The sequence below is a fragment of the Hemicordylus capensis genome, chromosome 5, assembly GCF_027244095.1.
Source record: "Hemicordylus capensis ecotype Gifberg chromosome 5, rHemCap1.1.pri, whole genome shotgun sequence".
NCBI classification, from domain to species: domain Eukaryota; kingdom Metazoa; phylum Chordata; class Lepidosauria; order Squamata; family Cordylidae; genus Hemicordylus; species Hemicordylus capensis.
Window position 1 is genome coordinate 215,394,209 of NC_069661.1, and position 144,179 is coordinate 215,538,387.

The window sequence follows — 144,179 nt, forward strand, 5'->3', positions numbered from 1 at the left end:
ACAGTGGCATGGTTTTGCTGTTTGATATTTAATTCCACCGAAATGAAATAGGATCCTGTGGTTGAGCAATATGGTAGTTTTATCTTTTTAAAAACTGACTGAATTTCGGCTAAGGTGTGTATCATCTTCAGATTATATTAGTTTTATTTCTTTTCTTGTATTTATGAGAACCCTACTTTCTGTTTTGCTGTATATTTTTCTCTCCATTGTGCTAAATTGCTACCTTGAGTCAAAAGAATAAAGACACAATAAATGTTTAATGAGCATAATTTTATACATTCTCAGGATGACAGAGTAGCCCCTGCTGGGGTATTTCTCACAGATAAAAATAACAGAGAACTAGAACCCTCTCTGGCAGCAAGAATGCAGTTTTCCTGCACAACAAAAGGTCAAAGCTGTGGCTGCTGAGGAACAGCTGGATTATCATCACCCAATTGCTACAAGATGCTAAAGATGAGAGAGAGCCAGAGGAGCACATTTTTGGAATCTGGATTGTTAAAAGACTTGAAGGCTTTAGCTGTGTTCAGACATTATGTTACATGAGTGTACAGATATCTGTACATTCATACATGTTTTTGTGTGAATGACTGTACCTGCATTCATCTTAAAAGTGAGCCTAGGTATAGGGCCTGGAAATGCATGGTACAGATAGGAAGTGTACTGTTGCACCTGTGTTCAACATAATGTATGAATAACTGCACTAGTGTACAGATCTGTACTTGTGTATACTGTACACTCATACAAGGGTTCATCATAATGTCTGAATAGGGCTCTTGTGTTCACCATATGGCAAGTGCAGTGTTTGTACAGAATCACCCCCATTCTTCAACCCATTTATAATCTAGCATGTGTCCTAGAACATATTAGCAGCCTATGAGAACATCTGCATGTCTATCACCAATAAATAAAGACACTAAATACTTGCCACACAATATTGCAAGGCCTGCAAGCACTCATCTTACAGTGTCATATACACTTGCTTAGACATGGAAGGAGACTTTGGGCACATGTACCCCACAGACGTAAACTGGTTTAATAATCAATCCCTCTGTAGAATTCAAATTGTAGAATTTGCAGAATGCTTATCTATAATTCCCTACAACACTCTACAGTTCCCAAGATCTATGGGGAAACAATATAAATTTGCAGCATGGATATGCCCTATACATGGTTCCACATGATAAGTGACTGGAGATTATGCACATCAATAGCCACAATTCAAAGCCTTCTGAAGATGTAGGGCTTCTGCTGTCAACTGGGGCAGAGAAGCTGTAGAATTCAGCTTCTGATCCAGGGCCCTTTTCTTTATTCCATAACTAGCCCTAGGGAAGCTTGAATCCAATCAAAATTAAAAACAGCCTCATGTACTGCACAAGAGTCTAACAACGCTGCATTTGCATAGGCTGCATCACACAAGAGCAAGTCCTTTATTTCCAATGGGCTTAATCTTGTGTGGTGCAATTTGCACAACTTGCGCAAATGCATTGTTTCTAGGCTGACAAACTGCTGTGTGATATCACATGTCACAGCTACAGTTTCGAGATACAAATTCACAATGTTCTCAGGTAGGTGATTGGTGGTTGAATGAAGAGGCCCCTCTTCTACAGTGTCTTGAAGGGCAGCATAAATTAGTATTCCAACATAATTTGTCAGAGGCAAGTTCAAACGTGAAATATGGGCTCTCTCCTCCCCACTCTTTGGTTTTGGAAAAGCTGACAACAAAGGCCTTGCTCCAGAAAAATCTCCCAGGTTTTTATAAGATTTGAACATCTCATATAGATACAGGGAAATAGGTTTGCGTGGACATCTTTGAGCATTATCTACAATTTAGCTTCAGTTTCCCCCTCATGGTACTAAGCTTGCAGCCCAGCCCAAGCCCCCTCCACCCTCAAGCATGGCAAAGTGCAGTTGCACCGCCGCTATTGCCACACTTGGGCCCTGGCCTAATTATATAACAATACAGCAAATCTTTCATACAAGGGAAATCTTTAAACTTTACAGTAAAAGGGAATTAGGCTATGTAAACACATACCAAGAAAAGGAGTTGCCGGACATTTTCCCCAGTGGGGCAAGCCCAGCTTCCTCCTTTGTTCAGAATGCAAATAAAAGACATACCAAATAGCAAACTGAATGCTGCTTCAGTTGATTGTTTTTCTCCTCCTCCCACGCTTCAAGTAAGCCGGCCGATTTCTTATTTTTAAAGCACTGCATGTACATTTACAAAATTAAACATACATTGAACTACCAATTTTTTTAAAAGTCTCACAACTAATTTTATAATAATTCAAAAACTGCTTTGGGGAGGCTTTGTGATTTCCCTGGTTCCTGCAGTCAGACCTTGCAGAGTCCATTTCTGCTGCAGAACTAGTTTTTTCTGAACTTGATCCAGGAAAGATAACGTATGCTTGAGAACAAAATACCATGAGTGTGCTTCCACAGTGTGCTCAAATGTTGTATATCCGTATGTACCCTTAGAAGATAGAATCATACCCAAGAGTTATGAAAAGTTTAATCTTCAACTGTGGCAGTCTTAAGGACATGAAGGCAGCGTAGCCTGCAATCTTGCTTGAGGAGTACTTCAAGGCCTCTTTGAGGAATTTCCTGAGAGATAGTCACTAAAGGCATGATGTATGTTAACTCAGATCTATTAATAAGGTAAAAAGGTCTTTTAGATTATCTCTGGCTCTTGCTGCCATTATGTGCAAAAAGATCGGCTTTCCTCTTTCAATAGATTATTTTAATATCAATTACTCAATAGCTAAAAGGTTACGATTGTGAAAACTGTGTGAGTGTCACCCAGGCACATGATGGAGGTTTCTGTTGCTATTGACAAGATGGAGTGTGCTCATTAAAACACACACACAGCCCAAACAATGCAGACACACTATGTCATAGGTGCCACATAGTTGGCAGGAAAGAGACCAAATTTCCCATGCAAACAGCCTTTCCACCAAGAAGCATGGGAGTTGTCCAGGACTTCTATGATATCGCCACTGCAGAATCCCAGCTCATCATGCTCCATTGCCTCAAAGTCATATATGGCACGGGCCCATCGTGATCGCTAAAAACAGAGACAGAGAAAGGGCAATCTCAGCCAGAGCTACACATCTCACCCACTATATCCTGCCCTCAAAAGACCCTAAGTGGTCTTTCCTGGTAACCTTATTTGCACAATACATTTATTTATTATATATCACATAAATGCATATCCCAAGGTGATATAAAGGAAAAACAGTGAATATTAGCTGCATTCACACAATCATGGTGATCCTGGTTAAAGAGTTAACCAGGATTGCTGGGCCCCACAGAGCTGATTGTGGGAATGCAGAATTTCCAGGCAATCCTGGTCAAACTGCTGTGATTAAACCAGAAAAGAGAGACAGTGTGGTGTAGTGGTTATAGCAAACCTGCACAACTTGCAGCCCATGGGTCGGATGATCTGGCCCAGAGAGGCTTTCTTCCTGTCAACAGGCTTTTGCTCCTCCCTCACCCTGTTAAGTCATTCTCCAAAGGAAGACGGGTTGCTTCTCTTTAGTTAAAACAAGTAGAGCCCGCCATTCCGAGGCCTGCTTTGCATGCACTACCTCCTGCTGCTGAGTCCCAATGCTGTAGTGATGCCCAAGAGACTCCTCTGGCCTGAGTGGTGGGCCTTCCTTATATTCTCATGCTGCCTGCTAGCTACTGCCTGTGGGAGGGAGAGAAAAGTCCAGAGAGTGAGTGACTCCCTTTTCTCCTGCTGTGCGCATGCCCCTCCTCCTGCCAGAGTGGCGGGCGACCCTTCTTTCCCACCCTGCCTTTTTGCTGCCGCTTGCAGGAGGGAGAGAAAGGAAACTCCTGGCTGGTTGCTTGTGCTGCCTCAGCCGCCACTGCCCACACAGTAAAAAGATGGAGGCTTGGAGTGGAGGAGGAAATTGGAGGACAGCTCATGATGCAGGGTATGGGGGCATCCTTGGAAGGAGTGCGGGGAGGGAGGAAAGCGTCTCCTCCAGGCTCTGACTGAGTTTTTGATTTTGTCTCTCTTGTCTGTACTCTTGTAGCTGGCACTTGCTTGTTAGACTGAGCCCACCGCAAATTCTATCAGTTAAGAGTGTTGGACTAGGACTGCAGGGACCTGAGTTCAAATCCCCTTTCAGCCTTGAAACTCACTGGGTGTCTCTGGGCCAATCATTTATCTCTCAGCCTAATCTACCTCACAACAGAGTATAAACATAACCATGTATACAGCTCTGGAAGGAGGAGCAAGATATAAATTTAAAATACACACATACACACCCTCCCACCTAGACTCTGTCTCAAAAAAGCAGGCCTGCTGCACCTGTTGTTGCTGCGCAGGATCCGTGTGTCTCCGGAACATAGATGGTCCACTCCCTTCTCCTGCTTCTCTTTGGCCTTGAGGTCCCTCCTGAGTTTCAAGACTCCATCCACGTCTGTCCTAGAAAGTGGGCAAGATAAGATAACCGTTAATACACTCTGTGGTAGAACTGGGGGTTCCAGCGTTGCACATAAACAGGAAACATTTTGGAATAATTAATGCCTGAGGACATTTGACATTGTTTCTGGTGATGAACTCATGCATTGCAGTGCACCTTATATGGGATAAAACTGTTATTTGTATCCTTATAATTAAAGTTCTTCAACTGAAAACCCTTTCCCTATTTCTTCTAGGGGCTGGAAATCATTTCAGCTCTATGCTAAATCCTTGTCAATGCAGTTTACTCCAACTGACATTTGCTTAGTTTGGGATTGATTTGTATATCCACACATGATCTGTATATCACACATTTCACTGCCTTGTAAAGTTTTAATTGAGGGGAAAATGTCTACTAAATGTCTACAGTTCAAAGCAATGCAGCTTTAACATGTTGAAATGGGATAGTTCTGGTTTCTGCCCCTGACAATGTGTTAGAATACTTAAAATGCCTTGGACAATAAATTATCTCAGCACCTTAAGATGGTCTCCCCTTTTGTTTCAGTATTTACTGCCTTCTTTTCTTCAGTTGCTGCTCTGACTCCCAGATATTTCCAGAGTTGTCAGCTGCTAATTAAATCAACTTCAATTCAGGAGAGACATTCAGTAAATTCATAATGTGGGAAAGTCATTAGATTGCTCTAATGATTCAGAGCACAGATGGGCAATTCTTGGTACCCTCCTCCAAGAGTTGTGCTGCTGAGAGATGGATGGCCCAGGTATTCTAAGAAGTTACAGTTCTCTGACCTGTATTTGGCAGCACATCCTCTCTCTCTCTCCTTATTAATATGTAAGTACGATGAGGTCCATTTTGTCAGGTCATGCATCCTGAAGCCACTAAAGGACATCTTTGCACATGAACAATGCCATTATTGCAGCTTTCTGGCCTGCAGAAGTGGTCGAAGCTTGAGGGTGATGTTGCATCATGCATTCAGCATCCTTTATGGGTCCCCTGTGGTCCTTAGAAATGCTGTTCCTAACACAGCCTCTAGAAGTAGACTGTGGTTGGACCACAAGCAGATTTGGTGCTAAATCAAAAGGGTTAATGGAAGGCTAATGAGTTACATTTACCTTGTCCCTGAGCCTTGAGTGACACCATGAAAGATTTAATTACTTCTGTCAGTCTTATAACATTAAATTACATGGGTTAAATAGGAAGCTGCCTAATACTGAGTCAGACTGTTATTCCATCTAGCTCAGTATTGTTTAAACCAGGGCTGCTCAACTTCGGCCCTCCTGCAGATGTTGGCCTACAACTCCCATAATCCCTGGCTATTGGCCACTGTGGCTGGGGATTGTGGGAGTTTTGTAGTCCAAAAACAGCTGGAGGCCAAAGTTGAGTAGGACTGGTTTACACTGACTGGCAGCAGCCCATAAAGGATTCCAGATGGATATTTCCCAGCCCTACCTGAAGATACTAGGGATTGAACTTGGGACCTTCTGCATGCAAAGCAAACACTCTTCCACTGAGCTATAGTCCTTCTCTGTATTATTTCCATAGTCTTATGCCAGTAACAGGAACTTGTTCCAACATGAAGGCATCTATACTTTTAATGGTTGCATAGATTAGATTATGCTGGCAAGTGCAGTTGCTCAAATCCCTTAAGCACTGTAATGTTATTACCGCTACTATTAGTTATTAAAAGTGAAAAGTATCACTTTTCAACAAAAACAGTTTTCAAAGTGGTGTATATAGAAAAAGAATAATAAGAAAGTGATTCCTTGCCTCCAAAGAGCTCACAGTCTAGAAAGAAACACAAGGGAGACACCAGCAACAGCCACTGGAGGAATGCTGTGTTGGGGTTGGATAGGTCAATTGCTTTCCCCCTTCTAAATCACCCCTCACCACCAAAACATGAAATTGTAAACAGGTTTGGCCACCCCTGTCTTATATTGTACAGCAACATCTCCCATACATTATTGCTTTGGATTAGTTGTAAACCTCCCAGAGACTTGCATTTTGGGCGGCATACAAATATGTTAGTTAAACAAACAAACAAACAGTTACAGTGAAGAACAATTTGTAGTAGGATATCAACTCTTTACTAGCTGGGCCAGGCGTGAAGCATTTGCGCCTCCAGCAGGCCCACCTACCTGCAACCACCTTCTTCCCTTGCTGGCCGCTTGCCACCTTTTTCTTTCTCCCCCACCCCCCACTTTCTGGGCAGCTGGGCGTCTTCTCCCTCCCCTCATTTTTGGGCAGGCGAGCCAGCTTCTTCTCCCGCCGCCCCCCACCGGTTTCTGGCCGGCCAGCCAGCCAGCCTCCCTCCCGCCACTTTCTGGTCAGCCAGGCGCCAACTTCTTCTCCCACGCGCCCCTCCATTTGCTGCCAGGCAGCCGGGCGTCGGCTTCTTCTCCTGTCTGCCTTTCTGGCCAGCCAGGCGCTGGCTTCATCTCTGTCCCGCTGCCGCTTTCTGGCTGGCTGGCTGCCGTTGCTGCCATTTTCTTCCCCCCACCCGTCCCGTGGCTATCTGGCAGCTCTCCGAACTCCCATGAAAGCTGCTACGCATGGGATTAGTGACGGGTACGTCCTAGAGAATTAAAAATATAGATTCTACACAATACATTTTTAGAAATCCCATGCTCCTTTCCTTGTTCTGGCATATTAAATTAAGCTATATCTTATTATCTCCTCTCCTTCTCAAATGCCATTTATTTGATGCCTGTGTAACCCCTTCTCCGTCCTTAAGGGTTAAAATATTATATTCTATAGGCTTGTCTAGTAGGGGGCTGCAAAGCATCTAAATACCAGTTGCAGGGGGGCAATAGCAGGAGAGGGGGCAAGCCCTCACCCCCTGCCTGTGGGCTTCTTGGAGGCCTTTGGTGGGCCACTGTGTGAAACAGGATGCTGGACCAGATGGGCCTCCTTGGGCCTGATCCAGCACGGCTGTTCTTATGGGGCAAAGGCACAAACCTCAGTGGATCCAATGGGCCTGGTCTCTGCCAAGTAAGCTCCTGTCCTGTGAGATTAGCTATTTGATAAGCCTATACTTCATGATTTCGGGCATGACGGGTTTCTACCCGATTGTTATTTAAGCAAAGTTATACATTATGTGATGTATGCATGGGAAACATATAGTAAATAGGAGCAGGGGTTACACCTGTGCTCAGGAGCAGAGGAAGGCCAGTGGTGGCCTGGGTTCTGCCGCCCTTGTGGCCCCCTAGACCTGCCCCCTGCATCTGACCCCAGACACAGGGAGCGTTTAGCCATGCCTCCCACATCTGACATCAGATGCGGGGGCATGATTTAGTTCCCAGACGGGGTCGTACGGCCCCATTTGGGAGTTTAAATGACCAGCGCTGCTTTTGCAGCATGGCCGGTTCCACTCTGGCTGCACTGCAAGCACAGCGCTGGCTGATCTAACTGCCAAACGGAGCCGCGTGGCCCCGCTTGGGAGCTAAAATGGCCAGCGCTACGTTTGTAGTGTGGCCAGGAGTGGCTCTCCCTGCCTTTAAAAGGCAGGGAGAGTTGCTCCGGCCACGCTGCAAAAGCAGAGCTGGCTGATTTAGCTCAAAAAGGGGCTGCACATCCCCGCTTGGGAGCTAAATCACGCCCCCTGCATCTGACGGCAGACACAGGGGGCGTGTTTTGGGGCATGAGGCATGGCCCCTGAGGGGCAGCGGCCCGGGCTCTTTGAACCTGTTCGCTCAATGGTGGCTCCGCTCCTGCCCATGCTATAGGGAAGACATTCGAATTTGGAAGGGCGGAATCATGACTAAGTGAAATATGTTGGCCACTCCAAATTAGAGCTGGTTTGAAATTCTTCCCCGCCTCTACTTTCTCCCACACTTCCATGTGTGGTGAAAATGGAAGGGAAATTTTGAGTACAGTACAGTACTAGCAAGCCAGGGGTTGCCAGTTCAAATCCCCACTGGTATGTTTCCTAGACTATGGGAAACACCTATATCGGGCAGCAGCGATATAGGAAGATGCTGAAAGGCATCATCTCATACTGCATGGGAGATGGCAGTGGCAAACCCCTCCTGTATTCTACCAAAGACAACCACAGGGCTCTATGGGCGCCAGGAGTCTGCACCACCTCGATGACACATTTCACCTTTACTTTCATAGAGAGCCTACAAACTTAGCTTGAAATTTTTGAGGCATGGGTAGGGTACAAGGGGCTGACCAGTTTTGCTTGAGAGTTGCACCTCTTTGAACACCAGCAGCAGTAGCACTCTTGCTGGGCGCCACCCCCCACTGCAATATATAATGATGGATGCCACAACATCACATCATTCCCCAGTGAATTTCAGGAGGAAAATTGGCAGTTAACTGTCACCATACAGGAGGCCACCAGTATTTGCCAGAATGCACTGAGGAATGATATGATGTGATATCCATCATTCTCGGTGCATTTTTAGGGATTAAAGATGGTTTCCAGCAGGCCAAAGAGCATCAGTGCTTGAGGTGCTGCTGTTGCTGCACCTGCAAAATGTAACTTGGTCAAGCATGAATACATCTGTTGATAAGTCCCACCCACAAAATACATGCCTTGCACTTCAAGTATTTTAAGGTAGTTTTGTGGGCTCCCCATGGTAGTACCTTATTTCATCCTACTTCCTTTGAACCCTGCCCAGGATCAAATATATTCTCATCCTAGCTGACCCCGCACAGAGCATCTGTGCAGTTGTGCACTGAGCCTGTGGCATCCCCCCCGCAGTGTGCTCGCTCGCTCGCTCCCCCCGCAGTGCGCTCGCTCGCTCCCCCCGCAGTGCATGCTCGCTCGCTCCCCCCTGCAGCATGCACTCGCTCCCCCCGCCGCTCGCTCGCTCCCCCCCTGCTATTCGCTCGCTCTCTCCCCCCGCAGCTCTCCCCATAGGGCGGGCCAGGGCCAGGCCATCCTGCTGCCGCCTCCCACCTACTCCTCCCAGCTGGTAGGGCTTTGCCCGCTGTCTGCCCATCTCCTCGCCACCGCCATTATTGCTCCGTGCCACCACCTACTTTTCCTGGTCAGCGGGACTTCGCCTGCCGTCCACCCATCTCTTCTGGCCAGAGGGGCTTCGCCTGCCGGCACTCCACCTCTGCATCCTGACCGCCGCCATTATTTCTCTCCGCTTCAGTGATGGAACTCTTGCATGCTCTAGAGCATCTGTGCGTTAGTACTTGATTGCTCCCCTCACCTCAGAGATCCCCCCACCCTCACCTGAGGTGCACTCCTGCTCCTCCTCCATCCTGTTGCTTCCATCCCCCTCATCCTTCTTGGTTGTGGCTACAGCATTGCTGCCACCTTTTGGCCAAGCTGCAGCCCCCTGTCCCCAGAGACCTCACCTTCACCTGAACCCCGCTCCTGCTCCTCCCTCCAGGAGCAGCAGCAGTGGTTGACTGGGCTGTTCCTCGCTGTTGCCGCCACTATGGCCGCCCGTTCCCCTCAGGTTGCTGACAGGCCCGGGCCCACCCCTTGCCTGCTTGCCTTTCTCTGACAATGGCCTCGGTAGCCCCAAACAGCAGTAGTGGTTGACTGGGCCCTTCCTTGCTGCTAGTGCTGCCATGGCCGCTCATTCCCCTCACACTACTGACAGGCTCAGGCCCGTCCCTTGCCCTTCCTTCTGTCTCTCTTCCACCTCCCTTCTTTTTCTCTTTCTCTCTCCTCCACTCGCTTTTACCCACTCTTTCTTCCCCCTCCCTTCATGTTTTTTCTCTCTCTCCCTCCCTGAGTTAACAGATTTTGTTCATCTTATTTCCTCATTTAATCCACACAGCAGCATCCTCCTTCTCCTGAAGGGGCTCTCTTCTTCCTCACGACCCGTCTTTTTGCAGACCCCTGCCTGCTTTCCATATATATATATTCCTCTCCTCTACAATCAAGAACATCTTCCGACCAGTAACAGTTGCAGTCCAACTGACCATCACAGGCTCCTCCTCCTTATCTGCATAGGGCATCCCCACTGCCCAATCACCACAGTGCCACAGGCTCCTCCTCGCTCAGGGGCGTAGCAAGGTTGGAGTGGGCCTAGAGACAAGATTTTAAAATGGTCCCCCTCACTGAAGTTCAGCTCAAAAAGCATAGTAAAATATTGATGCCACAATATAACATCATCCTAATTTTTTTTTTAAGGTTTTGTAAATTGTGGAGGACGATGCAAGTCATTTAATGGTCCTAGAGAAAGACATGCTGTTCTGGTAGCTCCAGGTCTCAACACTCACATCAATTTCAGAGGATGAATACAACTGAAGGAAGTTCGGGCGGGTGTGCGGCTGGGGGAGTCAGTCATGTGACTTGCCTCTGGGGGGCCCCCAAGGCAGTGGCCCCCAGACAACTGTCTCCCCTTGCCCTATTATAGTTATGCCCCTGTCCTTGCTATCTGCATATGGAATCCCCACTGCCCAATCACTATGGTGCTTCTGCTCTCACAGGCTCCTTCTCCCTATCTGTATATGGAATCCCCACTGCCCAATCAGGTGGTTCTGCTTGCAAACTCTGTCAGCCAATCGCCTCCTTTCTACCACATCCCCACGCATGGCCTGTCTTGGAGAATTAATAATATAGATATTTAGTGGGAGGAGAGCAACTGTCCCTATTCAACCCAACATACCATCACTTGCTGGTGTCTCCTTTAGAGTTGCCAACATTCCACTGCCTGAATGCGGGATGCAAAGGGTGTGTGTGTCTTGGGGGTGGGGTCATCTGGGGGTGAAGTCATTCCAGGGGTAATCAGAAGTCTGAGTAACAATGCATTTGTAAAACAAACAACAAAAAACAGCACAAGCCCCATGATTTCACAAAGCTTTTTTTTCAGATAGACCATCCTACTTAGGCATGGAGCATCTTGCCATGGCTGTCATTGAAAGCCTTACTGAAAGGCTGCTTTGTCTGCCAGAAGTGGTGAGTCAGTTAGCAGGAGTCTGTGGGTCTATTTACATTTGATATGTAAAGGATTAGTAACTTTGAAGATGTAAATAAAATCAGGCAATTGCTCCTGCAAGTTTGCAGAGCAATTGGGGCGTCTTTTGTGAACTTTGTTATTTATTTCCCATTGTAATATGCACTTCACCCAGACTTCAAAGGGCTCAATGCAAAAGCATTGAGGGCGGAATGAGGGAGAGCCGCAGGCAATGCCAAAAATATTAGGAGAATAGCATCCCATATGGGCATGGGCAGATTTAGCCATGGACCCTGGGGATCAGGTCCCTGGCCTCCTTCCTCCTGGGGGGACCTCCCCAGAGCCCCACTGCTGCTGCCTTGCGCCACTGCCATTCCCCTCTACACCACTGGGGTGTGTGAGGTGAGATGAGAGGAGCAGGCCACCTCCCGTGGTGGTGGCATCAGTGGCGGGCGCAGTGGCTGGTGGGCCTCCTCGCTAGTGTCCTGGCGCCAGCTGAGGACGAGCAGATCTCGTCAGCATGGCAAAGGCAAAAAAGCTGAAGAAGCAGAACCTGAAGAATATGTTATGGAAAAAGTCCTGGACAGGCATGTAGTTAATGGCAAGGTTGAGTTCTTCCTGAAATGGAAAGGATTTACTGATGCATACACGGATACCTTGAATTCCAAATCCCAAGAAGTGAATACCCTCCCTGAATCCCAGAGCTCAAGAGGACAAACAGATCACTCCTACATAAACCGCCCCTCCAATCCAATCAAAAATATAAAAGCACAAAACAAGGCTGGGGGTGAGGGAGGAGGAGTCATGGCGGCAGGTAGTTAAAACTTCAAAATGGCTTATAAAGCCAGCCAAGGAGGCCCACCAGCCGCCGCGCCCACCACCGACACCACCATGCAGGTTGGCCAGCTCCACTCATCTCACCCCCCACCCCCGGCAGTGAAGAGGGGAACAGCAGCAAGCACAGGGCAGCAGCAGCAGGGCGGTGGTGCAGCAGTGGCGGAGCTTTGGGGAGCCTCCTCACCCCCCCGCTCCGGTCATTTGGAGGCCCTCCAGGAGGAAGGAGCAGCAGCAGTGGGGCAAAGTACCATCCTTAAAAAAAAATAAGGGGGGGGGATTGCAGTGCGGTGGTGGGGAGACCTCTACAGCCCTTCAGGTTTGGGCGCCAAAATTACCTCGAAGCGCCACCGTGTACGGGAGAAGATGCAGATACAGGATTTCTCGTATAATACAGGACTGTTGGGAATGTTAATCTCCTTTGTTGTGTGCATATGTTTGCTTCGATTGTGAGCCCTTTTGGGACAGGGAACCATTTTCTTCTAGCTTTTGCTAACTTAAGGAAACTGCTTTGAGAATTTTTGTGGTTGGAAAGCAAGATATATTGGCCCATATGCTGCACAGCTGTCGGTGAGTGGAAGAAGGACGGCATGTTTGCAGGGTGCCCTCAGCAGCCCAGAGGCGAAGTCCTGTTGTGTAGTCAAGCAGGTGCAAAGCAGGGGGGCGGGGAGTGATTTTCTCTTCCCTCCCCTTGCTGCAAAAGACCTTTCTGCTTGTAGAAGACCTTTCTGCTTGGAGGAAATACGCCCTCAGTAACATATCTTTCCAAGCAGAAAGATCTTTTGCAGGGAGGAGAGAAGCTAAAATAATTCCTGCTCCTCCTCCACCCTGTGCAGTAGCTGCCTGGCAAACCTTTCATGCTACTAGTTAGATTCTTGTGAGCTCCTGCTCCATCCTCCTAAGGCTGTGCAGCATGTCAGCTATTATTATTATTATTATTATTAATTATTATTATTATTATTATTATTATTATTATTATTATTATTATTATTATTTTATTTGCTGAAAGTATTGTAAGGTAATATATTTCAGTCAGCTCTTCAGATTCTATTTTTTGTCAGCAAGCTTTATATATTTCCTCTTCAGGAAGGCAATCTAATAGCCTGTGTTCTCCATAAAATAACTACTGCCCTCCAGATCTTTTAACATCCTTGTTTGTAGCTCTGGAAGTATTTTCCAATTTCCTCTTATAAAACGTAACATTTCAAACTGCCCCTGAGGGTCTCTTGCCTGCATTTTAGCCAGCGCAAAAGGTCAACATGACTCAATACAGATATATATGTCAATTGTTCCCTGCTTGGGATGTTAAGAGTGAGTCAAGTTCAGTTTGACTTTGAAGCAGGAGTGCGTGATTGCGTGTGCATGCTTATGTTCAGTTCGTTTTTCTGTTTGATGTCAGGCATATGACTCATAGACAGCACACTTTTGTCTTTAATGGAATTTACTCTCTTTCTGTTATTTACAGTGGTCACTCTTCTCAAACAGGGTGTACATTAGGCAATTTTTACTCCATCACAATAACAGCCTTTTCCTTGGATTGTGAAACATTTCCAAGTTGCAGCACTTCTAGTTCTAGGAAGGACCCAGCCCCTTCTCCGCCACAAGGCTTTCCCCACACAGATCAGCCAATACTTTTCACATACACCCCTACTGTGTCTATAGGGATGACACCAATGGGTAGCAAATAGGAGTGTGCGCAAAACACATCTTGCATTCTGTTCTGAGCTCAGAACGGAACGCAAAATGTGTGGAATGTTCCGTTGGAATGTTTCAACCCATTCCGAGTGCCATTTTGGATTCCAAAATAGTGCTTGGAATGGGTTGAATGTTCTGACCACAGAATGTTCTACACATCCCTAGTAGCAAGTGCTCCCCTCAAAATACTTCCTTCTTTCTCTTTTGCTCCTCCACCCACCAGACTGGTACTCAGCAAAATGTCAGAAAATACAGTCATAATATATTATGATCCTATAGTTTGAATTAATTATTTTCAAAAGCCTCTGAGTAGATTCTCACGATCCACCATAAGCGGGCTAAGGGAGCCTAGCCTGCTTTTGGAGGATCATGTGCTGCCACAGGAGACACGCGGCTTCCGGCAGCAAACCCTCCTAATTCCTCCTCCCCTTAGACGAGGATAGTGGAACAAGTGCTCTCCTAACCCCATCTATTTGATCATGGATTGCTGTGGCGCGGCTCCGCGCTACGGCAACACACAAGGAGACCCCCCCACCGGGAGGCTAAAACAAGCCTCCCAGCCCTGGGGGTCTCTCCAGGATGCCCCGCGCACTCGCGCAGGGCATCCTGGAACCTCTGGGGGTCATGTGACCCCTGATCCCCCCAGCCCCCGCCAGCTCCGTGATGGAGCCAGCAGTCATGTGGGCAGCCGATTCGGCTGTCCAGAGCTGCAGGAATGATCATCTGTGGGGAGAACGGGCTTAGCCCACTCTCCTCTCAAACCCCATTCAGGCGAGTCTCACAGATTGTGAGACTCACCTCTTTATTGTTTAAAGAACCCTCATTCATTCACTTCTCTACCCCAGAACAAGCAGCAGAAGCTAGTGCAGCCAGGAGGGTAGGAGACTCCTTCAGCCTCCCAGGAGCCAGGCCAACCCCTAAGCTTCAGGCCAACCCCTAAGCTTCCTTCCTGGTCAGGAATGTGGCTGGATTAAATCATGTATGCAGTGGGGGTGCATTTTCGTCTCACCTGCGGATTTCAGCTGGTTCTTTCTCTACCCCAGTTTTTCTTGCCACTTTCATCCTTCTTTGACAGGAAGAGGAAACTAGCTGGAAAGCAGACTGGAAAGTTTGGTCTAATCCAAAAAAGATAGTGAGGTCGTTCTCATGACTGCACTGGCTAGGGTTGATAGGGAAGCAGGCTCCTAACTGCCTCCATGCATACAATCCACCCTCCCCAGTAGGCTCTGCCACTCGCATGGCACATGAACAGTGCTGCAGCGATTGGCAGAGCCAGAGGAGGAAGTCCTCCAGCATCCCACAATGCACTGCACCAGCAGCATGGTGTATTGGAGGATTCCCCCACTGTCAGGCACCCTTGCTGCCTGGCTTTGTGGATGCTCAAGCTGCAGGCAGCCCGAGTGTTCACATGACTATAAACCCGGGTAAAAAACTTGGTCTACCTGGTCACAGAGTGCTGGGACAGGGACCGATCCTGCTCTTTCTTACAACAGGCACTCCTCTTAAATAAGCTGAACCAGCACTTTTTGAATCAGGCCCAGCTTTGCTCTCTTTGGGTTACCTGCTTTGGTTGCCGAGATGAAAACCGATCTCCGGCTTTCTTGTGCCCGGCTGCCTCTGCTTCTTTTGTAGGAGCTCCGCTTAGGTGAAGCACTTCCTGTGTCCTTTTGGCCAAACTCCTAGCACCCATATCCTGGAAGGAAAATAAATCATAAAACACTGAAGTTCTTTCTCTTCTGTTTTGTACATCCTGCTAGGTCTTATTTCCCCTAAGCAGCATAACCATGTATGGGGAGGCTTGTTTTTGCCCCTGCCTTTCTCAGTACCTAAGCATTAAGAAGATACTTCAACTGGTTCGTCATGGAGATGCACAACTTTGGACAGAATGCTAATTCGCATTACAAATGCACCTCTCCTGCATTAACAACAACCAGGATGATCACAAACACAGTGAGATATAAGCTCAAAAGCAATTTAAGACTCACAGGTGTGGTGACCCTGGATCTGGGACACACCCAAAACCACTTGAGGGACAACATGGAGAGTTTGGAGTAGGAGACAGGTTGGGAACAACTAAAGACCCAGTTCCCAATCTCAGGTGGCCCCTTGTCACTGGGGTATTCCACACCAGGAGAGCTGGAGGAACCCAAACCCAACCACTGCCTGAATCTGAGGACAGCCTTGCCCTTCAACTCAAAGTATTTTCTTGAGAATCTGCTAGCTGCAGCAGAGACCCCCACACATACTCACCAGTGTCACCAGAGCCAGCACCTGTGGAATCAGGCAAGGCCCCTTGCAGAACAGGACCTTTCCAAGGAAAAGGGAGAAGCCAATTCACTCTACCCAAGCCATGGCTATAAGAACCAGCAGTTGGCTGATAACGTTTATGCTGCATTACTCATATTACCCTGCTTTGCTCTGACCAAGGTTCTGGCTCTGGCCTTTGGAGCTGCCAATGATCCGGGCATTCATGGAGACCCTGACTCAGAATAATGTTTGAAAATACTCATAGCTGCAGAGTTATCTGGGAGTTCTATCCTGAGAAATGTTGTATACGCCAAACTCTTCACTGCTTAGAACCACTTTAATCCGAGGCCCAGTGAATGCCCTGGGGCAACAGATATCACTGCATTACTGAAGATCAGATGGTGGAAACCAGTATTCCCTCTAACAGGGATTCCCAGATGTTATTCACTACAACTCCCAGCATTCCCAGCTGCAATGGCCTTTGGCTGGGGGTTAGGGGAGGTGTAGTCAATAACATAGGGGAATCCCAGTTAGAGGGAACTCTAGTGGAGACCTGATTGGTAATCTGGCACTTTCCCTACTATTTATTTAGAAGCAGAACTCCATCCCCATTAATTTCTTTAATCTGACTGGATGAGGAATGCACTTTGATAGCCTTTGGTTTTACTTGGGAAGCTTCAGGATTAGATCCATAGCCTTATCACCGGTTAGGATATTGTGTGCATGTTAAAACTGTACATAATTCCAATTTAAATGAATACATCTCTGATGGTTTTAAATAAATACATCTCTGATGGTTTAAAGCAGGGATTCCCAATCAGTGGGGCTCCGCATGTTGCTGAACTACAACTGCCATCATCCCCAGCCACAATAAATTCATAGGAAGAAAGAAAGATGATAGATTTTTGTTTAAACTATTCCTGGTTCGGAGAGCATAATTCAGTTCCAGATGCTTTTAAGTCACATGGGGTAGCTATAATTCTTGCATGCAAATTTGACTTTATTCTTAATGATGTTTTCAGGGATCAATATTGGCAATATATATACATTATTTTTTTTAAAAAAAAATAGCTGCCACACATGCGCAAATGTCCTCTGTGAGGCTCTGGGCCATGCCAGGCCCCACAGAGGCCATTTGCACATGCGCGGCAGCGGGCAAAATGGCCAGCGGGCAAAATGGCCAGAACACTGAGCTACAGAGGCCTGAAGGGGCCGGAAAAAGCAGTAACACAGGCCGTGACGGTAATTAACGAGCCTAGTGGGGGGAGGAGGAACTTTCATGGACCCTCTCCCCCACGACCTACAGGAAGCCCCCCAAAAGGGCTAAAGGTTTTAAAGGGGGGGGCTTTGCGAACTCTCCCGGACCGGAGGCGGGTTTCTAAGGGATGCCGGACCGAACTGGTCCGGTCAGGTTTGAGTCCAGGCCGGACTCGAACCGAACCGGGCCAGCCAGTTCTGTGCACATCCCTATTGGAAATATGAATGGCACCCTGTTGTCAGTGTAGGGACTGCGGTGTCACAACACAGGAAGTGTGGAAGCACACTTGTTTTGTGTTATTGTTAAATGTTAAATGTTATTGCTGCCTGTTCTTTTATTATTTGTCTCTAGTTTGATAATTTAGTTTGGTAATTTTAGTCTCTAGTTTTGATAATGTTGTGTTGTAAGCCGCTCAGAGAACAATTTGTTATGGGGCAGTTAACAAACGCCCTGACTCCACTGCAGGGTCTAATCTGGAAAGTGCCCAGCTCTTTCAAAACAGGTGTAATATGCTCCAGGCAAGCAGTTCCAGAGAGAACCCTAGCAGCTGCATTCTGCAAGGGCAGCCCCACATAAAGCACATTGCAGTAATCCAGCCGTGACATGACTAAGGTGAAGCCCTTTTTGTTCACTCAGGCCTTTTTAACTTTTTAAATTTTGATCTGATTTTAACTGATTTTTAAAAATGTTTTAAAAACTGTTTTGTATTATATTTTGTATCCCCCTCCCCCCACTTGGTCTGTTATGATTTGATGTGTTGTGTGTTTTTATCTTATGTTTTAATGTTGTGCTGTAAGCAGACCAGAGAACAATTTGTTATGGGGCAGTTAACAAATAAAATGTATTATCATTATAAGGCATGGGTAACCATGGCCAGATGCTTTCTAAAGATTGGGATGCTATGAAAGTGGTTATTCGGGGCAGCTGCATTAGTGAAACAAGCTTTCTTAAAAACAAAACAAGGCAGCCAGAATTGAGCTGCAGATATAAATTATCAAACTAGAGACGAATCATAAAAGAACAGGCAGCAATAACATTTACAGGAAATTACTGGACAAACAGCATGAATTGTAGTCAGTGGAAATGGGCAAGGTTTCCACAGCAATGATTTACCTTAATCAGAAGTGCTATGAATCTGGAAACAGGAACTCTTAACTGCTAGCAAATTGTCTAAATCAAAACCTCTTTCTTAACACTGGTTATTATTTCTGAGAGGTCTTATTGGTCGACATTTACAAGTTGCGTCTATGGCTCTTGCTCTGATCCAGTCATGCTTTTAACTCTGGTTACACCGTCCGGCTTACTACACAGTGCCCCACTGATGGAGAGTGGGTTGTGTGCTGGCCCTGTGAGTGTATTCATTTATTTACTTATTCATTCATTCATTCGATTTCTATACTGCGCTTCCAAAAATGGCTCATGGTGGTTAGAAAGAAAGAAAGAAAGAAAGAAAGAAAGAAAGAAAGAAAGAAAGAAAGGTAGAGTGTAGAAAGCGCATTGACACTGCTTGCAAATGCACAAAGCCTCCTTGGCCCCTAAAAATTGTCTTTGCACTGTAGGATGATTCTTCCATTAGGAATGATGGGAGAATTGTCCTGAAGTGATGATCAACTCTTCAGAGCTGTGGAGGCTCCGCACCCCTGAAAGCAGCATCAATGGGCTTTCTACACTTATGGAGCCAGTGTGCACACCTTGCTCCTCCATCAGCAGGGTGCTGCATGATATCTAAACAACCAATGTTTTTCTGCAAAGCTCTCTTGTTATTTTGGTATACATTTGTTTCTAAATAAAAATGTTATTAGTTTCATTAATGTCTAACTCTAACCATAAATGCCTTGAACTTGATTTCAAACTTAAGTCTTCGACTTAAATTTGTCTTAGCAAATGGATGTGGAAGGGGCTGTAACTCAGTGGCAGAGCATCTGCTGAAGGTTCCAGGTTCAATCCCTGGTATCTCAAAGAGCATTTTCAGAGGGCAGGCTTTCTCACAGGTTTACTGCAAGGCTTTACTGCAAGTTCAAATCTGCTCCAAAAAACCAATGCAAAAATTGATTTTTTTACCCTGGACATAAATCAGGCTACATTTCATTGCCTAATGAAAAACCTGAATCGTGTGTGGAGGGCTCCCCAATAGCTTGCAGGGACTTCGGGTGCGGGAGACCCCCCACGGCCAAATCTGGTGCTGGAGACCTCCCCCACCCCATGGCTGCCGGAGACCCTCCTGTGGCTGCAGCAGCACTCATCAGAGGCGGTGAGAAAATTTTTGTTTCTACTTAGAATCCTTGAACCAGCCCTTAGCCAGTCAGGGGGGTTCCTTCACACATCCCTAGAAGGACAGCACCATCCAAACCAGCTCCCCTCTCTGACCTTACTGTTTACCTTGCTCACAATCACAAAACAGGAGTGCATGCACACTTTCTGAATTAGAGTAGGACACTTATCCTACTCTGACTATAAAAGTGTGAACTGTCTTAATATAGACAATACTGAGCTAGATTGACCAATGATCTGACTCAGTACAAGGCAGCTTCCTATGTTCATATGTATATACATTCTTATGGTTTGTGTAACCTGAGAAACTAGGTACAACTGTGGAAGCAAAGTTATCTTCCCTAACTTTTCATGCCTTATGTATAACTTAGTGCAAGTACCAGCCTCTCTTTCTGGGTGTTTTTAGGTTTATACTACCTTTGACCCTCTCTTGCATTATTGGAGATGGACTTACAGTGCATCGACCTTTTGCACTAACTATCCTGGTGACCACTGGGGGCATTGGGAGTAGAGATAGTGAGTAAGGGTCTCCCTGAATGTTCTACCTGTCTCTACTCTATGACCCCTGATCTGACACTTCTGCACTTCCTGTGCTGAGTCACAATCCTTCCTTTCCTCCTAGAGAGCAGATGGAAACATCTCTCTCTCTCTCCTTACCTATCCATTATGTAGTCCTTTAGAGTAGGTTTAGGCCTTTCCTATCCAAGTGTATTTAACCAATAAATATTTAGTATTTAGTTCTACAAGAATCTCCATGTGTTTTCTCTAAATAGCTGCAACAACTAAACCATCCTCTGCTACCTACTCTGTAACTGGGGTGTGTGCTCATTCCTTAGTGCTCTGCTGTTTTACCTATTGAGGGTAAAAATTAACAACCTCTAACATGCATCACACATGTGAACATGTGGTCATTGCTAATGTAAAAGAGAAAGCAGAAAAAGAGGCTTTTGCAGTGCATATGAGCAATTCTGACCCACATAGTTTTTGCTTTCACAGAACAAAGTGATTTAAGCAAAGCATGTGTTAAAGCATGTGAGCCAGCGTGGTGTAGTGGTTAGAGTGCTGGACTAGGACCGGGGAGACCCGAGTTCAAATCCCCATTCAACCATGAAACTAGCTGGGTGACTCTGGGCCAGTCACTTCTCTCTCAGCCTAACCTACTTCACAGGGTTGTTGTGAGGAGAAACTCAAGTATGTAGTACACCGCTCTGGGCTCATTGGAGGAAGAGCGGGATATAAATGTAAAAATAAATAATTTTTTTAAAAAAAAAATCTCATGGTTAAAAACATTCTCTCTCAGATTGATCATATCTACCCTAAAACAGCCTGTTTCATAGATGCCTCACTCCCTCTGTCATACTTGCTTCTCCCTAACTCAGTCTCGTCTCTCCTGCTGCTGATGCTAATATTGCATGCTATTACCTTCCCCTCCACAGAAATGCACTTCTTTCATAAGTCAGAGTTTTAAAAGATGGATAACTGGTTGATAGGGTGTCAACAATATGACCCATCCTCAATCAGCAGTAGAAATCTATTATTCCTTTTCTTTGGAGCCAACAAAAAGTGTTCCTCCCCAGACAATGTGGGTTACAAAACTTCATTGCTATTGTCAGCACGTAATAGTTTTCACCTTGCCTCAGCATTCACATCCTGGTAATTTAATATCGGAATCCGTTTCCTGGTTAAGCAGGGCTTTGGTTACTGTAGTTACCATGCATTCTCCCTCTCAGCTCTGTGCATAATGCTTTGTAACCTCTGCTCTGCTGTTTCCTTATTTTTCTGGCACAAACTGAAACCAGCCGCAAACAGTCCGGGATTTCCCTGCTTCCCAAATACCCTTTGCTCTCTCTCATTCTCTTCCTTTAGTGCTTCACTCATGACAATAACTTCTGCGAGTTTTTTGGTATTTTAAAACATGCCCTTCTGTCAATCCTCTTTGTGCATTTTGTATGGATTGTTTTGTGAATAAAGGTAGACAAACAATAGGCTCTGCAGCGAAGTGAAACTTTCAGCTCTGACAAAAGGTGCACTCCGATTCCTTTCAATAAACCAGCATGAAGGCGTCTCCCTCAGTTCCATTATAACTCCATCTTCCATTCTGTTGTTTCAGCCTGTTCACTCATGTTCTGTACCACTGTTCCCCAATCCTGTGCTATAGCAGGTATTAGTTTCTAAAATTTTGCCTTACTTTTCACCTGTTGCATCAACACAATACAGTCCTTAGATGCCACATATACTGCAATTTTTGTTTCAGAGACAGCCCAATTCTGCTAATACACCTACATTCTGACCCTGCATAACTTGCAGCAATTGATGAAAAAATAGTCCCTTTTGGCTTATTAACTGGTGGTCCCTGATGAGAGGGTGGGCTTAGTCTGGGGAGTTTGGGGACAAATTGCTCACTGTCTTTGTAACTCTTTTAGGTTGCTCATTTGGCAGTGGCATGAGAGAGAGAGAGAGAGAGAGAGAGAGAATGGTCTTGGTTTGATTTACTACTACTGATACAGTTATTGTTAGAATATTGATATGCACAACAATTTTGGAAAAAAATTCACTCTAAGATGCAACAAATTTTAAATATAAACTTTCCCTATTCACCTGAGCTTTTTTTTTGTTAAATATGACTAAACCTTATATACCTTCTAAACACACGGAGTTGTCCTTATATATGATTACTGCTGCCAGGATTTTCTGTGCTGCCAATTGGGGATCACATGCAACCCCGACCTTGGACGAGTGGCTACTAAAGCCATGGGAATATGCCTTTATGGCTAAGATCGCTGCTTATTTATAGAATACCTCAGATGAAATATTTTCATTAACTTGGGAACCTTCCATAAATTACAATTTAGCACAGGGTCAGCATCCACACCCAAGATTTTGGTTTGTTTGTTTTTTAATATTGAGGGTTGATTAACACATTACTTATATCTTTCTGTAATATCTGATGTGAGGGGGAAGGTTGGCAAAGGATGGAAGTGGAATCCTGGATTGTCATATGTAACTGTTGGAAGTTCAAGGGATGATAATAATATAATCATGTTATTTCTTTTTCTTTTCTTATTAAATAATTTTTTTTTAAAAAAAAATATTGATATACAGCTTTTCAAGAAAAAAGCTTCAGACAGTGGAGTTATGTATTAAGGAATGAGAAGATGGTTCCTTGTCCCAAAGGGCTGGGACTCACATTGTAAAAATAAAAACAAGGGAGTAGCTACTGGGAAGGATGCTATAGTGGACTGAACAGGGACAGTTGCTCTCCCCCTGCTAAATTTAAGAGAGTCACCACAAAACAGTAGAAAGTGGTTCACTATCTCAAAGGGGCTCACAGTGCAAAAAGAAAAACAAGATTTAATAGGGATAATTGTGCTCCCCAACTAAGATGATTCCCTTCCTATTTGTCCCTCCTCTTTCTACTGTTTTTTCATAGTAAAAAACCCCATGACATTTAACAAAAACTAGTGTAAGAGCACATAATGCAGTCACTGAAGCTGGGTAAGCTGAGTAAAGTAAAGTAAAGTTGCACCGTAGAGTCAGTGTCGACTCCTGGCGCCCACAGAGCCCTGTGGTTGTCTTTGGTAGAATACAGAAGGGGTTTTCCATTGCCTCCTCCCGTACAGTATGAGATGATGCCTTTCAGCATCTTCCTATATCACTGCTGCCCGATACAGGTGTTTCCCATAGTCTGGGAAACATAGCAGCAGGGATCTGAACTGGCAACTTCTGGCTTGCTAGTCAAGTCATTTCCCTGCACCATCATTTCCCTTTGTGTGTGTGTGTGTGTGTGTGTGTGTGTGTGTGTATTAGCTTTGCTCACCCTTGCATGACAGATGGAGAGATCATGCACACAACCTCGGCTGCACGCTCCCGAGGTCTGGGGGGAAGCCAGGAGCTGACTCTGCCGTGCTGCACACCCATGCAAGCGTCAGCGGCCAAAGCTGGGATCGGGAGGAAGAAGTCCTCCCGCATTCCAGTGTGCTCCGTGCCAGGAGTGCAGCGGCTGCTCTCAGTGCGGCCACTCCATCCCCCAGGGTCGCTGCCCTAAATGGTGGCCGGCCAGCAGAATCCATCTACCAGGTGGCGATCACACAGACAATTGCCTGCCAAGGTAGAATGGACCCATGGTTTGTTCTACCTTGGTAAAATGCCGGGTACAAAAGGCAGCCTCCTCCACAGGTCTGGAGCAGCGGGGGGCAGAAGGCTCCCAGCACTTCAGACAACACAAGCTGCTTTGGGTAACCCAGGCAGCTCGTGTTGTGTGAATGCCTTCTGAGTCTACTAAATTGACATGTACTGTGCAATTATGAAAGGTACAGGACTCCTGTCATCCCTTACATCTAGTCAGCCCAGAGATAAAAATAGCAAGGTGGTCATGTCCAGCTGAAACTTTGAAAAAAGGTCCCATGGTGCAATTAAAGTGGATATTAGGTCTGAAAAGGCTTAAGTCCTATTGAATTAGAAGAATATCTAGTGGGTAGTCTTTCCAGGATCAGAGCTTATATGTACATAGCACCAGCATGGATTTCGAAATAGCACAACACACTGGTGTAGGGATGCCATGCAATGTAAATTCTATTATGCTGTTATGTTTATTTATTACATTGAACCCTACCCTTCCCCCCACAGAGCTCAGGGCAGCATATGTGAAGATAGGAACATAAGAACAGCCCTGCTGGGTCAGGCCCAAGGCCTATCTAGTCAAGCATCCTGTTTCACACAGTGGCCCACCAGATGCCTCCGAGAAGCCCACAGGCAGGGTGTGAGGGCTTGCCCTCTCTCCTGCAGTTACTCCCTTGCAACTGGTATTTAGAGGCATTGTGCCCTCTGAGGCTGGAGGGGTCGCACAGCCACCAGACTAGAAACCATTGCTAGACCTATCCTCCATGAATTTGTCTAAGCTCCTTTTAAAGCAATCCAAAGCTAGTGTCTATGGCAAAGAATGGCACATCCCATGGCAAAGAATTCCATAGATTAATTATGCGCTGTGTGAAAAAAGCACGTCCTCATGTTGGTCCTAAATTTCCCAACCTTTGGTTTCATAGGGTGACCCCTGGTTCTAGTGTTGTGAGAGAGGGAGAAAAACTTCTCTCTGTCCACTCTCTCCACTCCATGGAGAGAGTGGACACCTCGATCATGTCTCCCCTTAGTCGCCCCCTTTCCAAGGTAAAGAGCCCCAGGTCTTTAAGAACGTGGTTCCTACTCACTTCATTTATTCTCACAACAATCCTGTGAGGAAGGTTAGGAGGAGTAACCATAACTGCCCAGGGTCACCCAGTGAGTTTAACAGCTAAGTGGGGATTTGAACTCATGTCTCTCTGCTCCTAGTCCAACATTCTAACCGCTATCCCACACTGGCTCTCTTTATCATGAGAACAACCCAAGATAAAACCTGATGAGCTAGTCAATATTATGAGAAAAGTAACTTAATTAAGATTTGTAATTATATGCTGCACACTTTAAGAGGGTGAATACTTCTCCTTGACTGTCGTAAAACTGAGCTCCCAAAGGTTTACCTGCTCCTCTTTCTGAGTGTCATCCTTTAGGAATATCTGCGTGTGTCTGGAGATGGAGGTAGTCCTGTAGAACTCCACAAGCTTATTTAGTGACTCGAACTTCTCACTCCACAAAAAGTAGAAGCCTTTTGTGTCCTTCATCACTTTAAAGTGCTGGGCATCCTCTTCATGCCTGGGTACGAAAGGGAGAAAACAAAATATTCACAGCTGCTTTATGATTCTCAGGGCCAAACAATGCAACACATTAAATGTGTACTTTTGCCCTTGGGTGCTTGGTGGTTGTTTAGAAATTAGCCATAGGATGGGTGTCCGTGTCCCTCCCGGACTGAGATTGTGGCAGGATACAACCCTCAACCAGACCAGGGCCCCCCATTACTGCTCTTTCTCCTGGGAGAGGGAAGCTCCTATTGGCTTCAGGGATGATGGGACCCTTGGCAAAATGCCGTCTGGAGGGTGTGTTTGTGTGGGGATGTAAAGTTTGTGAGGCCCTGGGAGGAGTTTACCTTGGTGGCAGAAGTAGTGAGTCTTTTTCCTCCTGCTGCCAACGGCACTCCTCTTGGCATCTGGAGGAAGGCTGGTGGCTGTCATCTTAGACTCCTACAGTGCCCTGAACATTAAGTCATTCCAGGACATGGGGCGGAGTGGGGTGGGGGTGGGCTGCTGTCACAAAAGCATGGCAACGTTATCAAAAAAGAAAGAAAAGAGTCCAGGCCTGGTGTCAGTGTTGAGCCATGACAGGATGCTGGGACCCCATCAGCTTGCCCAAACGTGCCGCTTGATGACTCCAGATCTGCATCAGCAATGGGAGGGCACATAACTGCTTTGGCGTATGCCATTTTAATAGAATAGAATAGAATAGAATAAATATTTCTATACTGTCCAAAACTTGTGTCTCTGGGCGGAGACAATCCAATTGTCAGGAGCTACCTGCATTAAGGCTGGGAATCTGGGAATCTGCATATCGCAGCCCTGTGTGGCAGCCTGTTGAACTACACAATCCTTGCCAGAACAGAGGAAGCTGCCAGATACCGAGTCAGACCACTGGTCCATCTAGCTCAGTATTGTCTACCCAGACTGGCAAAGGTTTCTCCAAGGTTGCTGGCAGGAGTCTTTCTCAGCCCTGTCTTGGAGATGCTGCCAGGGAGGGAACTTGCATTGCGTTCTTGGGCTCTAGTCTGACCTGACCCAGTCAGGGTTTTAATTGGATCTGTCCAGGAAAGGAAGGATATAAAGACCATGTCTAGGTTCAGGTTTGGCCTTAATTTCCAATCTCTTTGGTCCAGGAGCATTGTATTTTCTGCTCCTGGTTCCCACTTGGCTTGACCTCCCATCCCCAATGTTGGCTTGGATTTTCAGCTTGTCTCTGGCTCCTAGTTCCAATGTGTTTGCTTGACCTGACACACGACTCTGGCTCTAACATATGGCTTCCCTTTCAGTCCTGGTCCTTGTCTGTCTGTTTGGCTTGATCCCTCCCTGTCTTCAGTTCTGACTTTCAGCTTGTTTTCTGTTACTGGTCCTTGCTTATCTGCTTGACTTGACGGCTGAATTTGGCTCTGACATTTCTTGTCTTCTGCTCCTTCTGGTTCCTATTGTCTGCTCAGTGTTGACCTTTGGCTATGATGCTGATTTCCAGTTTACTTCATGATCCTAGTTCAGGGCTGCACAGCTCAGTGGGGCCCCTAGAGTGCATGCCAGCCCCAAACAAATGCCAAGTCCCCTCCTCCTCCTAAAGTGTTGCTTTCAGGCTGCAATGCTAGGCATGCTTCCACGGGAGTAAGCCTCACTGGGCACACCATGGAGCATATTTCTGAGAAAGCATGCACAGAATGGCGCTATAAGGCAGTTTCCAGCTGCTGTGTTGCTGCAGGATACCTGGGGGCCAATATAATAGTCCCTGTGGGCTGAATCCAGCCCCCGGGCCTTATATTGTGCAGGCCTGTCCTAGTTGATTCTCTCACTCCTGATCCCATTTTCAATGTATGAACATGGGCTGCTCCTCTGCCGTCTGCGACATGGCCCTTCCCCCTGGTGGTGCGGCCTCTTGTGGGTGCACTGCTCCATTCCCTTGCGGGTGCACTGCTCCTGCCACCCATGCTGCTGTTCCTACCTGCCACCATCAGGCTCTTCCTGGGCCAGTGAGAAGTAGGGAACCCCCTTTCTGCTTAGTCCGAAGTATGCTGGTAATACAAGGTGTGCATTTCTCCTGATGCAGACACAGGGCACACAAGTGACTTGCATTACCAGCTGACTCTGGGTAGTGAGAAGCCAGAGGGGCCTCTTTGGGGGTTTCCTGCTTCCCACCAGTCCAGGAGGAGCTTGGTGAGTGGGCAGTGAGGGGAAGACGAGATGAGTGAGTGAGTGGGTGGCCAGTTGGCCAGTGGTGGAGTGGCAGGGAATTGGCAAACAAGGCAGCCCCGGAGGCAGGGAGGCCTCCTTCTTAGGTCACATCCAACCAATTATAGATCTGCCCCTGGCTTTGCCTGCAGAGAGTCCCGGGTCCAATTCCTGACATCTCTAGGTGGGGCTGAGAAAAACTCCTGCCTGAAACCTTGGAGAGCAGCCAGTGTAGACAATACTGAGCTAGATGGATTCATGGTCTGCCTTGGTATAAGGCAGCTTCCTATGTTCCACTGACACCAGTTTAAACCAATGGCCAATATAAAGGCCACTAGCACAAGCATAATAAGTGTTCCTACCAGTAGTTTGCATAACACCTGGCCTAACAGAGAAGGCCAGTGGGAAAAACCACAGTTCTTTTGCATAATCATATCTGGTTAAAGGTCAGAGAGGAAACCATGTGGTTCCTGTGTTACCAAACACTCCTCTGCCCTTCATCCTGTACCACAGACTCCTCACTAATTTAGAAATAACCTAAACCATCCTTTCCTTTACCACAGTTAGGTAATATACAAGAATAAGCTGGAGGCCCACACCATAAATTAGTGGCAGAGAAAGCATGTGATGAGACATCTGCCAGAGACACCGGAGGGCTACTGCTAGTTACTGTAGATCAGGGCTGCTCAACTTCGCCCCCCCATTGCAGATGTTGGCCTACAACTCCCACAATCCCTGGCTATTGGCCACTGTGGCTGGGGATTATGGGAGCTATAGTCCAAAAACAGCTGGGGGGCCTAAATTGAGCAGACCTGGTATAGATGATACTAGGTGTGTTTGGAGAGGAATCATCCATCTGCCTCCCAAAAGACAGCATCAGTTTCCCAGGTTGCTTTCAGTAGGGCACCAGGGGATTTTACGGGATGCCTGTACCTCCAGAAATTATAATTGGGTGCAAGAACATATGATGGACTCTCATATAGGTATTGTCACAATATCCATCATGCTTTCTGCTGTTTTTTTTTTAAAAAAGATGATCTGTTAAGAGAGCAGGATATTTAAGGTTGCAACTTTGGGGTGGGGCATCTACTGTGACATCTCAAGGGAGTGAAACATACAGGCCAATCTCCAGACTAACAAAGTGCAGGTGCAACATAAGAAGCACTGGTGCTGCTGATGGTTTCAACTAACGCAGCATCAGCAATCACATGGGCAGGGGAAAAAAAGATTGTAATAACACTCCCTTCCCCCAGAAGCACCATATACCACCAGAAAATATGTCCCCAAGGGTCACATAGCCCTCAGAGCCATATTTTAAGGTGGCACAGAGCACTTCCTAGAGAAGGGAACTCCCTGCCACCATGCAAGCACCAGTGCTGCATTAGTCAGGAACTGAAAGTCACTGGCACTTTTCATGTAGCACCCATGCTTTGTTACTCTGGATGTCAGCCACAGAATTTGTTTAGGTCTCACTCTTCCTTGCCTTGGCGACAGACAAAGGGAAGTAGTGAGGTTTTTAAGCATCATGTTCTGGTCCACAGGTGGTGGATAATCTTGAAAGATAGTCTTGGAGGGATAGGCATAGGCATAGTCAAACAGAACCAAGGGCCAGAAATCAGGAGTCAGCAGAATGAGTCTCACAGAAGCAAGCAAGAAGCGTAGTCAAACGGAGCCAAGGGTCTGAAACCAGGAGTCACAATGAGGGCCACACAAGAGCAAGCAAAGAGCGTAGTCAAACGAAGCCATGGGTGAAAAGCCAGGAGTCAGGTCACATAGGGACAAGAGTGTAGGCAAATGATGCCGAGATCAGAAACCAGGAGTCAGCACAATATAGGAACATCAGGCAGGGCAGTTTTACAACCATGTTGCTTCAGCAACAGCTCAGTGCAGAATGAGCTCTTATGTAGCCCTGCTCTCAGTTACAGCCTCAAGCCACACCCTGCTTCCAGAGTCTGTGGCCATTTAAAGGGGCTGTGCTCCATTTTGTAAGCACAGGCTCTGACAATGAGGAGGTGTGTCCAGGGCACCCTCTGAGTCCAAGGACATGGGCTGGGGAGTATCCTCTGAGCAAGGTGTAGGTGGTGGTTCTCCTGGATCAGGTGTCTCTTTGGGTCCTTCATCTCCAGAGCTCTCGTTGCATGGTCCAGACTCTGCTGGTGATACGATTGGGTTTCTGGACAGAGCTGCCAGATTGTGCAGCTGTTTCCTGGGGAACGGGGGTCCATAGTGGTGCTTCATCAGCAAAGCTCTCAGGGTCTGACCCTGATGGGTGAGACAATGGGTCCGGGTCCATGACATTAAGTGACTTTATTGGCTTGCTTTGGTTTTATGCTGGTCCATAACCATAATAAAGATGATTGATTGATTGACTTTATTGGCTGATGCTCTGTAGTATTATGCTTAATTGTTTTATGCTGTTCCATTGTTTTAAGGTTGTGTGCTGCTTTTAAGCTATTGAATCTTAACAAATTTTATTGACTGATGCTTTTAGCATATTGTAAGCCATCTTGAGCTCCTTGGAGGCAGCTGACAGATTCATGTCCTGAAATATAACTAGCTCTCTCTCTCTCTCTCCCCACCCCCTCTCGGAAAGTCTGTCACAGGGACTCCCTCCCAAACATCAATCTTTCTTAAAAGCTAGGAAGGAGGAATAAAAATCACAGGTACCTGACAGAGATGGAGAAGTCGCCTGGGGAGTTCTGACTAGCTCGGACGATGAAAGAGCCGACTGCCTTGTCCCGGAGCATATTTTCAGCCTCGTGCCGGGATACTCCTTCATGGAACCAGCTGTCAAGTGCAACAAATCACACAGAGACGAATTAAGGTGATGACAAAAGGAAATAAACTGGAGAGAAACAGGATAAAGACAAAGGGTACAATGATAGGAAAGCCACGAGACTCATTCTGATATATTTATTATTATTATTATTATTATTATTATTATTATTTCTATACTGCCCTTCCAAAAATGGCTCAGGGCGGTTTACACAGAGAAATAATAAATAAATAAGATGGCTCCCTGTCCCCAAAGGGCTCACATTCTAAAAAGAAACACAAGATAGACACCAGCAACGGTCACTGGAGGTACTGTGCTGGGGGTGGATAGGGCCAGTTACTCTCCCCCTGCTAAATAAAGAGAATCACCACGGTAAAAGGTGCCTCTTTGCCCAGTTAGCAGGGCATATCCCAGTAATTTGCTAAATAAATACTGGATGGAAGAAATGCACCCTTCAGCTTCTTTCCAGTGTCCAGCACAAACTGCTTGCATAAAACAATGCCATTCCCACTATTAAATGTGACGTCTCTGTGTGCACATATATATCAGAGTGCTAGAAGAAATAATTAGTTCCATGTTTGGGGCTCAATAAGTGATGCTGCATATGAGGCTAATATAGAGAAGCATATATCACCCTAATGTAGCAACCCATGGCACTTTTAAGTGGGAAACAGATCAATTTTTGCTCCCCAGAACCTTCCAAACAAAACAAAAAATGGGGCTGCCTTTTCTGAGATCTTATCCACCAGCAGATGGAACTAACTGACACGAACAGGTCCTTTTTGTTCTGTCCAGCAGGTGCCAGTGGTGCAACGCAATCCCCTAGTGTTAAGAAACGCTCTTCCTCTTACACCTGCTCCAAGTTAATAATATGCAAATAACCTCCACTGGCATCTTGACAAGATAAGTCAAGCTAGGAGGCATGCTCTCTGCTGTAGCACAGCAGTCTGACTGGAAAAGAAGGCAAAAAGGGGGGGGAGGGGCGGAGGCCGAAGTGTTTTTTTTAAAAAATAAATCTTTAGAGGATAATAAATATATACCTTGTGCAACAGAAAACAAGCACAAGGGATTGTTAAACTTTCTTTTTTAACCAGGTTTTAAAAAATGATTTTTAAACCAGGGCACTGTGAATATGCTTTAGCAGCTATGATGCAAAGCAGATTATGCAGTGCTATCCCAGGTAGCGTGAAGTTGCAGGGGCCAGGACACATTGTTGCAGCTCCCCGAAATCCCACAATGTACCATGCAAGTGCGCAGTACATTGTGGGAATCCCCCCAGCAACGGGAAGGCACCCCTCAGCGTCTGACACATCGTTAGTTAAACGTTTACCTCAGGGAAAACAATACTGACTGAGATAGACCAATACTCTGACTCATGGAGGCTGTCCTCACTAGCGGCCAAGACAGGGCTGAGGCAGCCAAGCCCGGGCAGCCAAGCCTGGCTCCCAGCAGCAACTTGGTGGCAGACCCGGCTATGAAGCCTGGCTGTTTAATGAGGTTAAGGTTTAACTAACCATGTGTCAGACACTGAGGGGTGCCTGCCCATCGCTGGGGGGATTCCCACAATGCACTGCACACTTGCATGATGCATTGTGGGATTTCCGGGGGGGGCGGGGCGGGGGGCGGGATAACGCATCCTGGTCCCTGCAACTTCATGCTACCTGGGATAGAACTGGATAATCTGGGCGCACGTAATCCACATGCCCAGCAACTGGGACCCAATTGTCTGTGGGGGAGGTAAGCTTCCGTAGCCTTCCTCCCCCCACACCCTCCCATCCAGGTCCCTGATTGTGAGAAAGGGCCCAGCATAAGTCAGCTTTGTATTATGTTCAAGTGCGTGGAGATGCTTCATGTGCCAAATAAATCCCTTTCTCAGGAATGTGTTGCTAGTACTTGTCAGTCCATCTCCTGAGTTTTAAAGCAATCTAAAATGTTGAGCATAAAGTATGAGCCCTGAAAGCCTTCTACATGGCCAGGACAACACTACCAACAAACATCTTAGGTTAGGATCACAAGACTGACATTAGAGAATGAGATATGCCACTCATTCATTGGGGTCCCCAGGGATGTAGCTATAATTGAGCAGAGGGGTTCAAAGAACCCAGGCCTCCAAGCTCCTGAGGGGCCCCCAGCTCCCTATTTTCTTCATTATCTCCCTCACTTAGAGGGGCTGCTGGGGAGAGGAGTGAACACGGGCCCCCTCTTCCCTAGCTATGCCCCTCGGGGTCCCCCAATGCCCAAACAAATGAACTGTAATACAGAGCAGTAGTCCATAGGATCAGGCTGTGAAAGAAGTCCTTGGCAGAACTACTGTCATGCTGTCCCTTCTCAGAGCCTCCTAGAGCACCATAGTGAAAAGGAGCATGAGACAGCTTACATTCTCCTTCACATTCTTCTGTAGTGCTGGATGAGGCTGAACCATGCAGGGATGGACAGGTGGATGTGGGGTTAGGTGTCATGTTTGCTTGATCTGACATGAGACACTAGAACTTTTTTTTTAAGGCATTGCAACCATTGAGTTAATATATTGATATTGATGTTTGAAGGAACTTGTAACAAGGTACAAATTGCAGGCCGCAGGTCCAATTCCCATGCATCCTTTGTGAGATTACTAAAAATTCTAGGGCACACTTCTTGGATAACACGCTGCTTCATCAATTCGCCTTAAAATATTGTTGCCCCCAGAATCCACTTGGGTTGCTTGTAGAGTCAGGCAGGCTATGAGAGTTGTGGATGGGTTTATGTTTATATAACCTGTTCTGAGAGCATAAGCTAAGCTCTTCATCAGCTACTGTACATTATGCCCACACTCTGACACATTTTAGGTCAAGAGCATTTGTTTGAGTTACACTGAGGGAAACGCCACTCAGCTGACAAAGAGTTGTGACAGAAAGAACATGGCACGAAGAAGGGTGTGTGTGTGATAGAAAGAAAGAACAGGCATAGGGATGCCAAGAATTTTGCCACAGCATAGCCCTGCCTGTTGCTTTTTAAGCACATATTCTTATATAATGTCTTAAATAAGTACACTTGAGATAAAATATCTTGAAACTTAGAAATAAAGAGAGCAGTTGTACTTACCTGGGAGTGTGGAGCTCTATGAAATTCTTTGGAACATATCCTTCAATACCCTTCAGCTCTGCCCTGTACCAATTTCTCTGAGAGCTTAAGATCTGGATACCAAAAAGAGAGATAGTATTGGACATGTGGGTCTTATGCTGGGCCATCTTTTGAATATGCTGGCCCATATCCGAGAGGGCGGCCTCTGAGAGGGTGGCCCACACCTCTCTGACTCACAGGCCACACTCCCCACAGCTAGCTTCAGCCATTTTCTCAAAAACAACTCCATTCTCTCATTCTCCTTAGAGTGATGGTGCAGCTAGCTGCCTGGAACCATTAAAAACCAGACACCTGTTCAGATGTTATGTTGTATGTGCATTCAGGTGTCTGTAGACATGTATATGATCTACATGAATGACTGTACATATACTTATGCTCATGCTCTGGTAACCTCTTGGTTAGATTATTGCAATGCGTTGCATGCGGGGCTGCCTTTGAAAACAGTCCGGAAACTGCAGCTGGTATAAAATGGGGCTGCAAGATTCTTAACTGGGATTGGGCATTTTGAGCATATTATGCCAGTGCTTTTGTCAGCTGCATTGGTTCCCAGTCTGTTTCCGGGCCTGTTTCAAGGTATTGAAATTTAACCTTAAAGCTCTAAGTAGATTGGGACTAGGTTACCCGAGAGAGTGCTTTGCCCCATATGTCCCAACCGGGACCTTAAGATCTTCTTCAGAGGCCCTCCTCCAGGTGCCCCTGCCAAATGAGGTGAAGTGAGTGGCTACTAGGGAGAGCACCTTTTCAGTGGTTGCACCCCATTTATGGAATAGCCTCCCCAGTAAAGTTCACCTGGCTTCATCACTCTGTTCTTTTAGACGCCAGGTAAAGAAAGACCTTTTTGTTCACGCAGGCCTTTTAAATTTTAAACTGATTTTAACTGATATATATTTTTAAAATGTCTTTTAAATTGTTTTGTTTTGTGTATTATATTTTCTCCCTGTCCGGTGAGGCGAGCTCTCGGCTGTCTGAGAGCCAGTGTGGTGTAGTGGTTAGAGCGCTGGACTAAGACCGGGGAGACCCGAGTTCAAATCCCCATTCAGCCATGAAACTAGCTGGGTGACTCTGGGCCAGTCACTTCTCTCTCAGCCTAACCTACTTCACAGGATTGTTGTGAAAGAGAAACTCAAGTATGTAGTACACCGCTCTGGGCTCCTTGGAGGAAGAGCAGGATATAAATGTAAAAAAAAAAAAAATTCCAAGGATGGAGTGGCGAGAAGGCCCAAGGCGACAGGGACGGGTGGCAGCCGGGGAGTGACGGAGGAAAGATTGCCAACGGGCAGGGACTCAGCTCCAGTGGAGGAGGAGTTGAGCCCTGATAAGACCAAAGGGGAGGCATGGGATGATAACATCAGCAGCATACCTCCCAAAGGGAGGGGGTCTGAGCAGAAGGAAAGAGAAGGGGGAGAGGCATTGGCAACAGCTGTAAGGGGTAATCAATTACAGGTAATAAAGAGGGGTGTTGGCCCCATAATTGGTGGCAGGCGATGCACAGCCTGTGAGGAGGCATAGAAGGAGCTGGCCAGGGATGAGAAAGGAGAGTGTCAGTGTTAACTGCTGTTTTTGAGCAAACGGTTCAAGGGGTTGTAAGTAACCCCACTCCACAAGTGTGGCTAATTCTCTTAGAGAGAACAGTAGAATGTTATATTAATGTTTTACCAGATGCCACAATAATGCTTCCCTAAGAGAGTCAACAGATAGACCCCAGGAGCAGCCCCTCCCAACTTGGCCAGTGTGGAAGACTCATCAGCTTCATTGGACTAAATGCAGCGATTAAAGGTAAAGTCGTGCCCTTGAGTCAGTGTCTACTCCTGGTGACCACAGAGCCATGTGGTTTTCTTTGGTAGAGTTTACTAGCTCAAGAAATGAATCCCCTAGTTAAGCAGCAGCTTGTGTCCATTAGTGATTAATTATAGCACTCCTGCCTGTTTTCAACAGTTTCCCAGGCTTCACTTAGATAAAACAGACACAGTCACAGAGGGAAGCATCCTTTCTCTGATCTGAAGTGATAAATGGTAATCCCACAGCACAGCACTGCTCACATGGTGTTTCTGGTTCCCATTCTGTATAGGCCTGGAGATTCTAATGTTGCAACTATAGGACACTTCCTTAGGACTAAACTTCATTGCACAACAATAAGCACAACTTATTCCGGAGTAGACACCTAGAAGATTTCCTCACCCCATGGCAGCTACCCCCCACAATATATTAAATGAAGAGCCAACACATTCTCACTGTGGGAAAGCTTAAATAAGACAGGTACAAGACCAGCTAATTCTCCACACGAAGCACTATGTATGCAAGGGCCCAACTTGTCTAGTATCCTGCTCTGTAACACAATGAGCCTAACAATTAATCCAGCCCTGTTATGAATAAATGAGCATTCGGGGGGGGCAATTAAAGGGAAAAGGGGGGAGGAGGAGGAAAATAAATAAATAGGGGAGGGGGGATTCAGTCTGGATTGGGAATGTGGAGCTGCTGATATCAGGAGTTAACGTAAAACAATAGCCAGGTGGGGAGCTAAAGATGCATGCAGAAGTAAAGCTATGAGGAGGACAGGGAGGCATTAGAGGCAGTGCTTGTTAGTGTTATCCAAATTCCTGAAGGCTTCTTCAGATGGTGGAGGGATCTGGACTGTGAATTTCTAATGTGGCTGCGAGGGAGGAGTACTACTCTGAAGGTCTTACAGGGGGCTTAAGGCATTCTTTGTGAGGTTTTTAATGGGTTGCTTTGTTTTTAGTGGTCTGCACCAGAGGGGGGGGGGGAAATGCTCCAATTTAACTAAAAGGTGGGAGAAAGCTACAATTTCCTGATACCTCGAACAAAAATGCAGACGTGTTTATGTGCATACCCAGCCATTCATATGCAATTGAAGATATGTTGCAGTGTGTCATTGGTATATTAGAGATATTGGGGCTGTTCACATGACCACGTGGGGGGAGGCAGGGTTCAATCTAGCTTCCCCCAGAATGAGCCTTCGCAACCTGCCCTGGAGGCATGCAAGCTGCATGCCCACATGACCAGCATTGCCAAGAGCAGTGCGGTCTTGTGGTAGCAGGCATGACTTGTCCCCTTAGCTAAGCTGGGTCTGACATGGTTGCATATGAATGGGAGACGAGAAATGTGAGCACTGGAAGATATTCCCCTCAGGGGATGGAGCTGCTCTGGGAAGAGCAGAAGGTTCCAAGTTCCCTCCCTGACTTCTCCAAGATAGGGCTGAGAGAGATTCCTGCCTGCAACCTTGGAGAAGCCACTGCTAGTCTGTGAAGACAATACTGAGCTAGATAGACCAATGGTCCAGGCATGGCCTGTGAACGCGCCTCCGTGGGGGTGGGGGTGGGGTGGCGGGCAGCATCTTTAAATGTAAACGGAGGCGGTGCTCCGTGCCACCCAGCAGCCCCCTTGGCTGGGAATCGCCTCCGCCACTCACCTGGCTGCTGGCAGTGGCTCGCCTCTGTGGGAGCCAGGTGTGTGGCGGAGGTCATTCCCCACCGCGGGGGTGGCTGGGCAGCACGGAACACCAGCTCTGTTGACACTTAAAGATGCCGCCCGCTGCGCCCCCCCCTCGAAGCGTGTTTACGGGCCGCATCTGCAATGGTCTGACTTGGTATATGGCAGCTTCCTATGTTCCTATGACTCTCTGTGTTGCTCCTGGCTGTGGAGCAATGGAAGCTGGGACTTGTCCTGGCCTCCAGGAAACCCACAATGCAACACACGGCAAGCACAGTGCACTGGGCGATTGACCCAGGGGACAGGTAATTTAGGCACCATACTTCTCAGCTGGGGGTACGGCAAAATAAAATTTCACCTAGAGTGCCAAAAACCCTAGGGCCAGCACTGATAGCAGGAATGGTTGTGTCAATTGTTTTACACCTTGTAGTTACACCTGTATAAGACACTTGTAAAATGCTGTCGCATCAGGAAAAGTAGCACTAAGTTTCCTCCCAGGGAATCAAAATCACTATCACATTCCATTAGGAGGCATGGAAAGGTAGAGCCAAAACACTATGGACAGTGGCCACAATCCAGTACATAGGAATACAGAAGCTGCCATATACTGACTCAGACCATTGGTCTATCTAGCTCAGTATTGTCTTCACAGACTGGCAGCGGCTTCTCCAAGGTTGCAGGCAGGAATCTCTCTCAGCCCTATCTTGGAGATGCCAGGGAGGGAACTTGGAACCAAGATGCTCTTCCCAGAGCAGCTCCATCCCCTGAGGGGAATACTGTATCTTCCAGTGCTCACACTTCTAGTCTCCCATTCATATGTAACCAGGGTGGACCCTGTTTAACTAAGGGGACAAGTCATGCTTGCTACCACAAGACCAGCTAGTGGGCTTAAGTATATTTCTCTGCAATGGTTTCTGTCCATGGATTGGCAATCTATGAGCAGTGGAAAGGAGCATGGAACCCATGCAACAGTCTCCAAACAACACCATCTGGAATCTACCAGAAAGGTAGGAGCGGAACCCTTGCAAAGCAGCCTGTTAATGCTCTTATGCTTCAGTTAATGCTCCTAATGCTGCTGTTAATTTGGAAATCCAGTCTGCAATCATTTCTTTTTGGAAACCAATGTGGAAGCAGGCAATTCATACTCAAGAGAGGGAGTACAGCGTATGAAACTAGCTGTTTATTGGGGCGTGAGGTGCAATGAGCAATGAAGACTGAGCAATGAAGACTGGGGTACAGAATATGCAGGCCCTGTGGGAAGCAGGATGCAGTATTACATAATACATTTCTACACTACTGTGCACTACCTCTAGGGATGCAGCACAAGAGGAAGAGAAACAATAATGGGCAGTGTTTAGGCATCCTAGGCGTCTGCCTACTAGGGCTGCCTAGTGGACAAGCCAGGCCTGCCTACTATATCTACATCTGCCATGTATATTTGCCTTTTCTTTTTCTCTTCAAATAAATAACTGCACATGAACATTTTTTCTGAACTTCTACAACATCCCCTCAAGCCAAAATGGCAAAGGTCCAGGGATTTGTTCTGCTTTGTACCAGCTAAATTAGCCACACTACCAGTGGATTTAAAGGTTCCTTTATGCCAAAATTGAATGCAACTCATTTCCTTCTCCTGGAAGAACACTCAGATGGTGACAGTACTAAAGGCTGTTTCTGCTTAGTGCTTGCTTTGCTGGAACTAGGCTTCCAAAGCAATAAACCTTTGGAAGAATAAGTCCTCGAGTTTGGAGAACTAGCTTATAGTCTTTTCTTTTTTGAGAAGGGATTAGTGTATGTAGGTGCTGTAGGTTTCCTCTTGTCAGTGGGGCTCACACTTCCTGTCTCTTTTATCTCCACATCAGTACTGTGCCCTGTATCTTCTTCAGAAATCATCTTGATACTTATGTTTGTGTGTGTATTGCGTGAGAATGATATGTATGAACGAGACCTTTTCCTGGATGGCTCCATTCCCATGGAAATTGTGCCCAAACTCTGCTCCTTGCTCTAGAGATTCCGGAGGAGATTACCTTATGATGACTTCTTCTACTGTTTGAAGTTGTGGAATATCCTCTGCTAACTGGGCAAAGAGGCACCTTTTAAAGTGACGATTCTCTTATATTTCGTAAGGGTAGAGCAATTGTCTCTATCCACCAACACAGCATCCCTTCAGTGGCTGTTGCTGTTGCCTACCTTGTGTTTCTCTTTACATTGTGAGCTCTTTGGGAACAGATAACTATCTTATTCTTATTCTTTTTCTATGCGAGTTACTTTGAAAACTTTTCCATTGAAAAGTACGATGACGACGACGACGATAACGATGATGATAGCAGCTTAATATTCTTGCAACGGTCAGCTACCACTTGGAAATAGAGTCTTAGGGCCAAACTAGACAAGATGTGGGAATTTGTCAATGGAACACCAAAATTGATTTTCTTTTTTTCAAAATGTAGCTGGGGGAAGTTAGATTGGGGCCATTGTACATGTGTTTGTGAGAGGGTTTAATGCTTTGCCCTTGCATCAATTCCATTAATTATATCCACCCCCCCCGCCAGCTGCTATTAGCTACAGAGGGGAAATGTATGTGCCTGTACACATTCCCCCCTTCATGGCGAATTGCAGCTTTGGGGAGGGCGATTTGAGTCAGGAAGTCAATGTTGTAGCAAAGGCTTAATCTACAATGGCTCCAGTCCAAATTGTGCTCTCCACAACTGATTTTGGAAAAGAAAAAGACATTGAGAGTCTTAGGAGAATACTAGTTGCTTCCCTAAGTTGCATCTTTTAAATGCAAATTAACAGCTTGGGAGAAGAAACACTTCAATGCAGGCTGGAGTAAATCTTAAAAGATCTAAATGTGCCAGTTAAAGAACCAATCAAAATGTACAGCCTTGTGGAATGGATAGTGAATACAAGCATAGGAGGATTTAGCAAAACATTTTTAAACAGAAATTCGGCTCTGGTGAGAACGTGATTTACACTGACCTTCAGAACATCCCCAGCCTGGAAACTCAGTTCGTCCTCTCCAGAAGCATCAAAGTCAAACTTGGCAAAGGCTTCCATGCTGCTTCCTGAGATGGCATAAATGGGATGAGATGGATTAGTGTTATAGCTATTTGTGAATAACGGTTGTGTTCACAGCAAATATTATTATTAACCCCTTGGCTCTGGCTGAATTCGAACAGTGATTATTTTCCCAGTCATGATGTCAGCCATTTAGTCAGGCCAGTCTCATGGTCCCACTATAATGGTGGCTGCTGGGCCACAGCTAGCATTGGCTTAATACAGTCAGAGGAACATAGGGAGGTGCCTTCTACTGAGTCAGACCATTGGTCCATCTAGCTCAGTATTGTCTAATGTCTACACAGACTGGCAGCGGCTTCTCCAAGGCTGCAGGCAGGAGTCTCTCTCAGCCCTATCTTGGGGATGCCGGGGAGGGAACTTGGAACCTTCTGCATGCCAGCAGGCAGTTGCTCCTCCTAGATATTCCTTAATATTTCACAGTGCTCACAAATGTAGTCATTCAAATGCAAACCAGGGCCCCCAGCTTAGCAAAGGGGACAATTAATGCTTGCTACCACAAGGCCCGTTCTCCTCCCAAATAACCCTATGCTCAACCAGCAGCAGAATCAACAGCACAACTATAGCTGTGGAAGCAAAAGTTTGTGCAGTGACACCGAGAGGCACTCCTGCAGCATCCCTGAAAACGCTGCTTTTAACCAGCCTTTAAGATGTTATTAACCGTATCATGTTTTTTGTGCAGAACACAGCCCCATTGTTGAGGAGGCCAAAAGGGTTTTTATACTAGGACAAGACTACCAGCAAAGTCATGCCCCCTCATTTCTGACAGAGCTCACTGGCTGCTACATGTTGAACCAACTGCAGCTTCTGAATGAAGCCCCATATAGAGAGCCCATTGCAATAGTCCAGTCACAGTTCCTAATACATGTTTAATAGTGGCAGATCATGATTCCCAGAGAAGAACATGGCTGGTGTGCAAGTTGGAGAAGGAAATGAGGGTCTTGCCACAGTGTGCGCTGGGTTTTGGTGTCCCCTGGAGTAAAAGAGAAATGTGAATAAAGACAAAAATTGAAATGCTGGGAAATCACCCCCCCCATATCAGACTGCTACTCATTTTTTGTACAGAATGCAGTCCTTTTTTTGAGGAGGTCAAAATACCTATGTGTACAAAGAAGCTCCACAAGAATTTTATCTTGATATTAAAGGAAGAGAAGTGGGACCTACAATAAAATCTTATTTATTTATTATTTCTCTGTGTAAACCGCCCTGAGCCATTCTGGAAGGGTGGTATAGAAATCTAATTCATTAATGATAACAACAACAACAACAACAAAATGTTGCATCTTCCCCAACCCTAATGCCCACTTCCTGGCAACTGTGAATTCTTAAAAGGTCGAGCAGTCTAACTCCCTTTCTCCACTTCCCAACATTGTGCTGTTACTGGCTGACATGATGATGTGCAATAAAGCCTCCCTGCAGGCAGGGGCAGTATAATGTATTTTGATGCCTGAGGCGAGGTGCAAAATGCTGCTGTCTGTGTTTAGGGAGGAGGAATTCTCTAGATAAACTTTCCACCCTCTCGCACTAAATTATAGGCATGGGCATTGCCTCAGAGTTGAGGGAGAAGGGAAGTATAGTCACTCCACTCCTTCTCCTATCAGCGGGAGCCAAAAGCCTGAGCTCCCCTCTGGGAGTCCACCAGCCCAACAAACCCCATCCCTGCTGATCGTCTCATCTTCGGCAGTCCCTGCCTTAAATAAAGCCCTACATTTAGGACACTCCTCCCCGCTTCCAGCTTGTTCCTTCTTCCCTGGCCAGACAGGTGGATTGGACACCCAATCCCTGGCCTCCAAAGGGGACTTGTTCGCCAACTCCAACCCCTTCACTAGCCTTTCTACACCCATTTGCAGCTGTGGAGCTGACATCATCGCTATTCCCTCTCCACCATTCTGCTGCCTCTTTGGCTGTACCTGCTCATCTCCCAGCAACTGTTGCCCACCTCTCTGAGTCTTTTCTGATTTCTGAAAGGTAATTACTGGGGTTGTCCTGGCATCTGGAGCCCCCTGCTACTCTTGGCACACTGCTGTTTGACTGGGTAAACAAACCTGTCTCACGGAGGAGGGTGGGAAACCCCAACAGCTGCCTTGCCCCATGGCCCTGATGGGTTTTGGCCTCCTTTCAAAACCAACCTCTGCAAGCTTTGAATAGGGTCAGGTAGGAGGGAAGGTTGCTAGCAACCTCCTTTTCTCTCCTTTTGCTGCCCGCAAGCTTTGCAAGGAGTGAGGAGATGCACTCTCTGCAAAGTTTGCATGGGTGGAATTGGTTCCAAATAGCTACTCTGATGGCAGGGGCATCTTGCTGTCCTGCTGGCATGCCAATACTCTAAAGCCTGAGGCCTCACCTTGTCATGAAAGGGCTGCCCCCCCCCCATTGTGGAGCTGCAGCAAAACCAGAAGACAAGTCCCAACGCGTTAAAGACCCTGCGGCTGTGAAAGCAGTGTTACTGCATTTATCCCCATTTGATTGTGACAGAATGCTGCTTCCATAGCTGCAAGGGTTTAAATGTGTTGGGGCTTTTCCAGCTTCACTACAACCTCACATGGAGCCTTATGACTCCATTAGACAGTGCAACATGGCAGCCTCCTCCTAACCCCAAACAATGACGCCTTTAACATTCTGTGGCTCTTGTGGACTACTGAGCTCACCAGGTTGGGTTGTGTGTGTTTTGTGAGTTCCTTTGTTTTATTTACTTGCTTACTTTTGTATACCTAAGGAATCTCATGAGTATGCAGAAAGCACCACCTTATTTTTTAGTAGCCCTGTTTTGCTTCCAGTTTAACAGGCACTCAACCACCCAAGTTTGCTGTTACTATATATACATATATATAGTATATATTTGCATGCATATCTGCATAGATATTTAGTATAAATATACGATATATAGGTTTGCATACATATCTGCATAGTGGCTGAAATTATCTATATGAATACACCATGCATTCTACTAGTAATTGAACTTTGCTTCTAATAAAGAGATCAAATGTACAGACTGGGAACCAACATCACATGCATCCAATAGTGGCTGATTGCCCTGCAGACAAAAGTCTTATTTTTATCACTGCAATAGATGCTGCCAGAGTAAGGGTAAGGAAGCTCCTCTTACCATTTCCTGCCAGCGCGATTCTGATACGATCTGAAAGGACTATCAGTGCATCAGTCCCTGTACCTCAGTCTGCTGTTTTTCCCTGCTGAGGTTGCCAAGAGCAGAGCAGGAAGTGGCTCAGTTTGTCATGTATGAGAAGCTGTTGTGTGAGCAGCTGAGAAGCAGACCGCGTGGTCTTCACCAAAATCTACTGAATACAGCCCATGACCCATAATCTTTTGTCATCGCCTTCTGTTCATTCTTGAAAATCTCATCAGTTTTCGTAAGTGGAGACCTTACATAATGCAGCCAGGACACAAGTCTTACCTTCTTTGTCATGTCTGCACCACAACTGATGATAATAACAACAACAACAACAACGACCACCCTCAACACTGTAACAACAGAGCTTAAGAGAGTTCAAAGTTATCTTAGTAATGCTTACAACAACATGGTATCATAGGTCTGTAGATTTATTATCCTATTTATTCCCACTTTTAGATTTATTCCCATTTTTATTCCCCATTTTAGATCCATTCCCATATTTATTCCCACTTTTCATAAGTAGAGACTTTACGTAATGCAGCAAGAACACATTATGCCTTATCTTTGTAACATCCCCGCCACAATAAATAATAATAATAAAAATAACAACCCTCAACAACATAACTACAGAGCTTAAGAGAGTTCAAATTACTTTACATATGTCATCAATAAAACTTACAACAACTTTGTGCGTGTGTGTGTGCATACATTTTAATGCTACAGCTGTGAGACAGGCTATTCCAGTCACTGGCTTAAATCTAGACTAAGTTTCTCATGAGTAGTTCACTGAAATTAATGGGACAAGTAAACCTGTCCCATTAATCTAAATGACCACATTTGAGTAACTTAATCTGGATGTAAACTATGACTGGAGTAATACATATCATAAATGTAACAAGGCCGCCCAGAGATGTAAATTTGGGCCGGGTATAAATGTGATAAACAAACAAACAAACATTTAAGTGTGTGTGTGTGTGTGTGTGTGTGCGCGCACACACAAGGGACAGTGTTCTCTCTAATAGGGATTCCCAGATGTTGTTGACTACAACTCCCAGAATCCCCAGCTGCAATGGCTTTTGCTTGGGGATTATGGGAGTTGTAGTCAACAACATCTGGGAATCTATGTTAGAGGGAACACTGATAAGGGAAACAAGAGAAACCCTGAAATATAGGTTTCGATGATAATATCAGCAGACACAAGAGAAGAACAGTTGTTTGCAAGCATTGTGAGATTCATTAGTAAATCCCTTTTCGTATAAACTTGGCATCAGACATTCTCTAAGCAAGGTGAATGAAACCAGTATAGTATTACCACTGAAGAAGACTAAGCGGTTGAAATGCATTTGGCATCAGCTAAATGAATATGATGAATATTTATATACTGCTGTCCAGCAAAAGTTCCCAAAGCAATTTACATAGATATAAATAAATAAATAAAATGGCTCCCTGTCCCCAATGGGTTCACAGTCTAAAAACAAACAAACATAAGATAGACACCAGCAACAGCCATTGGAGGGATGCTGTGCTGGGGGTGGACATGGCCAGTTGCTCTCCCATTGCTCAATTAAAATAATCACCACTTTAAAAAGGTGCCTCTTTACTCAGCTAAATATTCTCCTCTTTGGTTACCATTAGACTGGTGAACATATTAAGAATTTTTGAGAGCATCCCTTTCAAACAGTTGTTACATCTTTTTTATCTCTTCAAGGGATGGACTTTACTACCAACTAACCTGCAGCCAATTATCCTACAAGAACTTCAAAGCTATAATGTATTATTATACCTATAAATATAATTTATATAATCTTATATGCTTACTACAACTTTAGGATTAAATACATTTTGATTTAGGATTCTCTTGTTTCTGCTTATATACATACATATACATAAAAACTACAAATTTAAGTGTTATAGTTAAACAGACAGGCTACTACAGTCACTGGGCCATATCCACACTAAGTTATTCCTAAGAAGTCTTATTGAAATTAATGACAGCTTTACCTGTTTAATTTTAATGGGAGTACTCAGCATGGTTTTTCTGAAGTACTCAGTCAGGCTGAAGGGAGAGATACGCTGAGCTTCAGTATGTGGCCAGCCAATCAGAAGCAGAAGAGGAAGACCTTCACCCTCCTCTTCTGCAGTGGATACATCTCTGAGAATGCATCGACTTCAAGCTGGTGATCCTCTGATGGGGAACAATTTATAGTACATCTGCAGCATGAAAGGGTATCCTCTGGGAGCCCTTCAAGTATCCCTTGGAGTACTAGTAACCCTGTTAGATGATGTAAAATGTGACTGATAACAATGAGAAATTTAAAGTGAGTTGCCCAGGCTCCTGCATTCCTCCCTCCTCTGTCAAAGAGGCTTCCCACAGACTCCACTGCTACTCCCCCACAGAGTCTTCACCAATGAATATAACACCTCTACAATAGTGCTTCAAATTATCTATACTGAGGAAATGTTGCTAGCACTGCTTTTTCTACAGGCTCCCAGAAGCCTCTCTGCTTATGTTTGAGACTTCAGGTGAATGGGTCTCACTTTTGACATGCTCAGGAGCCTCACAGCACTGTGAGCTCTCCATTGCTGGCATATTGAGGGAACAGTCACTCAGTAGGCAGTGGGACAGTTACCCCTAGATTTAGCAGCTGCAAAAGAGCCAGATGGAAAGGGAGCTCACCTCACACCTTCCCTGTGCTGGGATACCTTAGTAGACTCCCAAAATTAACTCAAAACAGTTAACTCTCCATACAAGGTCTCTCTGCACTATTGACCCCTCCTTTGGTTTACCTCCCCCCCACAGTTGCCTCAAACAAACTGAAAGCCAATTATCTCAGCAAGGAAGTCAATCAATCAATCTTTGTTATGGTCACAGACCAGCATAGAGGGAAGTCAGACAAGGCTCCACAAATGTGCAGTCCTCCTTATCAAAAGAAGGCGGGAGTGGGTAATAGGAACCCACAAATACACCCATAAAAACATTAGTTTATTAGGTGTTTCCTACTGAAAAGAGTTCCCAGGTTTGCATGTTCAGCCACTCCACTTGCTTCATCCTATTCACTCATAAGAACCTAAGCACAGCCCTGCTGGATCAGGCCCAAGGCCCATCTAGTCCAGCATCCTGTTTCGCAGAATGGCCCACCAGATGCCGCTGGAAGCCACAGGCAGGAGGGCATGCCTTCCCTCCTGCTGTTACTCCTCTGCAACTAGTATTCAGAGGCATCCTGCCTCCGAAGCTGGAGGTGGCCTATAGCCCTCCGACTAGTAGCTGTTGATAGACCTCTCCTCCATGAAGTTATCCAAACCCCTTTTAAAGCCATCCAGGTTGTTGGCAGTCACCACATCTCGTGGCAGAGAATTCTACAAGTTGATTATGCGTTGTGTGAAAAAGTACTTCTGTTTGTTGGCCCTAGATTTCCTGGCAATCAATTTCATGGAGTGACCCCTGGTTCTAGTGTTATGTGAGAGGGAGAAGAATTTATCTCTATCCACTTTCTCCACACCATGCATGATTTTATAGACCTCTATCATGTCTCCTCACAGTCGTCTTATTTCTAAACTAAATAGCCCCAGGTGTTGTAGCCTTGCCTCATAAGAAAGGTGTTCTAGGCCCCTGATCATCTTGGTTGCCCTCTTCTGCACCTTTTCCAATTCTACAATGTCCTTTCTTAGATGTGGTGACCAGAATGGTACACAGTACCCCAGGTGTACTTTTTGGGTATACAATCTATCTGGGCTTCTAGGATTGTGGTTTTGAGTAAACTCCATGCACTCTGGAGTGAAGAGATTCTCCTGATTTTCCCTTTCAGCTTTCTTTTCACCATAGCCCTCATTTTGGAGAAGTTTCCTTTTCTGATATTCAAAATGTCTGTGTTAGACTTTCTTGGTGATTCTCACCCCACATGTATCCTGAATTTGATCGCACTATGGTCACTGTTCTCTAAAGGGTCAATGACATCATGCACCAGGTCCTGGGTGCCACTCAAGATTAAGTCCAAGGTCATCTTCTCTCTGGTTGGTTCCAAGACCCACTGTTCTAGGGCACAGTCATTCAGCGTATCTAGAAATTTGACCTCTTTGTCATTACCTGACTGTGAATTTACTCAGTCTATGTGTGGGTAATTGAAGTCACCCATTATTACAGCCCTGCCTCTCCTTGACAACTCCCTGATTTCCTCCTGCAACTCCCAGTCACTGTCAGCATTTTGATCCAGAGGTCGATAGCACGCCCCCAGTAGCATGTTCCCTTTCAGGCCTTGTTTTGTCACCCACATGGCTTCTGTGGAGGACTCCAGTCCACCTAGGTTTTCTAGCTTGTTAGATACAATCCGTTCTTTAACATACATTGCTACTCCACCTTCAAGGCGCCCCTCCCTGTCCTTTCTATAGAGTTTATATCCAGGGATAACAGTCCCATTGGTTCTCACTGTTCTACCATGTTTCTGTTATGCCCATTATATCTATTTCTGTGTTAGCAACCAAGCACCCCAGCTCACCCATCTTGGCTCGGAACCTTCTGCCATTGGCATATAAGCACCTATACGCTGAATCTCTCACCTGATATATGCTATCTTTCTTTTGACTCTTTGACCAGCTGGTACAGGCTTCCGTCTGCTCTTTATGTGGTTCTGCTCTGTCGCCTTCTGTTTTATCTGAATCCTTTGCACCCTCACACTTTAAAGGATGGCATTTGCCGAACTGGATACTGCCCAGCTCCCATCGGCTATTCCCCAGGCATCATTTTACGAGCTGCTCTGCAACCTTTTTTATTTTAAGCGCCAGCAGTCTGGTTCCATCTTGGTTCAAATGCAGCCCGTCCCTTTTGTACAGGCCTTGCTTGCCCCAAAATGTATCCCAGTGTCTAACAAAGTGAAACCCCTCCTCCTGGCACCAATGTCTCATCCACACATTGAACCCCTCAGCTCTGCCTGTCTCACTGTACCTGCACGTGGAACAGGTAGCATTCCTGAGAATGCTACCTCAGGGGTCCTGGACTTCAATACTCTACCTATCAGCCTAAATTTGGCTTCTAGGACCTCCCGACTACATTTCCCTACATAATTGGTGCTAACATGCACCACAACAGCTGTCTCCTCCCCAGCACTGCCTAAGAGCCTATGTAGACGCTGCATGATGTCCGCAACCTTCGCACCAGGCAGGCTAGTCACAGTGCGGTCAACACACGGGTCACAAACCCTTCTCTCTATACCTCTAATGATTGAATCACCCACTACAAGGAGGTCCTCACTCACCGCGGGAGTATCCCCTGTGCGAGAGGATATGGGCTCATCTTCCACGGAAGGGTTCCCTTCTGAAGGAGCATTTTCCGCTTCCTCAGACCAATGTCCTCCTTCCTCGAGACCTTCATTCTCCCTGACAGCAGAGGAGCTATCAGCCCTACAGTGGGATGCCTCTACCATGCCCCTGAAGGTCTCCTCCACATGTCTCTCTGAGCTTCTCCAGATCCACCACCTTGGTCTCAAGGGAACGAATTTCTTCCCTGAGAGCCAGGAGCTCCTTGCACCAAGCACACACCCATGACTTCTGCCCATGGAGCAAATAGTCATACATGTGGCACTCTGTGCAGTACACTGGGAAGTGCCATCTCCCCTGTTGGTTTTCTAGCTTTATACTGGTTGGTTTTTTTGGCTGTTTACTGTATTTAGAGATAGTTTATTAGAAGGATAGGTCTCAGCTGTAATGGTCAGCTATTTAACTGTCCAAAGGGCCTTTCCCAAGAATATGAGGTGGGATTTGTACTTACGTTCTCTTCTCCACCAGGCTTCTTGTGATCACAGGGTCTCCCCCACACACTTCCCACTAAACTCCCACAAAACTCCAACATCCTGTTTGCTATCCCTTTTGGCTATGCTCTGTTGGCTATGCTCTCAGGCCTTCACCTCTTATGTAGAAAGTAGTCTTCCCTTTGGATCTCTCTGTGGCTTTCAATACCTGAGGGAGGTGGGATTGGATGGACCTGTTTTACAGTGGTTCCATTCCTACCTCTCTGGTAGATTCCAGATGGTGTTACTTGGAGAATGTTCTGCAAAGCGATAACTAAAGTGTGGAGTTCCACAAGGTTCCATTCTGTCACCAATGCTTTTTAACATCTACATGAAACCGCTGGGAGGTCATCAGGAGGTTTGGTGCAGGGTGTTATCAATATGCTGATGACATCCAGATCTATTTCTCCATGTCAACCTCATCAGGAAATGGCATATCTTCCCTAAATGCCTGCCTGGAGGTCATAATGGGCTGTATGAGGGATAACAATCTGAAGTTGAATCCAAATAAGACAGAGGTACTGACTGTGGTGGGGGCAGTACCCAAGAGATGTTTTAGATCTGCCTGTTCTGGATGGGGTTACACTCCCCCTGAAAGATCAGGTACATAGTTTGGGAGTGCTCCTGGACCCAAAGTTCTCCCTGCTTTCTCTGGCTGAGGCAGTGACCAGGAGCGCTTTTTATCAGCTTCGGCTGATACGTCAGCTATGTCCATTTCTGGAGGTAAATGACCTTAAAACAGTGGTACATATGCTGGTAACCTCTAGGCTTGACTACTGTAATCTGCTCTACATGTACCATGAATACAGAATGCGGCAGCCAGATTGGTCTCTGGGACAACTCGAAGGGACCACATAACACCGGTTTTAAGGGAATTGAACTGGCTCCTGATATGTTTCCAGTGAAATACAAAGTGCTGGTTATTATCTATAAAGCCCTTAACGGCTTTGGTCCAGGCTATTTAAGAGAGCGCCTCCTTTGTCATGAACCCTGCCAACTGTTACGATCTTCTGGTTACAGTTTCCACTGTTTCCACTTGGTGGCCACCTGGGACTGGGCTTTCTCTGTGGTTGCCCTGGGGCTTTGGAATATGCTCCCTGCTGAAAGAAGAGCATCTCCTTCTCTGTTTGTTTTCGGGAAGATCCTCAAGACTCACCTGTTCTTGCAGGCTTTTTATTAGAATTAATTTTAATAATTTTAATAATTTGTTTTAAGAACTGGCTTATGCTATTATTTTATTGTGTCCCATGTATTTTAATCTGTGTTGACTTTTAAATATTATTTTAAATTTTGTACACCGCCTAGAGATGTACATAACAGGTAGAGATCTTTATATCAGGTGATATAAGAATATGATTAAATAAATAATAAATCTGCTCAATGTTCAACATAACATAACAAATCAAGGATCATATTATATCAAGAACTTTGGCTGCTTTGCTGGTGTTTGTGTTACTTTTAGATTGTGAGCCCTTTTGAGATAAGGAACCATCTTATTTGTTAATTTTCCTATGTAAACCACTTTGAGGACTTTTGTTGATAGGTGATATATAAATATCACCACCACCATCATCACCACGAAGACCCAAGGGGAAGCACCAGCAGTCCATCTAGGATGCAAGCCAAGGAAGGGACTTCCCTGGTGAGTTGTGAAAGAATGAGCCCTGAGCCTAAGGAAGTGGAAGCTAAGGCAGGGTGATATGGACTACTTTCTGTTCCCCCAGAAAAACCAAGTGGCCACACTGCCACAGCCCCTAGCCTGTGACCATACTTAATGGATCCAGGGCCACTCCAAGGACCATTTGATGTGGAGCTGCCCCTGTTGTGGGAGGAGGTCCCAACAAAAGGCCTTCTTCTACATGATCCCCACCACACGTTAAGGTCATCTGAGGAGGTCCGTTTCCAGTTACCACTGGTTTGTCTGGTGGCGACTCCAAGGAGGGCCTTCTGCTACTGGGCTGTGGAATGCACTCCTGGCAGAAATCCGTAATTTGAGAGCCCTTAAAACCTATCTGTTTGGCCTGGCCTTCCAGGGCTTTTAAATGATTGAAAAACTGTTTTAAATTGTTTTAAATTGCTGCCCTGATTTTCCAGGGTTTTTTTTAAGCTGTTTGAATTGTTTAATTAGTTTTATTCTGTTTTTATAGTTTGATTTTAACTGTTAACTTGTTTTAATTGTTTTTACCATGTTGTAAACTGCCCTGAGCCATTTTGGAAGGGTGGTATATAAATCTAGTAAATAAATAAATAATAAATATAGATCCATGATTAGGACTTGCTCATGTAAACCCTAATTCATGTTAAAAATTCTCTCCCCTCCGCCCCCGCCACACCCCCCCACACACCCACAACAGATAGAACCTATATACTAGGGCCCCGTATGAACAGGGCAAAGTTCCTTACAAAGATGCTCCATTATTGCCTCTCACAGTGGCATTGGTTTTTATGCAAGGAAATACGTTGTGCTCAAAGGTAATGGTCCACCAGAGACATATTGCTGAGAATTATCACTTCTCATTCCCACCTAGAAAAAGATCTTCACACACTTCCTCCTGGGTGTTTTTTAGCACTTTCTGGTTTTGAGCTGCTTATTTTAGGTGAATTTGAATTCATGTGACCGAACACAAGACAGGCAGGCTAGAGACAAGTTGTCTGGCAGCCTTCACACAGCTTGGCTGGCACAGTGTTGACCCTGTTGTACAGCAGGCTGTTCAGGCTTTAGTTTGGGTTGGTCTTTTACAGTCTTACAGCTTGATCAGGAATACCGTCTTGCTCCTCACAGTTTGGCAGTTCATAGAATCACAGACTGTGAGGTAACCCAGGCATGGAGCCAGCTGAATGCCTGTGTCTGGCCCCGCCTGGCAGCCCCTCTAGTGACATCACGCGCATGGGTGTGTGGCTCGGGCCCCGGAAAGCCCAAATGAGCTCAACCCCCATCCATTTCAGGCAGTGTTTGCTGCCTGACAGCCTTTATATCCCTTTCTCTCCCACCAGCAAGAGCTGGTGGGAGAGTTCACTCGGGGCTCTCCGGAGCTGGGCATGGGCAGGGGAAAGGTTTGCTTGGGGCTCTTTGGGAGCCTGACCCATGCCCCCCCCTGCAGACTGGCAGCCTTTTTCATTGGCGGCCTGAGTTCTTTGAACCCATTCGCACAATGGTGGCTCTGCCCCTGAGGTCACCAAAAGGTTAGTGAGTCCCACCCCTTGCGGCACCCCACCGAGTCAGCCTATGAAAGCCAGACTGCCAAGTGCTGAAAGCAGAGAGTGCATGCCAGAAAGCAACTTTTGCTTTCTGGCAAAACAGCACGTTGCACAAAGGGAAGCACCCATTAAGTACTCCTCTGTCTGTCTGTCTGTCTGTCTGTCTCTCTCTCTGTATTAGATAGATAGATAGATAGGCACTCTATCCAGGAACTGCAACTGGAACAAGAAAGGAAAACATAGTGATAAGGCTCTATATTAATTGAATGGAGTCGAACTCTTATAATTATGATCACAATATGTATGACTCACACTTGGATAATTCCAGAAATGTAATGGAAGGCCAATCCACTAACCTGCTTTAGACAGGAAACTTAATCATGAGCATACCATTTCTCTTTTTAAAAATAGGTTCATGAGCATATAATTTCTTGTTTTTAATTGTGAGCATACAATTGTGATTGCAATTTCTAGCAATGTATCACTTTCTCAGTGGAGTTATAAACATCCCATACGTTATGCACATAGTACCCAACATCCTGATCTTGATTAAAAGTCCTGCTGGGGGGAGGCGGGGGGGGGGGGAACTGAAGAATCTGCATGCCAGTTTACAGCCCTCCTTGTGAGAGACCTAACATTTTGGAAACATACAGCTGCACGTTGATATGTGAATATAAATCTTTGCAACCATTTCTGCATCTTGCTGCAGTTCTAGTGTCTATGTACAATAATTCTTTTATATTTTTTATAATAACTGATATAATAAACAATCCCAATTATTCTTGCAAACTGCATTGCACACATTTATGCTGCTGTGGTTCTTGCTCCATGTTGCAGGAGAGGAAGTGAAATGAAGGCAATGGTTTCAGTTACACATACTTAAGGCGAGTGACAGCAGGGAATGGGGACTGAGACATTGTGCTTTATGGAGAAGGTGGGTTTTAAGGGATTTGAAGGAGGCATCACTCAGGTATTCTGGGAGGTTGCTCCAGCTATAAGCAAACCTGTGGCTGGTCGTGGGTGGTGGAGCTGGAGGGCTGAATGTCATGGGCAGGAGTGTAATGAGATATGAGAACTGAAAGGTGCGGAGGCACAAGGCCACACAGAGTTTTGAAGGCAAAGACAAGAACATGTCCTGTGCAAAAATCAACACCCAGCTCTCCTACACTATGCCATTTCTAAATTTTTCAAGATTTCCTGGTGCTAAAGCATCAAAGAGGAATGTGGAAAGCAGAGCTGTCCTTCGAGAGCCCTGGCAGGGTGTGGGGCCCGGGGCAAATCAGCCAGTGTGGGGCCTCCTTCCAGTAAATTCTAATGGGCGTTAAAAGAGTGGGGCCTGGGGCAGTCGCCCTGCTTGCCATGCCCTAAGGACAGCCCTGGTGGGAATCTTCCATTCAGCGATTCTTCAATAATAAATCACAACCGCACCTCTGGTACTTTATCACACCTAATCACTTGCAGTGTAAAAAATCACACCTATGTACATAAATAAATAAATCCCCATAACAGGCAAAAGCTTTATGAATAAACTCGTTGAAAAGTCAGTTCTCAGGACAGGCATTGTCAGCTGTTGCCATATGAAGGAGTCAAGAGTACCATACCTAGGGATTCCTATGAACACAGCTGGTGTTTCGTGAGCACTAGGACATGTTGTGTGCATGTCGTGCAAGGCTGTTATAGACCTGTGCAATGCTGTTCAAATTAGCAAGTGGAAGATAAGCACCACACACCCATAGATCAGATGATGATCATCATAATTTTATGGCTGAGCCAATAACCATGCAAAAATACTGATGTATTTTCAGTATTACTCCTGGAATTGTATTATTACCTTAAGTGGCACAGCGGGGAAATGCTTGACTAACAAGCAGAAGGTTGCCGGTACGAATCCCCGCTGGTACTATATCAGGCAGCAGCGATATAGGAAGATGCTGAAAGGCATCATCTCATACTGTGCGGGAGGAGGCAATGGTAAACCTTCCCTGTATTCTACCAAAGGAAACCACAGGGCTCTGTGGGCGCCTGGAGTCGAAAGCGACTTGATGGCACACATGGTAGTACTAGCTACCATGGGGCAATTCCAGGGGTAATGGAATCAGTCATGTTACCACTTTTCTGATGACTGTAGCCATAAGCAAATATTCAAATTAATACTATATATACCCACTGGCAAGAGAACATCTCCTAGTATAAAGCCATATTTTGACAAAACCCTTGAATATTATAGACAGTGTTTGAAATATGCAGAATATGTTGGTAAGAGAATCAGAAATGATGTCCAAACATTTTGATTTTATTACTGATGTATTTTGCACATTTCAGGCAAAATGGCCTTAAAGTAGAAGATGTTCTCTTCGGGTATATATAATATCAACCTGAAAATTTGCAAAGGCTGAAGAGCCACCTAACACACAACAGGGAAATAACTTGACTAACAAGCTAGAGGTTGCCGGTTTGAATCCCGGCTGGTATGTTTCCCAGACTACGGGAAACACCTCTATCGGGCAGCAGCAATATAGGAAGATGCTGAAAGGCATCATCTCGTACTGCACGGGAGATGGCAATGGTAAACCCTTCTTGTATTCTACCAAAGACAACCACAGGGCTCTGTTGTCGCCAGGAGTTGAAACCTACTCGATGGCACACTTTACTTTACTTTACACTGTGGTAACATGCCTGATTCTGTTACCCTTGGAATTGCCTTAAGGACAATATAGAAGAGAACTGAAGACAACTCTAGAGATAAAAGGGATTTGCTCCAGTTTATGGTGTTCTGCACCAAAAACAGCCTCAGAAGGCTGCGAATTTGAGAGCAGTGTGCATGGGATAAAGGGGTGTGAAACCTTTTCCTTGCCACATATTCATCTTTTCCCACATAGGGGAAAGGCAGGTTGTGGAAGTCTCTGAGCAGTAAAACAGCCATCAAGCAAAGGGTAAAGCACTCTTCCTCCCCTCACTGCACCTCTCTGTGCAGTGAAAGGAGAAACATTTGTGAAAGGAGAAATTCCTTGAAAGGAGAAACATTTGGGAAGCATTATTCTCACTTATCTTCAATTCCATCAACTCCAACCTCAGGGAGAGACCATAAGACAGAGCCCTCTTCAACCAATCTAATAGATTGGTTAAGTGTGTGTGTTTTTTTTCTTTCATTGCCAGAGGCTGGATTTACAAGAAATATCAGCAGCTCAACTGATAAATTGATATTGCACTCATACCATGGCCTTAAGCTGTTCCCTAGCCAATGACACAGAAAATTATTGGCCAGTAATTTTGCCTTTGAACTGCAATCTAACGTGCTTCAATAGACAGAAGTTCAAGCAAGCCCTGAGTCCTATCCTACGTTGCTCAGGCCATCACTGGGTTTTTTAAAAATGAAAACCTTTTTGTGAAAGGTTCATTTTTCTTCGTGTGTATGAGTAGTAGCAGTTCCAGTCTGACATTTGTGGAGTTTGATTTCCCCCTGCCTTTGTCTTTACTTACATTTCTCAAGAACCTTTTATCCCAGAGGATATTGAAGCCCTTTTCACTCTGTGAACCAAATTGTGGTTTTCGCTATGCTGACATAACTTTGTCATCTTTGATGGGTTACAAAAAATGTACTGATTGACTCTATGCAAGCTCATCTCTGTACAAAAAGCTACTACGTTTGCTGCACACAACTGGGCTGTAATTTACAAAAGCAAATTACCTGCTGGGTATACTTTTAAGAGCAAAAAATCTATGCTCGTACATCACAAGGGTTTAAGTGGGTGTTTTGTAGCGCACAGGTACTGTCACAAATAAATTTGGTTGCACTAAACTATGGTTTTATGCTACATGGATCTTGCAAGAGAAATTCAAAAATGTAGAATCATAGCATTTTAGAGAGGGAAGAGATCTTGCACCTTCTAGTCCAGCTTGCTGCTCAAAGCAAGGAAACTGCTATAGTATCTCTGATCCCTCTGCTGCTCCCACTGGGGAGGACTGATGGAGAGGCAGGCTCCTACCTGCCACCTGGCAGATGATCCTGCTGCTCCCCATCCTTCTGCCACTCATGTGCCCACATGAGCACTAGAGCGGTGAGCAGCAGAGCCGGGATCTGGAGGAGGAAGTCCTCTGGCATCCCACAATGCACCACACATTGAGTGCGGAGCACTGAGGGATTTCCCTGCTGGAAGACTTCAATCTGCACTCTTTACACCCAAATCTTGTTAGAAGTGAGAATTCTAAAGCATTGCTCTTAGCACCACAGTAACCTCTTCTGGCCATTAGAGGCATGAGGAGACCCCCACCAGGAGGCTGAAACAAGCCCCCTGGTCCCCACAGCCTCTGCCAGCTCTGTGAGCCTGCAATCGTGTGGGTGGACGATTCAGCCGCCCAGGGCTTCCTGCTTGTTCGTGTGCGGAGAGAGCGGGCTAAGCCAGCTCTCCCCACTGAACCCACCTTGGCTCTCCACACTCCTTGTGTGGAGAGCCTCAGTGAATGACTCTATATTGGTGCGTTTAAGAAATAAACAACATTGCAAAGGTCATGTGGGGGACTCTGAAGAAATTCTATGAAAAGAAAGTCAGATGTCCCCAAACTGCATCACGTTATAAAGATGTCCAATAAGAAACTAAAGGAGGGATGGGATCTGTCTAAGCACGTAAATGAGAGGTTGGAGACTTCACAACAGTTGCAAGCATAAGGAGTAATTTTTCCTGATATGGTTCAGATTTGATTGTTATTGAACAGCCTTCCTGAGCATTTTGAGCCTATTGTAAATGTAATAGAAGCTGAAGATAATTTGAGTTTGTAGTTTGTAATACACTGCTAGGAAAACGTCAATTGGCACAGAGGCAATGGGTAGCTAGCAACTAAAGTCAAGTGAAAAAAATGCCTTTAAAATTCATCAAAAGAACAAAACAATGTTTTATCTGTGAGAGTCTGAGTCAGACACATGAAGACGCAATGTCCTCAGAACAAAGAATTTGCAACTAAAAAGGAGGTGATACCACAAATTAACCAAAAACAAGCCTCAGTTAAAACTGAATTTAAAATGACAATTTAAAACATTTAAACTTTAAAAAGTTAAAATCCACCAGATATACGCTGCAGATACAATATTACCGCCCCTGCTAACTTGGCAAAGAGGCACCTTTTAATGTGGTGATTCTCTTTTATTTAGCAGGGGAGAGTAACTGGCCCTATCCACCCCCAGAACAGGACCTCTAGTGACTGTTGCTGGTGTCTATCTTGTGTTTCTTTTTAGATTGTGAGCACTTTGGAGACAGGGTTCCATCTTATTTGTTTGTTATTTCAATGTGTAAACCGCCCTGAGCCATTTTTGGAAGGGCAGTATATAAATCTAAATGATGATGATGATGATGATGATGATGATGATGATGATGATGCACTTAAAATGGTCAATAACAAGAAACTATTCAACACCAATGAAGCAAAGCAGGCCTACAAGAAAGGTCAAGAACCGAGCAGAGAAATGGAAAAATAAGCCCCTGCATGGTCAATATTTGCACAATATAAGTGGAAAATCAGACATCACCAAGACCTGGCAATGGCTTAAGAATGGCAACTTGAAGAAAGAAACTGAGGTTTTAATACTGGCTGCACAAGAACAAGCACTAAGAACAAATGCGATAAGAGCAAAAGTAGAAAAGTCAACAACAAACAGCAAGTGCCGCCTTTGTAAAGAAGCAGATGAAACCGTGGACCACCTAATCAGCTGTTGTAAAAAGATTGCACAGACTGACTACAAACAAAGGCATGACAAGGTAGCAGGGATGATACACTGGAACATCTGCAAAAAATACAAGCTACCTGCAGCCAAAAATTGATGGGACCATAAAATTGAAAAAAGTGGTAGAAAATGAAGATGTAAAAATATTATGGGACTTCCGACTACAAACAGACAAACATCTGCCACACAATACACCAGATATAACTGTAGTTGAGAAGAAAGAAAAACAAGTTAAAATAATCGACATAGCAATACCAGGGGATAGCAGAATAGAAGAAAAAGAAATAGAAAAAAAAATCACCAAATACAAAGATCTACAAATTGAAATTGAAAGACTGTAGCAGAAAAAGACCAAAATAATCCCAGTGGTAATTGGCGCCCTGGGTGCAGTTCCAAAAGACCTTGAAGAGCACCTCAACACCATAGGGGCCACAGAAATCACCATCAGCCAATTACAAAAAGCAGCTTTACTGGGAACAGCCTATATTCTGCGATGATATCTATAACAACTGACAATAAAATTCTGGCATCCCAGGTCCTTGGGAAGGACTCAATGTCTGGATAAAACAAACCAGTCAATAACCCCTGTCTGACTGTGTAAATAAATAAGTAAGTAAGTAAGTAATAATAGAATGCCTCTCTAAAAAGGGAGCTTCAGCAGGTTCTTTGAAAACCCTAAGGGAGGAAACATGGTGGAATTCTTCTGGGAGGGCATTGTAAATAAGCTACATTCCAAACAAGCCACCTAATGGCGCAGCAGGGAAATGAATTGATGAGCAAGCCAGAGGTTTCCAGTTCGAATCCCCACTGGTATGTTTCCCAGACTATGGAGAACACCTATATCAGGCAGCAGCGATATAGGAAGATGCTGAAAGTTATCATCTCACACTGTGTGGGAGATGGCAATGGCAAACCCCTCCTGTATTCTACCAAAGACAACCACAGAGCTCTGTGGTCGCAAGGAGTCGAAACCGACTCAACGGCACACTTTACTTTCCAAACAAACAAGTAAAGCTACACTCAGCTGTGGAAAGCGGAAGTCACAACAAGGCAAGGTCACAATAAACAGATAAAGGCAGGTCCAAAGTATTCCATGATCCCCTGTATTAATGTGCCAACTGCTCTTGCCTAACATTAGTGGCCCTATACTAGCTTTGTAGGAAACTATTAGATGCATTAGCCAGTCCAGTCTCTTTCATACTATACTGCAGCAAAAACAAATTATCTGTTTGCATTAGAGGAATGTTGCCTGCTGATTAATCTATTGAGAGAAGGGATGGAGATGAGAAGTTAGTGGATGATATAAGTGATGGAGCTAAATTATGTGCAAACCAACCAGCCTATGTTGCTGAGCAGAAGATCACACCAGAGTTGGTCTCTGTGCCACATCAGGCCTCTGCCAGGCTGGTCCGATTACTTTAAGCTACACTTTAAGCTTTAAGCTACACTAATTTCCATGGCCTGGGAATAATCTGGGAGAAAAAGCTTCCTATCAAACCCAAATGAGCTGTTCACTGCACAGTTGCATTTGTTGGATCTATTGCCTCCTGAGCACCCCAGTGAGAGAGCTACAATAAGCTGCCTATTACTCCAGCCATCTGGCAATGGAAAAATTGACCAATTTCCTACATAGCTGCCCAAAGCACCACAAGACAAAGACTTTATGCATGTGCACATGGGCGACACAACCATGCCCCCTGTGCATCTGACATCAGGCGCAGGGGTATGGCTGGGGCACCAGGCGTGGCCCCTGACCACAGCAGCCTGGGTTATTTGAAACACCCTCCCCACTACGCAATGGTGGCTCCGCCCTGGTCTCTGTGTGTGGGGAGTGTGTGATGATATTGGCATAGGAGGGAGAGAAAAGGCAGGCTGCGTGTGGTGTTTTTGGTTAATAAATGTCTTGATCCAGGCCAGCTTTTGAATGGGGCTTTAATTATTGTATTCCAGTCCTGGCGTAGAGGTGGGGCTAACAAACAGCCAGCAGCAAGTACACTGAAAAGCAGTCTGCACTTGCCTCTCTCTATATAATACCTATTTCATTAAACTATTAATTTTCCTAATTCCAATCCACTGCCTTGTCCTTGCAAACCACAACTCTTTCCCTTGGATTCTACACTAAAAAGGTTTTGTTTTTTGCCATGCCCCTGCATTTCTTGCAGAGGAGAAGTGGTGTGGGGGGAAAGAGGCATTTTCACTTTTTGTCCTGGGGAGCACCCACTCCAACCTTGCAATGACTCTGTTTAATGAAGCAGGTTTATGCTACCCCATCTGCAACTGAATTGATGCCTTGTCTACAAACTGAAGCGCTTACTGCATATCACCACAGCACGTCCCATGAGCTGGAATGTGGGTTTTGCCGACATCCTATAAAGTGGGATTGGGGGCAGGATTTAGTGCACAGATTTAATGCACAGAAGGGGTGGGTATGAGAGGTGCTTCCCCCATCTCTTGCACTTTTGTCCCCAAAGCTGTCCCACCCCTGTCCTTTTTCCTCTCCCACTGGAGGTTTCTTGCAAACCTAGCCCGATGGGAAGAACAAATGGCTGATTGTGGTTTCAGAGAGAACAGAGGAAGGGTTCCGTGTCCCCCTTCTGCATTATCCCCCTTCTGCTTTCAGTGTCCCCCTTCTGCTGGCCACTTCTGTTTCTCAGAAACAGAATAGAGGATCTATTCTGATTTAGCTAGTGAATTTAATCTCATGGGACTGAACAAGTGCCAGGCACCAGAGTGGGCATACACTTTTTGAATTTCAAAATGCCTTATGGCAGTTTCACTTAATTTAACTTGGGCCAAAGTTAGCAAATAAAAAGAACATAAATAACAGTTTTCTTATGGAGATATTCATCATTGTAACATAACTAGTTTCAATCAATACTTTTAACTAAGCCAGCAGAAGTGTTAGAATAGACAGGGGTTTGTTTTCATAGATTAATGTTCAGTTTTTGAAAACTCACAAATGTTTCTGGATTTAGATGAGCTAAGCTTCATTGAAGGACTTACAGAGACTAATGTATCAGCACAATAATTCAAATCGTGAGTGTTCTTTATTTATTTTATTTAAAATATTTATAGCCTGCTCAAAGTGGTTTATAGCAAATTATAAACACGATGCCATCTCCGAATGTTTTAAATTGTTAATTGCTGTTTAAACTTTTTAATTGCTGTAATCTTTGCTCCATGGGCAGAAGTAATGGGTGTGTGCTCTGTGCAAGGAGCTCCTGTCTCTCGGTGAACAAGTTCGTTCCCTCAAGAGACCAATGTGGTGGATCTGGGGAAGCTCACAGAGACAGGGAGGCATGCAGACGAGACTTTCAGGGACGTGGTAGAGGCATCCCACTCCAGGGCTGATAGCTCCTCTGCTGTCGGAGACAATGAAGGTCTCGAGGAAGGAAGACATCGGTCTGAGGAAGAGGGAAATGCTCCTTTAGAAGGGACCCCTTCCGTGGAAGATGAACCCATATCCTCTTGCACAGGGGATACTTCTCTGGCGGGGGTGGTGGAGGCCGCCTTGTAGTAGGTGATTTGATCATTAGAGGTATAGAGAGATGGGTTTGTGACCCGCGTGTTGGCTGCATGGTGACTTGCCTACGAAGGTTGCGGACATCACCCTGCATCTAGACAGGCTGTTAGGCAGTGCTGGGGAGGAGACAGCTGTCATGGTGAACATCAGCACCAACAATGTGGGGAAATGTAGTCGGGGGGTTCTGGAAGCCAAATTTAGGCTGATAGGTAGCATATTGAAGTCCAGGACCCCTGAGGTAGCATTCTCAGAAATGCTACCTGTTCCATGTGCAGGTACAGTGAGACAGGCAGAGCTGAGGGGCTTCAATGTGTGGATAAGATGTTGGTGCTGGGAGGAGAGGTTTAGCTTTGTTAGACACTGGGATACATTTTGGGGCAAGCAAGGCCTGTACAAAAGGGATGGGCTGCATTTGAACCAAGATGGAACCAGACTGCTGGTGCTTAAAATAAAAAAGGTTGCAGAGCAGCTGTTAAACTGATGCCTGAGGAATAGCCAACAGGAGCTGGACAGTATCTGGTTCAGCAAATGCCATCCTTTAAAGTGTGAGGGTGCAAAGGATTCAGATAAAACAGAAGGGGACAGAGCAGAACTGCATAAAGAGCAGACGGAAGCCTGTGCCAGCTGGTCAAAGAGTCAAAAGAAAGATAGCCTATATCAAGTGAGAGATTCAGCGTATAGGTGCTTATATGCCAATGCCAGAAGCCTCCGAGCCAAGATGGGTGAGCTGGAGTGCTGGATTGCTAACACAGAAATAGATATAGTGGGCATAACAGAAACATGATGGAACCGTGAGAATCAATGGGACACTGTTATCCCTGGATATAAACTCTATAGAAAGGACAGGGAGGGGCGCCTTGGAGGTGGAGTAGCAGTGTATGTTAAAGAAGGGATCGTATCTAATAAGCTAGAAAACCTAGGTGGACCGGAGCCTTCCACAGAAACCCTGTGGGTGACAATACAAGGCCTGAAAGGGAACGTGCTACTGGGGACGTGCTATCGCCCTCCAGATCAAAACGCTGACAGTGACTGGGAGTTGCAGGAGGAAATCAGGGAGGCATCAAGGAGAGGCAGGGCAGTAATAATGGGTGACTTCAATTACCCACACATAGACTGGGTAAATTCACAGTCAGGTAATGACAAAGAGGTCAGATTTCTAGATACGCTGAATGACTGTGCCCTAGAACAGTGGGTCTTGGAACCAACCAGAGAGAAGATGACCTTGGACTTAATCTTGAGTGGCACCCAGGACCTGGTGCGTGATGTCAGTGTCATCAACCCTTTAGAGAACAGTGACCATAATGCGATCAAATTCAGCATATATGCAGGGAGAATCACTAAGGAAGTCTAACACAGACATTTTGAATTTCAGAAGAGGAAACTTCTCCAAAATGAGGTGTATGGTGAAAAGAAAGCTGAAAGGGAAAATCAGGAGAGTCACTTCACTCCAGAATGCATGGAGTTTACTCAAAACCACAATCCTAGAAGCCCAGTTAGATTGTATACCCAAAAGGAGGAAAGGTACCACTAAGTCCAGGAGGATGCCAGCATGGCTAACAGGAAGGCAAGAAGTCTTCCTTCCGAAATTGGAAGGCCTGTTCAAATGAAGGACAGAACGGAACATAAACTCTGGCAAAAGAAATGCAAGGTGACAATAAGGGAGGCAAAAAGAGAGTTTGAGGAACATTTAGCTAAACACTTCAAGGGGAATAACAAAAACTTCTTTAAATACATCAGAAGCAGGAAAACTGTCGGGAAGGTGGTTGGACCGTTAGAAAATGAGGGAGTGAAAGGGATTATTAAGGAGGATATGGAGGTTGCAGAGAAGCTAAATGAGTTCTTTGTGTCCATCTTCACAGCAGAGGATACTGAACATATACCTGTTCCTGAACCAGGCTTTCCAGGGATGAAGGCTAAAGATAAAAGTGACAAGAGATGATGTTCTAAACTGTCTGGAAAAACTGAAAACTAGCAAATTGCCAGGGCTGAGTGGCATCCATTCAAGAGTCCTCAAAGAACTAAAATGTGAAATAGCCGACTTCCTTGCTAAAATATAAAACTTATCCCTGCAATCAGGCTCTGTACCGGCAGACTGGAAAGTAGCAAATGTAACACTGTTTTTCAAAAATGGATCTATGGGAGATCAAGGAAATTACAGGCCAGTTAGCTTAACGTCCATTCCAGGCAAATTGATGCAAAGTATCTTCAAGGATAAAATTGTAAAGCACATAGAAAAACAAGCTCTGCTGTGAGAGAACCAGCATGGCTTCTCCAAAGGTAAATCTTGCCTCACCAACATTTTGGAGTTCTTTGAGAGTGTCAACAAGTGTGTGGATCAAGGTGATCTAGTTGACATAGTATACCTGGACTTCCAAAAAGCTTTCGACAAAGTTCCTCATCAAAGACACCTAAGAAAACTTAGCAGTCATGGGATAAGGGGACAAGTACATGTGTGGACTGCTAACTGGTTGAAGGACAGGAAACAAAGGGTAGGGATAAATGGAGAGTTTTCACAATGGAGGAAAGTGGGGTCCCCCAGGGATCTGTACTGGGATTGGTGGGCATTTTAAACTTATTCATAAATGATTGAGAAGTAGGAGTAAGCAGTGTGGTGACCAAATTTGCAGATGATACCAAACTCTTTCGGATAGTGAAATCCAAAATGGATCGTGAGGCGCTCCAAAAGGATCTCTCCAAACCGGGTGAGTGGGCAACAAAATAGCAAATGTGGTTCAGTGTTGGCAAGTGTAAAATGATGCACGTTGGGACGAAACCCCCCGACTTCAAGTATATGCTGATGAGATCTGAGCTGTCAGTGACTGACCAGGAGAGGGATCTTGGCATCGTGGTGAACAGCTCGTTGAAAGTGTCGACTCAATGTGCAGCAGCTGTGAAAAAGGCCAATTCCATGCTAGGGATCATTAGGAAAGGGATTGAAAATAAAACTGCTAATATTATAATGCCCTTATAAAAAATGATGGTGCGGCCACACTTGGAGTACTGCATACAATTCTGGTCACCACATCTAAAAAAGAACATTGTAGAACTGGAAAAGGTGCAGAAGAGGGCAACCAAGATGATCAGATGCCTAGAGCACCTTTCTTATGAGGCAAGGCACAACACCTGGGGCTATTTAGTTTAGGAAAAAAGATGACTGCGGGGAGACATGATAGAGGTCTATAAAATCATGCATGGTGTGGAGAAAGTGGATAAAGAGAAATTCTTCTCCCTCTCACATAACACTAGAATCAGGGGTCATCCCATGAAATTGATTGCCAGGAAATCTAGGGCCAACAAATGGAAGTACTTTTTCACACAACGCATAATCAACTTATGGAATTCTCTGCCACAAGATGTGGTGACAGCCAACAACCTGCATGGCTTTAAGAGGGATTTGGATAACTTCATGGAGGAGAGATCTATCACAAGCTACTAGTTGGAGGGCTCTAGGCCACCTCCAGCCTTAAAGGCAGGATGCCTCTGAGTACCAGTTGCAGGGAAGTAACAGCAGGAGGGAGGGCATGCCCTCATCTCCTGCCTGTAGGCTTCCAGTGACATCTGGTGGGCCACTGTGTGAAACAGGATGCTGGACTGGATGGGCCTTGGGCCTGATCCAGCAGGGCTGTGCTTATTTTTTTTAATGTTTTAAATTTTAATTGTGGTTTAATTGTTGGCTTATTCTGTTTCTATTGTTTTTATTTTTGTGAACCACCTAGAGCTTTTGGAGTCAGGCGGCATATAAAACAAACAAACAAACAAACAAATATATTAAACAATAAACAATATATTAAAAATGCCTAATGCTGGTATTATGAATAGATATGATGGTTTACTTGCTTATGATCAGGGCACCAGATCCCCAGAAGTCACAGCCTAACTGTATATATGTAAATCCCTTTGAATCCCTCCGTATGCAATTGCGCTTTCAAAAAGAAATTTATATCTATATCTATAAAACCAGGATAAAAATAACACACAAAGGCAGCACTTTCAGGCACTATTTCCATTATCTTTGACTTCTGGATGAGTTGTTAGTGTCAGGAAAGAAATCTTTTTTTCTTTCTTTCACCACTTCAGTTTTCTGCCATGAAGTGCAAAATAGCCATAAAAAATCCAAGATAATTTTGAAGAGGGGCAGGGATGTAACTTGTTAGCTTGAGCTAACACCAGAGGTTAATTGGGGTTTGGCTCTGGGACTCTCTTTAACATCTAAAGTGATCCAGAACCCCTTCTTAATTAGTTTAGCTCAGGCAAGTTATACTCTCTGGACTTGAACAGAAGATGTGAGCTTGCAACTGAGGGGACTCTCAGTTGTCATGTTTTGTACTAAGCAACAATTAATCAACCAATAGATGAGAGAGTGTCAGGCTGTAAATTCACAAGAAGCGGCAGGTTATGAATGGGAGCTGTCCAGCCTTTCTTGATCTTCCATCTATTCCTGTCCTACGCTCAGATGTGCTCCACATACAGCAATTCATCCTCTTCCTTGCAGCATCTCTGACTTAGGACAGCTGGTTTAGGATGTGCGTAATGACAAGTCATTAGTGGGCAGTTATTTCTTCAGAGCAGGATCAAGTACACAGGGCAGGTCTCACTATGTATGTATCCCTGCAGAGCTTTACCAATATATCTTTGTCAAGGCCCGCTGCAGTTCCTGCTGTCTGGTTCTTCCCTCAGATCTCTATATGAGGCGAGCTGGTTGCACTAATCACATCTGGTCTCACATACTCCAGTCACCGCACTGCAAATCTGCAAGCACAGGTAACTATGAGCTGGTTGCTATGAATCCGACCACCGCACTACCAGCCCTTGCTGCTAATGCCGGTTTATGTGATACATCCTCTCAGGGTCTTTCTAGATGGCAAAAAACTTATAATAAAATAAGCTGGTCTTATGGTAGTGAGCATGAATTGTCCCCATTTACTAAGCAGGATTTGCCTTGGTTTGCATTTGGATGGGTGAGTACGTGTGCATGCTGTCTGCTGTAAGATATTCCCCTTAGGGGATGGGCTGTAGCTCAGTGGCAGAGCATCTGCTTTGCATGCAGAAGGTCCCAGGTTCAGCCCCGGGCAGCACCTCCAGATAGGGCTGGGAAGGACTCCTGCCGGAAATCTTAGAGGGCTGCTGACAATATAAACAATACTGAGCTAGATGGACCAATGACCCGACTCCATATAAGCAGGGCCAAATTATGATATGCTGAGGCCCTAAGCTATGTTAAGCTTAAAATACCCCATAGCATTAAAAAAAATGTTGTTGTTCTAACAAAAAGGACAATTAAAATAGAAATAATGAAGCTTTATTTTTATTTTATTTTTTCTTTACCACTTTTGTGGCAAGAGGGGAAAAGTGTGGGTTCTTCCCGGAATTCTTGCATAAAAGCTCCGGCAAGGGAAGAGCTAGGTTGGAAAAAGGAGAAAGAAAGACCCAGAAAGCGAAAGACCTAAAGAGAGGGAAGAAGCAAAAAGAAAAAGCTGCAGAAGACTTGTGAAACTTCAGTGGGATCCCAGAACTGGAGCAGGAGAGAACCGACAGCAAAGTAGCAAATCATTGAGAGGTAGTCCTGGGTCCTTTTCATATGCATTGTTGGAAATGCTGGGAACAACAAAGCTGATTACCCTCAGGTGTCTCTTGGGGTACAGATCCTCCCCCAAGCATTTGAGGGATCCTCCCATTTTACTTAACTCCCCCATCAAACCTCATAACCCATCTTTCTCCTCAAAATTATTTCCCCCCCCCAAAAAAAATTAAGTGAGGAGCTGCTCCTCAAGTGTTCCCTCTGTGCACCCCTGTCTCTTATCAACAGTGTCAATCATGAAAGTATGATTGCAATTCAAGAAAAATAAAGGATGTACCAAATTTGATTATAAATGATGTTTTGGGGGATCTACCTTTAATTATATATTTAATTTTCCATGGACCCACCATGGTCCTGAAAATCTACCAAAATTTTCCATGGACCCCAGATGAAGAACCCCTAACACAGAGGTTCTATTTAATGAACATGGCTTACAGCTATTGACAAACCTATCCTCCTTGAATTCGTATAAATATTTTTGTTCATTCAATGAAGGATTACACATAAACTGTGAAATAGGAAAATGTTGGCAACATCAGCTAGGCCTTTAAACAAAGATGCAGCTCTACTGGATGTCCCTGAGTAATAATCTATTTTGCCATTGCCTTCAAATGTTGAAATGCCCATGTACTGGACCCGTCTCTGAAGGATCAAATAAAGAACTCCTGCAGCAAATGGATGATAGCGAAAGAGTGTAACACTGATGGCTGACATAATTATGCATAGAGATGTACCTAGGTAATTTTGGAGCCTGGACATAAAGGCCTTTAGAGGCCACCCCCACTGCAAGTTAAGCATCATTTTTTAACACGTAGGTTCTTGAGGGCACAAACCACACCACCCAGGACAGACTAAAGAGGATTTGGAGGCCCCCAGGGGTGTGGAGGCCCTGGACTTCAGCCCAGATGTCCAGGAGATTATGCCCACAGTTTTTGTAGAAGACCTGGAAAAAAGTTCACAGAGAGGAAAGTCTTGGATTTAGTCGCAACAGAACATAAGATGAGCCTGGTTGGATCAGACTAAGGATCCATCTAGTCCATAGTTGCCCCCAGATGCCTTTGGGAAGCCCCGAAGCAAGGCCTTGCTAATAGCCCTGCTATTGCCTCACAGCAGCTGGCATTTGGAGGTATATTGCTTTGGAGACATGGATGTTCTACAGAGCCATCATCTATATATTTATTTCTCTTAGACGTACCCATTGCTAATCCCATGTGTGGCAGCTCTCACGAGAGTTTGCAAGCAGCTGCCAGATAGGATTAGCTATGGGGACGGAGGGGGGGGGAATAGGGATGCTGGCTGGTGGCTGGAGGAGGTGGCGGCCCAGGCTGGCTTGCAGGAAAAGGAGACAGTGGGGGCGGTGGTGGAGTGGGCGGATGGGAGGAGGTGGCAGGCCGACTTTCCGGCCAGCCCACCAACCAGAAAGTGCGGGGTGGGCGAGAAGTGGGTGGGAGGGGAGAGGAAGCGGGCCAGCCTGCCAGAAAACCGGGGGGGGGGAATGGGCGGGAGGGGAGAAGTTGCCAGCCTGCCGGCCAGAAAGCTGGGCATGCGGGGGGGCGGGAAGCAGTGGTGTGTGGGCCGACCAGAAGCACAGATGCTCTGCACCCAGCCCAACTAGTACTAATTGTTTTGGATAGACATGTGCAGTTGGAAGCTGTGGGAAGCAACACAGCAGAGAAGGGTAGAATAGACGGAAGCTATAGTGGGAGGGGGGAGCTACCACAGGCTGACATTTGGATTGTATGGCACCCATATTCAGTCTTCAACTATGTACGGAATTTCGAAGAAGCAACAACCGGCAAGCAAAAATGACTGCACTCTGCAGATTTTTAGCTAATATTTTAATTAGAATAAATTTTATTAATTTGTTTTAATAACTGTTTTATGCTGTTGTTTTTATGGTGTTTTGTGGATTTTAATCTGTGACTTTTATATTGTTTTAAATTTCTACATCGCCTAGAGATGTATATATCATATAAAAATATGATAAACAAACAAATAATATATTAATTTATTATTATTATTAGCCAGAGATAGATCTCTCCTCCATTAGTTTATCTAATCCCCTTTTAAAGTTATTTTAGTTCATGACCATCAGCACATCTTGTGGCAGCAAATTCCACAAGTGTATGCATTGTGTGACGAATGGCTTTCTCTTGTCTGTCCTGAATCTCCTGCCTTTCAATTTCAAGGGATGCTCCTAGGTTCCCAGGAGGGGAGAAAATGGGACCTAAGCTTATAGATAAAAATAAAGGTGGCACTAATTGCACAGACGGGCCCGTGCACCTGAGCAATGACAATGATGGTTAATGCTATCACCACAGTATTCCATGATAACAGTTTGAGCTGCAGTTAACTTGTGCAGGGATGGCACTTGGCCATCAGAACAAAATTAAAATGTGCTACACGGGTGGCTGATTTTCTTCCCTGCCACTCTGCAGGAGAGAGAGAGAGAGTGTGTGTGTGTGTGTGTGTTTTTAGCTACTGCTCTAAAATCCCAGCCTGTATCACTCAACCATAATTTTCAGGATGTCAATTATCCCTTTGATGAGTGGTCTGTGATTGTGGGATCAGCTAAGCCTTCTTCCTGCACAAGTAAAGGATGATTTCCCCCACCCCCTCTCTCATCCATAGCCCTCTGTCTCTCCCTCTCTCTGTCTCATTTGACTTTAATCATGATAAATCTATTTTAACTTGCTTCATAACGTCAGGCAGACAATGCACTCTTAATCTACCATGATCTGAGGTTCTGGCATCACAAAGATGAAACTGCTATAGAGGGATAAGTTAATATACTCCCTCCCATTAACTATTTGCTGTGGAATGGATTTTCCCCATAACTGCCACTTAAAAGCAGTCAGTTGAGGAAACACAACCTAACAATGGTGAATTGACTCAAAAGTTCACTCACTGCAGAATTGACAAGCTACTTCTGCTAACCTCTCTTCTTTAAACACACAAGTATGACAATTGTAGCCCTTTTATATTGTACTTTGGCTGGTGGTTGATGGAGGTAGAGCTGATATGGGTAAAAATTTGATATGAGTAATATTGCCTGGTTAACAGATATTCATCCTCACTGTGTATGCTCTGCTCAGCGATAAGCAATTTCTTTCCTAAGTTGGTTTAGTATGGTTTAGAACAGAGATTATTCAAGGCAAGGAAACACTCACAGAAAGAATGGCAGATTGTAGGCTTTATATTGTTACACTGCTTCGGTTGTCTCACTTAAGTGATGAGGAGTTCCAGGGGTGTGAGGTGTGCCCTGGATTCTTGTTTCCTTTGAAAGGAGAGTCACTGCAGATTTATGGTGTCTTTGTAATATTTGGTTTATTTATCAGATATGGAGTGGATATTAGGAAGGTAGCAGATCATTCTTAGATGATCAATTATCTGCTTAGGATCAGCTTCTCAGAGTGTGGCCCTTGCATTGTAAGATGCTGCAGCTCCGGCCTTGCCACTTCCATTTCAGCCTAAAATCTCTGGTCTCTGCCCCACAGCAGCTTGCCTGCTCTTTTCACATGATTTGAGACACGCACACCTTGTAGTGGAGGGGGACAAGGTGATGCCACCAGTGTTCCCTCTAACAGGGATTCCCCTATCAAATTTTTATGGATCAGGAATTATGGTTTATGAACTTCAATTACAGTCCAGCTCTGCAGGCAAGTACAGTAGCCACAAGACCCACTCTGACTATACAAATGAATACAACCAGGCTTTTAGTAAAAAACGATTAGTTAAATTTTAAATGGTTGAAATTTTTGTTTGTTTTCCATTTTTATAGATGTATTTTAATTTTGTGATCCGCCTTGAGACATTGGTTGTAGGCAGTATAAAAATATGCAACATAAAATAAGAAATGCAAATCAAAGGAGACAATTGGCTTTGCATGAGTCTAATTCCATTATCTGGCTTCATCTTAAGGTAAAGTGAGCCGTCGAGTCGGTGTTGACTCTTGGCGAGCAAAGAGCCCTGTGGTTGTCTTTGGCAGAATACAGGAGGGGTTTACCATTGCCATCTCTCGTGCAGTATGAGATGATGCCTTTCAGTATCTTCCTATATTGCTGCTGTCTGATATAGGTGTTTCCCATAGTCTGAGAAACATACCAGTGGGGATTCGAACCGGCAACTTCTGGCTTGCTAGTCAAGTCATTTCCCCGCTTCATCTTACAGGAGTCTTATTGATATTCTTACTCTGTTCTGAATGACATCCAGTCATCTGGTATGCCACTTTTTAAATTCTTATCCTGTTTCTTGCACCTGCCTCTCAAAGCTTCTTATTTTCCCTTTTCTGACCACACTGTGACCTTATTCTATAAGCAGGGCCCTTACAGCTCAGGGATATCAGCAGAGCAGGTCCCCTGTTCAGGTCACCCAGAAGGCTATTGAGAGTTGTGCTCATAGCTACAAGTCCAGGACCTTATCCCGTTCCCTTTCAGTCAAGCCACAATGCCTTTTTGTTAGTATTCATGGTGTGTTTGTCATTCCCATGACAACAAGGAAAGCCATGATATTGCAGCCCTTCTACCAGCTAGGTGAGTTGCAGCCTCATTGTGCAACCTAAGCACATGTTGCAGAAGTAATCACAAATCTAACACTTTTTGGAGAAAGAGATCTTATCTGGTGAGGATCCGCCACAGGGAACCAGGTCTTCAGACTTATTTGTTAGAATGCAGATGGCAAAAACTGGAACCCTGTGCAAAGGCTGAGAATGAGTCATTTGACATTTCAGGTTCACTGAAGCCATTTTGCTACATTTGTTTCTAATCCTTGACATGCTATCCACATTCACACATTAAGCAGCACCGGAAGAAGTCAGACTGAAACTTTTTTATTACTTACACATGTGCAAAAGTTGCAAGGGGCTAATAGTTAATGCAGGGGTTTCCAACCTGTGGCACTTTGGATGTTGCTGAACTACAACTCCCATCATCCCAGCAGATGGGAGTTGTAGTTCAGCAACATCCAACATCCAAACCCCTAAGTTAAAGTATGATGCCATGCAGACATGAGGGCATGTGTTTACATGCATACAAGGCAAGCCTTCTTAGACCAATGACCATCTCTATTTTTCAGCAGAGGCCACTTAGGTAAAACCAACAACAAATCAACATTCTGCATGAGAGCCATATCCCAGTGTGCTGACCTCAGCAAGTGCTGCATTTCCCCCAGTGCCAAGGGATGGGCTTTTTAAGAGAAACAGCCTTGTCAAGTGCCAGAGCCTTCATAAAAGATGAGCATGGACTGCTCGGAAGTGTAGTCCTTCCCAAGACTTTTACCATAGAACTCGTAAGGGCAGAGCACTGGGAAGGACTACATTACCCAGTGTTCCATGCACACCTTTCAAGATGGCACCAGGGCTTACACAGTGCCAGGGGAGCTGTGCAAAATATTTGGCTTCAGGTGAAGTTTTGTACAGGCCTAATCAACTTATGAGGGTGCTGCACATAGGGTCAATAGAAGTCTCCCCTGGCTTGTGGGCCTTGCAATAAAGAATACTGCCTTAGACCTTGAACTGTCTTGGATGGAGACTCAGCCTTGTGCATCCTCACTTCCTTACATACACACTTGCCTAAATACTACTCCTATTGTCTTATCCTGCCTGGACGTAGGCCAGCAATCTTTAATTGATTAAAACCCATTTTAATCAATTAAAAAGGGATCCCTGATTACTTAGGCACCACATTTAAAAAAAATGATTCTAAGTATAAGAACCTGTATAAACTGCTGATAGCAAGGGCCATCTTTGAAGAGGTATTTCCTTTTCACTCTCATACAGGAGGAAATGCTTTTACTAAGATGGCTCCTAATGCTGCTGCACACACACACACACACACACACGGTTCCTGTCTTTGTCCTCATTTCCCCCTTCCTTCCCTGTCTCTTTCTTTTTCTATTCATTATCATTTCCCCATCAATCTTTCCTTCCTTCTTTCTGTTAGAAAAATTTGGAGTAAGGGCATGCTTATGGATGGGGGTGGACTGCACCTGCCGCTTGTTTATAGGAAACAAAACTTAGAATAAACCTTAGGAAGGATCACTAAGTCCAACTCTTGCCCAAGGGGTGGGGGGAACCTCATGTTACTAAAGTGTTCCTGTCTAGTCCTTTTCTGAGAAGGCAAAAGGAAGTTGTTTCCACTTTCACCAAACCTCTTGGTTGCTTTTCTAGGATATTTCCCCTAAAGTTTATAACTTAAATCTATCTACTTGTAGATTTAAGCACAGTTCTTCATGCTCTGTGCTTGATGAACATTCTTCTCAGCATACAGTTTCCAGTTACTGCCATCTTTTGTGATCAAGCTTTTCTTCTTCTTTCATGAGTGGAACATTGGACCTGTGACCTTCACACATATCAGAAACCCAATGTGATGCAGCAGTAGCTAGTGGAGTGCTCTTGCTTAGACAAGGGGAATTCCTGGCTTCCTGCTCGGCTGTGAGCTCACTAGGTGGCTATGTGCAAGTCACCATTCCTCAGCCTAACCTTACAAGGTTGTTGTAAGCTTAAAATATCATTCTCAACACCTTGGAAGACGGGTAAGTAAAATGTAAGATACTGAATGGTATTATGAAAGTGAATATGAAAGGGGAACTAGTCTGTCTTAATCATAATGGGTCATGACATAACAGGCATCAACTGAAAAAAATGTTCTTCACATAAACTGTAGTTAACTCATGAAAGTTGTTCCAAAATTCAACTTCATGAGTATATGTCTAAATAACAAAATCTGACCTTCTAAGTTACCTTTTGAGCTTTTTGTGGTTGATTTCAGTGTTTCGTGATAATGCACATTGAGGAGGGGGCAGAAATGCTCATGTTTTGATGGTAAAACCTAGGTCCCACTCAGCTAACTTCAATTGCTCATAGCTTTCCATGGTTTGGATTATTCAACATCTATTTAAGTTCTCATTGACACTGTTAGACACAGGATTCTGGACTCTATGGATTGATATCATTCTGCATAACACTTCTTAAGTTTTTAAATAATTCCCCCCAGCTCTTTCCATTTAGACTGGTAACCAGTGCCTTCTTGTCTGTTAGATATATGGCAAAAGAAAGGCAGAATTGTGTGTGATCTAACATGCAAAGTACATGTCCCTAATATTCTTGCATGTTGCTGTAACTAGGGAAAATTACTGGAACTGGATTTGCATCTCATGACATCTTGGAGCGAACTGTCCATTGTGGTGCAGCTCTATGTGTAGCAAAGCCTCAACTGCATCTTTTCTTTCTCTGTTGAAAATGCTCTTTATAGGGGACTATTTGTATTAGAGGATGGACTATTTGTATTAAAGAAGAGAATGTTAGATCTTTCCCTGTCACTCTCCCCTGCTCAACAGCTTTTACCCACATAAAGTTCCACATCTGTGTACAGTATTGTTTTCAGCTTTTTTGTCCACTCTGTATTCTCACTGAATCTATAAGAGCTCATAGTTCCCAAAGTATGTATCTAAATATGTATCTTTTGTTTATATACCTGTTAGTTCTACCTAGAACTAACTACACACCAGAATCTAAGATCTTAATTCCTATGTTTGATTTCCTCAAAATGTTTAACAAGGGGTTCCTCAAGCTAGCTCATCTAATGCAACCTTTTAGGTTCCATAATTCCTGTCATCATGGCAATGGTGATGGTTGTCAAAGAGCAAGTGTGGCAGCCACTGTGAAATCAGTCCATAATACTTCCATATTTAGCCTGGGAATACTTAACTAGGACAGATTTTGAGACATATAAAAGGCACTGACCACCTCGGTTCTAAGAGATGTGTACCAGCAGGTATGCCATGTTTCATGTCACCTGCAACTCAGGTCAAGTAATTTACTGTCAGATATTAGATGAGCAGGATGCATGTGCCAGAGTAGCTGGCTCTGTGGTGCCTGAAGTGTCTTTAGGGCACTACATCAGTGCCGGGCTGGCCCAAGACCCTCCCCAACGCACCTGAGGCAGCGTGACTCTCCCTTCCTACCACATTCTCCCACTGATGTATAGCCCCTTCCTCCCCGCCCCTTACGTGGTTGCACGCTACATGCCACCACTACTACCATTGCTCCCTCTCATTTTCAAAAGGCAGAGAGGAGGTGACCAGGAGGAAGTGTAGAGGAGAACAAAGTGGTGGGCTAGAGCAGGGGTTCTCAACCCTGGGTCCCCAGATGTTGTTGGACTTCAACTCCCATAATCCCCAACCAAAGGCCACTGGGGCTGGGGATTATGGGAGTTGAAGTCCAACAACATCTGGGGACCCAAGGTTGAGAATCCCTGGGCTAGAGTGTCTTCCGGACCTATGAGAGTGGGAAGAGCAGCAGTGGTCGTAGTGGCAGTGCCTAGCATTTCACAACTGGGTAAGGTGTGGGTGATGATGGGGTGGAGACAGTCACCAGGATGCAGGTGGCTGGTGTGCACAGGACACCTTCTGCCAATCTGCTACCTGGGGCTGGTGCCTCACCATGGCTTATTAGCAAGCTGGCCCTCCATCAGTAGCCCATCACATTGGTGCTCTGCTGGAGATGTGTTGGTGAGTGACTGCTCCTGACACAGTGCTGCTGATCCTCCCTTATCTGCTATTGAGATTCCCACTGTTAACTTATTTTAATTTATTTTTAATTGTTTTCACATTTTATATCCCGCTCTTCCTCCAAGGAGCCCAGAGCTGTGTACTAACATACTTAAGTTTCTCCTCACAGAAACCCTGTGAAATAGGTTAGGCTGAGAGAGAAGTGACTGGCCCAGAGTCACCCAGCTAGTTTTATGGCTGAATGGGGATTTGAACTCGGGTCTCCCCGGTCCTAGTCCAGCACTCTAACCCCTATACCACACTGGCTCTCATATTACAGTGTACTCTTACAGTAGCAACCATCCTAATCACTTGTTTGCCCACACATTGGGCCAATTCTCACGATCCTTCTCTGGTTAGGAGGAGCAGCAGGGCTGGGTAGGAAAGCCCTGCATGCTCCAGGCTGGCAATTGTGAGAATCCTACAATCAAGGTAGGAGGAGGGGGAAGTGATTGTGAGCTGAATACGGAGGTGTGTAATAGCAAAAATACTGTTTTTAGTATTTGTTGTGAACTGCCCTGAGACCTTGGGTTAGGGCGGTATAAAAATGTGCTAAATAAATAAATAAATAAATAGCTAGCATCAGCAAGCTCAGAACTTGTACCCAGCTCCAGAGTGAGGGTGAAAGGAAATCACTCCTCATACTTCCTGCCTCCATACCCAGCTTGCAGATTAGCATTTCCCCCTCATCCTGCCTAGATTGTAGAATTCTCACGATTGCCAATCGGGAGTGCTCATGGCTCCCAAACTAGCCTGGTCACTCCTCCTACCCTGAAGAGGGTGATGAGAATAGCCCACTGAGTCTTGTGATTGGTTTTTGGTACATTTCCAATTTCTATTTTAATCTCTTTGAAACAGGACTAACCAACTAGCATATTGCTTTCTAAGTCTGTGTGCTTTTTGGATGTGTATATTGGCATTTTGAAATTTCTGGTAATCTTTTTTTCTATCAACATTCTAATAGTCTCCAATAATGTTCAGTTTTTGATCATGGCTGCACACTGGGCTGACATTTTCAGTGAACTATTTATAATGAGGCCTAAGGTGTCTTGCTTCACAGTAAGAGCAAATTCAGGACTCAGCATTTTGTATGTATAGTTAGGTTTTCTAATGTAAATTACTTTGCACTTATCAACACTGAATTTCATCCTTTCATTTTATTGCCCAGTCACCTAGTTTTGCAAGACCCTCTTGTAATTCTCTAGTCTGCTACTTTACAATTTCATTAATTTTGCATCTCCTACAAATTTTATCAGCTTGCTACTCACCTTCCTTCTAACATTGCTCATGAATATATTAAAGCATTCTGGTCCCAGTATGGACCCTTGGAACACATATATTCCAACCTATAGCATAAAGCTACAAGAATGAATAGTTACATTTTCTGCTTTGCTACTAGCACGTTAGAAACAATCTGGCTGTCTCTGGGTCACTATGATAACCATTTTATTAATTAAATGTGAAATATGTGCAGTAATAGGAAATAACCTTAACTGTAGCAACATAATTTTAAATCAGATAACCATTTAGTAGTCTCAAATGCAGCACAGTGTGCAATAAATATTCCTAGCTGGCAATAAGACTGTAGTATTAATGCGTTTTATTCTGTAAAAATTGTCTTTAAATGTTGTAAGCTATTTTGGACACAGGGGGAAAGCAGGGTATACATTGCTTACAACTCTTGCTCCTCCACCTGCTCCTACTCATACTATTACTAAAATATTTTTAAGTCCCATTGATTTCAGTGGGAGAATAAAACATTTACTTAAATCTCATCCATTCAAATCAGTGGGACTTCAAAGTACTTCACTGTTACACTATAGCCCTGCTCAGGTATTTTAGAAAGTAGCAACAGTGTACTTACCAGTTGCAGGGGAGTAACTGCAGGAGAGAGGGCACGCCCTCAACTCCTGCCTGTGGCTTCCAGTGGCATCTGGTGGGCCACTGTGTGAAACAGGATGCTGGACTAGATGGGCCTTGGGCCTGATCCAGCAGGGCTGTTCTTATGTACTTGCATACCCCATCCTCAAGAGCACACGTGAAAGCCCCACCTCCATGCTCTGAAAGCCAGCCCCCCCCCCAGCCCTCTTCATGCTCAGAGTGTTTCCCTAAAGAGACAAACACTCTTGTACTTGTATGGAGAGATTTTTCCATGATTACAATGCTTAGGCATCCCAGCATTTCACCTTGTGGGGGTGGGATCCCTCCACAAGTTTAGCGTTTCTCTTCAGACAAGTGCTGTAAGCATGGAGAATCAGAGGGCAGGATTTCACAGCAGGGGAAGCATCTACTTCTCTGAGGGATGCTGTGAGTACAGTGTTCCCACTTTCTATAATGTGTTGATTATGTTGCAACTAATGATTCATCAGGGACTTTTACACACATGACTTTAAGCTTGCATCTCTTCCGGGATGGAGGGTGTGAGTTCACATATCAGCAGGATTTACCCTGAAATCGCAGCAGGCTATCAGGGACCAGTTCACACAGGGACCAGTTCACACACAATTCTGGCTTTCCCCGAATTAGGGCTGTGCGTTCTAGCTTAGCCTGAATTATGTCCAGGGTAAAAAAAATCCTCCATTTCCAGCAGTTTTTTCTGAGGAAACACACACACAAGGTTTTTTTGTATGCCCTGACACTTCTCTGCGATGTGTGGAGGGGCCACTGCCAATAAATCGGCTTCCCCCCACAAAACCCACACTTCCATGTTTCTTTTTAAAAAATTATTATTTTTAATATTTGCTGGGTAGATTTGCAGAATGCCCAGATTCAGCAGAAGGGGCTGCTTGGCAACTTGTCTTGCTGGTCTTCCGCAAGGAAGGGGAGTGTGACAGCTCTGTTCCTTATTGTCTGCTTTCCCAACTGGATAGCTTTGCTTGGGAAGAATCCAAGCTTTTATTGAAATGGGCTAAACAGAGAGCCCTTTTGGAATCTGTAATAAGAGAAATATAGCAAAGGGATTTGGAAACTGGAAATACTGCTTGCATGTACTTCTTCAAGGCTGCCTTCTTTCCCCCTCCCCCCTAGCCTCCATTTTCCCAGCAAGCTGGCTGGAACCCGAAGGCTGGAGAGGAGAGAAACTACCTGTGATCAATCATGCAGCTTTGGCAGTGTTTACCTAGGACAGAGTGCAGGCAAAATAGAGCCAACCACACATGCTTTCGCTAGTAATGGGGAGGCAATGTTGTGGTGCAGGGAGCACAACCTTTGTGGGTAGACTTTGGGCAGGGAGAGATTGCATTTGCTTCTGGCTGTGTTAATGTGTTAAAAAAGTTTGGTGAACCTAGAAAATCCATTCCAGGCTGGGCTCAGAGAACAGTGTTGGCAAGTGGTGGTGGTGTCACTTATAAAGAAAGAATTGGTGCAAGGTTCTTTGTGGGTGGGTGGGTGGCTAATGAAGGGGGTGGCTTTTCACTGTGTGTTGGGAACTCAGAGCTTCATTTTCGAAAATGAGAGGTGCCGGGACTCAAGTCTGGGACTCAAGTCTGGGACTCAGTTGTGACTTCAACAGCACTCTGCACATGCTCAAATGGGCTTTTATTCTTGCTTCACATAGTTTGGAATGGTTCTAGGTTGGCCCTAGTACTAATTAAGTTCAGTTGAAATGTGAATTGTCAAGAAGTCAGCCCAGACTAGTGTCTCTCCAACTTCTCATTAATGTTTGCAAGCCGAAAAAGGAAACTTTGGGATAATTCCTGTGTGTGGTGGGGAAGGAATCACTGAAAAATAGAGCCCATTGATTTTGTTCACATGAATACATTATCCTAGAGCAGGGGTGGGGAACCTTGGCCCACCAGCTGTTTTTGAACTACAACTCCCACCATCCCCAGCCACTGTGGATGATGGGAGTTGTAGCTCAACAACAGCTGGAGGGCCAAGGTTCCCCATCCCTGTCCTAGAGTATCCCTCAGTTGTTATGCATGCCATACGGATAAAAATGACCCCCCAAAATTGGGAGCAGTGTTCCCTGTAGCAAGGAATCCCAGATGTTGTTGATTGCAGCTCCCAGCATCCCCAATCAAAGGCCACTGCAACAACAACTGGGATTCTTTGTTGCAGGGAACACTGATTGGGAGTGGTTTCTACAAACATCCACGCAGATACATTATCTGAGATAACACTTCGGGTTAAGCGTTCTGTTGTTTTGGCTAGTCAATCTTGCAGAATGCTGACTGTCAAACTTTAAAAAAAAAAAAAAGGGTCTCTTGCCTCCTCCTCTGGGATGTGATTGGTTGGAGAAAAAACCCAGAGCAAGCTGTGGGAACGCACACAGGAGAAAGATCTGCAGGGAATGCGGAGAGGAGCCGACCCATTTAATCCCCCGAATTAAATTATCTTTGGATACCCCACTGCATGAAGCCATGTCTGGATAACTTCCAGAGGCATTTTGGTGTCCTCATGTTTAATATTACTCAAGTGTTCTCCATTTGTCCTTTTTAAGGTTCTGGGGTTTTACCTGTTGGAACAATAGTTGCAATATCAACACACCATGTCAGACTTCTCATTTTGGGCTTGACAATACATACCTACTTTCTATAATGTCTGACAGGGCTGTTTGTGTGTGTGTGTGTGTGGGCAATGAGAGGGGTGTGTGGGGCCCATGTGAGAAGTGGAAGTGGTGGTGCAGAGCTGCGGAACTCTGGTGGTAGTGTTGGCTGGTGACAGCAGTGGTGGAAGTGGGGCTAGCGGACCACAATTTACAGCTGCAGTGTGGCAAAAAGACAAAGAGAGAGAGAGAGACATAGCTGTGGCAGGGTAGAAAGAGAGAGGATGACACAGCTGCGACCATTTGCACTTGCCACCGCTGGCCACCACTTTTCTGGTGGCACCAGAAAAAATTTGGGGGCCACAGAAGGGGAAAAGTGCATTTATGGGTGGGTGATAGTGTCCTACAGTTAGATTTATTAAACAGAAATGGGGGGAGGTGGGAGATCAAGCCACTTTGGGTGTGTGTGTGCAGGGGTATAGCTAGGGGAGAGGGGGTCTGTGGCAACCCCTCTCCCTGGTGGTCCCTCAGGGTGAGGGAGATAATAAAGAAAATAGAGCCCCTGGTGGCGCAGTGGTAAAACTGTCGCCCTGTAACCAGAAGGTTACAAGTTCAATCCTGACCAGGGGCTCAAGGTTGACTCAGCCTTCCATCCTTCCGAGGTCGGTAAAATGAGTACCCAGAATGTTGGGGGCAATATGCTAAATCATTGTAAACCGCTTAGAGAGCTTCGGCTATAGAGCGGTATATAAATGTAAGTGCTATTGCTATTGCTAAGTGCTAAAATAGGGAGGGGTGGAGATGGGGGGACCCCACATGAGCCCAGGTTCTTTGAACCCATCCGCTCAATTATAGCTACACCCCGGGGGTGGGGCGCTTACCCCCACACCACTCTTTGGAGCCACCCTTGTCACTGATTGCCATTGTCCACTTCCTTTTCTTCCTCCCTAAGAACATAAGGGACAGCCTCCTTAAGAACAGCCCTGTTGGATCCGGTGCAGGGCCTATCTAGTCCAGCATGACCACAGTGGCCCACCAGAGAAGCCCACAAGCAAGAGGTGAGGGCAACTGGTATTGAAAGGCATCTTGCCTCTGAGGTTGGAAGTGGCCTATAGATAGACTAGTAGCCATTGACAGACCTGGCCTCCATGAATTTGTCAAAGCCCCTTTTAATGCCATCCAAGCTGGTGGCCATCACCACATCCCGTGGCAGAGAATTCCATAGATTAATTATGTGCTGTGTGAAACAGGGGGATTGGTGCGGTGCTTGGGCTCATGCCACAATTTGTCTCTCCCCACCCACCCCGGACGGTGGTGATGCCTGAACAGGAACATGCTGGCTTATCTAAGGATGTACTCCTATGCGCTCTTATCTGGAAGTAGACCCCTCTGAACACAGTGGAACCTACTTCTGAGTAAAACAGACATAAGATTGGGCTGTACATTGTTTAGATTGGACTGCATTGTAAAATAAAAATTTTGCTCCCCAATGAGTTCTAACATATAAGTCAAAACAATGGTGTGGGTGTTTTTTCTGCTGGAGCTACAGCTCCATTCACGGAAACCCTCTAACTTCCAATCCTTCACCCACACCAAATCTGAGAAAGAGGGAGATATAGTATTCTTGGTAAAAGTGCCATATCTAAAACGTTAGTAGGTGGATCCAGAAATATACATGTTAAAATACACTGGCCTGGCCACAACACAGAGTGTGCTGTGAATTTCTGGCAACAGATATAGCTGAGAAAACAGCAGCCATGTCTTACTTTTCTTTTTCCTTTCTCATGTGTGCTGTGAAAAAACCTGCTCTTCTAGAATGCAAAATCTCTCTCTCCCTCACTCCCCCTCTCTCCATTCTTGTATAGCTCTGCATTAGATGAATAATGGCAATTAATTAATTAATTAATTAATTAATTAAAAATCTGGATGGGCAATAGGCTTTGATGGTCCGTGGTTATTCCAAGCTCCACTACCTGCTTCAGTGGGACTGTAAAAGGTACATTATGCATCTAGACAGAGGAAGAGATTCAGTCTGAGAGCTGACTGAAGCTGACGTCACACAGGTACAGTCAACATGTGGAGGTCAGGGGAGGTGATAGCTGGCACGATCCTGCTTCTCCTCCAAGTATTCATTATGCACAGTTCAAAGACCATGAAAGAGGTTTGGGAAAGGTTGCTAACGGACAAAATACCCTGTTTAAATGTGCGCTACTGGTCTTGACTTCAGCTTTTTTGTAAATAGGAGCCAGATTGACTCTCTCCCATGTATCAGAACTGGGGTGTGTGTGATTTGGAGGGCTACAACCTATTATCACCACAGTCCCCATGCCCATCATCCCCTCCTTGCAGGTGCTATTTGCCAAGGAGAAAAAGCACTCATTGGGGTCAGTGGGGGCTTTTTTCCTTTCCTTTTTTCTGGCAGGGATGTATTTGCTACTTATAACAACAACAAAACATTGAAGCACGTCAGAGTATTTAATTCTGCATGTAGTCTGGCCCTAAGAAGTTCCTGGAAGATGCAGCTTTTTAAGGTCTCGCTCTGAGGCTACAACTGTCTGCCTATTTATACATTTAAATTCCCCCTTCTCTTTTCTCCAGGAAACAGATGCTGTAAATTTCTTCTGGAACAACCTGGTGCTTGCAGAAGTGGAGAATGCAAAACGATATAAATCACTTGCCTTAATAATACTGGCTGACATACTGAGGAAAATTACTCAGAGTAGTCCAACTGAAATTAAAGGGACACATTAAGAATGTCCTCAGTATGTCAGTCACGGACCTTCTCACTACTTGCTTCCACATAGAACCTTTAGTGCTGATGTGGTATTGCTTTTCTGCAGGGAAGGCCCATTTAGTGGTCCTCTGCAATATTAATTCAACGCTTCTCTCTTGTTGGTTTTGTCCTTTCTACTTCTTCATTTTGAAAATGGTTGGAGGATTATCTGTGATTATTAACTGCCCCTTGATGTCAGTTCCTGTTTTTATTTATTTGACAGATTTGTATACTCCCTGCTACCCAAGTCTCTAGGTAGTTTAAAACAATAAAACAAACCAATGACTGTGGAGAAACTATGGAGCCAATGGCAGGTGGCAAAGCCACAGAGCCTTCCTTTCTTTCCCCTCCTTCTTTCCCCTCCCATGTGATTGGATCCAGAGTAAAATCTGGGCAAACTAGGTGGCGCATTTGAAATCCGGGTAAATCCAGGTGGAATTTCACAGCCAGGTGGAGGAGCCAAAATCCGGGGGCTACCCTAAATTCTGGGAGACATGGCAAGGCTAGTTCCCAGGGACTTCAGGGTAAATAAGCCCAATATGTGAATGCATACCCTCCATTCCAGAGGAAATGCAAGCTAAAGGGCTTTAAGAGCCCTGTGTGAAAAACACCCTGGTAAGGGGAAATGGGGATGGGAATCAGTTGGGAGATGGGGCAAGGGAGATCAAACCACAGCAGGGGCTTAGCCACCATTGTGCAAACGGGTTCAAAGAACCCGGGCCGCCAATGGTAGGGGCCACTGAAACCCCCAGGGGGGTATGGCTCAGGCTCCAGAAGAGCCCCGAATGAAATCCTCACCCCTGTGCTACTAAGAGCCCTGAGAATAAGATGCTTTCAGGCAGCAAGCACTGCCTGAAATGACAGGGAAGTGCTCGCTCGGGCTCTTCAGAGCATGAGGCCATGCCCCCTTTGTGCGTGTTGTCACACCTGAAAAGGACAGGCAAGCACTTGTTGCTGGGTTGGGAGGGGATTTTTCTCAGGGCCAGGCATGCCCTGTTTACATGATGTCACGTGCATGGGAGGGCCGCCGGGCAAGGCTGGACCCAGGCTGCCGCTCAGCTGGCTCTGCGCCTGAGGGGCGAGGGGGTGGGAATTGGTTCATAGCATGCTTTATCTGGAGCATTGGTTGTAAAGGGCCTGAGAGACTGGGTGGGAGGAATCGGCGAGGGGGCAGAGATTGGGGGCGGCAGCTCATCATGCCTCCTCAAGTGCTGGTGGGGAGGACAGGCCTATTTGTTCTCAAATATGGTCTCTTGTCACCATTAGATTAGATTAGGACTTTTCTGAAACAACCCAGTGCATGGTGGATTTCACAGCCACCATGCATGAAACAAGAAAATATTTTTGCATAGATGTGTGCAAGAAAAGGCAAGGATTATGGGAAATGTGCTGGTTTATGCAATGTGCTGTTCATAAGGCTGTAGTCTCAACCCATGCTTCTATTCTTTAGAAAAATAATGGTTTGCAGAAACGTACACCTCTTAAAGGAAAAAAATGAGATAATGGTTCCGATTAGACACTGCGCTTGGACAGGCTAGATCCAGTTCCTGTCACTGATGCCATCTTTCTCTGCAAACTTGAGCTAGTCATCTTTTACATTTTCACATCTACAAACAGAAGATTTTGAAACTTTTATTATTTTTTCCTTTTGTCTGGCTTGGAAGTCCAATGTTTGAAATGCAAGCCATTTCCCCTGCCCAATTATGGAGAAACCTGCCCTCTCAAGAACTAATAACCTGGATGAACTCTGTCTTCTCCTTGGCATTCTGAAGGGTTTTATATTAGAGCCCACATGCTTCAGCTAATGAGGTGTAGCTGCCTCGTTTTTCTCCCTAGTTATTCACAATTCACTCTCATCTTTTCTAGCTTCTCTCTCATTCTGTTCTTTGTACACTGGAGACAAGATGTATTCCTTTTTTACTTTTCTCTGGCTACTGAGATTCCTTGAATCAGGCAGGGTTGTTTTTTTTTTACGATACACAACTGGGTCAATATTTCAACCCACCCCCACCCCTCCAAAGAAAAACCCACCAAATGTGACAAAAATGTAATTAAATTTTTTCAAAATTTTATCCAATAAACATAACTTTATGTGATAATCAAAACCAACCATTTCCAAGATAATTCGCTTATTAACCACATATGAATGAAGAAAACAAAAGCTCAGATGCTGTGAAGTATTTATAATCCAACAAAGCAAATTCTCAGCAATGACATGTTTCAAGCAATGCCTCTCTTCATCGGGGTCAAAATCCATAAAAGGGCATCATGCAAATGACCCCAATAATATATAAAACCTCAATTTTAATAAAATATGTAGCAATAAAGAAAACTCAATACAGAAGCATTGAATCAAATGTGACAACACTGAACTTCAACTCTCAAGCGTACAAATATAATTTTACTAATAAAGCACATAAAATGGAGCAGCACAACAGTGCAAGTAAAATAAAAAAATCACTTTGAAGCCAAGTCATTATGAATATCTGATTAACCCCTGAAGCCAAACCACAACACAAGCAAGTTATGCCCAGCCATTGGAAAAAGCTTAAAACAAGACTACAACGAGTTCTGCAGGAGCATCTCAAATCCTTTGAAATATTAATCATAATACAATACTTCGCAAAACATACATACATTTTAAAAGGCTTAAATATAATAATTTGCTACTGCCACTACTACTGCTAATGCTATAATACTAACAACACTTCTTGAGTATGCAAACTTTGCAAAGCACTTCATGTTTGTTATTTTGATGTAATCCTTACAACATGACACAAAGATGGAATATGCCTGTCATCTCTGGCTAGGGCTGGCCCAAACAATAAGGGAGCACCAGTGCCCCCCTTAACAGCAAACAGCTACCCTGTCCTTTATCCTTGCCCCCTTACCCAGCAGAGCATGTTCACCCACTACTCTTTACTCAGTACAAAGAGCCATTCCTTCTCCTTGCAAAGGAAAGGAAGAGCGGGGATGGGCTGAAAGAAAAAGTGGAGGAGAATAAAGTGTTGGGTTAGAGCAGGCCTGCTCAACTTCGGCCCTCCTGCAGATGTTGGCCTACAATTCCCATAATTCCTAGCTATTGGCTGCTGTGGCTGAGAATTATGGGAGTTGTAGTCCAAAAACAGCTGGGGGGCCTAAGTTGAGCAGGCCTGGGTTAGAGCATCTCCTCTCCACTCTCCTCTCCTCCCTCCAGGCAGCTGCATGTGTGGGTAGGGTGCTTTCCAGACTAGCTGCGGGAACAGCAGCAAAATGCCTCCATTTGGGCAAGTCGTATTCGGATCGTAAACAGCCGGGGGAGCAGTCTCGCAGCAAATAAAGACCTGAAAAACAGCAACTTTTCCATGCCAGATATACGATGTCCTTGCTCTGTATTGCAGTGATTAAATTCGAAACAAGGCATTGGAAATGTGAACGGCGCCCTGCTCTCCCTGTAGGGACTGCGGTGTCACAACGCAGGAACTGTAGAAGCACACTTCTGAGATGCGTCCTGACCCTATTGTAGGGTGTAGTCTGGCAAGCGCTTAGGTGAGGTGAGGTGGGTGCTTGCTTGCTCTCAGTCACTGCTACCAAGGCAGGTTGTGGTGTCCACTGGTGTCACTATCAGCAATCTGCTGCCTGAAGTGACTACCACACCCCACCTCAATTAGAGGCCAGTCCTGGGCTGGGGAGAGGCATCTGTCTGCCCCCGCCCTCTGAAAGCTGCTCTCAGTCAGTGTAGACTGGATGGACCACTGATTTGACACTGTATAAGGAAGCTTTACATGCACAGTACAGCCAATATGGGATAAATATATAGCAATATGGAATAAATAAATAAATAAATAATATATAAGTTATATAGTTACACATTAATTTAACTTTAAATTAATTAACAAATTAAACTTTAAATTAAATTAAATTAAATTAAATTAAATTAAATTAATGCATTTCAAGCCAGCCCTCTGGCTACAAGCATATTTTACCAGGGCTGGGGGCTAAGAATGGGCAATTGGCAAATACACTGTGAAGATCATTGAGTCTTATGTTAAATACTATGGGGACGTCTGGAATCAGAAACAACACTTCCCAAGGCATACAGCCACTTTCTGTGAGTCAGTGCACATGGCAAATCACAAGGTCAAACTAGATGTGACACTTCATGCATCACTTGCAGTGGTCACCTAGGTAATTTTGGCACCTGAACCACCCCTGCCGTGAGGCCGCCCAACTTACATTTTGGGGGTCCTCTCCTATGGAAATGCCGAACCACCATGCGTTTCCATAATGTTAGAAGCCATGTGCAAAGCTGGGGTGGGGTGGGGGTGGGCAAGCAGGCCTCCTCCAGTCCCCCCACCTTCGCTGCAGCGGTGGTCGGTGGAGTGGCCACTAGGCTTCCCTGTCCGGCCCAGAGGCACTTGAGAATGGTGAGGCGCTCCAGTGCGCCTGTGCAGTTCGAATAGAGGGTCACAGGCTGAACTGCGCAGGTCCGCTGGAGCACCTCACGGTTCTCAAGCACCACTGGGCCAGACTAGTAGGCCTAGCAGCTGCTCCGCCCACCCCACCCCCCAATTCCAGGGGTAAGAACGCCTCAGGATCAGGAACATAGTGTTTACCCTTGTACTGTGGAAGAGCATGTTGCATGCAGAATGTTCCTGACATGTCCCTGAATGTTCAGTCCTTGGCATGAGTTACTCCTACCAGTCAGAGCAGACGATACTAAGCTAGATGGACCAGTGGTATAACTCAGTATAAGGCAGCTTTCTATGGGTTCAGCTTTTCATGATCCCAATGAAAATTATCTTCCTAAAGTTGCTATAAGCCCTAAGAGGGAAGCTTCCACTGGTGTAAGTGGAAGCTTTCCTCCTGGGTCTTGTAGCAGCTTCGAGGAGGCCATTTTCATGGGGACTACAGCCTGAGGGAAACCTGTTAACATCTATTCCCCACATACAGAGTCCTATTCTTGATTGTCCCCTGGCAGCTATTCTTGTTAAGAAAAACCATTCTTGTTTAAGAAAAATGCCAACTCCAAATGATGTGTTAAGTGTTGTGACACAGGAACAAAATAAACTAAGAACAACTTTGCTGGATCAGGCCTACTCCAGCACTCTGTTTCCCATAATGGCCCACCAGATGCCTTGGGAAGCCACACAACCAGGAGATGAAGGCATGCCTCTTGTCTGTCACTGTTCCTCTGCAACTAGTATTCGGAGACACCTTGCCCCTGAACATGGAGGTAGCCTATAGTCATCAGGACTAGTAGCTATTGATAGACTTGTCCTTCATGAATTTGTCTAAGCGCTACTTAACGCCATCCAAGCTGGAGGCCATCGCCACATCTTGTAGCAGAAAATTCCATAGAGTAGTTATGCATGGTGTGAAAAAAGTGCTTCCTTTTATCCATTCTATATTTTCTGGCAATCTGTTTTATGAGAAGACCTCTGTTCTGGTGTGTAGAGAGAGGAAGAATAACTTCTCCCTATCCACGTTCTCCAAATTATGCATAATTTTATAAACCTATATCATGTCTCCCCTTAGTCGTCTTTTTTCAAAACTAAAAAGCTGCAAATGTTATTGCCATAAAACACTTAGAGTGGAATCTGGTGGAGAAAAGAGCAGAGCTTATCATCGTTTGGTGGCTTAAAAGAAGAAGAAAAAAGACCAAACTGTTCCTTCTTTACTGCTCTGTTTCTATGTGTTTTTAAAATATATTTATTATTCCTTATTGGTATCTGCTTCTCAGTCACTCTCACCCACAGAATGAGAGAAATTTCTTAAAATATGCTGGGAAAAGAGAGTGAGAATTCACTTCTTGATCTGAGCACCCAAAGACTGAAATGCCATTTCTCCTGAAATGCCAGCTCAAAACTGAAGTCTGGAAATCCAGGCAAACCGTTAATGTTCAGTTTACTTCTGCTTTCAATTCACCTTTCCCACAATAAATTACAACCAATTAACAAACATGTATTGATTTAGGATAGTGACATCTCTGTGATATAGGGAAATGAGACTGGCCTTAGTTAGTCCCATTAGCACTTTGGACATGTTTATATTGACTCTGTGTTTTAGTGGGCATAAAGAACAAAAACTGCAATGCTACATGTATTATGCCACAGAAAATGGAGCAGCAGTTGTAGATTTTTTTTAAGACAGCAATTTTTATGTGCATATAAACTACTTCCTTTCCTAGTTGTTAGTAAAAGATTTTGTGTTTTAATTATAACCATTAAAATGTTATATTGAATGGCAGCATATACATTGATTGAATATATGTAATAATAAAAATCTAAAACACTAATTTAATGCGTGTGTGTGTGTGTATGTACATGCATGTGCACACACATGCTTCCCGTGCAACCTTAAAATAATGAATTCAGGCAATCTCAATCTTAAATTCAACAAGCAAACAATAATCTTATAATCAAGCTTACATTATTATAAAACAGAGACTTGCTTTTCCTCAAAGGTTATATATTTTACTCCTGTTTATTTTATCACAGGCTCACAAGATTAGACATGGTCTTCTGCTGTATGATGCTATCAATAACACAGATGTGAATTTGAACTTAAGCATGTGTCCATACACCTTGGACAAAGAAACAACAGGAAATAATGATCTGAAGTAAGCCTATTCAGACATTCTATTGTGAGAGTGTACACATGACTGTACTGTGTTTATTTAAAAAATGAACCTGGTTACAGGCCCCTCAGATGCATGATATACAGTAGATATAGCCCTATTCACACATTATGTTCAACACTAATAGGAAAGTGTACGTGCTGTACCTGTGTCCAATATAACATGTGAATAACTGCACCTGTATACAGATCTGTACATGTGTACAACTGTACATTCCTATAAGTGTTGAACATAATGTGGGAATAGGGCTTATGTGTAATATAACATGATGAATGCATAACTTCATATAAATCTTAAAAGAAGTTATCTCTTTTTGTAGTGTGCATAGCATTTGACAGTTATAAAAACTGGAAATTGTATGACATCCAGAAGTGTACATATAATAGGAAAACTATTTTCTAAAATAAACAGAAACATGTATTTTTCAAGTTAGCATTTCAAATAATCTTTGGGAGAACATGCCACAACTCTATGGAAAGTGAAATCTGGCGTGCTCACTATCATGCTATGCTCACTATCATGCTTATTCACTTAATGTAAAACAGGTGTACCTATGTACCTCTGCCATATATTGGCAGCTACGGTTATGGGTTATAAAAAACATTCTACTGAAAGATTCCAAACTAGGTACCAGTAAAAGCACAATATTAAGCTGGATACTTCAATGATCCAACCTGGCATGGAAAAAGATAGTGGCCAACATCCTAACCAATGCAGTACTAGAACAGCAAAATAAGTGCACGTGCAGCTGCTGCATCCTGGGGTAAAGCAAGCGAAGGGGTGATTTTCTCTGATTTCCCCTTCCCTCTAAAGTGCTCTGTGCCAACCAGTAATATGTCCCTGAGGGTCACACAGAGGGTCACATATTTTCGGGTGGCACAGAGTGCTTCAGAGGAAAGTGGAGATCGGTTAAAATTGCACACACATTCCTCTGTGAGTGGCCATGCTGCTTTACTCTGAAATGCAACTGCTGCATGTGTGCTGTGTTAGTTATGACATTAGCCACTATTCAACAGATATAGAAAATGAAGATGTGCCTAGTTCTTTGTCTTCAGCTGTAATATGTACATTCACCTATAGCACCAATGTTTAGCACTGTTTGTGCATATGTATCCTTCTTCCTACAATATTTCCTCTGTTTGACTGCAAAGCCCAAACATAAGACTCATTGCACCAGCAAAAAAGGTCTCTGGGTAGGGTGCAACACTTGTGATGCACTGATGCATTGCACTGACACCACACACTGGCAGAAACCTGCACTGGTATGGCTGGGATGTCAAAGTATGCAGGGAAAAGCCATGGCCACCAGGTACAGTATTGTGGTGGCATACAATGCAGCACAGATGGAGATGGAGCATGGCTTCAGGGGCATTTTGACACCATTAAGTTATGGATGTCTGCACAAACTTCTATTATTGTAGCAGCTCATGAGCCTACTAGCATCCACTACTGAGTGCTATTGCATGGAGCTGCTTTATACTGAATCAGATCATTGGTTCATCGAGCTCAGTATTGTCTACACTGACTGTCAAAGACTCTCCAAGGTTTCAGGCAGGAGTCTCTCCCAGCTCTGCTGGAGATGTCAGGGCTTGAACCTGGGAGTCTGCATGCAAGTAGATGCTCTACCCCGAGCTATGGCCACATCCCCCAAGACAGGGATCCCCAACCTGCGGCCCTCCAGATGTTGCTGAACTACAATTCCCATCACCTCCAGCTACAACTTATTGTGGTTGGGATGATTGGAATTGTAGTTCAGCAACATCTGGATGGCCGCAGGTTGGGGACCCCTGCCCTAAGAGGAATGAGACAGTGCTTACATGTAGTTACCCAAACAAACCATGGTAGACCCTGCTTAGACAGGGGACAATTCATACTCACTACCACAAGGCCAGCTCTCCTCCCCATGTAAGGGATCTTGTGCCCTGCAAAATCCTTGTAAGGGATCTTGAGCACTGCAAGGGAGTGGCAGAGGCATGGGGGTGTTAGCTCAGTACCTTACAGGTAGCAAGCTGCTGGTGGCTGAGGTCATGGCATGGTTTGTGCCTGCACTGGGTACTACTACTTACTCAGCAGGTACACACCTGCATGGTAAAAAGGACTCTGCTGAATCAGATGGAGGTCCACCTACTTCCCACAATTGTCAATCACACGCCTCTAGGAAGCACACCTCTGGGAAGCATGCAAGAAGGGCATGAAGGCAACATTTCCGCTCTCTGTCACTTCCCAGCTGCCGCCTCCAAATAACGATACTTAATTGTAAATAAATAAATAAATAAACCATTCATTCATTTAATATTTATAGTTAAATTTATATGCCACCTTTCATACATGTATCCCAAAGCTGTTTACAAAGCTGAATTAAAACAAATGCAACAATCAAATCTATAAAAAATCACATTGAACCCGCCAGCAATACAAACCATAAAACACAAGGAAAAATGTAATTATTAATATAATGACTAATAGCCATAATATAATGACTAATAGCCACTGATGGACCTATTCTCCCTGAATTTGTCTAATGGGGTTTAATAAGAACATCAGAAGCCCCTTTCTGGACCAACCCAAAAGTCCATCTAATTCAGCACAACATGGTACTTGAATGAAAGCCACTGCCCCGTACCTCTGCTTTATAATGTCCTACCGAAAGAGAGATGGGTCCCTCCCCTCTGCAATGGCAATCAGCAGCAGGTGCTGGTAGCCCTCCAGAGAACTGCCTCCGTAGCCACCACTGATTACTTGCAAATGATAAGTTGTTTCAAAGATATTGCAACTGACACAGGGCTTATCAGAAGAACCGCCCCCTACTAGCCTTGCACAGGATGCCACTGTGGTAAGATCAGCACACAGCACTCTGTGGGCTGACGCAGCTATGCAGATCTTTTGGAACAGGCTGTTAAAAAAATATGACAGAAATGCATCAAAAGGGCAGCCCCACAAAGCAGAAAAAGCAGAAGTCCAACGAGCGCAGGATGGAGACAAACGTCTGAATTTCAGTTGTAAAAATATGGTGGTAGCTTCCATTGTAATACGTAGGTGGCCCTTTTTGGAATGAATTGTCTAAGAAATTACAACAGACTCCCCTGATGAAGGGCTATTTGCTCAAAACACATTGAGATGTACACAACTGGTATGAATAAATTTGTTTTCTGTACCTGTTGGACTTCAATGGTAGAGCACATACTTTGCACACAGAAGGTTTCTGATTTGATTCCTAGCCAAGCAGGTCTGGGAAAGACCCCTGTCTGAAGGCCCCTGGAGGGCCACTAGCAGCTAATATAGACAATCCTGCGCAAGGTGGACTAAGGTGTGACACTTGTTAAGGCAGCGCCAAAAGTTTTTTCTTATCAAGAAGACTACAGCAATATTGGAACACATTGGCCCATTGATGATAAACTCAAAGTATATATATTTCAAGCAGTTTGTAGGAAGACATTTCTGTTTTATTTTATGTGAAGTTCACATGGTAAAACATTTAAAGTAGACCAAAGAATAGGAGCAGGAGGATCCAGTGCTGCAAGGAAGCAAGCATTTAGCTGTTAGTATTTCTGCAGTGTTTTCAAAAGGTAGCATACTGCAAAATGTTAAAGGTGATTTGCAAACAACATGTGTTGGCTTCCCCAAGAGAATAAAGTATGCTTTTCAGTTGCAATGGAGTTTAGGCAGTCTGTTCATGTTTGTTCTGCTTTCATATTTCCGCAGAGCTGACCCGTGATCTCAGTGGCATAATAATTTATCCTTTCCCAACAATCTTCTTTTGCTTATGTATTTAAATGGCTTTCAGAATGGCTATATGATCTGAAGAAATATGATAACAATTACACTTCCAAAGACTAAAACGTTTGAAACATAAATCGCTTCCTTGGGGCTTAACATCTTTGGAAGGCGACAGATTTAGAATAACTCTGCTGCATTGATAAGAGATCATTTTGCTGTGAAGAGGACATTGCCATATCTGTTTTAATTAGCAATCTCTATCTAGTATTATATCCCATTTTGCCAGAAGCTAATGTCAGCAGCATTCAAATATTGCTGCGTAGTCAGTTATTCATGGTCACCTGTGTCACAAGCATAAGCTCATATCCTAAAGCCTGAAAGCTAATAAGCATGGTAAATATTTGGTCTCTCACTGTTGTACTGTCAGCCCATCCTGTTTGATGGATGCGAAGAAGGCCAGGAGGGAGGAAGGAAGAGTGGATGGAAGGATACAGCATGACCCAGAGGTTTCAAGTTTGCACAAGGAGGAGGCCAGGTTGGTGAGACTAAACTCTATGCAAGTGTCTCCTGGGCTACTTCTGGAGAGCACAACTCTCTGAATAAGCTCACTCAGGAAACAGGCCAAGGCCTTTAACTTGGTTGGCTCTGCTCTCCATGCCTTCTAATTGGTTCTGAAATATATCAAATATATATAGCATATGTATACAATAAATAGCGCAACTAGCTGTTTTAAATCAGGGATAGGAATTTATGCTCCGGGTAGTTATTTATTTATTATGCAAATTTGTTATATCACTTCTTAATGCTTCACAGTACGCATCTGAAAAATGAGAAAGTTAATACAAGCTACTTTCATTCTAATTTCGAACATGGTACATAGGAAACTGAAAGTATTAACACACTCCACCACGGTTAATGGCTCATGATAATGAGAATGCAGATTTACAGGACTCATGGACAATTAAATCAGGATAGCAATATTCTTCTCTCTTTACCTCTCCAGAATTATTCAAATTATTATTAGACAGGAGAAGCCCAGGACAGAGAACTCCTATCATCAGCTAGTGAAAAGATCACTTAATGTCCAGAGAAAGTTCTGTTTTGTTAAACGGAAAACTCTGTGTTGTTTAAATTCATTTTTTAAAAACTGGTGGGTTTTTGTTTTTTTAAGCAGTTTAGATTTAAGGCATCTTAAGTGCACTGGAAAAAATGAATGAATTAATTGATTGATTGATCAATATTTATTTATTTATTTATTTAGAATAATTGTGAAGCCCAGGACTTAAGGCCTTGTGGGAGCTCATTTTTTTGGCCTCTAGTCAGGTAAATTAGTATCTGCATAGATTGTCAAGGTTGTTTCCCTCCTCATGCTTTTAAAAATGAAATGAACTTCAAGAAAGCCCAGAAGAGAAGGAGGAAGTAGAGAAGTATTAAATCACAACAAAAGTATTACAAAGCTGGCAGATTTGATAACAGAGTGGACAGCCCAAATGTAGTCTGGCATGATTTAGACTACTGTGATGATCTTGCAAAAATTACCTACACCAGGGATTGTGTTAGATGGTGATAAATGGGAAATTAATGCCTGAAGGATAATCCCTTGCAGCTGACACTGCTTCAGACCTTTATATACCAAGCGGAGCAGAGGGCATTTGCTGCTGCTTTCCATGGCTGATGGCCTTCTGCTGCTTCTAACTCAGTAAGCTAATTTCTGGAATGGCCATGTTACACAGGGAGAAAATAATCTGAATGGGGGAGGATTAAATTTATTCTGTCAAAACCCAGCAACAATCCTGAGAGAGACAGCCCAAAACCATACATGGGGCAAATGCAAGATAATGGAGATTAGGAAAAAGATGTGTTTAAAGTCAAATGGAACAGAAGAGACAAGACCTGGAAGTTCTGAGAATCTAATAAGAAGATAAATTGTACCTTTGCATGGGAAAATGAAACCAAACTCTTCAAATTATTTTTTCTAATGAAGAGCTAAGATAATTCAGACAGAAAGCTAGGTGAATATTTGGAGGGGTCCTAGTCCACCTAAAGTGCTGCTCCATTCAGTTTATTTATAATACAGTATGGGGCATAAGGTAATGTGACACTGATGCAGTGCACTGCACCGGTCATATTTTCTGTTCCAAAGCATGCAACAGGTTTGCTCTATAGGCAATTAGAAATACAACTATGAGAAAGGATGAGCTCTAAATATAATAGAGATTTCCCTCCATTTTGAGTTGCTTTTCCACTGAAAGAATGCTGGGGTTGTTGTAAAAGAATATAGTAAAAGTTTCCCACTTCACAAAATGAGCGCAATGTGAGGATCATAAATGGTCATATATGGAATTTCATCACACACACAGAGACCACATACCAAACACTACCATATCCTAAACGGGGGTATGGTATGGGGTCACTTCCCTTAATAATAACTAAATATGCCTTGTTTTGAAATGGTAAGAGAACACTGTAAATATTAAGGAAACAAGAATTCTGCTTGTTCAGGAGGCCACTTGCAAAAGCTAATACATCCTTTCCTCCTCCTATTGTGATCCTTAATGTGATATGTCATTTTGTCAGTTTATGAGCCGGGCTGAAGCATCCCTTCATATTTACTGAGATTTCCCAAAGCCAACCTGATTTTGGCCATCAGCTTTAAATCTCACAACTGGATTCCATGTTGTCTAATCTTGCATTATGCATTTCTCCATGCATGGCTCAAACTGATGCTGTTGTTAAAGAAGCTTAAAGCTCTAATCCTAAACACAGTGAGCAAGCCCCATTAAACCCAGGGGGACTTACTTCCGAATAGACATGCATAGGACTGAGCAGCACAAAGCTCTCATCACATACCTTTGAAAGCAGACTAGTCAGGAAAGGGTCCCTGCTTTGCTTCTGTTTATTCGATCCCACTCTCACAGAGTTCTAATAAGTAAAATGTTACTGATGGTGTTGTGTCCTGATTCATAACACAGGACCAACTTGTCCTTTCATTCAGACTAAGCTCTTGTCAAGCACAGAAAAGTGTTGAGCTATTCACAATCATACTAAACCTTTGCCACCTACATCTCTCCCCCTTTATTCTCTCTCATGATTCAGCCAATCACACCATTAAGAAGAAAACCACAAGCCATGGAGGAACTCAGATGTGACAACTCAGAAAGCTGGGTGTGGGCATAGGCTGAGTTAACTGCTGTGGTTTTCTTTTATTTATTTTCACTGTCAAGTGATCTATCATCTTTTTAATCCCGTGAGGCTGAGAACCGTCCCCCTGCACGGGATTGCCACATGTTCTGTATGCTTCTCATAGAGGATTTCCTCTCTGTTCACAATGTCACAGTACCACAGAATCCCCTGAGTATACTTTAAAAGCAGTGAATATGCTATACTTGAGGGCGGGATTAGAAGATCTATGATATCATTTCTAAGGGGTATTTGTTTTTAGATAGCATCAGTCTCACTGATTATACATCTAGCCTTCTGGTATGTCAGGATTCTCTACTTTTAAACCATACCTGAGAGATGCTTCTCCAGAGGAGATGATACAGCCTCACTGAGTGACCTGTTCTACAGCTCAGTGGTTTTTAGGGTCGTTGGTTATTTTATGCCATCCAGCCTAATTCAGTTTCAGTTTCAGTTTCCCTCCTGAAACTTAAACCCACTGCTTCTTCTCCACCCTCAGTTGCTATGTTTTTGGCAGGGTTTGTATGTCTATTAACAGCTGTCTCGACTGTCTGGATAGTTCCAGGTACAGTGTTTAGTCTGGGATTTGTCACACTTTTTTCACTCCCTCTTTATGGAGAGATCACGCACGGTTGACATCTACCTGTATTTTCCTTGCACTACCTGTATTTCCCTTGCAAAGGCATGACATTTGTTAATGAACAAATCCAACTTTTTTTAGAATAGCAGTACTGCAGCTTAATGACTGCACATGTGGATCATTGCTGGTGCTACTGTTCTGTTGTGGGTTTTTTTTTTGAGTGGTGGTGAAAGGGAGAGTGTCAACTGATTGTGTCCCAGCAATTCCCTGCTATGCATAGCCATCTAGTGTAGGTGGGAGAAGCACCTCAAATGCACTGCCCCCTATTTCAGTGCGGAAGGAGTGTTGCACTTGCAGTTCCAAACGGGACTGCAAATGGAAAAGCAAAAACTGGCTGATGCTACAAGAAGCATGCCTGGAAGGGCCCTCAGAAATTAAAGAAGGCGAGCAGCTTTTCTTGGCATGGGAGTTATTCTCACTTGGCTTCAGGGTAAACGTTGAGCAAAGCCACTTCGAAGTACACTCGCGGCATTGAGGGAAGCAGCCCATCCCCTTTGCTCTCGGTTTTATTTTGAAACAAGCCCACATGGCACGCACTGTGTTTTTCTTCTAGCCAATGGGTGGGGGAGAAGAGAGCTCCTGCAGAGACAGATCTGCATTTCTGAACAGAGCATGCCTCTTACCATGCTAATGATTCTACATCAGTGCCGCTCCCATTTGCTCTGGCATTTTCAGAAAAAGTAGCTTAAAACCAGCATTTAAAAAAACCAGACATACGTCGAGATAAGCTAGAATTCCCATCACAAAGCCCGGTTTGTGCATGGAGTGGGTCCAAAAATCTCAAAGGGCCTTCGGGGTGAGTTTGGCTGGTGTGTGAATGCACACACTCCCTCCTGAAGGAGATTTGGGGCAGAAGCCCTGTGTGTAAAATCTCCTGGAGATGCAAAAGTTAAGAGCAATGGCTGACAACCTAACGAAGCGCTTGCAGAAGGACAGCACTCTAATGCAAAGCTGTTGTGCTAGCTACTTGCCAGGAGCATAGCAAAGTTGGAGTGGGCCCTGGGACAAGAGTCAAGATGGGACCCTGCCCCTCCCACTGTCTTCTGCTCCCCTCTCTTTGCTGAAGAAGAACTGTAAGAACTTGGGACATTCTCAGCACGCGCTGTTGCTCCACCCTTCTTGCTCTGACTGCTTCTTGCTCTCTTCTCTGCTACAGACTCCATTATCCAAGCGGCTTCTCTCTCTCTCTCACGTGCAGTCTCTCTCTCTCATACTACGAAGACAGAAAGCTCAGGCACACAGGCTTTCTGTCCAATAATGTAACTTCCCCAATAAAACTGCTTTATCTTCTTTATATATAACTAGTGGTTTTGTAGCCCGTTGGTTAACGGGCGCTAGTGGAGCTCTGCGCTCCAGACGTTCGCCGCCATTCCCTCTCCCGCCACCCCCCGGCGCCCGGGGCTCCGGCCGGGCCCGCCACTCACCGCCGCCCGCGGCTCCGGCCGGGCCCGCCACCTACCGCCGCCCGTGGCTCCGGCTGGGCCCGCCACCCACCGCGGCTCCGGCCTGGCCCACCGCTGCCCGGGCCCACCGCCGCATTGTTTTGTCTGCCGCCTCGTCCGGCGGCCATCCTGGGCGGCCAGAAGCGGCCGCCCCGAAGAAGCCGGGTAAGCGGCGGCACGGCCTGGCCTCGGCCATGGCTCTGCCGCCTCCTCGGCCGCGCCGCCTCCTCTGGCCGAGGCGGCGGCTTTGCCGCCGCCTCGGCCAGTGTCCCCCGCCACCGCTTACCCGGCTTCTTCGGGGCGGCCGCTTCTGGCTGCCCAAGATGGCCGCCGGGTGCTGGCGGTCCTGCCTCCCTGGCTCCTTCTGGCCATGCGCTTCGTGCATGCCCAGAAGAGGCCAGGGAGGCACAGACACACGCTTGGTGTCCTTCCACGGACGGACACCAAGCCTTTTATTAGATAGGATTATCTTAGACGCACCTGTCACTAATACCATGTGTGGCAGCTCTTGCGAGAGTTCACGAGCAGCTGCCATGTAAAGGTTTGGTGCTGTATTCAGATTTTATCTTGACATTTCAGGTTTAAAGCGCTGCATGTGCCTGATAAAACAGTAGCTGATTTTGTAAGTTTTGAGAACAGTTTATAGGCTTGCTGGATGTACTCAGAAGCAAACGATTTAGTTCGATGGGCTTCCTCCCAAGTAAGAGTGCATAGGATTGCAGCTATATTTTCTCCTCTGTGCCTTTTAGTATCCGTGTGTTTTATGATTATTGTTGTGACTAATTGAAACAACCCGTCTGCTTCTTGGTCTAGGGAGACAGCTTGTGCATTTTTATTTATTTTTTGTTTTGGTGCTCCCTTTCATTCTCTTGCGCGATGGTACCAGCGGTACCGGAAAAAAGTAACCATTTATTTATTTTCTTGCAAGAGTCCAGGGCTCTTGCCCAAATTCACTGAGGGGCAGGGGGAAGGAGGGGAGGGAAAATCATCACATCACCTGCTCCCTCCTCTCCCCTCAAAGTCTCAGTGCAGGAGAAAGTGGTGTAAAATCCAACACAGCTAACTCTAACTAGCTTCAAAACTTGAGGATTTGCCATCTGATTTCACACCTCTTCCTCCCACACAGTCTGGAAAGCACCCAGCTGTTGCTGAACTTCAACTTCCATGATCCCCGGCCTATTGTGCCTGGGAATCATGCAAGTTCGAGTTCAACAACAGTTGGAGAGCCCAGGTTGTCTACCCTGAACTAATCGGTGCTTAGTCAGCATAACATAGGTCACATTATACAGTCTGTCCCTTATCTGCCAAATCTGCCATAATATCTGCTAGGGAAGAGACCTTAGAAACTGAATGCCATGATGGAGTCACAATTTTGTGTGGCGTTGTGTAAATGCTGTTAGAACACAGGCTGTAACTGAAAGTGTTGGGAGAGGTGGAAAGGCCGGGCTAAACAAGTGACAGTCAGAAGCCCTGGTTCAGGCAAGGCCTGAGGCAAACAAATCCGGACATGGAATGCACTGCTTCAAAACAAGGAAAGGAGGTGGGGCTACAGAAATCAACATTCTGATTGGAGGGTGAATAGGAGAGGGCTGGTTATGCAAATGATTGATGGCAGTTTGAAATGCAGAGAGAAAATGTCCCAACTGTCATAGCTCAGCTGTTCCCTCAGATAGTAAGTGGGGTAAACAATTTTTGGTGCAAAAAGCTGGTGTGTGTGTGTGTGTGTGTGTGTGAGATTAGTGGCTTGGAGAAAGTTCAGGAGCAGGGTAATCCCCCCTTGTGAGTTCCCCCACATTTTAAACTTATTTTTCCCCCATGTATACTCCCATATTTTGCCTATTTGGCACACAAAAGGTTACCTTTTGATATTTGATTTCTGCAGCTAATGGGTTTGTTTGTATATGTTGAACTATGAAGCTGTAAACCAGTTTGTGTGCTAGATGTCATCATTTGGCACATGGAAATATGGGTGGGTGTAAAAGGTAGCCTTATGGCTCTTGTTTTCAAACACCTTGGCATTTTGAGCGAAATGCCTTTGAATTTTTCTCCAGTGGGAACCAGTTTAGGAGGCTCCTTCTCGAGAGCGGTTCAGCAGGGAATTGTTGCTACTATGCCTTTGTAACAAGAAAAACCTTTCAAATGATGGTTTTCTTTTCATTTTGCAAGGAGAAAGCAACTGTCCATTTTCAACCCCAGCACAGTGTCCCTGTCCCAGTGGCTGTTGCTGCTATCTACTTTGTGTGTGTGTTTAGATTGTGAGCCCTTGGGGAAAGGGAACCATGGTCTTATTCTTTTTCTATATAAATGCTTGGAGAACTTTTTAGTTGAAAATTGGAATAATGATGATGATGGTGATGATGATAATGTATTAATTTAATTCTATCTATGGAAGTCTGCCATAAACTGTGTTATAGTGTACCATATATTGATTAATTTAGCTGAATTATGGGCCAGCCATGATTCCATCAAAACAAATCAAAGCAGTGTCTTGAAAATCAAAACAGGTTGGGACTGACCCAAGAAAAAAGGCAGTAGTTTGGGCCAAGCTTTCCTTTGTAGCCAGTTATGATCCCGCAGAGTTGTCTAAGTGACTTGTGGGGGAAAAAAAAAGATCGATATTTGCTGCTATATAAGCAATGTTACAGTGCCGCTCTACCTGAAAGGAGAGAATGCCATATACAAAAGCAAAGAACAAAACCTTTGATTGAATTTGTTAATAGATTAACTGAAACACATTATAAAATGAAAAGTTTCTCTGCAAGAGCAATACTGTACAGATAAAACTGACTGCATTTGAAGTGCAATCAAGAGGGAGAACTGGCAAGTGGTAAAATGTGCAGTACCCTCCTAAGAAATTATTCCTTTATCTCCTGCTTCTTAATATCTGTGATTTTTCCCTCCACAGAATCTTAATTAAACCAATACATTCTCCATTTAACTTACTTGAAGGTGTGCATTCTTTTTGATCAAAAGGATCATTATCTTCTTGTATTCTGAAACATTAAAAAGATAACGTTTCAACTTTTTGCTTCAAATTCCTGCTTAGCCCTTGATTTCAAACACATTTAATCAGAACTTATAATAGCAGACAGAAGAGACAAAAGTGTTAATTTTAGGAGATATGTGAAGTGGAAAACAAACACATTTGTCATGAATTTTAATGTTTTGTCATTTGTGCATGGAAAATCTGATTACAGATTGTGTCCCTGGCTGAGGCTGGGTGCATGTCAGAGCTTGAAATCAATTTGATACATGATCATGACAGTATTCTCTGGCGACTCAGTCAGGAATTGCATACAGACTTACCCACCCTGGGGCTAACTAATGAAAATAAGGGAGGGGAGTAGGAGGGACATTTCACAAAGAGGTGAACTGGCAATTCACAGTGATTTAAGCTGTTTGGAGGCTGCATTCTTTTTTTATACCATCATTGCAGCAACCTAAATGCACACCCCGTTGCTTGCACCAGCTGTGAAACCCAGCAGAGTCAAGCTAATCAGTATAGCAAAAATATTTCCACAGTTTAGCACTGGCCATAAGCAAAAGGGTTCTGGTTTTCCTTCTTCCATTTTCCTCTTCCTTTTAGAACCCCTCAGAATGCTTCATGGCATGACATGTTTCATTCATCTTTTTAGATGCATAAAATAGCGAGTATTTTATTGGCTTTGCCAAATCAGGATAAACAAAACACCTAGATCTTCACTGATATTCCTCCCCACCCACCCCCGCCATATGCATGCTAAGTGTTATCTTTTATGAAGGCACTGGATTTGCCACCGGGATATTTGAGCTGAAACAGTGGAACCTACTGTAAGATTAATAAGTAGCCTTATAGCAGAATTGTTTGCAACTCATTGACTTAATTCAGATGTTGTGTTCCTGGTACACCAAACCATGGTTTGGAGGATTGAAAATATGCTGCAGGCTTGTGCACGTCCTTCTTTTCCTCCTCTCTGCTCTGCTCTCATGTAGAGATTCAATTTCCCCTTTCCTGGTTTGCATACTTATTGTTTGCCATGACATCAGAATCAGAAAAACTATGGGTCAGTGCTAATCAGGCACTGCCTCTAAACATAAGAACATAGGAAGCTGCCTTGTACCAAGTCAGACCATTGGTCCATCTAGCTCAATATTGTCTACACTGGCAGAGACTTCTCCAAGGTTGCAGGCAGGAGTCTCTCTCAGCCCTGTCTTGGAGATACCAGAGAGGGAACTTGGAACCTTTTGCATGAAAGCATACAGATGCTCTTCCCAGAGCAGCCCCATCTCTTAAGTAGAATATCTTAAAGTGCTCACATGCAGTCTCCCATTCAAATGCAAACCAGAGTGGACACTGCTTAGCAAAGGGGGCCATTCATGCTTGTTACCACAAGACCGGCTTTCCTCCATTAACTGATTTGCAAAATATTTTTTGGAGGCAATCATGGCAGTTGTTATCTATAGTTTTTGCAATTTGGACATCATGGGAAACTATGGTTATACAAACCCATAAAGGGAGGATGGAACACACAAGTTTACAGTCTATTGTACATATATTAATAATGTGTTAAATATTCCCAATCCTCCAAACCATGGAAGAAATTCAGACAGGAATTCAACAGGATGCTCTTTCCACTACTGTCTGTATTGACTGAATTTCAATCTGTCTTACAACTATTTAAGGCACAATGTCTCTGTGAATAAATTAAGTAATAATTCTGGCCCTATGGAATCTATCACTTTTCTTTTCAAAACTTGAAATGGTAACATACCAATCTTTTGCTATTCTGTTTGCAGAATTATAGTAGTTTACTGCATGGGAGAACAGGAAGAAAGACAGACAGACATTACAACAAACAAGTTCCGCATTTCTCATCCGTTTTATAAAGCAAAAAACCATTTGCCACATCCATGGCACTCAGGAGGCACATGAAGAATTTTGTAAAACATTATTCTGAAGCCGAGATAAAAGTTAGAGAGGCAACTTCTAATGATCCCTGGGGCCCCTCTAGTTCTCTAATGTTAGAGATCAGTGATCTGACATACAACACAGCTTCTCTTTCTGAGATTATGAACATGATATGGCATAGGATGAATGACCATGGAAAGAACTGGAGGCATGTATACAAGTCTCTTACACTCTTGGATTATCTCCTTAAAAATGGATCAAAGAAAGTCATACAGCACTGTCAAGAGGGTTTCTTTAGCATTCAGATGTTAAAGGATTTCCGTCATTTAGATGAAGCTGGAAAAGATCAAGGTAAATCTAAACACACTTTGAGAAGTCAGTTAAAATGAAGCATGTGTGTATGTACATATTGGGGGTTGAGGAGCCTAGAGAGAGGACTATTAATCTAATTCCTAAGTGATTAGACAGTTCTGAAGCAGAGTTCTATGGTTAAACTGTAGAATCTACTTGGACAATGTCAAAAGTTGCACAGTAAATCAGAAGGCCACATGGAGGAACAATTTACTGAGTGTCCAATATCTTATACATTTCAATCAGAGAGTGAGGACTGGAAGAAATTTATTGCATAAAATGCTATGTAAGTGATAAATAATGGGAACATACATTGTTTTAAAAGATATAGACTGGATCAAAGTATTTTTTTTTGGTCAGGCATCAAGTGGAGTAGATTAAACAGGTGGCATGTTAGAGTAAGAGTAAATTTTTGTAGATGCATATATGAATCCAATAATGTTGGAAAAACTGTTAGTGTCATAAATAATTAAACACATTGCATTGGTAAGCATATTCAATTATTAACAGCACTTGCTGAGTATCAGTAGCTCGTAGATGAAGTAAACAGTTCGTTATCTCTGAGACTTTTCCATGCATATCTCCTATTAGATTAATTACAATGATGACCGGGCAGATCCATGAAACAAATTGGATACTTATATGATGCATGAAAACAAATTTTGTCTGTGACAAATGTAATGTGTGGTTTAATGGTTTAGGTCTGCCAATTATTTTTATTTATGTGTCCTGTAGGATAAGAGCATTATATAATGAAACAACATTAGAGCATTGTTTGTCATAATTTTTGTTAGAATATTGAAGCAGAGTATTGTACTGCTTCATCTACTATTGCCATGAGCAACATCGCCAATAAATTATTTAGTTGTCTTTTAAAATAAGACTCTTTCACTTCAGACAACAGCGTGAACTGATAACACAAATCATGATGTCAGTGATTCCTAATTATAGCTTTCTCAACTAATAAGCTCCCTTTCTTTTCACCAGGGTTTGTTACATACATTTGTAGTAGTATGCTGTAGGTCAGGTGACAAACTATGGTATAATATCAATGAAATGGTAGATATATAATTCACAATGTTTGACTCACCATACAATAGTTAGAACATACCAGCTATTATAATTCAGATTCATTAAAACTTGTTTCTTGGCATTCTGTCCAGGCTGTAAGCATCATGACAAGACAGTCAAAGCAGGGCCAGGCCTCTTTGAACTTTGCTAACATCACACCAGGCCCGCACAACATAAGGCCTGTGGGCTGGATCTGGCTCACAGATACTTCTTTGCTGGCCCCCAGATAGGAATATCATGCAGCAACAGCAGGAGCTATGAAAAGCTCTTGGTCTCTCCCACTGACAAGCATCAATTCAACTGGCCACTGTGAGACCAGATGAGATACATGTGGCAGTGATGGACCAATGAGTGAGTAAGCCAGTTGCAGCTGCTTGAGCAGCAGCAGCGGCAATGGATGGAATGGGTAGAAACAGCAGTGGCAGAAGCATCAGGCGGGCACAGTTAGAGTGCGCCTCCGAAAATTAAATGGTCACTCTTTTAGATCAGTTCCCTCTTCTCTGAGGGGAGGCACCCTCTATCCTTCAGAAAATGCCTTACACCACCATCCTGTGCATGTTTACTTGGGAATATGTCCAACGGTAGAGCCAGTAAGGCTTACTCCCAGTTAAGCATGCCTAGGAAGCCTGAAAACAACAGTGATTTAGGGAGAAGAGAGGATTTAGCATTTGTTTGGGGCTGGCATGCACTTCAGGTGCCCCACTTACTGAGCAGGGACCTGGCCTGTTTTCTGGCCACTGTTCTTGGTTAAAACTGTGGGTCCCTTGATAGGGGGAAAATACCCACAGGGAGCTAATAATTGTTTTTGTTAATATTGCTAATTAATTTTAATGTGATGATTAATGTGTTGAAAATTGACCTTTCCCCACCAGAGGCGTATCTAGGGAAAATAGCGCCTAGGGCAAGCACTGAAATTGCGCCCCTTGTCCAAACATCCAACACCCATCTTTCAGATAACTTTACCATAATATCAGCTGAAAAATACAAGTCAAGCTCGTTAATCTTTAAATTTTTCAAAAACAATTTAGAAAACTACAAATTTCAGTATGCTGGGGCTCATGAAATACCCAAATACTATGTGGAGGTATACTTGGAAAACTAATGTCTAATTCTCTGCTATGCATTGTAGCATCACTATTACATAAGTTTTTAAAAGAAATGGAGAATTTCACTTTCCCCTATTTACTCTGAAAATAATTAAAAGATATGCAGAGTAAACTGTGTCACTGCTTGGAATATATTCTAGTATTTCAGAAAGACAGTTAAAATGAGAGAAAGAGAGCAAGAAACTCCCAGTGGGCCTTAATACTAAGGCTAATTAATACTAATTTCACACTGATTGAAAGACAAACTCACCATTAATAGCCATATTATTAAGAAATCACATTTAACTCACTTATAACAAGAAGCAAAGAGCAAATGAATACAATCCTAGCTCATAAGCTTCAGCTCATTATTCACAAGCCCTGATTCTCTGTACATAGTGCCAAACTGAATATGTGTACAGTGACTTATGTTATATTAATTAAAAAAAAAAAAAAAAAACCTGTAGCCCCTAAAGGCTGTGTGGTGGGTCTGCAAAGGTTCCCGCTCCCCTTGCTGGCCTCTAGGGCTTTGCAGGGACCATTTGAGCATGTGTGGTGGCCATTTATAGGCCGCTGAAAACAAAATGGCTGCCACACATGCTCAAATGGCCTCTGCGAGGCCTGGCATGGGGTCCTCACAGAGGCCATTTGAGCATGCACAGTGGTCATTTTGTTTTCAGTGGCCATTTAAAAAAAAAAAATTTTTTTTAAATGGCGCCCCCTTCAAGTGGCACCCGGGGCACATGCCCTGCCTGCCCTACCCCTAGATACGCCCCTGATCCCCACAAACTAAGTCATGGTTGGTTCCAGCCCACCAGGGCACATCCAGTTTAGAGCACTGTCATCCAACTTATGACAGTGCACTAACTAAAGAAATATATCATCTAGTTTGTGCACAGTTAAAAATATAATAGATAGTTACAATACTGGGGCCCCTTTTAAAAAAGGTATATTAAAACATCAACTGGACAAACTTTTATAAATATTCTGAATGAGGAAAAGTGCTATCATAAGATTATGAACTGAATGATGTTTTAAAATGCACCTAGTGTGTTAAATATTTGTTTAGAATGTATAGGTGTCTTTTGACATCTCATTTTGCTAGCTCATCTTCTTAGCACTCTTTCTCTCTCATAATCTCTTGCACAGAACCACCACATACGAAAAACAAGAAGTCTTAGTAAGAACTGATCTTCCTACTTTCCTTTCACCCTAATCTTAACTGATAATTACCATCTTTACAAGTTAACTTGTGCCTTAAACGTTCAGGCATCCTCCATTTTGAACTGGGGAGGATGACATCATCAGAAACTATGCCATTGAGGTGTACCTATGTGACCCTATAACTGTACCAATTTGGTTCAAATTGGTTAGGCAATTCACAAGCTAGCCTGCTTACACCTCAAACATTCATGCACCCGTCATCTTGAATTAGAGTGGATGACATCACTACAAACTATGCCATTGAGGTGACCCTATGCGTCCCTACAACTGTACCAAATTTAGTTAAAATCAGTTAGGTGGTTCACAGGTTAGCCCATTTGCACCTCAGATGTTCACGTGTCTGCTATCTTGAATTGGGGTGGATGATATCATCACAAACTATGCCACTGAAGTGTCCTTATGTGTCCCTGCAACGGTAGCAAATTTGGTTGAAACTGGTCTAGGCTGGCATTGCAAAGTTGATAAAGAACACACTAGGGGTGTGCAATTTGGATTTTCGGTGATTCGGTTCGGGACCCGAACCGAATCACCCCTGTTCTGTTTTGTGCCCGAATATGGGCCACCCGAATCACCCTTGATTCGGTTCGGATTTAATCTGAATCTGAATCCGAATTGATTCAGGGGGAAAAAGGGGCACAGGGGCAAAATATTGGGGTGGGCTGGTAGTGCCCAATGGGTGGAAGCTACCACCCCACTTTCAGGGGGATTGGGCAAAGGGCTGATTTTTGGGGAATTTATGAAGTTTTAGTGACTTTGGGGCAGTTCGGGGGCATAGCATGGGATCTGGGCAAAAAGAGTAGGGTGGGGTGGTAGTGCCTAATGGGTGCAGGCTACCACCCCAATTTCAGGGGGATTGGGCAAAGGGCTGATTTTTGGGGAATTTCTGAAGTTTTCATGTCTTTGGGGCAGATTGGGGCAGAAAGTGGGGCCTGGGGAAGAATAGTGGGGTGGGGTGGTAGTGCCTAATGGGTGGAGGCTACCACCCCAATTTAAGGGGGATTGGACAAAGGGCTGATTTTTGGGGAATTTTTGAAGTTTTTGTGTCTTTGGGGCAGTTCGGGGGCAGAAAGTGGATCTGCCCCAAAAGAGTGGGGTGGGGTGGTAGTGCCTAATGGGTGGAGGCTACCACCCATCCCCAATTTCACCCGTCCCCTCAGAAGTTTTTCTGAAGGGATGTTATTCCCTTATTTTCTGAGGTGTGAATTCTCATTCTATGATAGCAAATGAGATTTTTTTCAATTAAACAACTCTCATGACCCCACTTTCACTTTTTCACACTCTCATTTACTAAGAATATGATGAATGGATCAATCTAGCACACTGCACCTTATGAAGAAAAACCTCAGAAATTCACCAAAATTCAGTCCTCTGCCCAATCACTCTGAAATTGGGGGTGGGTGGTAGCCTCCACCCATTAGGCACTATCTACCACCCCACCCCACTCTTTTGGGCAGATCCACTTTCTGCCCCCAAACTGCCCCAAAGTAACTAAAACTTCAAAAATTCCCAAAAAATCAGCCCTTTGTCCAATCCCCCTGAAATTGGGGTGGTAGCCTCCACCCATTGGGCACTACCACCCCACCCCACTCTTCTGCCCCAGGCCCCACTTTCTGCCCCAATCTGCCCCAAAGACACAAAAACTTCAGAAATTCCGCAAAAATCAGCCCTTTGCCCAATCCCCCTGAAATTCGGGTGGTAGCCTGCACCCATTAGGCACTACCACCCCACCCCACTCTTTTTGCCCATATCCCATGCTATGCCTCCACACTGCCCCAAAGTCACTAAAACTTCAAAAATTCCCCAAAAAATCGGTCATGAGCCGAATCACCCGAATTTTTCGGCCCCGAAATTCGGGTGATTCGGCTCGGCCCCGAAAAATATCGGGGGGCATCGGGGGTGATTCGGTTCAGCCCCGAATCACCCGAAATTGCTTGTTTCAGGCACAGAACGATCTGTGCCTGAATTTTTTTGCACATCCCTAGAACACACAGCTGGTTGATCTCATAAGCTTACTTTCCTTAAGGAAAGTAGACTAAAAATATTACTTATTCTGTTGGCAATACCAAATACTTCATATATTCAAATTCCATATTTTTGAGATTTTCCAATATTTGCCCGAGGTGCAATTGCATTGCTATTTTGGCTTTGAAGGCATAATGCCAAAGTGCAGCTGAGCCATGGGTTCACTAGTTTAGGGTGGACATCTAAGACACATGGTCTGTGGCAAAGCTGTGTAAGATTTGAACTGAGATGTTCATATTGGATTGGATCCAGAATTATATATTTTGTATATCGCTTAGAGATGTATATATCAGGCATTATAAAAATATGATAAATAAATAATGTCTGCACAATGGCACAAGTGTAAGGGATCTTCCCCACTCCTGCTTCCCCACCACAGCTCTAGAAGCTCCCCAGAAAGCTGCTCTTGAGGTTGGGGACCCTCAAAAACATCAAGGGATTCCACACAGGGATCCACAGTGGGTGGGGGGAATCCCTGGAAACTGGGTGCATCCACCTTCCACAACTGTTTTTCCACTCATGGAAGGTGCTTGTTCTCAGTTTTGGGGAATCCCGTCTCTGCAGCCCACTGTGCCACACCCCTGCCATTTTTTGATTGGTTGACACCAACCCGAGTCGACACCAATTTGCCGGCACAATCTTTCCTTTTCTAACCTCCAGGATTAGTTTTTTGCAGTGCTCACTGGGGAGGAGGGGGTTGGCAAGATCCTTTGTGTGAGCACAATTGTGGGAACCCATAAATTTTTAAAATATGCTCTGCTGTTTTACTGTTCAATGCTTTGAATTTTGTATGCATTATGAGCCACTGTGGGCACAATTTCTTGTGGAAAAGTGAGATAAAAATTAAAAATGAAATGAAATAAAACATTGTGAAATACTTTACCGTCTGTAGCCACAGAGTCCTGTGGCATATCTAGCGAGCAAGGCAGAACATGATCGTAGACTCTGGACACATTTACCCAGATTTATTTCCCTCATTTTTTCAACAGGTTTTCATGTGAGGGAGAAGTCTAAGCAAGTCATTGCCTTATTAGCAGATGAACAGCTGTTGCATAATGAACGTGAAATAGCACGTCGGACGAGGCGGCGCACTTCATATGCGATGCTCTTCCCTCAAAAAACTTCTGGAAAAGCTTATGCACCAACCATGGCTGCTTCAGATCCCATTTCAGGGTTTCCAGAAAATGTCCAGTGTAAGCAGCACAAGTTTAAATTACAGCACAAGTACATGTATTTCAGAGCTTTAGCCACTGAAATCCCAGCATGGCCATGGATCCACTAGGTGCTTTTAGTCAAATCCATAACTTCCAGCTGACTAGCTGTCCAGTGGTGCTGTGATGAAGATTAGCAAAGATGCATCCAGACTAAGTTAGTCATAACTAAATCCTATTGAAATTAATGGGTCTTGTTATTCATGACGAACTTGTCTTGTTGGTTTTAATGGTGCTTAATTATGACTAACTAATCTGAATGCTGCCCACACACACAAAAAGGAGTGATTCAACAGTGGATATCAAACAGTTTAATTGAAGATACCAAATCCCAACATGTTTTGAGTGCATTTGCTCTTCCTTAGGGGAATGATGGATAAGCTTTGCCATCCACTTCTTCAGAAAACTATGAAAATAGGTATGGTTTCAGGAGACCTATGGTCTGACTCAGTATATGGCAGCTTCCTATGTTCCTATGTCCTAATGTAGCCAAAGCAAGAGAAGGAGCTGCCCGGTTCTGGTGGAGCAGAAATTATCTATAATCCCTAAACCTAGGGTTAAAGACACTAAGGTCGTTTTCATGACCTTTGTTGTGGGGCTGGGGCAGGCTGGAGGGAAGGCAGAAGCTTACTTGCCTTCCCTCCACAAGAGCAGTGGCTGTCTTGAACTCCACCATGCCCGCCCCTCCGCCCCAGTCAGAGCAGTGACAAAGTCCTGAGCTGGGATCAGGAGTCCTTCTGCACCCCAGAGAGTACCACAGGAGTAGCAGAGCGTCTGCTTTTTTTATTGTAGCCATTCCATGCTGTGTGGCCACTCCTTCTCCCCAGCTCACTGCCTAAAATGGTGGTGAGCAGGGGTGAAGACCAGCTACCCAGTGGTGATCGCACACACGATTGTCTGCTGAGGTAGAACGAACCATTGGTTCATTCTACGTCAGTAAAAAGCCAGGTAGCAAATCAGGCTCTGTAGGTCTGGAACAGCAGGGACTGGATGGCTTCTGGCGCTCCATAACCCAGGCAGTTTGTGTTGTGTGAATAGCCTCACTCTGTTGTTCAGGGATGGCAAAAATGAGCAGAGCTAGTATAAGATGCTGATAGTGTTGCTGGTCACTACTAAAATTACGCAGGTTTTCTGAAATGGCTGCTTATGTAATAATGTGGATTAGCTAAGAAAAAGAAAGAAGATAACTAAAAAAAAAACTTCAGTAACTAATTCCTGAATACTAAAATGCAATCTGGGCCGAAATAAACAAATAAACAGTAAACAGTACTAAAATGCAATCAAGTTATAGTGGATGGCCATCCTATCCCTTGGCATTTGTGAGGGAGAACCAATTGTCTCATGATAAATAAAAAACTCATTAGGTAAAATATTGAAGAACTACAGTGTTTTGTCCTTAGAGCTCTTATCCATGCTGTGTGAGTCAAAATTGTTTTGCTTCTTGTAATGAATGCACAGATCAGGTTGCCAAACACCCTGTTTGATCCTGAGGAGAACCGATGAGTGAGACTGCTGTTGAGGCAGGTCGGAGGACATCCTTTCACAGACCACTGCTAACTGGGCAAAGAGGCACCTTTTACCATGGCGATTCTCTTTATTTAGCAGGGGGAGAGTAACTGGCCCTATTCACCCCCAGCACAGTATTTCCAGTGACTGTTGCTGGTGTGTGTCTTAAGTTTCTTTTTAGAATGTGAGCCCTTTGGGGACAGGGAGCCATCTTATTTGTTTGTTATTTCTCTTTGTAAACCGCCCTGAGCCATTTTTGGAAGGGCGGTATAGAAATTGAATTATTATTATTATTATTATTATTATTTCTTGTTTACATAGTCAGACAGGGGTTATTGACTGGTTTGTTTTATCCAGACATCGAGTCCTTCCCAAGGACCTGGGATGCCAGAATTTTATTGTCAATGGTTATAGATATTGTCGCAGAATATAGGCTGTTCCCAGTAAAGCTGCTTTTTGTAATTGGCTGATGGTGATTCTGTGGCCCCTATGGTGTTGAGGTGCTCTTCAAGGTCTTTTGGAACTGCGCCTAGGGCACCAATTACCACTGGGATTATTTTGGTCTTCTTCTGCCACAGCCTTTCAATTTCAATTTGTAGATCTTTGTATTTGGTGATTTTTTCTATTTCTTTTTCTTCTATTCTGCTATCCCCTGGTATTGCTATGTCGATTATTTTAACTTGTTTTTCTTTCTTCTCGACTACAGTGATATCTGGTGTATTGTGTGGCAGATGTTTGTCTGTTTGTAGCCGGAAGTCCCATAATATTTTTACATCTTCATTTTCTTCAACTTTTTCAATTTGATGGTCCCACCAGTTCTTGGCTACAGGTAGCTTGTATTTTTTGCAGATGTTCCAGTGTATCATCCCTGCTACCTTGTCATGCCTTTGTTTGTAGTCAGTCTGTGCGATCTTCTTACAACAGCTGATCAGGTGGTCCACTGTTTCATCTGCTTCTTTACAAAGGTGGCACTTGCTGTTTGTGGTGGATTTTTCGACTTTTGCTCTTATTGCATTTGTTCTTAGTGCCTGTTCTTGTGCAGCCAGTATTAAACCCTCAGTTTCTTTCTTCAAGTTGCCATTCTTAAGCCATTGCCAGGTCTTGGTGATGTCTGATTTTCCACTTATATTGTGTAAATATTGACCATGCAGTGGCTTATTTCTCCATTTTTCTGCTCGGTTCTTGACTTGTTCTTTCTTGTAGGCCTGTTTTGTTTCATTGGTGTTGAATTATTATTATTATTATTATTATTACATTTTAAAGATGTGCACATTCTTAGGAGTCATATGTATATAAAGATATGAACAAAGCAATGCAAGAATAACAGTGACCCAGAGTAATTTCCTAGGGTTCTGCAGCATTAGTCAAGAAAATAAATATATAATTTTGAATAACTGCTTATCAACCATTAAAAGTTGCAGAACATAAAAAAGCTCCTGTTCAGAGAATCTGACTGATACAGGAGTTAATTATTACAGAAATAGGACTATAGCACCAGTTCGTTTATTGTTACACATTTCCCCATTTGTCTCTAGATAGAAATCCCTGTCACAGAGCTGTGGCCTTTAGTTTTCCATTATCTTTAAAATTGTCTCTAAATTCCTTTTTAGCTGTTTGTAATGTGAAACACATGTCTGCCATGCTGCAGTAATAACAGTCCTTTTAAATACTAATTGGAAGATTTGGTGGCAGAGAAGGATGATACTGGCCCTGATTTTCTAGTTTCTCCCATATAATTTTCACGTAAACAAGCAGAATAGTTTGCTCTCTATGTTAATTTATTCCACTTGGAAAAAGAGACTTATTTTGCTCCCTGAGAATATAGCAGGTAAAAATGAGAGCTGTGGTGAAATTTGATTTTTTCTGGATTTTTCCAAATTATGGAAGCTTTTAGTATTCAGACCCAGTCACTGGCATTGCAGGTAATGGACTGAACAAGACATTAGAGGCGTGGGTTTTTTTGCCCAATTAACTCAGGGAAATTTAACATCTGTCTAAAAGTGGGGGTGTTCGGGGTTTTTTTTGCCAGAATATTTTTTAAAACAATACCTTCCTTTGACAGATTTCCTGCCTAAGGCATCACTTCCAGCAGAGCAAAGCCACCCAGCTCAGACATTAGGCAAAACAGAGATAGTCCAAGAAACAACAGCACTCAATATTGTTTCAAAGAAATCATCAGAGGTAAATCACACCACGCATTTGTAGAGAAGTAGTTGAATATGAGATTTACTGAACTTTTCAGATAATGCTGTTCCACAAGTATTGCAATTAATGAGACGAAAGACATTTGTAGCTACTGGAGTTAGGTGAATTATTCTGTCAACTAGCTCTCATAGTGAGTCCACTATAAGACCTTAAGACTTATATCTCATCCTCAGCCTAATGTTCCCAATCTGATTTTAGAACTAGTCATTAAAAAGTAGTCCAAGATCCACTCTCAACCCTGTTAAGACCAATCTATTTTTCTCTCTACATGCCAAAGTGCTCTGTGTGAAGTATGCATACTCCTCCGTCAACAAATATTGAATCAACAAAAATCACTTTACATATTCTGAATCTCCCATTCTGTGGTATCACAGAGCAACAACTGGGCATCTGGCAAATAGGAGACAGAACTGTCAAAATCTTGACAGGCTGGGCAGAAATGAAACAACCATAATTTCAAATAATCTCTAGAAAAAGGACTCAGTGCTCTGAGTGGAGCTAGTTTCTAAGATGGCCACTATTTCAAAAGATAAACAACATGTGTAGCTCAGTATCTTGGGTCTGTGGTCCTCTCTTGTGAGGGTTACCAAAAGATAAGAATATAAAATTGATATCTTTGTGTCAGAGATTCATTGTTGTGAAAGTCAATGACAAACAACCTCAGATATGGTTACTTAGTGTTTCAGACCCTTCCCCACTATCAATTTTATGTAGTCTTCACTTCTGTAGCTTAACTTCGGACAGCGTCATGCTGTCACTATTGTGATATGATGGGAAGTGGGATCAAAAGCTGATCCAATCAATTATACAAAATAGTGCAAATCGCAATTAGTTAGCAACAAAGCAACAAAGAGAATAGGGCATGATGACCGAATTCATCAGTTTTGCAATCTCTTTGGTTGCACTGGATTCTCTAGGCAGTTTAAGAGAGTTCTGTGAAATAAACCATAAATATGATATAATGAAGATTTAGTGAAAATGAACATAAAATTGAGTAAGAAGAAAAAGAATATAATGAGATCAATACTAATCAAGGAAAGCAAGTGGCAAGCTGCTAATAATGAAGAATTAAATCATTTAGTGCTGTGCAATGGATCAATTTAAATTTGTAATAAAGAATCAAAATTTAAAAATACATATGGAATAATAATTAAAATAAATTTGGGATGTAAGTTTAGAGACACCTTACAAGTTCCACTCTCTGTTAGATGTTATCCTATTGATCTCTCCTCTTACTCCTTTCCTTTCCTTTCTTCTCTCTGATTAATGCAGAAATTTGACAGGAGGAGCATTACCTGTTGGGAACCTTGGTTATGGGCAGGTTGTAGGCATGACTGCAAGACATTTACTGCTCAGGGCTTGCAGTCTATATACCCATTGTTCTGCAAAAGAGCAAAAGTGGCAGCAGGTTGGAACCTATTACCATGTTGCATTTCCATCCATATGGGTTCATATTTATTTATTTAAGCTATTTATCTACCACTTTTCAGGAAAATAATACAAAGCAGTTTACATAAAATTACAAATCAGTAACCATAAATTTTAAAAAAGTACACTATGACACAAAAAAGACAAGCAGCAGAAAAACATTTTGAAAGATAGATATTTGCATACTGTACTTTTAAATCAGGTCCTTTCCCTCCTCACCTCAGGGCAAGCTACGTCTTCAGGAGCCTTGGAGTGGCAGTTGGGGGAGGAAAGGACCTGCCTCTGTTGTAACAGCAAGAGCTGGATGGTGGGCAGATCAAGAGGTCCTTCTCTCCTTGGGTCCAGATTGTTCCTCAGTTGCCAGGGGTAATAGGGGCCGAGGGGTGGGGTTGGGGGGGACGGACTAGAAAGTTTTGGTGGTGCATACTATTATTATTTATGTGTAGCTTCAGCGGGTATGCAAACTCATGTAGATCACCTCCAAAAAGTCATTCCTCAGGAATCAGGCAGGTGCACTAATGCCGAACAGCAACAGAAAAGTGACAACATAGTGTAGAACCAGGCAGACCAAAGGCCAAACTGGACATGACAACATAGATGCATTACTGTCTCTTTGTGTTAACAGCAAGTTCAAGGGCTTGATCCAAATCAGGAGTGCCGTGCAGGGGAAAAGGGGTTTAATCCTTCTGGTTTTAACCCGTATGGTTTTTCTGATGAAAATCACTCCTCTCCCTGAGCTACTATTTGCCTTGACAGGAAAAACATATGTGTGCGGATCCCCCACACTGCAGCTGCTATTTATAAATAGTTTAAACAGATGGAAATACATTCACACATCTTTATTTGTCTCATCTAGTTTGGCCCTGAGAGAGTAAAACAGTGACACACACATATACACACACCTAGAGAGATTCAGCAGGGATAGGATATGGGCTTCTTAAAGATAAATTCACATATATCACACTCTGTATGACCAAACTTGGCATGGGTACTCCTTTAGGAGATGCCATAGATATTGAGATGTTGCATGAGATCTTTAGTAAAGAAAACCACATAATATCAGCAGGGTGCTGAAAAACGCTGGTATTTGTGGCATAAGCAAAAGCTGCCAATGTTATTTTGAAAAAATGATTTCCGATAGAGTATTTGAACTCATTTTGTTTTCTGCAAACAGAAGAGTGACTTCAATCCAGAGCAGTATTTTGTCTTTCCCTTCTGTTTCAATTTTCATTGTTAATCATACTTATCACATCTATGAAGTGCCTCACAGTTTCAAGCCACTGTTGTTGACTAATTAAGCCTCACTTTAATTGCCATTAACATCAACATTTACCCAGATTACATACTGTGTCATAATGCCTGAGATGCCACATTTATTTCCTGTTTTATAAATAAGAAATTAACACAATGTTTGCCAGCATGATAGCTATTTATGAATGTCTTTCTCAGTGTTCCAGAATGCAGGATTGCCTCAGTGTGTTTATTACAGGTGAGAGAAAACTCAACTGTTTGGATGCCATGTAGAAATGTTTAGCTATCCTATGAAAGGTTGCATTTCAGGGATCTGCTCTAGCCTCTATACTTACATTTATTTATTGCCCCATCCTGAAAGTTTAAATTTATAATTATACAAGAGATTAAATGAGTATAAGATATCCAATTAAAACAGCTAGAGAATTATAAATACCACCTTGTACCACCTGGTATGTTTCCCAGACTATGGGAAACACCTATATCGGGCAGCAGCGATATAGGAAGATGCTGAAAGGCATCATCTCATACTGCACAGGAGATGACAATGGTAAACCCCTCCTGTATTTTACCAAACAAAACCACATGGCTCTGTGGTCGCCAGGAGTCGACACCGACTCAACAGTTCTTTACTTTACCACCTGAATGTGAGCCCAGTTAAAAGTTCTTACAGTAGCTCCCAGATGAAAAAAGTTGATCAGTTTGTCAAACCACTGCTGCTCCTCTACTGGCCTATGTTTTGGCTTAAAAAATCTCTCGTATTTGGGCCAACTTAGACTCCACACTTATTTCAGTGTGGAGGTGTCCAGAAACTCCTCTTGTGTGGTTAGGTTAGATCAGTTGCAGTTTGTGATTCCTGAGGATGTGGACGCGGTGCAGCCTACCACCTGTTCTCTTGACCCTTGCCCAACATGGCTTATACTATCTAGAAGGAGGGTTGTTGAAGAAGGTCTGGTAGAGATTACAAATGCTTGTCTGAGAGAAGGCAGGATGCCTCCTTGTCTTAAGGAGGCAATTATTAGACCACTTCTGAAGAAGCCTACCTTGGATCCCTCAGAGTTGAGCAACTACAGGCCTGTCTCCAACCTTCTGTGGCTGGGCAAGGTAATTAAGAGGGTGGTGGTCTCCCAGCTCCAGACAGTCTTGGAGGAAACTGATTATCTAGACCCATTTCAAACTGGTTTTCAGGAGGGCTATGGGATGGAGACTGCCTTGGTTGGCCTGATGGATGATCTCCAACTGGGAATTGACAGAGGAAGTGTGACTCTGTTGATCCTTTTGGACCTCTTGGCGGCTTTTGATACTATCGACCATAGTTTCCTTCTGGAACGTCTGAGAGGGTTGGGAGTGGGAGGTGTTGGGGACACCCTGACCCCAACATTAAACCCAGAGTCACCAACCCAGAGTTATATGGAATCCAGGCCTGTGTCTGATTCCATTTTATTAAGGAATCAATTAATGCCTGAATTCAGATGAACTGACCCAGGTCTCATGAATTGCCTCTGGACAGATGGTAATTGCTCTGTGAAGGAAGAGGCAATCCAGCATTGTTTTCTCAATGTTTGTGAAATGGGTCCTCAAAAGAGACACAATGGCCAAGCTTGGTCTCCTATCCAAGTGCTAAAATTTAACTTGCTATCAGATATTGTCTCTGGGAAGCTAGGAGCTGAGCTTGCATTCCCTCTTACAAAAAGTCCATGTTAATCATTGGTGGTTGCTCTGCTTTGCCCAAAGGGGATAATCCTGTCTCTCTTTCAGAGGCATTTGCTATGTAGAATTAGAAGTACTGTTATACCCGATTGTTGTCTTTAGAAATTCCACTCATGTAGATGCACACAAAAGAAAATGATTGAATTGTTTCTCACACCTATTGCTTTGATTCTTCCTTTGCTAACCCCTTTTTAACACTCTTGGGGGACCAGGTGCCAGAAATCTGGGGACAAGAGATGATGCCCATTTGCAAGCTCAGAGATGCAGATTTGCTTTGGGCAAATCTCAATAGAACAATCTCATCCCCAAACAGCAGCTAACAGGGGTGGAACTCAGATCCTGGACTGGGCTAATATCCTGAAAGAATTGGGCTCACAGAACAGAGCCAGCAAGCTTTGCCTACTAGCAGATCTTTGCTCAAGAGCAATCTCAGAGTTTTCTGTTCAAGCTGCAGGGCTAGAACAGGAACTCTTTCCATGGACAGGAACCGTTGGTGATCTCCGCTGAGAGTGAGAAGTCAAGACTACCCAGCCATGGTGCTCTCTCTCTCTCTCTCTCTGCTTTGCTCTGAGCATTCACCACCAGCCTGTCTAACTGCTTGAGGCCTGCATCGTTTCCAAGCTCCAGCAACAAACATGTCCTTTCAATCCTTCTTCCTGTCCTGTGTATAGGTTTCTCATGAGAACAATGAGGTGTTCTGGGACACTCATTTTCTGAAGGATATTCCATAACTTGACATGGTCAATGCAATCGAAGGCTTTTCTGTAGTCAATAAAGCACATATTGACTTCTTTCTGGTATTCTTTGGCTTTCTCAGTTATTCAGTGTGCATCAGCAATGATGGCTCTCATTCCCCGGCCTTTTCTGAAACCAGCTTGAGCATCCGGCATTTCCCTTTCCATGTAGGGCTCTAATCTATGTTGGATGATCCTGAGTATTATTTGAGCATGCAAAATTAAGGATATTGTGTGATAGTTTGCGCAATCTGTTAAGTCTCCTTTCTTTGGTATGGGTATGTAGACTGACCTCTTCCAATCTGTTGGCCACTGTGTCATTCTCCAAATTTGCTGGCATAGTTTGGTTAGAGCCTTAATTGATTCTTCTTCCATTGCTTGCCATATTTCTATAGCTATTCCATCAATTCCTGTAGCCTTCCGACTTGGTAATGACGGGAGTGGTGATCTAACTTCATCTTCCCGTACTAGAGGTTCTTGCAAGTAGGGAATATTTTCTAGAGTATCTTGGATGTTGACATTGATGTTGATGTCCCTGCTGTATAGATTTTCAGTATATTCCTTCAATCTCTGTTTGATCTTCTCTGAATCAGTTACTATCTGTCCTTTGGCATCCCTTAACATACCAATTCGAATTTGGAACCTCCCTATTAGTTCAGAGATTTTTTTTGAGAACTTGCCTTGTTTTTCCATGTCTATTTCCATCCTCAAGGTCTTTACTGATGTCATTGTAGCAGTGCTCCTTGTCTTTTCTAACAGCTTTCTGAAATTCCCTATTAAGTTCCTTCCTGAGGTCTATCTTTCTTGACTTTGGCTTCTCTTCTCGGCAATTTCCACCATCTGTTCTGACATCCATTTTGCTTTCTTCTGTTTTCACATTCATCCTTAACAACTTCTTTGATTTCATTCCCCAATCCCTCTGGTTCCCTATCAGTGAGGTTCAGATCTTCAAAATGGTTCCTGATGTTCTCATTGAAAATGGTGGGTACATTCTCAAGATCATATCATGGGAGCTGGATAGCTTTGTTTTTCCACTTTAGCTTGACTTGTAGCTTGCACATGAGCAGTTCGTGATCTGTTCCACAATCGGCCCCCGGCCATGTCTTTGCTGTTATTACTGAGCTCTTCCATCTCCTTGGACCAATAATGTAATCAATTGGATTTCTATGTACTTCATCTGGTGATGTCCATGTGTATAGGTGCCGCTTGGTTGTTTGAAGAATGTGTTACCAATGAAGAGACCATTGGCTTGGCAGAAACTAATAAGTCATTCTCCTGCTTCGCTTCTATTTCCTAGGCCATATAGGCCAACTGTGTTTTCCTCCTTAGCTTTTCCAACTTTGGCATTCCAGTCTCCTACCACCAGCATCACATCTTGGTTGTATGTTTTGTCAATTTCAGACTGGACTTGAGCATAAAACTAATTAACTTTCTGTTCTTCTGCATCAGTTATTGGGGCATAGACTTGAAGAACTGTCATGTTAAATGGTTGTCCACAAAATCTAATTGATATTAGTTGGTCACTGACCGCATTGTATCCAAATACTATCATTGCTATATCCTTCCTGACTATGAGAGCAGCACCATTCCTTCTTTAGCTTTCATGTCCTGAGTAGTAAACAGTATGGTTTTCTGACTGAAAGTGTCCCATTCCAGTCCATTTTAATTCACTTATGCCCAAGATGTCAATCTGTAGTTGATTCATTTCATCTTTCACTGTGTTGAGCTTTCCCATATTCATGCTTCTTATGTTCTATGTTCCCATTGTAATTCTGTCTTTGCAGCTTCGGATTTTCTTTTACCGCACGGCAACATCAGCTGCTAGATGTCCAAAAGGCTTTAGTCTAACTGCGTCATAAACACCATTGGTACTCTGAGAGATCCTCAGCATCTTTCTTGTAATCCTACCCACATTCTTTAAAAGTCAGAAAAACTCTGTCAATCATGACTTCCTATCTCTTAAACCTCTGTAGGGGGATCTAATAACTTACCTATATGCAAACTTATTTCACTGAGGAATTATTAAAGAATAATATTTCTAGCATCATTATGCATAAACAACACAGTCCATGCATGTGTGTGGGTGGGGTGTGGGTGGGATTGCTTTTCTCATTCCATCTGCTATGAAATATCAAACATTCTTCTCTTGGTCTAGTGAATATATCAGTCCTAATCCTTGTTTTCCTTAAACCTGATATTATGTTCCTTCAAGCATTCAATGCAAAATTTCTAGCTCTGTAGTCAAATTTCATGGTCTTGATCCTCCAATATCCATACTAATACCTAAAATTTTATTCATTTTTAACCTTACCCTCTAAAAAAAATTCCCCGAAATTCACCCTTGCCTGTAGATTTAGCAATAGCAATAGCACTTACATTTATATACCGCTTTATAGCCGAAGCTCTCTAAGCGGTTTACAATGATTTAGCATATTGCCCCCAACATTCTGGGTACTCATTATGCTTAGAATTTCTAGCTAGATAAGAAAGTAATGATATTTATTATTCTTTTATTTTTGTATTTCAGTGAAATGATATATGAAAGTTAGAAAACCAACTTTCCATTGTTTCTTCCTTTTCTTTCCAATGATGGGTCTAGGACTATTGATATACGGAGTTGGTGCTGAGACTGCCAGACTTGATTCACGGTATCAAGTCTGGCAGTCCCTGCACCAACTGAACCTTATAAACCAAGGCTCCACTTAAGGAAGAACAGGAAAGATCAAAATATTAAAAAGGCACAAATAAAGCCTAGGAACACTCATATATGTCCAGTGCTGGCTTGTTGCTGCTTGCCACTTGAGGTGAATGGCAACATGCTTCTTTGCCCCGCTGTCTGATCCCACCCCAGGCAGGAGCTGGTGATGACACTACCCCACCCACCTCACTGCCCCTGCCCCTTTCTGACTCCATCCTATGGTTCTCAAGTTCATACACCACCCTCTTCCCCCTTGCTGCCAGCTTCAGTGGCTGAGGTGTGTCTCTGCCACGGCTGGCTCTTTGACGCACATGAGGCAGCATAGTGTGTGTCTTCAGCAGGGTGACTCTTCTCAATCACTGCTTACTAATAAGGCAGCAGCAGAAGAAGAAGAAGCAGAACTCTCTCTCTCTCTCTCTCTCTCTCTCTCTCTCTCTCCTCCCGCAACAAACATATCCACTAAAGCTAAAGAGAGTGGTGCCTGGGCTTGTGAGGCATGTGAGTGGAGCCAGGGAGCGGCAGGTCCAGCAAAGTAAAATGGAAATTGAATGCAGAATAACAGTTCTCCTCTGAAGCTTCACTTTACTGGCTCTAAGGTTATAATTATTGATGAACAGCCAAGGCCCACCACCCACTTTCTTCCTCCACAGGGATAATAAACATGCTTCTGCCTGTTTAAAACTGAGGGAGTGATTAATTCATTTCAGGGGAACAGTGTTATACTGGAACACTATGTGACCATGTAGGAATACTCTAGTGTGAGTAAAATTATGTTTGTAAACATACTATGAGAGTTTAGGGGATGGTCCTCTGAGCAAAAGTCCTATTACTTATGAAAGCTTTAGGGCTCTATGGTTTTCTTTTCTTAACTTGCATCCTCTTTCTCTTGAGGAATGTCTTCCTCCTAGTTCCATGTGTCTGCCTTAATCAACTTCAAACACATCCTAAGTTAATATGCTTATATTTCGGTCAGACTCAATGCTAGCATCCCTATGTCCAGGGGCGTCATTAGGGGGTGGCCCATGGAACATGGACCCCCCATTAACTGCTTTGAGTTCCAAATTTCATCAGCCACCTCCCTCCTCCATGATTTCTCCAGAAAGGAAGTGAAGCAATGGAGGTATCTGCAGAGTATGGGAGAGAACTTCTAGCCTCACTCAGCTCTCTGCTGCTTCCACCTTCATAGGTGCTGTCATCTAATACTAGATACTTAAAAACAAAACATGCACAATTATTCTTGGTGGGATATGATTGCGTCTAACTATCAAAAGGGGAGCTGTGGGCCTGGGCTCTGGATCTTTTTACCTAGCAATGCTCTTGTTTATCTCAAATCAAAATTATATTTACAACAAAACTGGTGCCAGTTTTGGGGATGGAGGTATTTGACATGACAAAAAGGGCAGGACTATTTTTGCCCATTTTGAGGATTCCAGCTTCAGTTCATCCTATTCAAATCTTTAAGCTACTTGGTTCAAACACCTTAACAACAACAATTGACCTGTTAGTCTTACCATAGATCAGTTCAACCTAACTGTAAGCAAAAGTAAGACAGGCAAGCTTAGATTGCTTCAAAAGCTGTGGTTTGCAATGCTGAATACAGTTTGCCCTTAGCTACACCTGTGGTTAAAGTGTTTTCTATACCAGTTCAAGCACCTGTTGTTTTTCTACTGTAGAAAAGGTCTTGGTTCACTAAACCTCTTCAAGGACTGCATTCATTCATCCACACATCTATTAAGACTATGAGACATTTCCCATGACTTTTTCTGTAATACATATCTCAAATATTGCTTGTTTCACATGAAAATATTTTTGTATCTAAATTGTATTGCTTGAATGTGTGAGATCTGATCAGAAACACAGCAGAAAAGAAAAGAAAAGGGAAATGTGCATTTTATGACTGAGAGATAAAACTGGTTTTGGCTTCATAACATAAATAGGGTAAGAGCTGCTTGAAACATTTATTTTTTACATGCACATGGAAAAATGTAATGCAGACATGTAACAAAAGTATATTTGCAGATGCATGAATTGTACAGATAGGGACTGCAGGTACACACATTGCCAAAAACATATTTGATGCTGCATGTGTGAAACAGCTCCTAGAGAAAACTAAATATGATAAACGATTCTCCATATAGCTTTGTCCATATTGTTGGAGATGCAGCTCCTGATGGCATCAACCCTTAGCACCAGCAACACCATTGACAACTATGGGCACTAGGGACAGAGATAGTGAGCAAGGGTATTCCCTCTTTCACTTTCTCTATTCTACTTCTGCTTTGTTAGACTGATAGCCTCAGGTTTCATTTTCTCATCTGGAGAGAGAGACTTCCTTCTTCTTCCTCCCCTCTTCCTATATGTAGCTAGAAGCAAGGCATGTAGGTCTTATCTATCTCCCCACTGGTTTTCCTAAATAAACTACTTTATTTAGAACTTTAACTTCATGTCTCTAGACAATGGGGCTATTTCTACAACCAGGAGAAATTGGGCTAAGGGACCCTAGACCAATTTCTCCTGGTTGTCTGCTGCCACGGAAGCCGCACGGCTCCTGGCAACAAGCCACCCAAACTACCCCTCCCCTTAAACATGGTTAGCGCAGCAAGCGCTCTGCTAACCGCATTTAGTTGATCGTGTGATGCCATGGCACAGCTCTGCGCCATGGCAACACATGAGGAGATCCCCGCTGGGAGGCTGAAATAAGCCTCCCGGTCTCGGGGGTCTCTCCAGAATGCCTCGCACACTTGCATGGGGCATCCTGGGACTTCTGGTGGCCAGGTGGCCCCCGATCCCTGCGGCCCCTGCCAGCTCTGTTATAGAGCCAGTAGCCCAGGGCTTGGAGGTTGCTCGTGTGTGGGGAGAGCCGGCTAAGCCTGCTCTCCTCTACAAACCCTCCTGGCGCTTCACACGGGGTATGTGAAGCGCCTCAATATTAATTAGCTCTGCTCTCCTTACCTGTGCATTTCTGTTGCAGCTGGGGTTAGGGGTGTGAATCAAAATTAGTGATTTGGCTCGGATTTGAATTGGAGCCATACCATGTGCTTTTGAAATGGTTCAGTCAAATCGACCAGCCAATCCGGTCTGTTTGACTGAACCGGTTCAGTGGTTCGAGTGGCTAATACTTGTAAAGGGGAATCCAGTGACAGTTCGCTTTTACAAGTAAACAGGGGGTTCTGTAAGTGTTAAGGGGTGGCCATGCAGAGGTGGCGAGAGAAGTAGAAAATGTCTTACCTGGCCAGCAAGGCTGCTGGTGCCGCCTCTCCCCACCCCCCACCCCCCTCTGTGGCCCCAAGCACACACAATGCTTTGTTTAGGAAGCTGCCTGCATGGCAGCAGTGCAGTTCCAGATGTGCGGATGTGCAGAGGCATTTGGATGGCATCTGAGGATATGCAGAGGCTACGCAAATGGCCTCTGCTCTTTTGTAGAGGCCCAAACCCATCTGGCTGCCCTTTCTCTGCCAAACCAGTTTGCCTCAACTGGGCTGGGTCCAGTTCAATTGTGGACTGAACTGCTCCTGATTCAGTTCACGATCGAGCTACTGAACTGGCCTGGTTTGTGGAGAACCGGTTTGGTAGCCCTAGCTGGGGTAGATAAAGACATCTCCCCACCAAGCTCTCTAACACATATAATCTGGTGAAAATCACTACACCTTCTTTACTTCAGCATGGCTGTACTAGTTGAAGACTTGACCCATCAGCATATCAGATTACTTATAACAAAAGACTTATCGGGAAAGTTGGATTTTATTCCTAACTCTTCTTCTACTGATTTGCTGTCAAATCCAGTGAATGTTTTGGAACACTTATTTTACTTATTCTCTTCATCTGGGAACACAAGATGTTGTTTACCTGAGGCTTCTTTGGCATTTTAAAACTAATGTTCTTCTTCAGCATTTTAAAACTAATGTGAAATGGACTATGGAATTTCAAATTATTTGTACTACAAAATAGCTGTTAACAGAGCTTAGAAGTCATAACAGCAAAAGACCTTATTAAAACAATATTTCTAACAACAAATATGAATCAAATGTGCATTAAAAATCTGGGTGAGGTAGGGGCAGGAGAAATTCTTATTCCTGCCAGAACCTTAAATAGTTCCATGCTTAGGCCTGTAGTTACAGACAAGGGTTTGGATCCAGATATCTGCATGCACATGAAGTATACCAAAGTATGGAATACCACAGTTTACACTCCTGGGCCTAATGAAGACAGGACATGCTTATACGGATAAAATAGGGCCACTTTATTGATGTACAGCAGAAATAAGACTTGCAATGACGTACCTAAATAACCAGAGTGCGGGTACTCCTCCCATGTGAGACAGCCTCCAGGTCTTGACATCCTCTCATTGTGAGGCTTTCCCCTGCTGAGGAGAGGGCAACACAGCCTACCCCAACCCAAGCTGCAGAACTCTGAGTGCTGAGCCAAGCCACTCACCGAGGAGAGGCCATTCCCAACCCTCCGGGCTGCAAAAACCCTGCGGGGCTGTCCCATGCCCCCCGCCCCATGGTCCTTCTAATTCTTTTCCATCTCTGTGCGGAATGAGTTTTATTCTGGGTGGCAGTATCAAGGCAGTATGTGCGCACATGCATTAAGAGCGGGGCCTTCCTGATTCAACCTTAGCGGGATCTAAAATGAACTGAGTGGGCATCCAAATACTCATGAGCATGCACACATGCTCGCTCCTTAGAGGGAACAGTGCCCCTCATCACCTCAAATGGCCCTCTGGCCGGACACCGTTAATCAATCTACCTACCTCACACCCACACTCTCCTGCCAAGTGAGGAGAGCTGGTCTTGTGGTAGCAAGCATGACCTGACCCCTTAGCTAAGCAAGGTCTGCCCTGGATGCATATGAATGGGAGACTAGAAGTGTGAGCACTGTAAGATATTCCCCTTAAGGGATGGAGCCGCTCTGGGAAGAGCATCTAGGTTCCAAGTTCACCCCTGGCGATATCTCCAAGAGAGGGCTGAGAGAGATTCCTGCCTGCAACCTTGGAGAAGCCGCTGCCAGTCTTTGAAGACAATACTGAGCTAGATAGACCAATGGTCTGACTCAGTATATGGCAGTTTCCTATGTTCCTAAGTGACCAATTACACCTTTAATGCATACCTATGACCCAACCCCAAAGGACTCAGCGAGAAGTAGGCAAGAAAAGGCAACACCTATCATCATTCCGTTGCGAACCAAAAAATTCTTACTTGGCCCCACTGGCTACCGACTATCCCTCACTGAGTAAAGGGCAGGCGGGCGGGCGTGTGCCACGCCGCAGGGTGACTGGGGCAAATAAAGACCATGTGCGGGGGGAGGCAAGATGGTGCTGTGCCTGCCTCACATGCCAGAGGCACAACCTTGCCTCATCGGGATTGGCAAATCTGTGGTACAGAGGTTATATAAACAGGATGACACCCCTCCCTACTACACCCACCCACCCTGCACGTTGAGAATTTTTCTGCTCACACATAAGAGGAGAGGTGACATTTCCTTCTGGTAGTAGCCCTTTCCACCTCATGAGATGCTGATTCAGAGGCTCCTTGGGGGTGTGGGGATATGCTGCTGAAAGCAGGACTAAAAAACTTCTAGTGTGCTAATGGAACATCACTCATGGTAGCTGGGATCCTGGCCGTTACTGTAAGTGATTTTCAATAGGGTTTCACAATTCTCCAGCAGTCTGTCTGTCAGTCTGTCTGTATGTATTTATTTGAAACATTTTATATACCGCCCACTTTTTTCTACTTGATACTGTGCCCATATGAATAAGCCTATGGGATTTGGTATAAATTTAAATGATTAAATTATCAACAGCCCCAGGGTCGTCTCCTCACACTTACCTCCGGAAGCAAAGGGGAGACAAACCCTGTCAGCCAAACTGCTGAGAGAACTGGCAAGATGGAAGGAAAGATCACACTGTATGCAGATCCTGTAATGATTAGTTGTTAAAGCCCTGCGGAAAAATACTGCTCAAGATTATTCAGCAATTTGGTGCAGTATATGGATATAAAATTAATAGAAACAAATTAGAATTAATTGGTCTGCACTTTAACAAAATATTCAAGCAGGAATTAAAAAATTAAACATAGGTTAGAATGTTCTAAAAAGCCATTAAACTGTCTTAGTATACATTTATTAGAGGATCTGAAGTCATTGTTACTGAATAATTATGAATTAAATATAAAGAATATAGAAAGGACACATGAAATTGGAAACTATTATTATGGCTTAGCAGGAATGCCTGCATTAAAATGAATACAATTCTATTTTTTATTTAATACAATTAAATTATATTTGAGTAAATCTGCATTATTTATGTATTTATTTATTATATTTCTATACCGCCCTATCCATCCAAAGTACACCAACCAAAAAATAAACACCCATTTAAAACAATCAGCTTAAAACAATATAAAAACAAATTTTTAAAACAGTTTAAAACCAGTTTAAAAACATTTAAGAACAATTTTAAAATCTTGGAAGGTTTTTAAATTATGAATTGATAATTAATGACTTTTATCAGGGAGGAGGAACAAATTTAGACTGAGCATTCTGTCACTTTAAAAATATTGTTAGCCACTCCTAAAGGATTGGAATTTAAGTCTTAACAAACAAACATACAAAAGAGAGGGGAATGTGGCTTAGCTGCTTCAAATGTTGTTTTGTGTTATCTGGTTGAACAATTGGTGGATACCATCATGGCACAGCGCTCAGGGATATATTTTTGGGTGACACAGAGGACTTCTGGAGGAAGGGGAGCTCATTAAAATTCACACACATGCCCTCACCGCAAGTGGCAGTGCTGTGTTAGAATTTGACTGCAGCATCGATGCATTTCATGGGGCACCAGCATTTTCAGTTAGGATGCTGGCCATTTCCCCCCAATATTTATAATGGATTTACTTTCTTTGAACATTGCATTTCAGGGAAGGATACGTTTCAAATAATTAACAGAAGTTGAAAAAATCTTTACTGATACAACTTAGAGGAAAATATAGCAATGTATAATGTATTGTTAGGTCTAAATGTGACACATGTAGACTGGTCTAGAATGAAATGGATTAGACAAGAAGGTTGTTTACATGACCTTTTGCTGGGTTGGGGAGGGCGGGTGTGGGGAAGGCAGGACAGCACCTATCTTCTCCCCCAACAATCCAGCAGCACTTCCAGCCACGTGGCTTGTGCACCCACATTACCAGTACTGCCATGAGCCGCACAGCGTTCTGGACGCTGGTGGCACAGTGGGGAAATGCTTGACTAACAAGCAGAAGGTTGTCGGTTCGAATCCCCGCTGCTACTATATCGGGCAGCAGCGATATAGGAAGATCTGAAAGGCATCATCTCCTACTGCATGGGAGGAGGCAATGGTAAACACCTCCTGTATTCTACCAAAGAAAACCACAGGGCTCTGTGGGTGCCAGGAGTCAAAATCGACTTGAAGGCACACTTTACTTTATGGTGAAGAGAGCTGGTCTTGTGGTAGCAAGCATGACTTGTCCCCATAGCTAAGCAGGGCCTGCCCTGGTTGCATATGAATGGGAGACTTGATGTGTGAGCACTGTAAAATATTGCCTTTAGGGAATGGAGCCGCTCTGGGAAGAGCGAAAGTTCCAAGTTCTCTCTCTGGCTTCTCCAAGATAGGGCTGAGAGAGATTCCTGCCTGCAACCTTGGAGGAGCCGCTGCCAGTCTGTGAAGACAATACTGAGCTAGACGGACCTATGATCTGACTCAGTATATGGCAGTTTCCTATGTTCCTAAAATGCATCATAATGCCCCCACAATGCACTGTGCGATGGTGTCCGGCTCTGTGTCTGCTCGGGCTGCATGCAGCCCAAGCATTCACACAACTCCATACCTGGGTAAAGGTTTGGGTAATATTCCTGGGGTGACCAGGGAGGCAGCGCTGGGATCAGCCTCAATCCCAAAGCTTCACACGAGCAGCCCTACTGTGCCAGCCGGGTAAGAACCTTTCTACCTTTCTCGCTGCCCGCCCTCAGCAGCCCTTCTGCACCAGCCAGGAAGAGCCTTTCTACCTTTCTTGCCATACCCTACCCTACCAAGTCTGGGTGGGACTGCTCAAGGAATAGTATAATTAGAAACAAATGGGAAATCTATGATGCAGTCAACAAACATGTTTTCACTATATCAGAAGTTAAAGCACAGCATAAACAAATCTGTTATTGATATTTAACTCTGGAGACATTGAATACAATGTATCTTCAAAATGTTTATGAATGTTGGAAATGTAATTTGGTCAAAACAAATCCATTACATTTTGGTTGGGAAGTCCTATTGTTCAAGCTTATTGGGATAATGATTCTCCAAAACAGAAATATTATAACAGAATGTATAATCCTTAGTAATCTTCCAGAAAGGATCTCTGGTTAGTACTGAGCTATGTGGAAAAACAGAGGCAGATCCTCATTTTAAAAATTTAGATATTATATGGTTTTTAATCCCCTGTTGCTGATGCCACATAAAACTGTCCCTTTAAGTCCTTCACTTAATGTTTTTTTAAAAAATTAACTCTTCATCTGATTGATAACCTGTTTTCTTCTGTATCAGGACTTGATAATCTTTAGCGAGGATGAACCTTCAACCACTTCTGTGCAATCAACATTTCCTACCAGATTCTCTAGGGAGGAATCTGCAATGGCAACAGATACCAAAGCATCAGCCAGTGAACCCTGGAATGCAAGTAGGTAGAAAACAAAAAGCAGAGCCTGGATTATGCACTCATAGAAAATTATTTGACTGAGGATTTCTTTCATAAGACTAGAACTTCACAGTATGAGGATGAGGATGATGTGCCTAAACTAAGGTGTTATTCAAGCATAAAATTAATGGTAAGACCCTCTCTGCAAGCTTGCAATCTAAACAATGGAGTGGACTGACAGTAGGATCAGAACTGACTAAAGGAAGTGCTTCTTCACAGAATACTTAACTAATGGAATTTACTGTCATAAGATATGGTAATGATCATTAGCTTAGATGACTTAGAGCATTCTCTGTAACTTCACAAATTGTTGCCATGGAGACAAGGTCACAGAAGAAAACAGTATCCCGGTGTGAGATGTTACTGATAGAAAAAATAAGCATTTGGAGTTGGTGAACTCAAGTAGCTAGGATTCTGTTTTCATGTCAGATCTTATCTTCTTGGCAGTAAAAGAAATCCCAGAGAGCAGAAACTGAACTGTTGTTCATTATTATCATCCATATCTAACTTGTTTCTGCCTTTAAAAATCTTATGGGGAATGGGAAATACATATATCCACATATCTGCATATGTGAAATAGGCAATGAATGTGCCTTTCTAAAATCTAATCTTAATACAGATTGAAGTTCATTTTTCTATTACCAGTAATGGCCAGTTAAAGAACTGGAACAATGAAAGGCTTGACAGCATATTTTTCTGTATTTATTGACATCCCCCTTCCTCCACCAAAAGCTCTGATGGAATTTTATGGCACAGTTTTGACTGCTGTTTTCTGAGCTGAGTCCATGCAGCTCAGGACACAACTCAGTGGAGAGGATTTCCATCCTGCTAAAAGGAGGTATTACTACAGGAACATATGGGACATGTACTGTTGTCCGGGCTACACGTCCCTGTCCCTTTTACCAAGCCTAGGTAGGCTTATCAGGCCCAGGTAGGCTTATCAAGTCAGGCCTCAGAGGAGGGATGGGGAGGAGGTTGAGCATCACCCTGTGCCTCCTCCATCCCAGGCTGCTTGCTCCTTGTGTCAGCCCTTCTCCGGGGGCCCCTGACACTCTCCACCAGCCAGACTCTCATCCCCGGCCATCTCTTTATATGTCTCTTCACAGGCTATGCATTGCCTGCCCCCAATTACGGGGCCTATGTCCCTCTTTATTCCCAGTAATTGGCTGCCCTTTACAGCTGTTGCCAATGCCTCTCTCCCTGCTCCCTCCTCCTGCTCAGACCCCCTCCCCTTGGGAGGTGTGCTGCTGATGTTATCCTCGCATGCCTCCTCTTTGGCCTCTTCAGGGCTTTGCTCCTCCTCCACTGGAGCCGGGTCCCTGCCCATTGGCTGTCTTTCCCCTGCTTCTCCCCGACTGCCACCCACCCCTGTCACCTTGAGCCCCCTCACCACCCTGTCCTTGGAGGTAAGGACAATCGGCCTTACTGGACAACTATATAAATGAAGGCAGAAAAATAAAGGTACAAAACCTTTAAACTAGTAAGCAATGTTTTAAAAAAGTATTAAATTATGGTTGCCAGCTTCCCCAGGGCAAGAGAATATGTTACATTAATTCCCACAGCCAAGGCTAGATTTGGTAAAACTTAATATTGCTGTGGTATTTATTTGTGTGTTTTTGTATTAAGTTTCTTAATCTGCTACCTTCCACACTTCAAAAGAATTCACATAAAAGCAGGGGCCAACATCCTGGCTAAAGTTCTGTACATGCAGTGAAAAGATGCACAGCTGCAGCAGAAGTGTCCCTGCCCCTGAAGTGCAGATGCTTGCGTATGAGGGAGGCACAATTTTTGCCAATCTTCCTTTCCCCCAGAAGCACTCTGAGCAATGCAAAGTGATGTCCCTCAACCCTCAGAGATATAATTGCACATTACTTTCAAGGGGAAGGGAAATCCCTGAAAATTGCTCCCCTCATGCAAGCACCCATGCTTCAGAAGCAGGGATACTACCATTACAACTGTGCACCCCTGTGTCAGGATGTCAGCTGGTAAAGGTATTAGCAACATTTTTAAACCATAAAGTTCTGAACAAAACATAAAGACGGCCAGTGTAGCAACAAAGCTTGTAGTGGCTTTTCATAGCTACCTACCCAGCATCCTCAGATGCCTTATGGAATAAAAACAGAAGTTAGCCGTGCTGACCCACAGGAAAAAAAATCCAAAAGCTACAATCTAGTAACACTTTCTCAAGGCATTACTAGATTGTGGCTTATGGAATAAAAAGCTCTTCTTGTGCAGTTCTGAAAAGACCAAGAGGGAACCAACCTGACAAACTGCATTGGGCCAGCAGTTCCATGGTGCTACCTTCGCAGAATGTGCCCTCCTCATTGCAACCAACCATCACTGAAGTACTCAAAGCAGCTTCTTGTCAGATGATCTCAGCCACATGAAACATTCTCAGAGAAAATGAATGCTGTGGTAGATTATTTCAATTGTATGCCTTCAGAGGAAAGCAAATAGATACTGAACTAGAAAATAGTTCTGCAGGAGCCTTTCCAGACTGCCTGCTTTAGTGCAGGAGGAAGTGGTCTAATATCAGACCACTTAGCACAAGAGTACCCTACCTCCTCCTTTCTATTCAAATGTGCAGGCCAAGAAAGAGCAGGTATATGCGTATGTGTGGTGGAGCATTCTTTTAAACCTTTGCTATTTTTCTGAAAGAATAATAGAAGTGTGACTCATTTTTTTTAAAAAAATTATTTGCTGTGGGTCTTGCTCAAGGCTGCCATGTGTCTCTATAGCTAGCTACAAGGGTTTTTTTTTTTACATAGAGGTCAATGGAAAATTAGAGCTGGCTCCAATGGCCATGGAGCTCTGAAACCAGGCACAGTTGTAGGACAGGATAGTGGGACTCTGTGTACTAAATTTGAAACAGATTGGTCAAATGATTGATTTTTAATAATTTTTTTGCACAGAGAGGTTAAATATTTTCTCTGTTGATCTTGTGCAAGACTGCGATCAGCCACCAGGTGGCAGGCTTGCAGAAGACCAACGGGGGTGGGAAAGTGAAGCACTCTCCCTGTCTAGATTAAAAATCATCAAATTGGCCCATCAGCTTTGAATTTAATACACTGAGTCCCACTATCCTATACTACAACTGTGCTGGTTTCAGAGATCCATGGCCATCCCTTCCCAACTTACTAATTGTTTCTAATTTTCCATTGACCTCCATCTTAAAAGAACAACCTTGTAGCTGGCTATAGAGACATGTGGCAGCCATGGCAAATTATTTTCCATGCTTTTCAGGAAGGAAGATATTTTGAGATGAAAGAGAAAAAAGATAGAAATGAATGAATGGAATTTGACTCCTGGGCACAGGAAACAAGTCTGTCCAGAGTGCTATTATGTCAGCAGACACTTGGCAAAGCCACACCTCCATCTTATCTTGATACGCTTTATCCGTGGGCTATCTCCACATATCAGAATCATGCTCCACAGAATGACAGAGTATCCCAGGAAAACGTTTTAGAAAGTGCATCTATTTTTGGATGCAGATACTCCGAATTAAGCTCTATTCATAAAGATAAAACCTGAATAATTCCTCTTGCTATATGAACAGTACTTTGCTGTCTCAGTCCTGAATTCAGGCTAAATCCTGCCCTCATATGAATGTTCCACAAGCCTCAGCATGCAAAAGCACTATAAAAGCCCCGTGCAGAAAAGCTTCTGGTAAAGTACTGTGATCAGTACTGTGAAAGATGCATTTTCTATGCATTAGAGCATTTCCTCCTCTTCTGCTACAAAGGTCCACTTGAAATCAGTTGGACTCAAGCATATCTCTAACTCTGTGTTAGCGTTACCCAAGATAGTTTTCTAAGACCAAAGACAATTCTGTGTTAGTTCTTTAAAAGGTAGCTTTTGCCCAAAGTGTCTTACCACATGTTGAGATACAAACAATTGGATGAAAATGTATCAAGATGAACAGATGGAACTAATGAAATACAAAGGCCTGTTATTTGTTGTTATTTGGCTCCAAATGACTGAAGCTGAATAATGTACATATCTCCCCTTGCCCTTCATGGAGGTGACTGTTCCCAGTGCTCACTTCTGTCCATAATAATGCTGTGTGCAGTACTGGAGAGGGCCTTTAAAGTGAACTGGAGTTGCGACAAGCTGCAGTGATGTCTGGGAAGGCATACAAGGAACGTGAGGCAAGTGCTAGGTAGGACTACACTTCCCAGTGCTCTTTGTGAACCTTTCCAAACAGTGCAGCAGCTTGCCCTGGCTCCAGTTCTCTTTCTAAGGGCTCTCTCTGTTGGTGTGCACATCACCACTCTGTGCAGAGGTGAGTGGTGGGAATGGCCACCTCTGTGTGTGGGGTCGGAGGGATGTGAGCATTATTCGACTTTGGCCATTCCCAGGCAAATAATTGCACAGCTATGATGCTATGAAGCAGTGTCTTCCACTTTGCATATCACTTGTCCACATTATCCTTATCAAGTGTTTTTTCCCATTCTTCTATGAATAAAAAGGTAAAAACAAAAGGTTGGTTGCTAACTTTGTACTCCATGAACAGAAGGAACTTACATTCAGAGAGCACAAAGTTCGGGTCCAACCCATATTCTTTCCCCCCACACTGGCTACGTTATAGAAAAACAATATTTATAAAAATTATTGAGGATGGTCTTTTCATATGGTATCACTACAGCTGATGGAGTTCTAAGATCAGTTCCACACTTGAACTATATTTCCTATTGAGAGGCGAAGAAAACTAAATTTTAATACTGTATAACCTGACAGTGCAAGCTGTGTTGTGATTGTAGTCTATTACAGTTAAAGCCTCAAAAGGTTTTAAAAATGCTCCTTTTATTATTTTTGGGAGATATCTCAAGGTGATTTCCTAAGAGAATTGAGTGTACAGTTATTGTATCTTCATCCAGATAATATAAATTAGATTTAACTACATTTAGATTAAGAACCTTCCATTTTCACTCAAGTTAATTGGGGTTGTTTTGTTTCTCTGTGAAAAATGGACTGCCTGCAGTGAAATTTCAGCATAAGCTCTAATTACAACAACTTTAACATGGGCTACATCCAAAATTGCCAAATCCAATGCATTTATTTGGGACAGAGCTTCCTTACCTTCCATTGATGTCAGTGGTATGCCCCTAATGTTCTTAAAGCTCCATGGGTTTAATCTCAAGTGTTTTTTTGGCCTTTTATTCTCTTGCGGCTTCTTTCACAAGAACTATCAATACACGTCAGACAAACAACAGCCATGGTTTATAAACTATGTTACTTGATCAGCAATATCTAAAAAGTGTTTCATCCTAGATACTTTTCAGGCCCTTTTAGGCTCAAATTCAAAACATCCTTGATTTTGTTTGCAGGAAGGAATATCTTTGAAAGGTTAAGTAGACTGACAAAGACAGTAGAACAGAGGGATTCAGAGTACAAGAAGTGCAGACTACAGTAATCACGGACCACAGTCCATCTGCTGCTTTTTATTTATTAAAATGAATTAAGTTCTATTCTCATGCCAGATTTAAGCCATTGCAACCGATAGCTACAAATAAGTGATATAGTTCTTGTCTCCTTAAATTGCAAGTATAGTTGGGCCAGGTTTGTAATGCTCTTTTATTGCACAATAATATATTTAGAGTAGAAACAAGAGAGTTGCACCAATCCATGGCAAAAATAAAAAGATCATATCCCAAACTACTGTAGAAGACTTGATTTTAGGAAATGTCTCAATGCAGTCTGAACCTTACGGCTCTTTTTCAAAAGAGGTTTCCAAAAGTAACTCTCTTTTTTGAAAAGGCCAAACTTGATGCATTGTTTTTTTTAAATTGAAATAGTAGCACATGGGGGTCCCAATCTTGATCAGGACCAAGATGTTGAGGGAGGAGGCTTTAATTCTTTCTCCTCACGTGCTTGAGATTCCCCTCCTCTTTTATTTTTACCTAACAGCTGCTGCAGGGAGGCCCAATACAGATCAGCAATGCAGATCAGCAAACTGCAGTGCAGGGGCGGGGGGCTAACCAGCTGAAAACTGGTCTCCAAAGCTGTTATTTGCAGCAAATATTACAGATAGCAGTTTGGGAAAGGGAGTTCAATGGATAATGGTAGAGGGAAAAGTTAAATCCCCTTTCCCCTGTAGTCCCAGTTTGGGCAGTCCTTAGCTGCTAAGAAAGAAAGAACCCCCAGCATGGAATTCAAAGAGGCATTTAACATTACATCTAGTTTGATCTTAAGAGACAACAATCTTCTTCTTATGTTAATCTCCTGCATTCATGGATAGAGGGAAGAGGAGTGAGGCCGAGCTTACTCCCTGATGCTGATGGGCCTTTTAGCCATGCCTCCCTGGCAGCAGTGTGTTTGCAACGGGCAACACTAATGCACTGAGAATTTTTCTATGTGTTTTGAAACTCTGATAATCAGAGGCAAATCACAGAGACCAATATGACATACATGTCATATATGTAGGCATGTATTAGAAAGAGTGTTAGAAAGAGGCAATTCTGTATTTTACTCTTGTACTTCTCTTGCCCAAAGTGCTCCATTTTACTATTTCAAAAGCCACTTTTTCTCACTGATTTGCTTGCGATAGATTTAGCTCACAGTTAACATTTGATTTTAAGCAATGCCATTCATTAGGAAAGAAAGGAACGTCAGGTGTCTCAAGCCTAATGAAATATCCATTCCACTTATAAGGCTGTGCGAATAATAACCCTAACGGAAAGACACAGAGTCACCATCCTTCCTCGCTCCTTTCCCTCTACAGGACAAAGAAAATTATATTTGCATTTTTTGTGACTAAAATCTGCATAGTTTATTAACTTTAAACTGGGAGGCATCGGGGAAGATGGGGCCTAAAGATATAGGACTGGATTTCTGTGCTTCCTCTAGTTTGTAGTTAAAGGTAAAATGTGCCATCTAGTTGATTTTGACTCCTGGTGCCCACAGAGCCCTGTGGTTTTCTTTTGGTACAATACAGGAGGGATTTACCCTTGCCTCCTCTCATGCAGTATGAGATGATGCCTTTCAGTATCTTCCTATATTGCTGCTGCCCGGTATAGGTGTTTCCCATAGTCTGGGAAACTGTACAGAGGTGTATCTTGGGAAAATAGCGCCTAGGGCAAGCACTGAAATTGCGCCCCCTGTCCAAACATCTGACACCCATCTTTCAGATAACTTTACCATAATATCAGCTCAAAAATACAAGCTCGTTAATCTTTTAATATTTCAAAAATTATTTAACAGTGGATGTAGCCAGACCAAAAAATGCTGGAAAACGGCAAATTTCAGTATGCTGGGGCTCATGAAATACCCAAATACTATGTGGAGGTGTACTTGGAAAACTAAATAAAAGTGCCTGTCTAATTCTCTACTATGCATTGTAGCTTCACTATTACATAAGTTTTAAAAAGAAATGGAGAATTTGACTTTTCCCAGATACTCTGAAAATAATTAAAGGATATTCAGAGTAAATTGTGTCACTGCATGGAATATATTCTAGTATTTCAGAAAGACAGTTAAAATGAGAGAAAGAGAGCAAGCAGCTCCCAGTGGAGTTTCCTTAATACTAAGGATTTCACACTGATTCAAAGACTAACTCACCATTAATAGCCGTATTATTAAGACATCACATTTAACTCACTTATCACAAGAAGCAAAGTAAGAGCAAATGAATACAATCCTAGCTCATAAGCTTCAGCTCAGTATTCACAAACCCTGATTCTCTGTACATAGTGCCAAACTGAATATGTTTACAGTGACATATATTATTTTTTAAAAAAAACATTACCTGTAGCCCCTTTGGAGGGCTTCCTAAAGGCCATGGGGGGGGTGTCTGCAAAGGTTCCCCCTCCCCCTGCTGGCCTCTAGGGCCTCGCAGGGACCATTTGAGCATGTGCGGTGGCCATTAAATTTTTTTTTAAAGGCCACTGAAAACAAAATGGCCACCGCACATGCTCAAATGGCCTCTGCAAGGTCTGGCATGGCCTAGGGCCTCACAGAGGCCATTTGAGCATGCGCGATAGCCATTTTATTTTTGGTGGCCATTTTTTAATTCGTAAAAATGGCGCCCCCTTCAAGTGGCGCCCGGGACACATGCCCTGCCTGCCCTACCCTAGATATACCCCTGGGGAAACACACCAGTTTGTAATTGGGAAAGGGAAAAGTTCAGCAGTGTGCTGTCCAATTACCCCTTTGCTTCCCAGGTCAAAGTAGATAAGACGGTTTCAGGGAAGATTGGAGGTAAGATTTAATGGAAGAAAGGAGCTCATCTCAGGACTTTCTCCTCTCCTCAGGAAGCTGATGGGGAATAACTGAGCTTTCCCCTAAACTCAACATACAAGTAAATATGTCATTTGTGTTTCTGTTATTCCACCCTCCACATTAAAACAGATGCTATGGATGTATGAGTGTCAGCATGTGGGACCTCATGCTGGTGTCCAGAGAGGGATAAGCTCTTTCCCTTTGCACCATAGTCCCAATGAAAATTGTGCCCCCCCAACTGCTATTAGCTCCAGGAGTGAACTTTCTAGTGGTGTCATGTCTGTGTTAACAACTGCTAGCCATGCTGCTCTCTCCAGCCAAGGTTGGTGTTCAGATGGGACACCCAAGATTTTATGGCATGAGTGACAGATGCTTCCAACCTTCATTCCTCTTCTCCCTGCTGTGCCTGCATATAGCCTCGTTCCTTATCACATTTGATGATTCCTTTCTTTATCTAAAATTTGTACTGTATAATAAGTTACTGAATAAAATTGGTGCGATGATTTTCTGGGAAGAAAACCTCTTCTAGGTTATTAGCATTTAAATAGAACAGATAGCCATTAAACTCTGTATTATATTCACTAAATCAGTGTTCAGCTTGAACAAGACAAATTTGAATGCAATATTATTATAGCTTATAATTACAGCTATCTAAGTGCAGTTATACAGATTGGTTATAACCACTTGCATGAAGCCAACCTTGAAATAACAAGTTTTTTTCAGGTCAGATTCAAGTTGTAGTGACAAAGATTTATGGCATTTGAAGGAATTTGAAATAACTGCAGCACACCTTGCACTATCATATGGGGTTGCTCCCTTTAGCTGTTGCCATTCAGCATGTATGTTAAAATTTATTTTTTGAAAAGTGGCATGCCTCTGTATTAATAATTAAATAAATAGTATTTATATTAATCCACCCTGTTTCCAAAGGGCAGATAACTGCTTTTAAAACAACAAATAAAATATTGTTTGAAATATAAGATATTAAAAAATGAACCTACCATAAGGATGACTCACATATCCTCTATCCTTGTTCCGCTGGTGTCTGTGTATGCATATATCAGTTCTAAAACCATCTACAGTGGCCCTGTATAACTTAAGTGTTCCCTCTCAATAGTTTTGGAGTAATTTGTTCTGAACAAGAAAAGCTGATTATGGTGGTAATATATTGTATTTTCCTGAATCCAAGACTAGGTTTTCCCCAAGTTCTTTGATGTTAGAAATCAGGGGGTCACCTTAAATTCAGAGTCCTCTTCCTTTTGGGTAAATATAGGTGTAACCTTTTTTTAAGGGGCTCTTAAAGGGCCTCTATTTTTTAAGGGGCTCTTAAAGTCAGGGTCATCTTGTATTCGGGTAAATACTGTACACAGATAATTGATTAGAAGCAATGGGAAACAGGAATTTTTGCCCAGAGTAAACAATGATCTCTGAGATTATCCATGTTCCCTCACTACTGGGTCTTCTGTGCCTGCACAGTAGACCCGCAGAGTAATATCTAGCTCTGATAGGTGCTCTCTGGCATTCTGAGGCACTTGGACAGCACTCGTTAAATTAGGCAGGAGAGTGCCTTCCCTCTTAGTTCCTTCTTGTCTGCTGTGCTTGTCACAACGTGAAGGTTCTGCTCTTTTCTCCATCATTTGTTTCTGTGGAAAGAAAAGTTTATAGGATTGATTTTCGGCTTGGATACTCTTTGGTTTCTTGGATACTCTTTCGGATCACCCTTTTTTCTGGTCAATTTGTGCTTTATTGGTTTTTTACTTTGGCCTGCCCCTCAGCCACCCTTCGGATCTCCCTTCAATCTTGGTCACTCTTGGTGGTTTTTTTCCTGCTTTTGACTTGGCCTGGCTCGACTACCCTTTACCTCATGGACGTTAGAAGAATTTTAAAACGTCATTAAGGCCTTCAGAAGTACTCTCCTGTCCTTTGATAGGCATGAGGAATGCCTAATTTGTTTGGGGGATAATAATAACATGAATGTTTGAAAAACCTGCCTCTCATTCTCCAAACAAATGAGAAAAAGCAGAGAGCTTAGATTTCGGGCCGCTCTCTATGAGACTGTGCTCCGACCCCTGACACCTATGCTGAGCCCATTGATGTCATTGGTACTGACTCTAGTGAACTACCATCCATTGGTGTCAGCACTGACCTCATTGATGTCGACATCATCCAAATACCACGAAGATTCAATGTTTTAAAAGATAGCATTGCTTGAGAAGGATGACCATCACCACCATAAGAAGAAAAGAAAGCATGATCATTCGGATGCTTCTGGCCAGCCCAAGTCCAAGCGCCGACATCTATCCTCTTTGACATTGAAGCTAACATCAACACCTGCTGCTAAATTTTCACCTCATACTCCATCACTGTCAACTACCCAGCCTCGAGGGACCTTTTCTCTGGCTCCTGGATACTCCCAAACTTCAACACCGAAGTCGACATTGACTGCCATCACAACATCCCAAGACCCTTCACTGACTTTGGCTCTGCCACCACCAATGTCAGTCATCTCGATGTTGAGACTTCCAATCAAGAGGTCTCCACCAACATAGATGGTGACACGTCTGTCAACTATGTCTACTATCGCTAAGACCTCTTCTAACCTGCACTTGACACCATCAACATTGGCTGCTTGTCTTTATCTGGTGCCAGCACAACCACCTTCTCAAATAGTCATCTCACCTGCATCGACACCTGGCCACTCCCCTCATAAAAGTGGCTCAGGCTCTGACAAGGAGCACTACCACTCCCGACTGGAACTGTCTCCAGTTTATTGCTTCTCAACACCAGCTGGAGTCTCTTATGGGGTTCAACAGCCCCCCTTCCTGCTATTGGCCTCAAACTTCAAGAGGTTTCCATTGAGTGAGGGCTTGGATGACAATGATGTTGGCTCCATCCCCCCCATTACCCAAGACTCCTTCAGCCTCACCAGCCCATCACACTCCAAGATGCTCACCAGTTTACCCATGGAGAGAATGTTATAATTACTCTGCCTCACATCTGCCAGTTCGTCCACTAAACTACCTGAGCTTTCCAAGTGCACTTGGCCCAGGCCATATTTCATGGACATGATAAGTACAGGGACACAATGCATTTCACTTCACCTGGATTTCCCTATGACTTTGAAGATTAGCAATGGTGGAAGACCATGAAACTACGAGGACTTCTCTCTGAGCCTTTAAGACCTGTTCTTAGAGAGAAGCCCCCTTCTGAGGCCTTTGCCTTGTTATATCTGTGGCCCCACCAGCTCATATTGTGCCCACAACTCAGTCACCTGTGTGGGAGATTGACGAGCTTCAAGATCCCTTGCAACCCTCAAAAAGCCAAGCCCTCTTTGAGGGTGAATATAACTCCTCTACTTCATCTGACAAACAATCTGTTCAGACTGACCGGCACATCTCCTGATGATTAAGTAACTGTCCCTCCATCTGATTCACCTATTGAGAAGATGTCTTATTACGTGGTGGAAATGGCCAGGGCCTTGGGTCTTGAAGTTCAAACCTCAGCTCCAGAAGTCAAAGACCCGGCAAAGTTTCACTACTCCATATCGGACAATTTAAAAGAAGACCTAGCTGACCTGCCTGACTCTTTTTGTACCAAGTACATTGCTGCCTTGTTTAAATCAACAGACCTCACTTGCCAGCACCTGAGCACCAGCAAGCTCCTGACTGAAATGGAGTCTAGGTTGCTGGCTGGAACTGTGTCCCTTTGTCACCATGCCTGGCTGCGTTCAACCCCCTTTGAGGTCAACATAAAGGACAAAATTTGAAAACTTACCATTCGATGGTGAGGGTCTCTTTTTGGCTGATACAGATGAGACCATGGAGAAACTTAAGAAGTCACACTTTACCACCAAGCAGTGTTCCCTCTAACAGGGATTCCCAGATGTTGTTTACTACAACTCCCAGAATCCCCAGCTTCAGTGGCTTTTGCTTGGGGATTATGAGAGTTGTTGTGAACAACATCAGGGAATCCGTTAGAGGGAACAGTGCCGCCAAGACCTTTGCTCTTTCTTTTCAGCAGTCTTCGTTTCTCCAAAGGTATCACACCTACATTAAGCAAAGATATCAGTACAAACCTCAAGAATGACGGAATTTCAGATACTTTTCCAAATTCTACTCAAAGCATCCTTTCCACCATCCTCAAAAGGCAAAGCTGCAGGACCAAGCTAAACAATCGTTTTGATGATGAGGTCCTGAAAGTACTTTGCACCCCTCCCTGCAATCTCCTAACTGCCTTGCCCCTCCCCTCCCCTTCCGGCAACCTGTATATACAGATATAAAACACACCCACTCAACTCCTACCCTAGAGAAAGTAGTTATTCTGATTGAAGAGGGTGCAGTAGACCCTGTTCCAACTAAGGCTATGCAAGGTGGTTTCTACTCTAGGTACTTTTAGGTTCCAAAGCATGACGGGGGGCTTCATCCTATATTGGACTTGAGGAAGCTCAGTGAATATGTACATGTGAGCAAATTCCAGATGATCTCCTTGCAGGCCATTCTTCCTCTTCTGTCAGAGAAAGAATGGTTTGTGACATTCAACCTGAAGGATGCTTATTCCCATATAGCTATCCGACCATATCATCACCAGTTTCTTCATTTTTGTTTGGGCTCCCCAACTTATCATGGTTTAACCCTTTGGCCTGTCTGCACCACCCCATGTTTTTACTAAATTTATGAGCACAGTTATTGGCCATCTGTGCACACAGGGTATTTCCATTTATCTGTACTTAGATGACTGGCTAATAACTGGAAAATGTGAAACCTTCCTTTGCTCTTATGTTCAATATATGTCTCTTTTCACAGATCTGGGACTGTCTGTCAACCTCAAGAAATCCAATCTAACACCTCAGCATCATCTTCCGTATATTGGTGTTGTCCTGGATGCAGACTCCAAATGTGCCTTCTCCCAGACAACAGAAAGACTTCTATCACCAACTTGATTTCCACTTTTCAGACAGCTCCAAAGCAGAGGGCTCTCTCCATCTAACTCCTCTTAGGCTTGATGTTCTCCTGCACGACCACGCTCGTGCACACTCACCTGAAGATGTGCAGGTTGCAGCTGTGGTTCCTCTCTGAGTTTCACCCAAACCTAGACCAACAAAATGGCTGACAATCCCATCTCATGTCATGCACTTTCTTCTGTGGCGGACTATCACTATCTGAAAGCATTCCCTTCCACCTCCAATTCCCATCCATTATGCTGACCATGGACACTTCCCTTCAGGGTTGAGGGCCCCACTGTTGTAATCTGCGGTGTCAAGGCCTGTGGAACAAATAACAGCAGGAGCTCTATATCAGCTTCCTTGAGCTTCTGGCTGTCTTCCTAGCCTTAAAAGCATTTCTACCTGTTCTGAGAGGCTGTGTAGTTCAAATCCATCTGCACAACACAACAACGCTTGCCTATATAAACCACCAAGGCGGCACAGTGTCAAGATCGTTAAACAACCTGTCTCTACAGCTCTAGGAATGGTGCCTGACCAACAGCATTCATCCCAAGGCTCTCTACATCAAGGGGGTCAACAACATCCTTGCAGACTCTCTGAGCATGCACCTCACTCTCTCTGCTGTGCACAAATGGAAGCTGAACGAGATCATTCTTCAGACATTTTTCACTTCTAGGGCACTCCCCAGATAGACTTATTTGCTACCCATGCCAATGCCAAATGTCAATATTTCTGCTCAAGAGCA

General features: G+C 43.9%; 2 protein-coding genes across 7 annotated transcripts in view; one reads left to right on the plus strand and one right to left on the minus strand.

Moving 5' to 3' along the window:
- Positions 1-238: 238 nt before the first annotated feature.
- On the minus strand, positions 239-95,956 carry GRAP2 (GRB2 related adaptor protein 2). Of its 2 annotated transcripts, none has more exons than XM_053257085.1 (8): positions 95,775-95,956; positions 39,765-39,850; positions 33,303-33,394; positions 30,113-30,232; positions 25,112-25,283; positions 15,384-15,515; positions 4,316-4,432; positions 239-3,061 (listed from the first exon to the last, which is right to left on the minus strand). In XM_053257085.1, exons 2-8 carry the CDS (start codon positions 39,840-39,842, stop codon positions 2,885-2,887), a joined length of 888 nt encoding a protein of 295 aa, XP_053113060.1. In that variant the 5' UTR covers positions 39,843-39,850; positions 95,775-95,956; the 3' UTR covers positions 239-2,884. The 2 variants fall into 2 exon arrangements, with proteins under 2 accessions (XP_053113060.1, XP_053113061.1); XM_053257086.1 differs by lacking the exon at positions 95,775-95,956 and adding an exon at positions 91,831-91,993.
- A 2,623-nt stretch (positions 95,957-98,579) lies between these two features.
- The window catches only part of ENTHD1 (ENTH domain containing 1), a 59,321-nt gene continuing 13,721 nt past the window's right edge, over positions 98,580-144,179 (plus strand). The window contains exons 1-5 of one of the 5 annotated variants that reach the window (XM_053257080.1): positions 98,584-98,886; positions 102,963-103,425; positions 109,817-110,020; positions 113,607-113,725; positions 130,125-130,257. In XM_053257080.1, the coding sequence (XP_053113055.1) occupies positions 103,077-103,425; positions 109,817-110,020; positions 113,607-113,725; positions 130,125-130,257 (805 nt within the window). In that variant the 5' untranslated portion in view covers positions 98,584-98,886; positions 102,963-103,076. The other 4 variants (XM_053257083.1, XM_053257081.1, XM_053257082.1 and 1 more) reach the window with 4 other exon arrangements.

Excerpts from the sequence above, each read along its gene's own strand:
- GRAP2 (XM_053257085.1), bottom strand. The coding sequence starts at position 39,842 with ATGGAAGCCTTTGCCAAGTTTGACTTTGATGCTTCTGGAGAGGACGAA. Across the intron at positions 25,284-30,112 it reads GACTTCTCCATCTCTGTCAG|GCATGAAGAGGATGCCCAGC; the intron begins GTACCTGTGATT and ends TTTCGTACCCAG. Across the intron at positions 15,516-25,111 it reads ACACTCAGAAAGAGGAGCAG|GATATGGGTGCTAGGAGTTT; the intron begins GTAAACCTTTGG and ends TTTTCCTTCCAG.